Here is a 144,179-nt window from a genome sequence, read left to right as displayed (position 1 = left end):
TAAAATATGTTTTTCGATTATTTTAAATCTAATGGTGAGGTCAAATTCTATTAAAACTGATTAGAAACATCTTAAAGTTTTACCCCTAAGTCCCACTTTTAGGATTTTCTCAAAATTCCATTATTTATTTTCCTCGAGATATCTAAGGATTACGGATTTACTAATCTAGTGGATTTGCTATTTAGTTTGTTTGCATATTCTATTAAAAAAAAAATTAGTATTTGTAGATACCCCATTTTGCATCTGCTTGATCCAATAACTTGTCACTCGGTTGTTGTGGATTCCTAAATATGAGTACAAAATAAATTCAAGAAATTAAAAGCTTGTGAGAGGTCTCTCTCGATTTTCTTCAGTTTTTTTCATACTTTTCAAATTCTCAGGATTTTCTATGATTTCATTATCTCCTTTCTTGGCACACTCGACATAGAAATTACTCATAATTATGATCGTCACCACATTTCTACACTTGATCTAGAAACTACGTATGCTTAGAATCACGACATATTTCGTTAATCTTAGAAACCTCACAACATTAGGAAAATGAAATATTGGGACTTCGAATGATCACATTTAAATCAAACAAAGCTTGTCCGTCATTTATACAAATGGATGAAATGAAAAAATACTCTTGACACTTAACTCATACTTAGAAACTTCAGCTCGCTAGAAAACTCAATTTTGAAATCTAAAGACTTAGATAAAACTAAGCTTTTCGTTGATGTTCATACAAACCAACAAAATGACTTGGATACCTTTGAGATCTGAAAAAGTTTAGAGACCATTATACGCTTAGGAAACAATCCCCACATGAAATGATACTTCAATTACATAAAATGATGATTTCCATTACATGGAATGACATTATAGATCACACAAAATGAATTAAATTTTTTTAATCATAAAATTAATCACCAATCTTTTCCAATTAAAACAAGTCAATCACCATCACAAAATTACGAACAATTAATTCGAAACCAACTTTAGCGAAATTTTTTGAAGCAATTAAATTCTGATCGACCAATAAAAAATTCAAAACTAATCTTTGAAATACCCAGAAGTCGAACCCATCCAAAAAAATTGTAAATTCTGAAAATCTTGATCAACTAATCGAATTGACAAAGAAGATTTTAAAACCTTTAATCATATTTAAAATTCATTAATCAACAAGTAAGTGGTTATTTTATTTCACCAAAATAATTAGTCAAAAGGGTATCATTGGGTATACAAGATACATAGGATCATTATCCCATGTTTAGGAAAGTTGTTGAACTCTACCACTTTCATTGGTTCGACCAAGCAAAAATCAAATAAAGGAACAAAAGAAAAAAAGAAAGAGTCCAACTATGAGTTGGACTCCTCAAAGATTCATTCATAAATTTCATAGATGTTAAAGAGGAAACACAAAAATTCGTCAATTCCTCCCTTATACGTAAATCCTCTACGCAAAAGAAAATTGAAATAAGGAAATTGAAAACTTCACACACACACAAATACTAGTTGAATCTTAACAAAGAAATAGAAATCTAAAGTAAACAGGAAACTTCGACCCATTAATTGAAAATAATTCATCGAATTGGAAACGAAAATGAGATCTTCATGATCTTATTTCAATGATTCTCACGAACCAATGACCCTCCACATAGAATCATAGGACTTTGTTAGATGAAGTCTTACAAAAAGAAGGAAATTTATCAAAAGGGAATTAATGATCAAAATTTGGGAAAGGATTTGTGGGATTTTGTTGTCAATTAGAGTTTTGGAAATATACAATTTTAAGAAAGAATTTGACAAGAATGATACATAGGTTTTTGGAGAGAATCTATATAAAAAATGCAAGGGGCACGTGTCTTTGGGAGATCATCGAGAAAATTCAAAGTTGAATGCGTAATAGTCATGCGATTCTTCGATTTTTGAGGTGTGCTAAATGAAATTGGAAATTTTATAAAAGATGCACATTACCTCATTTTTTGTGCCACATAAGCCCTACAACATGGGTTGTCGAAATTAGGATTTTTTTTAAAGATTCCTCGATGCATAATTTTGGAAATTAGTGCAGTGAGATTTAATTTTCGAAGAATCATAGCCAAAGGGTGTGATTGACTAATTTGACATAAAACGATGATGAGCAAGCTCTAGTCCTCATACCTTGACCTTGACTTTGATAGAAAGACACAAATATATGATGGAGCATATAGTACACAATCACTCCCAACAGAAGATAAGATCTCAACAAAAAATTTATGTTGTTGACTAGGCTGGGTTGTTGACTCAAAGACTTGAGTTGAGAAAAGAAAGTTGTGATAAGCACAATCGCAACAGAAAATCTATGCTATTACATTTTTAATTATTTTAAATTTTCTGTTGTAAGTAAATCTTCTATAAATAGGAAATAAACTCCTCCAAAGATCTAAAGATCCTTTGTGACAATTCTCTGTTATTTCTTTATTTTTCATCCATTTTGAATTTAGTCTCCATAAAACTCAATTCAAACAATTATTTGTTATGAAAATCTCAATTTGAACCTCTGTTGAGAGGTCAAAAATTAATGGGATATGTTGATGGTAGTATCCCACATCCATCACCTCATATTGTTGTTACCAAAGACAATATTGAAATTACATCTCCGAATCCAACCTATGAGGCATAGATAGCTAATAATCAAATTTTATTGAGTTAGATAAATGCCACAATGACTGAAGATGTCCTTACCGAGGTGGTTGGACTAACTTTAGTAAAAGATGTTTCGGAAAAACTAGCAAGTATTTATTCCCAACGTTCAAAGGCAAGAGAGTATCAACTCAAACAACAATTATAGCATTGCAAGCAAGGGGGTGATTCTATAACTGATTATCTTAGAAGATTTAAAAAAAATTGTGATTCTCTGGCTGCCACATGCCAACCATATCCGATGAGGACAAAGTTGTGTGGGTTTGGAATGGTCTAAGTGCAAAGTATGAAAACTTTGTTACTTTGATATTTGCAAAACCCCATGTACCTTTTATGAAGACTTAGTACCAAATCTCCCTGGATAAGAGATACGTATCTCTATCAAAGGGAATTTTGAAAGTGCATTCTTTACCAAGAAAGACGATTTCAGAGGAAAGAAATAAGGAAAGGGGACTACTCGTCCTCAAGGGCAAGGTTTGCAAGATCATTTAAATCAAAATAATCGGCCACGATCTACATCAAACCAATAGAAATGATCACATCAATTTTCTATTGTTGGGTCATCCAACTTCCAAAGATTGTATAACCCAGTTTAATGTCAAATTTGTGACAAGCGTGGTCACATAGCTTTGGACTGTTAGCCTCGCTTTGACCAGTCTTTTCAACCGAATCGAGTTTACCAAGCTCTATCAACTTTAAATATATCATATCCAAATGATCCAGAAAGGTATCAGATACCGGAGCCACATCTCACATGACCAACCAACATGGTATTCTTTATTCTCTTTCACCTTGTAATGGAATGAGTAAAATTTATGCTGCTAATGGAATGCCTCTTGATATATCTCATATTGGAAAAACTGATTTGGATAATTTGAAGTTACAAGATGAACTTCTAGTACCCGGTATCACAAAAAATCTAATCTCTGTTAGCAAGCTTACTAAAGATTTAAATTGTATATGTGAATTCTCATCAAATGGTTGTGTTACTAAGGATCGGACAACCGGGATGTTACTACAAACAGGAAGTAGGTATGGTGGACTCTATGCTTTGAATATTAATAAAGATTTAAGGAAGCATAAAGAGGCGTTACTTGTAGAATCATCTAGAGATCGTTGGCATCGTCGACTTGGACATCCATCCAAAAGAGTTCTTTCTCTTTTGAATAAAGTTATTCCATTATCAAAGACTATTTGTGTTAGTTGTCAGATGGGGAAACATTTCAAGTTACCATTTTTATTGATAATAAATTTGCCAATGAACAATTTTTTAAGATTCATTTAGATCTTTGGGGTGCAGCGCCAATTTATTCAGTTCGTGATTTTCGCTATTATCTTATTTTTATTGATGATTATACTAGATTTACATGGTGTTATCCTCTTAAAAATAAATCAGAAATTCAACCCTGTTTTATTCAATTTCATCGCATGGTGTGAAATCGTTTTGGATAAGAAAATTAGAATTTTTCACTTTGATAAAGGTGGTGAGCTCAAAAAAGATTAATTATCAAATTATCTGGCTAAAAATGGTATTGTGAGACAATTTTCATGTCCTCACACACCACAACAAAATGGTTGGGTAAAAAGAAAGCATTGACACATTACCCTATTATTTGATAACAAGGTCCCAGCATCCCTTTGGGTGGAGGCATTTAGTACAATAGTTTATTTGATAAACATGCTACCCTCTAAAATCTTGAATGATGTATCTCTATTTTTCAAACTATTTGGCGAGCTCCCCAATTATTCTACCCTTCATATTTTTGGATGTTGATGTTTTTCAAATCTACGTGACTATCAATCCAATAAATTTTCACCTAAGTCTCTTCCTTGTGTGTTTATTGGATATAGTGATTTTCATGAGGGTTTTCGGTACTTATATCTACATACTGGTTGTGTCTATTTATCACGCCATGTTCTGTTTGATGAAGATGTCTTCCCATATTATGCAATCCCTAAATCTAATCATTCATTTCAGTCTAATAATTGAGTTGTCTTTCCAGACGAATATTCAATTGTTTCACCCAAGGTAATTGAGTTACCACCAATTGAAACCTTGGCTAAGTATCACACTTCACAATTGACATCTTCTATTATTGATCATTCTTCAATGAATGAGCCTCTTGTTATTGAGCCTATTGTTACAACACCAAATATTTCCAATTGTCCTTCACAAGAAGCTGATATCAATCTCATCCAAGTAGATATCTCTATTGATGATGCACCTCCCTCTTTTGAATCATCATATCAAGCTAGTCGTACTAATTTGAATGCCCAGCCATCTAGATCCAAGTTACACCACATGGTAACAAGAACTGAAACAGAAAATGTAAGCCTCGCATATGGCATGTTGAAGAACAACCTAAGGTCTTTCATCTTCTTACTCCCACACCTTATTTTAGTTACTTGAGTGTTTTGATCAAGAACCAAATACTTGGACCTTAGTGCCACAACATCCATCGATGAATATTGTGGGCTCTTGTTGGGTCTTTAAAACTAAACTTCTTCCCAATGGTGAAGTAGAGCGGTATAAGGCTCGTCTTATAGCAAAATGATATAATCAACTCTTGGGAATAGATTTTGATGAAACTTTTAGTCCTATTGTGAAACCTCTACCATTCGGATAGTTCTTAGTGTGGCAATAATGTGTAAATGGGAATTTCATCAACTTAATGTAAAAAATACCTTCTTACATGGCTTCTTGCGTTAGGATGTGTTTATAGATCAACCACTGATATATGTTGATTTTGTTCACCCCCATCATGTTTGTAAGTTCAATAAGGCTCTTTATGGCCTTAAATAGGCTCCTAGAGCTTGGTATGACCGCTTCAAGGAGTATCTTTATCAACTCAACTTTTACAGTTGCATTGCAGATAACTCGATGTTTGTCCTTTAAGATGGTACATATATTACTGTTCTTCTCCTTTATGTAGATGACATAATTTTAACATGAAATAATTCTTGTCGCTTGGATTTACTTATTCACTCACTTAATACTGAATTTGCCATGAAAGATTTGGGGCCATTACATTTTTTACATTTTTTCCTTGGAATTGAAGTTCATCACACAAAGACTGGAATTGTTCTCTCTCAAACCATGTATGCTTCAAATCTCTTAGCTCGAGTCGGTTTAACAGATTGCAAACCAATTGAGACTCCTCTTGTTGTTAGACAAAAGCTCGCGTTGGTGTTCCCCTTCAAAATCCTACTAAGTACTGTAGTATTGTAGGGGCACTCCAATATTTAACACTAACACGACTTGATCTTGCCTATAGTGTAACATGGCATGTCAATATATGCACAAACCAATAGAAGAAAATTTTAAGGCTGTCAAACGCATACTTAGATATGTAAAGGGCACTATATTCTTTGGTTTTGAACTTACATCAAGTAGCTTATTTACTTTAAAAGCATATGATGATTCAGATTGGGCTGGATGTCCAGATACTAGGTGATCTATTACTGGCTATGCAATCTTTTTAGGCCCTAATTGTGTCTCTTGGTCTACTAGGAAACAACCTATTGTTTCAAGGTCTAGCTCAAAGGTGGAATATCGCGCACTTGCCAACACTGTTGTAGAAATTGCTTGGATTTTATTTACTCTTCGTGATCTTTGTGTTTATGTCTTTGATCCTCCTTGCATCTACTCGGACAATACAAGTGCTATTTATATGACTACAAATCCAATGTTCCATTCTCGCACCAAACATGTGGAACTTGATTACCACTTTGTTCACGGATGGGTAGCTGTTGGTGCTATTCAAGTATTTCATATTCCATCTTCTTCTCAGATTGCTGATATCTTTACTAAAAGTCTTCCAAGTGTAGCTATGTTGCTCTTCGATCCAAGTTGAACGTTTGGCCGTTATCCACATTCTTCTTGAGGGGGGATGATAGAAAGACACAAATATATGATGGAGCATATAATACACAATCACTCCCAACATAAGATAGGATCCCAACACAAAAATTATGTTGTTGACTGGGTTAGGCTGCTAACTCGAAGACTTGAGTTGAGGAAAGAAAGTTGTGATAAACACAATCTCAACAAAAAATCCATGCTGTTACATTTTAAACTATTTTAAATTTTCTGTTGTAACTAAATTTTTTATAAATAGTAAATGAACTTCTCCAAGGATCTAAGATCCTTTGTGACAATTCTTTGTTATTTCTTTTAGACTTAAGCCTCTCCAATTGACCCTCAGACTCTTTCCCTTTTACCTTGACTATAGTCTTCACGATACAAAAATAGGCTTTAACTTCACTTTTGGCCATTTTTTGATAACCACCTCCTTGGTGGGTGAGACAAGGTGCCTAACACCTTCCTTTCTCTCAACCGGACCTCTTTACCCATGATCTCTAATAATTAAATTAGTTGTGAATCATCAAAAGCCTAAAAAATAGATATTAAAACTTGTTTTATGGTGTCAATTCACACTTCAACTCATTGAATGGTGGTGACTCCTAAATCCAAGTAGATTGAGGCTTAAAACCTTTTTAACCTTCAACCCCATATCTACTAAGTTACTAGCCAAAAGAAGTCCCTTATTATTAGGGCTATAAATGGGTAAGTTTTGACTAGGCCTGATTGAGCCCTAACCAACCTTAAAGAGGTGGGTTGTACCTTAGGCCATCTCTACACCCCAATTGGGTCTAAGTTGATTAAGCCTTACCTAGTCCTAACGGGCTTGAATTAGGTTTGAATCAAGCTTGAGCCAAATAAGAATGACTAAAAATGATGAAATAACATTTTTAATAGAAAAAAAATGTATATCTTAAAGATTTATTTTTCAAATAAATCTTATTTAAAGTTTAATTGTTGCATGTGCAAGATAAATTGTAATTGTACAATATATTTTATTTTTATTAAGCTTTAATACCAAAACATGTATCTAGCAATCCATATTATGAATATATCTTTAAGATATGCTTGAGGGTTTGGCAGAACTAGGTACTATTAAGTAGGATTGTCAATGGATAGTCGAAATCCGAATTCAAAAAATAGAATATTATCTAAAATTAGTGAACATTAGATTTGGATAATTTTTAATATCCAAAAATATTTTGGATAGTAATGAATCAGAACTGATAATATTTGATTCGATTAAGTATTTATTATAACATATATATAATTAATAATACATATAAAGATTAATAATATTAACAAATTTTTTAGTCCTTAATCTCCTCCCCTATAAGCACCTTCATCAATTAGGGCTTGAAAATCAAGACTTTGCTCAACCCTTTCATCTCCTCCTCAATCATCAGAGCTTGGAAATCAACAGTCAACACCTTCATCTTGTCCATTTTGCAATTCAAAAGTCAACCTTTCATTGATTAAGGCTTGGAAGTTGCAATTTACCTTAACCTCTTCATCTCCTTTGAGTTCAGGAGATGAACATTTTTGAAAGATATATCTATCCTTCTCTCTCTCTGATAGATATATTTGTTGCATCAACATCTTCTTTCTTATTTGTCATTAATGGATCTCTTTTTCCCTCTATCTTAGTTCACACTCGATGAGTGGATATGACTCTCTATTGAGCCTTATCCAGTTTTACTCATGATTTTGAATTTTTTGGTCCAAGAAATCCCTTAGTTTTACAAAAAGAAAAAAAAAAAAATTATTTACAGACCACCATAGATCAATAGCTTAGTTTAGAAGAAATGAGAGAAAACTAGAGGGCATAAAAGATTTTCAACAATCTGAATGGATTAAACTGTTTCTTATGAAAATTCTTTTAATATGGTATGATGGTGGTGTCAAAAAATAAAAAACTTGATTTGCACCAATTGAATCGGATAGCTAATAAGAAAATCTGATTCGAATTCCTAATAAGAAAATCAAATTCAAATTCCATTATTGTTTTAGAATACCCATCAAATTTGAATTCAAATATTGAACAAGTTTTTCACATTCAAATTCGATTATAAATGTATTCAGTTACTATTAAGCTATAATCCAACCTGGATTTGATGGCTGAAAATTACTAAATCTGACCCTACCTTTTCATGTTCAATAATGTTCCCCTATTTATTCAAGCTATTAACTAAATTTCCCTCTCTTATCATTAGAGCTTCTATTGTCACACCAAATTTTATTAAGATCACACAATATGTGGGCTAATTCTTTGTTAATACACGAGAATTGGGATGCTTTTAGGAAAAGTTAGCGTGACAATATAATCTATTGCCACACCAAATTTTATTAAGAGCTCTCCAAGATGTGGGCTAATTCTTTGTTGGGTGAATCTACATTTTGTGCGTTGAATATGACGAAATTCCGAGTTAAGTAAAATGTTTATTTTAATTCCCAAAACATGCATTCCTCATTTTCATAACCTACGAACTTGTCAATTTGTCACTTTTAATATCTACAAATTTATAGATATACCAATGAATTCATTGATCATAAAAGTGACGAATTCACTCTAAATGTATGTTTTGAGAATTAAAATGAACAATATATCAAAATCAGAATTTGGACATAAGTTGCGCAGGTTTTGGGAAAAATCCCTTCTTTGTTAATACACAAGAGAATTGGGATGCTTTTAAGAATAGTTGGTGTGGGAATAAATTCTATATTTATCATATCGTAATTTATTAGAGAATAAGATGCACTGTATTAAAATGTATGAGATACATTGTATCATTGTTAGTGTATCTCACACAAATAGAAGGTTGTGATGAAGGATATTCTAGAATATATATTGATATTTAGAATATATCAATTAGGATATTCTAGAATATTTATATTAGGTAGTTTTCATATATCTTAGTTGATGTAATGCTTATAAATATCCTATTGGGGATTTTTGTAATATTCATACAAGAATTATCAATAAAATTTAGTATTTCTACATACTTAATAGAGAATATAGAGGTGTATTACCTTAATTTCTCCAATGGTATCAAAAGCAAATGATGGTGTATGTCTACACCGTAAAATTGATCAATAGTATACGATGATTTAAAGTAAACCTTAGGCTGATTTCATCTTGAGTGACACCAATACCTACAAAGTTGATGTGGTGGTGTGTGTGCAAGTTATGTGTGAACCACTGCATCAGAATGTCAGAATGGATGTACATTTCAATGGTAGTCCAGCATGACTAAATTAAAAAAAAAAAGAATTCACACTTAAAAAAGAAAAAGCCATAGCCGTGGCTTAATGAGAAAATTCTAAATTAAACACGTGGCAACAACATCTTTAATTTGATGAATACGATCCCAATCAAACCTCCCTTCTCTGAAAAACTTCGGATGCGTGTAACCAAAGCATATCTCCTCACACGTGTCACTACTTAAAAAAGATGTTGCCAAGAAGCAAATCCAGCAATTTATACTGTTATTACCATCATTGATTTTTCTTGGCAAAATTGACCTATGGCCCTAAATATTCTTGTATATAGGGTGAACAAAAAAAATCTGAGATAGTAAATGAATCTGGTGTACATCATAGATCTGCTGCATTTGTATTACTAATGTAGTTTAAGTGCATGAGAGACAATTCTGATGTGGAATTGTGTAAGAATCATAGATGTTTTTCATCGAGATCTCACTCTTATCTCGATGAAAATCATCTGTGGTTCCTACACAATTTCACGTCAGAAATGTCCTTGACAATGTTACTCCAGCACGGGAGACAGTTCTGACGTGGAATTGTGTGTAAGAATCATAGATGCTTTTCATCGAGATCTCACTCGTATCTCGATGAAATCATCGATGGTTCCTACACAATTCTACGTCAGAAATGTCCTCGACAATGTTACTCCAACACGACTCTTTCCAGGATGATCAAAACAAACATTAAAATTGCAATAAGGTATCTTAAACACACCAAAAGGTGTCCTAAACTTTGAAAATTTCATAAGTTAAAATTAAGTTAAAAATTTGTGAAGCAGTACGTTAATCATTGCCTTGTTACACACATTCTGGCATTGTACGTATAATTTGATCCGATACATATGATAATAATGGTGGTAACGATGGGTACAGGTTTGACATAAGATTGGTGGTGCTTTTGCCTCTACTTTCATATTACTAATGATGGAGACAAGAGGGTGATTCCCTTTTATAGTGCCAGTTTACAGCTCTACTCGGCTTAAAAATGCAAAATTTCAGCAACAAATTGTTTAGGGTAGCAAATCAATCAACAGTTTAGCTTATGTAACCAATTAGAAAAAAAGTGTAGCGTATGTAAATTTATATTCAAAGTCATTATTCGATCACACTTGTATAAAGAGGAGGAATGGATTCCCTAAACACCATTTACCTTCTCCTGTGTCAGTTACTCAGTTCCTCGTAAAAGCGGCTCTAATGATTTTTACACACACAAACAGCTGTGTATTTTATGCAGGAAATTAGCATTTTATATATGTTTCCTTTTTTTTAATCAGTATTTCTTTTTCTTTCTTCATCTTACTCTGTACCCAGTTGAAATAGTGAGCTTTATATGACAAGACCATTATCTAGCAGAGTTATGTTCTATTTGTGAGAAATCAGCTAAGAAATTTTTAATTTTTTTTCCTTGGGTTTGCTTTTGATGAATTATGTATATTTTCTCCAAAGAAATCAAGCCTTGGTTATAGACCTCACTTAGTCGAATCATGAAAAGAAATCAAGCCTTTTTCAAATTAAGTCTATTTGGGATGATCAAAACTCATAAATATTATGGACAATGATAGTGTACGTAATTATATTTGTTACAGGTTAGATTGTACGATCACTATGTTCACCTTCCCTGTTTCATGTTGTAATTTCCTTGAAAGAAAAATGAAAAAGAACATGGTATTGAGGATTAAAAGAATTAAATTAAAGATATTAATTTTTTTTTTTTGAATGTTTGGTGTGGGAGGTCTGTTCGAATGAAATTGATCTTAAGATCAATCGTTGATGTAAATCTACGGTAATTTTTTTATATTACAAAAGTATGTTTATATCTTATCTCTATATATTATGTCATCATAGACATAATTTTAATTAAAAATGACTTCACATCTTAACATAGCAAAGCATGGAAACATTTAGATTTAAAAAAAAAAATAATAATAATAAGAGAAACAAGCCCTAGAATTTTCTAACATCTATTATATCTTTCTCTTTCGTTATGATTTCCCCTTCTCTCTCATGTTAGATCCCTTATTCATCTCCCCTTTCCCCCCACTTTGATTCCATTAAACCCATTCAGTTCTATCTTAGTTTCACCGAATTGAGTTGTCATTGATTGGGAACATTGGGCAACAAATCTGTAAGATTCATTGAAGCTTTTAAAGTTCTACTGCATTTTGACATTCTGTTGGATATCTTTTTAGGAAAGCAAATTGTATGTCGTGGTGTTATAATGGATCAATGGGATTGTAACTATTATCATTTCCATTTTTCACTCGCATCACATATGCATTATGCATTCTCTTTGTAATAAATTAACATTGGAGAAAACAAATTACAAAGTGAAGACTGTTTCAATCTTTCTCCTGACTGAAACATTGAATCAAACCGGAATTTTAAACCTTGGTTATATGTGTGTCAGTGTGTGTAAGCATGAGTAATCCAAGTAATTCGTAGAGATTGATCAATGCATGGCATGGTTTGGTTCTACATTATATAGGTTTTGTGCCCATTGATCACAAATGTTTGGACGAATTCTTATTGACCCGCACTCCAAAAATCAGCTTGATTGGTAAATGGTAACTCATAGATCACTTGGGGCAAAGAACAGAGGCTTTAGATGGTTCAATTTTGTTGAATAATACATCTTTGAGAGACATGTCAGACTAAAAAATTGATGGAAGATACATGTTGGGGGCTTGAAATCCAACTGATTGAAGGTTCAGGACCCCTAGCTGTGAACCTCAAGTCTATCCATTTAATTTCTTAATATTTTTAGTATCAGATTTTGATAATTTTGTCTGCCTCTACATTTTCCTTTACTAGCGAGGGTGGCAGCAAATTCTTATCCAAGCTATACATGTTCTGCGTATGCACTCATCTACATACAGGAACACAAAGAATTTAGAAGAAAGACTTGTATTCTCTCACAAGTGAGAATATCACAAATGAGGACATCTACACTTAATAGATTTGGGAGACGAAACTGACAGTTTAAATTGAATCACACAACAATGATCTAATTATAGGGGAATTTTCTAGAAATCTATAAAACTCTATTATTTTAGAATCATTCGAGGATTTATTTACAACTTTTCCACGACATTTTTTGTTAAACCTTCATAAATCCCTTATTGTTCTTTCATTCCAAGTAATTCCCTCGAAATATCAAGTAATGGAGGGGGCGTGTTCTCTTCTTCCTTTTTTTTTCATAAAACAAAAAATAGGAAGTTACGGGTGCAAGATTTAAAGGGCAGGTTAATTGGAACATTTTGGCCAAGCAACAAATAATGAAGAGGAGCTTCGTGCATTAGTGGAAGGTTTGCACCATGTACGTCATAATAAAACTCAGATTGGATTTGATTCCTCTTTTGTTTTAAGAGATATAGCTGGAGGCCAGATACCTTGGAAACTAGAAAGTTGTTGTACGAAGGTAAAAGACATACTTAAAGATATCACTTAGACCTGCCCTGCAATCGTGTCTACAGAGAAACAAATAGGGTAGTGGAGGATGATCTTGTGAAGATAGCATCCTCAAGACTTACTCCGATTACACGATGAGACCATGACAATGGAGACAGAATTGATATGTAATAATGACAGAAGGAGAAGCTTGGGGTAGTTCCGACTTGATATGTTCATATATTATAGAGATATTACACATGAGATACATATATATATATTTTCCAATTATGTCTGTCCATCTCAAACATACACAGATTATCTCAGATGGATGAAGAAAATCTGGTTATGGTTGGAAATCCCACTAACGATCAAATGCAAGTGAAGAAGCTAAGATATGCTTGTTGTGTCAAGCTTTTTCAGTCAAAGTTGTTGTTTTGAGAAACACTAGATATTTGAGGAACCAAATGTTTTTTACTAACTAATTGTGGGTAAGAAGAATCAAAATAACAAAGATATGGGAACTCAAAAAAAAGAAATATACACAACCATTTATGAAAAACAAACCCTGTAACCGAAAAAAAAAAAAAAACCCTGTAAATTGAAAAATGGAGTCATTCATCTTGAACTCATGTTAATATATATCAAAATTTGTATCATAAATGATAGTGAATTAAAATAAGTACAAAAACCGACCGTATCCTTTTTTTGTGGGATCGATAAAACTTAGAAACATTGCTATTCTTTTTACCGTGAAATTTTATAAGGTATCCGCTGAAACATCTCAGAAATACTCCCAGAGTTGAAGACATGTAGGTGGAGCAAAGTATTATAATGGCCCTCTGCTCTATTTCCTCCTCTTCGACCTCATGAAGGAGGATTTCAATTATACAATCTTCCCAATCAATCTTACATCATTCCTCTTCTTGCAGCATTTGTTTTCTAGCTTTCAAGTGCTCCAAAAAACAACTCTCCCTTCCGTCACCTAATACATTGCTCGGAGATTGCAAAATGTCATCAATTCGAAGCTTGGCAGTATTTATCTTGTATCTCCTTCTTTTACATGCCAATACACCGGTGATAAAAGATGGAGGCAACCCATTAAAACCTACATTCTTCTCCAATATTTATTCGAACGATAGTTTTTTGTCAAATCCAATTTTCCCGTCCACCACACCTTATAATCTTGAAAACTACCTTTCTTCCTCTTTCTTCTATGTTCAACTCCAATCTCAATCATGGACTTATCTAAAGCATTTCCATTCAAGAATTTTGTATAAATCATGGACAAGCCCTCTAATGATATCTTAAGCTTGTCCAATAATATTTGCTTTGTATCGTCAACCTCAAAATACTGAGAATCGTTTTTTTGCATTGCAATCATAGATAGCAAAATCAGCTTCTTTTCTAATACACCCACAAACCATTTCTTCCAAATCTAATCCAACCATCTCTCCATGATTCCTCTTCTCCCCAACCTTCAACCTTGACTTCATCTCCATATATTGGAGAACAAAAGGTGCATTCTTTACTATGTTTTTAACCGTAACATTCTTTCTCCAAGGCAAAGCTTGAGCGACTTTAGCAAGAGTCTCTAGAAGTTCTTTGTATCGCTTTCTACATGTAGCAACCCCACAATGTAATTCTAACTTCAACTTTATTCAACTCCGCTACGAACACCAAAACAGCCACAACCATTGGAATCGGTTGTCGCCCAGTTGTCAAAAACCACTTCACCGCACATTGCAAAAGAAGCCTTCCTTGTTTAAGGATCTTATCTCTCTTCTCACTCAAACCTCACCAAAACTAGAACAAGTTCGAATAACCCGATCAAACGAAGACACGATATCGAATTCAGGTAAATTCAGAGTTCATGAAAATCACAACCAATAACTGATGAAGCCTCTACCATTGCAAAGGGCATATTGTTCTTTCTCATTACAACGTAAAAATAAGCACCAATTAGGATCGTAAACCATTCACTGAAACCGAATTCTCTATTAGTGATTTCCTTGATCATTAGCTTCACCTCTTTAGATCTTGCAGATGAAAACCCTTGCTTAGAACAGATTTCTTCGATTTTCTTCTTGGCTTTGTAGATTTTGTTTTCGTTGTAATTGAAGTCTCCATTGATTTGATTGAAGAATGAAGGAGCAGACAAGCCGATTCGAATATAGGTGCCTTGATGATTGTTGATTCTGCCAAAATAGGCTTGAAAGTTGTCGAATTCTTGTTCTACTCCGCACGATTTGCAAACCCAATTTCCTGTAAATTCATCTCGAATGACTCGCTTCTTCTTGCAACTCTTGCAGGAGTGAAAGCCCTCCATTAAGGTCTGAACCAAAATCTTAGATTAGGGTATGCTCTGTTTGGCTGGAACCGATTTTTTATATGCCCTTACTTTAAGATGGGAAAATTACTTAATAGACCCTGCGGTGGTAAGGCATAAAATAATGGGTCAGATCATGGACGGAAAGTAGACTTGAAAATAAACTGGAGAAATAGAAAATTAATTTCAATCCAAAACCATTTATATATCATGTTAGCATCCCAAATTCTTCAATTTTGCATAATCTGGTGAACTTTCCATTAGATCAACAAGTCTATAAAAGGAGATCCTCCCCAACAAGACTTGAAAATAAACTGGAGTAAGAGAAAGGTCATTTATATATCATGTTAATGTCCCAAATTATTCTATTTTTCATAATCTATATGATGTTAATATATAGATATATAATCCATTAGATCACTAAGATTATAAAAGGGGACCCTGCCCAATCTCATTTGGATTGAAAACTAGAGAATTTCTCATAATCTTCCTCCAAATCCTCTAATTTCCTTTAGGCTATGTTTGGATTGAGAGAAGAGAAGAGAAACTCATTAAGAGAAGAGAAGAGAAGAAAAGAAAAGAAAAACCCAGTTTCTCATGGCTTCTAACAGGAACATGTGTTAATGGAACAACCACACGGATTTTTTTATATTTTAAATTTCACTATCTTGCCTATTTGATGCCTATAAAAATCCTTGAGAAGAATCTCAAGTAATGCTCTGCCATCTAGGCCTAGCTTTCTTTTTTTCGCTTCCGTTACCAATCTTTTTCACTTCCCAGACAATCTTTTATGTGTGATCGATATGAGTCTTCTAAGGTGGTATGTAGTTGACCTAGTCTAGATCCTTGAGAGCTCATATAAGCTAATTAGAATGTTATGTACATGGCCTTTGATATTTGTTAAACTATCAATATGGCCAAATAACGTTAGCATAAGACTTTAATTTTCTTAAACTATAATAAGTAGAAATAATCCATATTTACTCTGACATTGAAGTATATTTTTTTAGGTGTTTTTCATACAATTTCTTGATATAGCTAGATGTGGATTCTTCTTGTGTTCACATTCTATTATTACCGATCAAGTAGTTCTTATAATTTGGCATTACTAAAACAACTAAGTGCTTCTATCAATCTTTGAGATTAAGTTTCATCTCACCACTCTCTCAAGATTTGCAATCAGGGAAACGAGAGAGAGCAGATGCCCACATTGATGCATAGAGCTTGACCTTATATTATGTTCAGATATTATACCACTTACTATCAGAAGTAATAAAACAGAATAGAACCTACAAAACCATTTCGATCACAGGCATTACAATAGAATTCCAAGCTATATTTGTTGTACAAACTGACCAACTTTGGTGCACATCCAAAGACTTTCTTGTTTACAAACCCCACCATCATTCAAGTCCATAAACCAAATATTATTAACTAGAGAAAGTATCCGCAACATATCAGTTATAACTGGTAGAAGCTTAGGACTCACTCTTCTGTTTGCAACTCCTTCAGAAATCCTAACAAAAACCCAGATCAATCTATAATTATAGATCTAAAACAGAACTGTAAACTGTTTGATTACTTACACCATCTCAACCTACAATTTTTCACATATAATCCATAAAAATACAATTAAAAAAAAAAACGTTGTTCTCTAAGGTACACCTAAACCATGATTTACAAAGATGTATAGATGTGCTTTCGGGGCATGCACTTGTTAAATGATCTAATATGTATCATTTCAAGACCAACCCATGTTGTGTTGCACACACATCATGTGAATATAATTCCTTAAAATTCTTGTAGAAGGATTCACTTAGGCTTATTTTGAACCATTTACAATGTGAATGCATAAACAACTAATATGAATGGTTAGGATGTTACTCATCACATCTACAAACTAGATATTAAAATTAGGTATTACTAAAGGAGGAAATGGAGTGTGAGACCCTCTTCGTGGAAATTCAGTTTTTATTTGTAATATTAATCACTTGCTATACACGTACACATGTTGGATGATCCAACCACACAGTGATCATTAAATAACCATCTTTTTACTATGTCAAAGTATGTCCTTGTCAATCTCCTACTTAGAATTTTTAACCATGCAACAAATTTATCTTTACCAGTGCTATTGTTGGCATCCGATTGACATTGCCCATGTAATTTCAATCAACTATTTTATTGGATCTAGGCCAAAATTTAAGGATTTAGACATTCCCAATGTTTTCCTTACCAGTCTTTCCAAACATCCATCCTTGCAACAACCACTCTTGGAAAATATTATTTCTTGTCTACCGAACAAAAACATATTATTCTTACTATTTCCTTGTTAAAAAAATTTCATTTTGTGTGATCGGCATGTGCTATCCGTGTAGCCTTTTGGAGGCACATATCCATTTTAGCCACCAAACTTTGGTCTTAATCTCTCCATATTATAGACAATAAAAATAATATGAATTCAATCATCTCAACAAATACATCACCAATAGTGGAGTTGGCTAAACGTATCCTATATTTCATCATTCTAGCCAATTTAGAACAATCTTATGTTAAGGCTTGTGTATATAGATATTTTTCTTACCATCTCAATACAGAGCGTTTCCCATCTTGCACTAATTGCTCTTTTCATCAATATATCTTACATAGTCTTCAATTCATTATAAATATATGAACCAGGTCAATCAATTTTCAGTTATTTTTTCCAGAGGGGGAACGAGGATTTTGCCCACGTGGGGGCAAACAACTAAGTGTGGAAAAAAATTTGTGGAGGCAACTAAGAAGGGGAAATTTTTGAGGGGAAAATAACTCATAAATCGTTAAAGAGTTTGAAAATTCTTGTGGGGGCAAGTGCCTCCATTGCTCCCACTGTAAATCCACCCCTGATTTTGTCACATATTGGTGTTATTACTAAAACTCCTTGATTGGACTTGTTTCTAAGTTTTTCTTTCTAAGTCTTCCACACAACCAACTCAACATCAGCATCACTCGATTTAAGAATGCATGTCTCTTGACAACCAAACAGGGGTGGATTTACAGTGGGGGTACTTGCCCCCCCAAGAATTTTCAAAAAAAAAAAAAAATCACTCTTAGTTGCCCCCTCAAAAACTTTTCCACTCTTAGTTTCTTCTACCCGAGCAAAATCCTAGCTCTGCCCCTGCTGCCCAACATTCAACAAACTGATCTTATTCTCTTCTTGTAAAATTTACATTCAGCTTGATTAGTACTCATTAGCTATGTAATACTCCAAAAGTGCTCCTCTACTTTATTCACCTAACACTAATTCTATGAGTCACATCCTCACCAATCTTTACACATAACTGAATAGAAATAAGAAAAGATGTATCTTCCAATTAAAATGAATGCCCTTACTAAAGTTGCATCACATATATTCTATATGGGTTCCTCCTTATCATAAAACCTTAGTTTCAAAAATATCCCTCTGTAGCAGTAATTTTCCGTTGTCAACCAACCCTATATCATTATAAATAACATATATCAAAGGACCTCTCATCCCATATAAGTAGCTAATCCATCCATAACATATATAAAATAAATAAAAAGGACACTAGTTACATTTCCAGACTGCCAGCATAAATGTCCTTAATAATTTCAAACTACTGAGATTTGGGATTAATCCATCAACTTGAACACTAACACCCACGAAAGACATTTGGGTTTGTACCTCATATTCAGATATGATCTCTCTAACACCCAAAACCCTAGACAGGTATGATCTCTCTCTTTCTCTCTCACTCCCACACAGTCGCTTTCTCTCGGTCAACAAAACTAATTAATGGGATGGGTTTGGCGGGGAGTCATACCAAAAGCATGAAAACAAGATCACATGAAATGCTACCATTATGATTCTATGAAAAAAAGTAACACATGGCCAAGCAACAACTTAGGGATGAACAAACTTGAATTATCTCACGTTTAGTGACATTGTCCTAGATAGTAAGATTGCAAGAGCGGTAGAATGAAGTAACTATAAAATTTTAAGGGTTTTGTGCAAATTTTCCTAAGCTAAGTAATCAAATTACTGAATTGTAGGATGAGTCATAAATAGCAGGAATTCAAATATTATGTGGAACTAGAGACCTTATCTACCTTATTAGTTCAGGTTTCTTCACTTGTACATTGTGAGCAATTCTAAGACCTATCATCAAATGAAGAATGGGTTTTAGCTTATTCAATGAATTTTGAATGAATTAATGGATTCTTATGCGAAGCAAGCGCAACTCTCCAAACCCTATTGATACAGCAAATCCATGATTTTAATTTATTGATAAGGGACCTTTCTTGCATGATTTCACAGCCTTGGTTACCAAACCTTATTATATTCTGCTGTAGGTGAACAAATACAATAACCAAAATTAGAAATTTTCACTCAAGGCGATCTTCTATCCTAAAGACATGATTAGGACAATACAACTCTGATTTTTATCCCACATCTTTTCCGAATCCCAGAAATGTAGTAAAGTAAAATTCTCACAAAATGTTCAAGATAATCTAATAATAAAATGTATTATTATTAATGAAGCCCCGTTCCAAAGCTTATGTACTCATTAATGAAGCCTCTTTCTACAACCCTATTTTCTACAAATCGAACTACATAGAATTTTGTGCAAATCTTCGAAATCAATCAACACAGAACCCATGAATCAAACGTTAAAAAACCATGTCATTTGATCGTTAAAAACCCATTTCTAAAACAGAACTGTAAACTGTTTAGTTACTTACACCATCTTAACCTACAATTTTTCACATATAATCCTTAAAAATACAATTTAAAAAAAAATGATCATAGTTAATAAGAACAAATCTACATTAAAAACTGAACCCATTTCAAATGATATTCTTCTGATTTTTTGAAAAAAAACCAGAAGAATGAAAGAGAGGATACCTTAGATCATTTCCTACTCGACTTCCTCATTCGTTCCACATCTCTAAGTTTCTGAAATTAGTTTAAATGTGTTTGTTTACTTGGGGTGTAAGTAGTAATAGTTGACCTGCCAATATTACTTATCTTTGAAAATTTTGAAAATAAAGAGGGATAAACTTGAAATGTAAGACTTCTTTCTCTTCTCTTCTTTTCTTTTGGAGGGAACCAAATTTGACATTTTTTCCCCCCTCTTCCGCCCGCTTCTCTTCTCCTCTCTCCTCACTTAACAATCTCGCAGTTTTGGTTTTTGGTGAATTTGAGGGTTTCTAACTTCTCAGTGAGACATGAACTTTGCAGACGAAGAAGATCTCCAACAAGATCGTTCTCTACTGCGATGCGATGTAACGTCAGATTCCGGCGTATCTTCGTTCTCGAGAACTGACGACAGTCGGTGTACGATCAACTCCTGTGATATCTCCAGCAGTAGTAGCAGCAGCTCTGGTGAGATCCCAGTTGCCGTTGTTGGTCCCACCACATCTGGTAACGGTGACGGAGGAGGAATGAAGGTTAGTGTAACGGTAACGGTGAGGGAAGAGTGTTAGGGGAGAAAAATAAGGGAGTTACATGGGGTTCTACTTCGATCATTGGGAGACGGAAAGAAATGGAGGATGCCGTCGTCGTTATCCCCTGCTTTATGTCTCGCATGTGCAATCACGTTGGAGGATGTACGGCTCCTGGTTCTAGAAGTTCTGGAGAGATCTCTCCCGTCCATTTCTTCAGCGTTTACGACGGTGAGGCTGTCAGGTTTTGTATTTTTTTAACTATTAATTTTTAAAATATTTTTCTTCTAATTAATTCAATAAAGAAAACCCCCAAAAACAACTTAATATGCTGTGAAATTGAGATTTTTGTCGATGTTTGTTGGGAGAAAACCAAAAGCTCATAGCCTTTATGGGTTATCTTTTGGTTTCGATCACTCTTAACTTATGATTGGACCAGATCACTCTTAACCTATGATTGGACCGGAAATTTCTCTAATTGGTTGGACGATTGTTTACTTTTTGTTGAACTAATTTAAATATATTAAAAAAAAAATAAAACAATTATATATATGTACATATTTTTTCTTAAATTATATTTATTCATAAAGCCTAGGGTTTAGTAAATCCAGGTTGGACCGGACCGGACTGATTTTAAATGGACTAATAGAAGTTAAGAGTCAGGATAATCTGACTGGAAATTTTCACTCGGTCAATGTGGCAAGTGCACGGAACCATAGTTCTTTTTCTTCAGGATATACAGGGAAAAAGATCTACGATTCTGTGCACTTGCCATGTCGATCGAGTAAAAACCGAGTCAAAATTTTTGAGTCATTAGTAAAGATATTTTTGCTCCCCCTCGGGTTTACGTCTTCCCTAGGATCTCTAGAGCGCTAAACAGAGGAATTTTTCCTTTGCGTGTGGACATAGGAGGACGTCCTACTTAGGGTGATCTCTCCTGAATATCCATACTATTGGGAAAAATAATTTTCTAGAGTGTGTAGTCACTCACAAGGCACCACCAATATATGGTGTGGGCCCACATGTGTGGAACTTTTGAACAACCAAAAGCTATGTGGTCCTCCCTCCCCATAAGTGGAGATTTCTTATGGGTTGACATCAATTTCGATGGCACCGCCCAAATTTTTTCCATGTCATATGGTGCGAATCTCAACAACTGTTGATTGAGATACTGTGAACTCTAGGGATGACGTCCTACTTTGGACTTGTAGCACTCGACAATGGTACTCGCCTTGGTGAAAATATTTGAAGGACAACAATAATTACTCAGGAAAAGTGCTTTTGGCGAGTGCTTCTTTGGGGCACGTGTCGCGTGGACAACAATGCCTTTATTCTCCATCTCTTGAGATTGGCTTTGATCCATCACTAATTCAAAAATGTCTCAATAATTGAGTCCCACATAGAGATGTTTTTGACGAGAGTGAACTTGATTTAAAAGTGGGTTAATTGTCCCTACATATTTGCTGTCAAGGGAAATCTGAATAATGCACCCATGTTCAAACTGTTGAGTGTAGAAGTGGCTTTGACCTTTTTGGGTGTTTTGAGCTATCCATCCTAGTGTGTTTAAACTCCTAATTGTTCTGTTCACACTTTGATTAGTTTGATTCTTTTGAGATATTCAAGCGTTTGAATAACCTTGATTCATGAAGTAGGCTGTTAAAGTTACTTGAATCGAAGTAATTAGAGAAGAACAAAGAAGATGAGAAATAAAATGCAGAGAATAGAGTGACATGCTTCATCATTTCTATTATGTTACAAATATGTCAAACTTGCCCCTTAATGCAGTGAAAAAATTAACAGCAATTATGCTTCTATGCTGCTCATAACTTATGAATACAATACTCTACAAATAACACTCTTTTCACTTATCACCAGCTCTTCAACACTCCCTTGGGATGGGATATAGATTTCACTAATACCCAGCCTAAAATATCCAATAAACGACCAGAAGTAGTAGCTTTGTGAGGATGTTATCCAACTGTGAGTGGATGTGCGGATATGTTGTTTCAATGACTTTGAACTTACCTCTTCTTTTATGAAGTTGTTAGATAGTTGGGAGTGTACTTGTTACGTGCATGGAGAGATTTAACCGAGTCGTGTCATGTTCACTGATTTCCAGAGAACAAAGAGTCTGAACACCATTCACGTTGATTCTTCTACAGTGATCATGAATTTTTCCACACTTTAAACTTTAGGGTATGTTTGATTGCATGGAAATCCAATTTACATGGATTATGAAATCCATGGAAAATTGGTAGTGGAAAATGGGTAGGGTGGAAAAATGAGTTATGAGTGTTTGATTGCATCAGGAAAATATCAAAAACTAAAAAATCAAAGAAAAATAAGAAGAAGAGGAGAGAGAGAGAGAGGCGTAAGCGGAGTGGAGTAGCGGCAAACTAAGGCAGAGTTAGAGCTGAAGAAGAAGAGAAAGGAACGATGACGGAGATGAACCAGGGGTGAAAGTGAAGGTGAGGGAGAGAAGAAGAAGTAGAAGAAGAGGAGAGAGAGAGAGAGATACCGTCGATGGCAACGTCATTGTTGTTGATCTTGGTCAGTGTTGATGTCTGTGGTAGTGGTGATGGTGGGAAGGGAAATAGGAAAAAGGAGCTAGGTTTTTTTTTTGGAAGGTGGATTTCATTTTCCCATGGGGTAGGGTGGGAAAATGAAATCCATGATTGGGTGGACTTTTTGATGAGGGTGGAAATTTAGTTTCCATGGAAATTTTCAATAAAACACATGTAAATTGTGATTTTCCATGGAGAATGAAGTTTTCCATCATTTTCCATGTGTAATCAAACATACTTAAGAGTTCTTGATAGAAACCCAAAGGATACCTTGCAAACTTAGAGAGTAGATCTGAAAGAGAAAAAAATCCAAGAGTTCTCTCTCTCTCTCTCTCTCTCTCTATATATATATATATATATATATATATATATTAGAAGGTAGAAGGGAAGGCAACCTACCTCAAGCTATATTCAACGGTTGAATGAAGTTTAAAATCGCCTCCGGCAAATCTCCAAATTTTTCTTCCGGCGAAAATCGGATTTCTTTGCGTTCACGCGTAACCCTCGGCGAGAGGAACAACTTTCCTTCTTGCAGCTAAGCTCGGATCGTTCTCGTTTGGCGTAGATCTGAGTTTCAAATATCGAGGGAAAATGATTGAGATTTGTTTGGAGTGGAGAATAAGAAAAATCTGATTTTTCTAATAGAATTCAGATATTTATATAACTTAAGTTGGGAATTGTTTTTCCCGAATGCCGAATTGGACAAACTTATACTCTATTTCGGGTGATTTTTTGACACGAATCTAATGGTATGATCGGTTTCCTCAAATTATGTCTCTAAAGTGTCGTTTACCTGTTGGGAAAATATCTAATGCGAAACTCGAGAATTTAATAACTTTTTCAATCGACTTCAGATTTGGACGTGCTTACAGGCTAAAGTATGTTTCTCGATCCTTATAAATCTATTGGTGAAGTTAATTTTCCTCAAATATTAAAAATTAAGAATCCATACTTTTAAATCAATGCACGGATCTAAAATTTTTTCCTCAAGATACATTTTAGGATTTTCAGGTCATTACAAATAAATTCTAATGGATAGTATGTCAAGTCCATCCAATTGATGGGCCTTTGATCCATTCTTCTTTTATATCAACAATAAATTTTCTATGGCCTTCCATCATCCCCACTTTTTTTTTATGTTATTTTATATCTAGAATATATGGTAACATGTTACTTTTACATCCAACATTAAATATACACAACAATACTTCCTAGACATAAGCAAAAAGTACTTTAGAAATAATGATGTGTCAGCCTAGGAAGTTGGGTGGTCTTTTGGCATTAGAAGATTTAGACTTGTGAATTGAGCTTTGTTGGGCAAGTGAGTTTGGAATTGAGAAGGAGGAGCTCTGGAGGAAGATTGTGGCTACAAAATTCGGGGAGGACCCTTTAAGTTGGGAGTGTAAACCGAGCAGGACTCTTTTCGGTTGTGGTGTTGGGAGAGGTATATTTTGTATGGGGAGTGTTCTGGGTGAGCATGTTCTTTATAAGGTTGGTAGAGGAGATCATGTTTTTTTCTGAGAGGATTGCTGGTGTAACGAGACCCCACTTCAGGTTTTGTTTCCGATTTTTTATGCACTGTCCATGAGGAAAATAATGTTTGTCTCTACCTTCTTGGTCCATAATGAGAGGGGCGAGCCTTCGAACCTTGGCCTTAGAAGAAGGTTGAACGGTTGGGAAATTGAAGATGATGCAATCTCTATCTTGGATTTGTTAACCTCCACGGGTCCTTTGTTGGAAATGGCAGATCTCTGAATTTGGATAGGTATTGGTGATGGCCGCTTCTCTATTAAGTCTTTTTATTTGTTGCTTGAAGGTAATCGAGAGGTTTGTTTCCTTTCCTTGTTCATTTGGTTTTCTAGGGTGCCTACAAAAGTGCTTTTCATGTGGTTGGCTGCTTTAAATAAATTTCCCACGGTTGATGTTCTTAAGCAGAAAGGTCTTATCTTGGTTGATTATTATTGTTTGTGTAAAGCTAGTGGGGAGTCTTTGGTGCATACTCTTATGCATTGCAATGTGGATTTCAGAGTTTGGTCTCATTTTTTGTTTTTGTTCAAGGTTTCGTGATGTCTCCTTGGTTCGTTGTTTCCTTGTTATTTGGTTGGAAAAACCCTTCCCTTTCTAGCAGGTCTTAAGGTTCTGTGGAAAGAGAGGAATTCACACATGTTTGATGGGAAGGAGAGTAAAATGCACGAGATTATCTTCAATATTCTTGGTTTGCTATTTTTTGGTGCAAGCAATTTAAGGCTTTTAGGGTTTTTTTTTTTTGAGGACTTTTTATTTAATTGGGAGAATGTAATTAAGGAGTAGTTGTTTTTTAATGCTTTTCGTCTTATTTGTTTTTGTACTTTTTCCATGGATTACTTGTCCTCGTCTTCAATAAATTTTACTTGTAAAAAAAAAAAAACACAAACATAAATTTGTATTATTTATGTGTGTTTTTGTAGTAAATACAATACTCATTTTTTATATAGTAAATATCAAATAAAGATGGGCTTCCCATGATATTTATAAAGAAAAGGGGTGTGGGGAAAAATAACTAACATATAATAGTTTATATTTCTTTATATTAAACAACATGTAGTAGGTTGAAAGTACTCTATGCTACTTTGAACAAAGAAGAGTACTCTTTTCTAGATCCTTTTCTTATCTTCCTCATTTTAGACACATTAGTGTTGGTAGATAAGGACGTTCATATGGGCCCATCTTAATAGCACACATAAGATAATGTTTCCTTTCTTATGAGATGAAGTCCTGGAGAAACTGAGAGTTTTTGTTATGTTAGGAGATTGCAAAAGTCGAACTAACCTTTGCTTATAGTATTCGTTAGAATTTATTTATTTTCTTGAGTGCTTGATTATTTATGGTAACTTAAAATGATAGTTCTAATGAAATAGTTGGACTGCCAATTTTGTAATTCTTGCTTTTACTGCTATATCTGGAGTACCCCACGTATTGCTTGATGTAAAATAGATAGTGTGGATTTGTTTGTCTTTTGTTAAATCATTTTACGGCTCAATAAATAATTTGATAAACCAATGGTTTGTATATATATTTTTGAATTTGTCGTTTGTGTGTAATGCAAATGTAATTTATGTTTATTTATTTTCTTTTGTTTATTATTGATAGGAATTATCTTGTTGGAATCCTATGAATCGATTGAAATATTATTAAATAAAAATTTGATTTGAGAAATTATTGTTAAAATTGATTATAAATAGATTATGAGATTGAACGGTCAGACCAATGCTTCCTTTTTCTACATGATTAATTTATATACAAATTATCGAAGTAGTGGCATTATGATTGGAAACCTTGTGGTTCCTAATGAAAATTTGTGATCATGGGTTAAATAGTTACGATCAAAATCATGATCATAAGAGATGAATACTAACTTTGATGATAGTCAATATTCGATCTGATGACATAGTTGTGATCGTAATTGGTTGACTTACGAGAGGAGCAAATTTGTGTGTTTGTGTGGCATAGTTAATATTTATTTATTTTTTACCTGTGCATATATTTTGAATGTAGTTCTTTCTTATGATATCTAAGAACGTTATGCGGACCTAAATAAAGGATAAAAGTTGGATGAAAATAATTATAATTTTGGCATCGTAAGAATCAGTATCTCCTAGATGAGAAAGGGTCCTGAATAATTTGAACACTATGATGGGAAATTTTGCCCAACATTGTTGTAGCATTGATACATTCCTGGATTTGCAGAAACAAGATCGTTGTGCTCATTTTATCATGTTAAACGAATTTGAGGGTTATCAAACAATCAAATAAATGTAAGACACTTTGAAAATTTCCTTTGTAAGAACTTTAGCTACTAGATTATGCATTGATGCTGTAATTTGACTCATAGAAGAAAGTTCCCAAAGAAACTATTGGTTTAGCATTTTAAAGAAATGTTGGAAATGATACTTGATCTGAAAGTTATTGGAAATGTTCTAACACATGAACAATTAATTCTTGTTGTTTTGAGTTGATTCTTGGGAGTAGATGAAACTTAATATGAGGAACAATGAGAGCATTACTAACTTCTCTTAGTTGTCATGATATGTTGAGTTAGAAGCAAAATGCCAGTTTGGAAGGACTAATAGTATTGTTTTCATTGTTGAATTTGGTAAGCGTGGGAATTTTAGATACAAATGTAAGTCAAAGAGAAAGACTTAACTAATGATGATCTTATGCCTAAGAATAACAAGAATTTCAAAAATTGCAAAGAAAAACGTGGTGGAAAAAAGACAAATTAAAGATGACATACTAAAACTTTAAGAAGCTTGACCACTACGCTCAAGAATGCATTGAGTCGAAACATGTATAGATTAATTCTAATAACCCTTATCATTGCTTCGTTAGCATCACATGTTTGTTATTTATTCTTATGATTTTGATTGGATGGTAGATTCAATAAAAAAAAATATAGCAAGGGATGGAGTAGGGTTTGTAGAGTTTCATCGGATCTTTATGGCATGCAGAAGATATTCTGGTTTCCATGGGAAACAAGTCTAGTAAAAACGTATTAGGAGTGAGAACAAGCCAGTTACAGATGCTCACATGATAGAAGAAGACAATAGGTGGAGGTGTTCAGACCATAAATGGCCATGGTTTCGATGAAAGGAGATATACCTTTTAATGATCCGATGATTGTCGAGGATAATGGAATGTACCAGTAAGTGGTACACTTGATGATTTTGATGATCTTGAGCTTTGTAGGAGTGAAGAGATAGAAGGGGAAGTTCAACCATTACATATGAAGGTAGAAATTGATCTCAAATAAGAAAGTAACGAAAGGGGTTCGAGCATCAAACACAGAAGGGGATAATATGTGGAGGTGCCAAGACCATACCTACCCATGGCTTCGATCGGAAGGTTATTGGCGATGCATCAAGATACATTGATGTTTCTGTTAGACAAAGTAGAAAGAAAAAAAGAGATTAATTTGCATTAGAACAAGCAATTACAAGAGAGAATGGGCTTATATAAGAAAACCCTAAAGAAAGGAAAAGACAGAAATACCCTTAGACTTTAACATACTATAATATATACTCTAACATCCCCCCCCTCAAACTCACATGTGGTGGCAAAAAACATTGAGAGTTTATCAAGAAGAAAGCGGGAACGTTGAATGATGTGAGATTTCGTCAAGAAATCAACCAACTGCAAGGATGAATAGATAAAAGGCAAGGTGATGGTGCGATGTTGAAGATGATGACGGGTGAGATGGCAGTCAATCTCTATATGTTTGGTGTGCTCACGAAACTCAGAGTTGTAGGCAATTTGGATCTCACTCCTATTATCACAATACATAAGAGTGGGGTCGGAGAGGGTTACATCCATATCAGAAAGCAACCAACGTAGCCAAACTATCTCAGCAATGGTGGAGGCCATAGCACGGTACTCAATGTTTGTGGAGGAATGAGAAATGACAGATTGCTTCTTACTCTTTTAGGAAATGAGTCGTCTAGAAAAATACAGAAGCCAGTGGTGGACTTGCGATCACTAGCCCAGAGCTTGAAGCTCCAGACTAGATGTGGAAGAAATTAATAGACTCTGATGTAGAGACCCTTGAAGATAGCAAATAATGTGAACAACTACTGCCCAATGAATAGTGGTAGGAGATGAAACAATTGAAATTTTGGAAACTCAAAGTTAAGTTATTTTAATTAGTCCTAATTAGGCTTTAAACATTACAAAATCTTAGATAAGGAAAAATACTAAAAAGGACATAGATTAGAAACTAAATAACAATTGACTTATTTAATACTCCCCCTGAAGTTGGTGCATAGATATAAAAAACACCCAACTTGGACAAGACACTTTCAAAGGCAGTTTTGCTAACACCTTTAGTAAGGATATTAGTGAGTTGCTGAGATGTAGGTACAAAATGAGTACAAATCTGTCCAGAAACAATCTTTTCTCTAATAAAATGACGATCAACTTTGATATGTTTCGTTCTGTCATGTTGAACCGGATTTACTGTTATGTAGCTGATTTATTATCACAATAAAGTAAGAACGGGACTGGTATAGGAAGACACAAATCTGCTAGTAAAATCTTGAGCCACAACAACTCATACACTCCAAGTGCCATAGCTCTGTATTCTGACTTAGCACTCGATCGAGAAACCACATCCTGCTTCTTACTGCGCCAAGTTACCAAGTTGCCACCAATTTTAGTACAGTACCCAAAAGTAGAACGTTTATCAGTCACTAAACCAGCATAATCTGCATCTGTCCATGCCTCTACGTGAAGATGTCCATGATTATTGAACAAAATACCTTGACCAGGACATCCTTTAAGATATTTAAGAATACGATAGACTGTTGTAAGATGAGATGTTTAAGGCAAGTGCATAAATTGACTTACAACGCGTTGCATAAGCAATGTCTGGGTGAGTCATAGACAAGTAGATCAATTTTCCCACAAGTCACTGATACTGCCCAATATCTGACACACACTCCCCCTTAGAATCAACCAACCTGTGATTCTACTCAATAGGAGTATCAGTGGGACAAGAACCAAACTGACCTGAGTCACTGAGTAAATCAATGACATACTTTCGCTGAGAAATAAATATACTAAATTGGGACCGTGCAATCTCAACACCTAAAAAATAGCGAAGATGTCTAAGGTCCTTAATCTCAAACTGACAACCTAAGTAAGTTTTTACCTCAGAAATACCATCAGCATCATCTCCAGTAAGAACAATATCATCAACATAAACAATCAGAGCAACATTTTTACCCTGGTAATGACGCAAGAAAAGGGTGTGATCAGCAGAACTCTGATGGAAGCCAAACTGATGCATAACCTTAGTAAAACGTTTAGACCATGCGCAAGGAAATTGTTTCAAGCCATAGAGAGAACGACGAAGACGACAGATATGTGTAGGAGAAGCAGATGTAAGAAACCCAGGAGGTTGGACCATATAAACCTTTTCCTGAAGATTATCATTGAGAAACGCATTCTTGACATCTAACTGATAGATAGGCCAAGTCTCTGATAGCAGCAACATAAAGAAGAATACGAATGGTGGTCATCTTGGCAATCAGAGCAAATGTCTCTTGATAATCAATCCCATAAGTCTGAGCATAACCCTTGGCCACCAGACGGGCCTTATAACGAGCAATAGAACCATCCAGATTATGCTTAAGGGTGAAGACCCAGCGACAACCCACAACTTTCCATCCAGGGGGAAGAGGAATAAGTTCCCAAGTCTGAGTCTTTTCAAGAGCATTCAATTCATCAATCATAGCTACACGCCACTCAGGTTGGGTAATAACATCTGCAACAGTAGTAGGAATAGAAACAACGGAAACAAAAGCAAGAAAACTCCGATAAGAGGGTGAGAGAGCAGAATCAAATATATAATAAGAAATTGGATAAGTACAAGTGCGCTTATCCTTACGAGTGGCAATAGGACGATCATCATAGGGGACAGACGGAGGCGGAGCTGAAGGCGAGGAGGTGAGCTGGTCTAGCATAGTAGTGATGGTAGTATCGCGTGGACGCCGAGTGTAAACTTGCAGTGGAGGAGGTGATGAACTGACAGGGGATGGAGGAGGAATAGGCATGGGAAGAGGAAATAAGGAAGGGAAAGGATCAGCAGAGGAATCTAGGGGAAATCACTCAAATTGAATACCAACAGACCCATTGTAGAACGGGGTATGCTCAAAAAATGAAACATCCCTAGAAATGAAACACCGTCGAGAAGGAGGGTGGTAACAACGGTATCCTTTCTAAGTAGAAGAATAACCCAAAAAAATACATTTTATGGCCTTAGGGTCAAGTTTAGTATGATTTTGATCAATAATTTGAACAAAACAGACGCACCCAAACACACAGGGAGGAAGTGGAAAAAGGGGACGATCCGGATAGAACTGAGCAAGGGGCGTGGCAAAATGAAGAATCCGGGAGGGGGTCCGATTAATAAGGTAGACAATAGTAAGTACTGCATCAGCCTAATAGGATTGGGGTACATTCATGCCAATAGAGAGGGTACGAGCTAACTCTAGAATATGACGATTTTTACGTTCGGATCGACCATTCTGTTGAGGTGTCTTAACATTAGACATTTGATGCTTAATGCTAGACTCTAAACAAAGTTTTAAGACCTCACTATAGGTATATTCTCTACCATGATCAGAACGGAAGGTTTTGATGGTACGACCAAACTGGGTATGAACCATAGTAAGAAATTGCTTGAAAATCCCATAAACTTCACTCTTGTGCTTCATAAGATAAACCCAAGTGGTACGACTATGGTCATCGATGAACAAGACAAAATAGCGAAAATCAAGGGTTGATGTGACAGGGGAAAGACCCCACACATCAGAATGAATTAGGTCAAACATAATAGGTGTAGTAGTATTCATACTAATAGGATAAGAAGAACGCACATGTTTAGCTAATTGGCAAGTTTCACAAGAAAAATCAACCAAATTATTATTATTAAATAAAGTAGGGAACATGTGTTTCAAATATCCAAATGAAATATGGCCTATGCGTAAATGCTAACGCATTACAATAGCCTTATTACAACAACAACAACTACTACTAAGCTAAGAGGCAGAATGGGTGCTAGATGAAATGGGTACGTCCAAAAAATACAAGTCATTCACTTCACATCCAATGCCAATCATCCTCTTCGACCTAGATCCTGAAAGACACAATGAGAAGGATAAAAAATTACACTATAATTCAAATTTTTGGTAAGGCTACTAACAGAGATAAGGTTAGTAGTAAGTTGAGGAACATGCAGTGTGTTAGTCAAGGATAAAGATGTTAGAGGAAAATTGCCTTGACCAGCTATAGAAGACAACGAACCATCAACTAGACGAACCTTACGATGACCAAAACAAGTACTATTTGTTTTAAATAGGGAGGACGTACCGGTCATGTTATCTGAGGCATCAGAATCAATGATCTATGGTGAAGAAGTAGTGGAAACATTGTGAGCAGATGCTAAGGTACTTGAGTGAGCGAATGCAGAGATCGGCTGAGATGAAGTCTCCATCTGATTGAAGAATTTTCTGAACTTGTCAAGCTCGGCTTGGGATAGAGATACTGAATCCGAGGAGGTGGTAGTAGTTGCAGGGGGTGCTAGATCAGTAGTTGGCTGAGAAACTATATGAGCTGAAGATTGTTGAGACTATTGACGCTGTTGATTAGGACGACCATGAAGTGCATAACAACGAGCTTTCACGTGACCCAATTTTTCACAATGATCACACTTATGTCATTGACGAGTAGACAGAGACCTATTAGGCAGCTGTGGAAAAGGTAGGCGAGCAAGCATAGCTGAATGGTCTCATCAGCCAAAACATAAGAATTTGTAGTCTGTAGGGACGGAAAAGGATTCATACCCAATAAATGAACTCTCGCATACTCAAACTCATCCTGGAGCCCGGCTAAGTACTGAAAAACTTGATTATTATCCAGAATCGACGCATATAGTGCCTCATCAGCATAGTCTTTCTAAGCATAGGAGGAGGAGTAGAAGGTCAACACTTTCCATCTAGCACGTAGCTGTGATATATAGGAGGTGACTGAAGAGTCACCTTGCGAAAGGCGGGAGATCTCACACTCCGAGTTAAAAATCCTAACATTGTTTTGACGTTGTGAATAGATGTTCTTTGCAGAATCCCATATCTGTTTTTCGGTCGTGGAGAACATGAAACCAGCTGCAATGTGTGATTGCATAGATGTAACTAGTCAAGAACGGACCATAGAGTCATTAGCAAACCATTGAGGATAAGCGGTGTCAGTCGATACTGGTTGATTTTCCGCCTCTGTGAGGTACCCAATCTTCCATTTTCCACCAATAAACATTTCAACTGATTGGGCCCAAAAAAGGTAATTAGGACCATCTAATTTCACGATGGTAATTTGGATGCCTGAAAATTCGGTCGAATGAGAGGGAAGACTTCCTGATCCAGCACTATCACCGGTGATCGAGGACGAAGACATTTCGGAGGCCATAAAAAAATGTGTTTTGGTTTGAAGGGAGGTCAAATAAAAAATTATGCGGCTGCTGTAACCCTCAAACACTAAGGCTATTGTAATCGCTACTTCCAAAAACAGAGTCTAACGTAATCGTAGCCTTCAAACAAAGGGTTTTCTGTGATCACAGTCACTCAATTGCACCTCTGCAGTGATGGTAGACTTCTAACTGCACCTCTGCAGTGATCGTAGGCCTCAAACCAAAGATCTGTTATGGTCGCAAGCTTCAAAACTGTATCTCAACAGTGATCACAGGTCCAAACTTCCTTCTGTTAGAGTCACAAGGTATCATAACAGTAGTCTGGAGTAATCGTAGGCTTAAAAAACAACTTACCAACAGCAACTGTTGTGTCGTAAGCCTTCTACTATGGTCGTAGAGATCATAACAGCAATCTGCTGTAATCGTGGGCTTCAAAATAGCTAGACAACAGCAACTGCTGTGTCGTTAGGCTCTGTATAGATGTCGTTTAGTTGATCTTCAGCAACCAGCATTAAGAGACATCATGTTACTGTTATTGCCAATCACTAACAGCAGTATCGCTGAGAAAGAAAAAAAAAATAGCCTGATTGCAGGCTCTAAACTGGTCTCAATCCCTTATCGCATGATGCGATTAGGATGTATAATGAAAAAGAACCCCCGTAGGGGTAATTGGTATTGAAGACGAGATGTGAAGGTGATTTAAGGAAGAGGTAGTTGATGTGTTTGTAGCAAACGAATGAAAAGGGTGATGGAGGTCGAGAGAACCAGTCTCTGATACCAAATTGAAATTTTGGAAACTCAAAGTTAAGTTATTTTAATTAGCCCTAATTAGGCTTTAAACATTACAAAGTCTTAGATAAGGAAAAAGACTAAAAAGGACATAGACTAGAAACTAAATAACAACTGACTTATTTAACAGAAACAAAGTGACTAACAATGTGAACAACATATGCAATATCTAGCTGAGTGATGGTAAGATATACCAAGCTACCAACTATGGTGCGGTAGAGAAACGGGTCAGGTAGAGGAGGACCATCAGAAGAAGTATACTGAGCATTGAGCTCAAGGGGAGTCTTAGCAGTACGAGAGTCAGTCATGCGAGTGAGCGCAATGACGTCAGCAGTGTACTTGGATTGAGAGAGAAGATAGCCTTTAGGAGAGGTGGCTACCTCGATGCCATGTTAAAGCCCATGGTCCTAACTCATCCTTGAAAACCAACTTGCAAGGAGAGGGTCTTCCCCTGTTTTATACATTGCACAACCCAAGAATACCCAGGCGATGTGGGACTATGCTAACACTCCCCCTCAGCATCAAACTTGGCTCTCCTCCTCCACGTAGGGCTGGAGATACTAACCCAAACCATCCTTGAGGTACAGCCGTTTTGATACCATGTTAGACAAAGTAGAAAGAAAAGAAAGAGAGATGCATTTGCATTAGAAAACCCTAAGCAATTACAAGAGAGAATGTGCTTATATAAGAATACCCAAAAGAAAAGAAAAGACAAAATACCCTTTGAATCTTAACACACTCTAATAGTTTCAAGTAAGCTCCTCCACCCTTCATCTTCTTCTTCTCTTCTTATTTACCTTTTTTTGTTTTTACTCCCTCCCATCCTTTATTTTATTCGATAATTCAACCACTCAAAACACTTGGCAACGATGGGATTCATTTATTTGGCCGAAAAAGGAGAAATTTTCGCAAGAATATGTCTCTAGATTCAAAGAAGGAGATGGAGAACAACCCCCCTATTTTTCTGTTTCGGTCAAGGATTACTGAATAAACCCAGCGAGTAATCTCATCAAGTCGGTTCCTATTGTTTTGACCAGGAATAATAGATTTCCTTTTTTATTTTTTTATTTCTTATCTAGGTCACCGAGTCAAATTAGTTAATTGGTTCACGGATTCAACTCATGGAGTTGACTTACTTGGTCAATTGGATCTCAATTCAAGAAGACAAAAGTTTCTTTTAATAAGTTTATCTATGATAGTCCATGTTATTGGATTTGATTCAATCCTCTTTTTACTTGAGATCAAGTTCAACCTTAGGCTTAATGGTGTTAGTTCAACGGAACACGAATCAAGTTGACTTTGATACCCATGTTAGATTGTTAGGAATGTACCTGTTACGCACAGTGAAGGGATCTAACTGGACTTGTGTCATGTTCAAAGTTGCCAAAGATTGGAGAGTCCAAACACCCATTCGCGTCAATGGTTTTAGAGCAATCATGAACTTCCACACACATTAAACCCTAAAGTTCTTGATAGAAACCCAAATGATGCCTTGCAAACTTAAGAGTGTTGTTCTAAGAGAGGGAGATAAAAAAATCCAAGAGTTTTTTTTTGGTGTTCTCCAGCCCAATCCACGTTACAATTATCAGATAACTTAATTGGTCATTGATCATTCCTTTCACTTATCTCAAGATGTGTTTTACTGCATCCATCTGCTATTTATTAGGTTTTGCATAAATTGGCTTGATAGAAACCCAAATGATGCCTTGCAAACTTAAGAGTGTTGTTCTAAGAGAGGGAGATAAAAAAATCCAAGAGTTTTTTTTTGGTGTTCTCCAGCCCAATCCACGTTACAATTATCAGATAACTTAATTAGTCATTGATCGTTCCTTTCACTTATCTCAAGATGTGTTTTACTGCATCCATCTGTTATTTATTAGGTTTTGCATAAATTGGCTCATTATACCAACTGCATTCTCCAAACCGTTGATGATTCAAGAGTTTTGAGATTAGAATCAAACTCTTTATCTTCTTTATGTGGCATGGATGATGATAATTCATTCTCTTCATCAACCACTTGAGATGTTGGGTACCATTGTGATTTTTCATTAAAACTGATGTTACGACTTTCATAAAAGCAGTGATCTGCAAGATCAAAGCCACAATATGCTTTCTTTCAGACGATTATCCAAGGAAAATGTACTTTATAACTTTTTTATCAAGGTTGTCTTGATCATCGTTGCATTTCACATAAGCTATACTTCCAAACATTCGTTAGTGTCTCAAATCTGGCTTTTTTATTTCTTTTGAACACACTTGATTGAAGAAAAGATTGAATTTCAGAATAAGATCCCCGGATATCCTTATCAGATTTCTTGCATACTTGCAACACTGCCTTTCTTATCAATTTGAACGAATCAGGGCCTTAAGTCTCTTCACAATTCTTGGATAGTGCACAAGAATTCGAAAAAAACTAAATCTTGAAGCTGGATCCTTGAAACTCCCTAATCGATTTGCTTATTGGGAGTTATGGTGTGAGCGCACAACACTACCTTTCATCCCGGTTTGCGAAATAGATTGAGAAGGTTTCCGATTTCTAATATTCTGACTTAAGTACGAAAACTCTCAGTGCATGCACATAGTACTACCTTTCTTTTTCATACAATCGACGAGTCGGAAAACTCGGATGCTCTGTTTGTCTGATTCGTGTGTTTATCTTTGTGAAAATATGCAAATGATAGCGCCCAAATAAGGGTTTAAAATAGAAGAAAAGTGTTTGAATATCAAAGGGATCTGATTGAAATGGTGATGCACTTTGAAATGAGTCCGGAGTAACTTTGCAAAAATATATATTTTGGAAAACATTTTTCTAGAAAATTTCATTTCTGAATCCCCCCCAAATTGATCAAGTCTGAAACCAGGGGTCTAGCATAATGCATTTTGGTTTTTGGATCTTTCTGAGTCTTGAATCGGGGTTTATTCCAGATTCGTTTTTGAAATCGAGAATCGGTATTATTGATGGGATCCCGAGGAATATAACAGACTGGGACTCAAGCTGGGAACCCTTTTAAGTTCTTTTGATTCTCTAACAAGGTAAAAAAGGCAACAAGAAAAAAACCAAATATCTTAAACTGATATATGCCAGAAAGGAATAGGATGTGCATCTCAGGGCCTGGTAATCAGTCAGACTTAGTCTAAGGTCAGTTGATTTAGATTCAACTAATTTGTATTTTTTGGGATGCATGCATAAACTAATATATGTCCTTTCCTAGTATTTTGCAACATTTTTGGCCCTCAAATGAAAAAATAAAAAAAAAAAAATTCCAAAAATGAAACCTACAGTCAAGACATTTGTTATAACTCCATAGAAAATTGAATTTCCTGGAACAATATTAATTAAATTGCATATTTGTAGGATGGTTTTGGAAAATAAAGTGGCAAACATATTTATTACACAGTCGTGAGGATGGCAGAAAATGCTAGTTACAGCTCAAACCCTAGGGATAAAGGAAGTCAGAATTATTTTTCTTTGCTGATGGTTATTTCAAAATTTTCTACCTCAATATTTGGGATAAAGAATATTTTCCAGACCACAACGTCTAATAATTTTTTTCTTTATTATAGTTTCATCTTATCCTAAGCTGACACTTGATTTTTTGGACAAGGCTTTGATGATAATATTGACCATCTCTTCATCAAAATACTTTGTTGATCTTCTCATATTTTGCATTTTTCAATCTATCAACATTCTTTATTAAAAAGGTTTTACAGGTTTTAAATTGGTATACCATGTGCCTTGTACTGTTTGTTTTATAGTATAGGTTGCTAAATTTTGTCTGATCGGGTTCATGAAGTGGTAGCAGAGGAGTGAGAAAGGGGTGTAGCTAGTGGCGATGAATGTCATAGTAGGTGGGAAGTGGGTTTGCGCAAGCAGACAATGAGATCTCTAACGAGTCAATTGCACCAGAAATTGTCGGGTCAACTGCTGTGGTGGTGGCAGTAACAGGATGTCAGATCATTACATCCAATTGTGGTGATTCAAGGGCAGTGCTTTGTCGAGGGACTCAAACAATCCCCTTAACAGTTGATCTCAACGTCCTATGGGATGTCCTTGACTTTGTTTTCTCAAGATGAATATATGTGGGGTTATATTTTCAAGTCTTTTTGTTTTTTTTTAAAGAAAATAAAACTGAATTAGCATCTTTTTAAGAAACTTTTTATTTTCCTCTCTATCCGATTTTTCAAAATCCCATAATCTATATTGGTTTGCAATAAATATGGAACAATTAGAAGGATGTCACCAGGATAATTCCATTGAGATCCTTTATTAATTACTTTTGACTAACTATAAAATTTATAATTAGTTTTCTTTAAATTTCTCAAAATCCTGTATATAACTTTAAGTTCATAATTTGGTTTGCAATAAATATGGATCCATTAGAAAGCTCTCACTGAGTTGTTTCCATCAGCATCCTTTTGTTATCCTTCGTCAATAAATATTTCTAACTATAGAATTTATGATTAGTTAAACAAAAAGTGATTGTTCTTTTAGGTTACTCATTTAAACATAATTGAAGGGAAATTCCATTATCTGAGAATCAGATGCACCACTCATGCGCTGCTACTTCATTTCTCTAGTGTTTGTCTGTTTTTTCCGAGCTATGCATATTGCATGAGTTATATTTTATAACATTGGTTAGTCTGTAATAAACAGTTTTAAGATACCTTGTCTTATTATGTTCTTGCAGCCTGATAGAGAAGATGAGCTTGCCAGGATTGAAGGAGGAGGAGGGAGCGTCATTAATTGAAATGGTGCAAGGGTGTTTGGAGTTCTTGCCTTGTCAATAGCTATAGGTGTTCCTTGTCCCTTCTAATTCCCAAATTCTTTTTAGATATCCTGTTAAAAAATTGCCAAACATTCTCTATTTATTATCTTGATCAAAGCATTTGTGGCTACATTAGCTCATCTCAACCATGTTGCAAATATCGAGTTGTATATCTCCTTGAGCTGTGATTCCTCTATCGTGTTGAATCTAATAGCATGTTTTTGGATTAATTCATTGGGATCAATTTCAAATGTTTAACATAAGTAGAGATGCACAACTCATATTTCCTTACCTAGGCATGGTGAAAGTTATGCACTCTTAGGCACTGTTCAGTTTGCACTAAGTGGTTTTCTGAAAAACACATTTGCATAATCACATCAATTTTTTTTTTTTGGAAAACTACATGCAACGAACTGAAAAGAGCTTATTTTCAATAGGGTTCACTTACTTGAGTCAGTACTGGTGTAAGCATGTAGGGCAGTATCATCAGGACTCCACTATATATATATAGGGAAATGTTCAGCACCAAACATTTTGGCAAAACATTTTTCAAAACATGGGTTAGAAGTTTTGGAATGGGCTGATTTTTGGTGAGGATGATCTCTACGTTGAGGAGATCATCATCACCAAAAATCAGCCCATTCCAAAACTTCTAACCCATGTAGGACAAAAATGGTTGGCTAAAATGTTGGCCAAAATGTTTGGTGCTGAACGGGACCCATATATATATAGAATGTAAATTATAATAATTGGAGCCATGTTTTTCAGATGGCAGCTATTAGAGAAATAGAGTTACATTCCATATAACATATACCATATACCATATACCATATACACATATTTTGTAAATAATGTAAAGAGAATGTGATGTTCTACATCCACTTTTCTAGCTTTTTTACCTTCTTTTGTTCAATTCCATGCTTGCCTTCTTTCACTTCATGATATGTCTATTTCCACTTGTAATCTATCTTATTACACCTTTTCATGATATACTATTTCCTCTCTACAAATCTCTCTGAAGAAGTTTCTTATGTTTCCCGCAAAGAAACAATTGGTCAAGCTCATCTTACACTATACCATATACATATACACACATTTTGTAAATAATGTAAGGAGAATGTGATGTAGTTCTTCCACTTTTCTTGCTGTTTTGAATTTGTTTTTGTTCAATTCCATGCCCATCTTCTTTCACTTCATGAGTGAAAAATTTATCATGGGAAGGACATTCAGATATGTCTGTTTCCACTTGTAATCTATCTAATCACACCTTTTCATGCAAATCTATCTAATCGCTCATATTCAATGACCAACCATAACATTTAATTAACTATTTCACCTCTCTGATTAGTGTCAGTAATTTTCCATGAGTTGAGTTTTTTTGATTCCTAGGATCAATTAGGGCCTCATCATCTACTACCCATTATTTCTACCTTATGCAGCAATTAACTAGGAAATTCAATTTTTCTAAGAATTACCCATGTTAGAGACCATATTGTACTATTTTTTGGGTAACTTTGCATACAAATCTCAGTTACATTTCATGTACATTGTTTCAGTTATATTTACATATTTTGCCGATGATTTTATTGTGCTACTTATTAGTCAAAAATGTTCTTTTCATATTGTGAACTTAACATTACCTCAAAGTAAATTTATCGATGGATGGAGTTAGCTTTACATTGTGGTGAGGCAGGAAATCTGCTATATGATTGGGCTGAAAATGCCACACTTTATAAGGTAAACTAAAAAAAAAAAAATTGGAAATGAAAATGGAGATGCATGTTTTGATTGAAAATGGTGGTGGAACCTTGCATTGATTAAATTGTAGGTGGGGCCTGTATGGGAAGATATGTGGATATTACGGTATGGGTTCATCATCATACCATAATATCTACAATGTGGACTCAAAACTCGAATCTGTATTTGCATTGTACCGCTAACCATACATGCAGTGCATAAAATGACTAGAACCAGGTTGGAGAATGAAAATTATTTTATTGCAGAGTAAAAATAGTACAAAGGGAATGATGAAGTTCCAAACCTCCAATTACAAAACCTGTACATTGAAGTAGAGTGAAAATTTGTAAAGAAATTACTGAGGTCACCAGATACAAAAGCAGACTCATTGAAGGCCTCCAATTGTTTAAGAACTTGAGCCTATCCTCCAAGGCCTGTACCTTCCCAGATATCTTCTCTGCTCTTGCCTTGGCATTCTCGTAGAACTTTCCCTTGCAAAATTTTTTTTCTCTTTTAACAGCTGCCACAACTTCCCTTTTGAATTTTCCTTTTGCCTGAAACTTTATTGTGCAGTGTTAATCAAGTCTTTTCCTTATCTCAGAAAGAGGCCTTATCTCCTTTGTCATGTGGCTACTTCTTTTTTGCATGTAGGAGATTTCCTTGACACGAGCATTAAAGCATCCAAAAGCTTTGCTGAAAGTATTGTGACGCTCTTCCAACTTTACTTCATGTTTTCCCTTCTCCACATATAACCAATGTTTGGTGCCAATGACCTAGTTCAACGACTTAGTTCTACCAATGCTTTCCCTTCTAGTCTCAACTGTTGTGTAAAAGTCTTGTTTTCTATTGGCGCTAAACAGAGTTGTGGGGTTGCATGGGCAATGCTTCCTCCCAAGGACGGAGCCCCCTACCCATTTTTATTTTTTTATTTTTATGGTTATGCAAAGGGCAATCGTATAATATTTTCCGAAGGGTTTTCTATTTTTGGGAGATAAACGCATTTTAACAACTCTTGATTTTATAAATAGAGATCTCTAGGGCTGTAAAACTTGAGAGAAGTTAATGATTGTTCTTGTTCTGATCTGTTGATGTAGGCACACCACCGAACCACGTAAATCCTTGTGTTTGTGCGTTAGTTTGTCATCTTTGTTGTTTCATTTTTTCTCATAAACAACCTAGTTTTTTTTTTTTTTTTGATCTATTTGATCAATAACCTAGTTCTCTTTGATAAGATATATCTTGAAGTAGTTGTTTCACCTTCATAAATTTCTTCCTTAGAAATACTTTTTTGAGGAAGAATGATAGTCATGTCTATTTGAACATCTACACTTCCCATACAGGCAATTCACCTAAGGTGGTTGCTCCCTCCCCCACCCCCCCTTGATTTCCTAGTGTTCTGAGAGGTTAAAGTCTCTTCGGTGGTCAGAACTTCTATCCCATCAACATTTTTGTCCTACATTACCATAAATCGCTTTCTAAATTCATATTTGTAGTACCTTTTTGTTTGAACATGTTAGATCCCTCCCTTTTTATGACTCAAAATTTTGACATTTTCTTTTCTACCACTAATGCTCAAAGGCATTAGTGGTACTAGTCGTATGTCATGTCCCCGCTAGTTTCTACTGTTTGGACGAGGAAAGGGTTGCGAAGACCACCTGAGGTCAAAGTGGAGTCATCGGTGGACTGTGATTAGTCCTATATTAGGCAGGAAAACATTTAAAACCTGCACTATAAGGACAAATTTGACCCTATATGGTATGATGCAATTTAAAATTGTACATGTTTCAGCCCAAAGAGGATAATATCGTATTGTCGTGAGCCTAGAGTGTTACAAATAGTATCAAAGTCGAAGATGTGGAAATGGCTGCGAAGACCGCAGGAGGTAAAATTGGGTCCTTCACGTTGTGGGGTGGAATAGCAGGGAGAAGTGTGATTAGTCCCACGGAATTGCCGGTGCTTTACTGGTTGGATGTGGAAATGGTTGCGAAGACCGCACGAGGTAAAATTGGGTCCTTCACGTTGTGGGATGGAATAGCAGGGAGGAGTGTGATTAGTCCTCATCGGGTAGGAGAATGTCCAGAGCCTAGGCTATAAGGACAAACTAGACCTTACATGGTATGACACATTTTAAAGCCGTGCAAGTTTTGATCTAAAGCGGACCATATCATATTGTTGTGGTCCTGGGGCATTACACTGTCTACCATGAAATCACCTTCATTTCATAGTGAACGCATTATATTTTCATAATTCACCATTAATCGTACTCTCGGAATTGGGGGAAATTTGAATGGACACAATCCCATAATAATTTCATGCATTTCGACTTTAAAGATCTGACCCAAAGAATCCTTTACTAAAACTAGTGTATTGTGAGGACCAAGTGGGAGATTGAGCTAATTATATCGATCATAAAAGATCAAATCCTATTAGAAACCTAGGTTATATCATTCATGAATGTATTTGTTGCTCTATAGGTTCTGCTTTTATTTACTCTTATCTATATTAGATCTTTTAACCTAAAAGGTCAAAATAACAATTAAATTTGATGGAAATGTACAGTTGTGTAAATATGTTATAGATCTGTGTACCTGATGCATTTACAAATTTTATAGTACTAATGCGACTTAAATGTATGATAGGAACACTAAATTATGCATAAAAATGTTTTTAACTATAGAAAAACTTTTAAGATCTGCAATTTGTAAAGAAAAGGACCTTAATGGAGTGGTCAAATTTCACGTAGAAACCTTCCAAAAGAATGAATATGGAGAAATGACGATCCTACTATTCCTTACTTTCTCTCATTGGGGAAGGTGGCACATGTTTGTTTGCAGGATATATTTTATTTTGTGTTTAGAGGTGTAGGTGAGTATCTATAGTGGACTCTCGTGCTGTCACATCATAGAAACTTAGTTAAAGATATCCTAAGCATTCAGACCTTGGTTCCTTGGTTTACAACACAGTTTCCTTTTTTTTTTTTGTTTTTTTGATTGGTAATTCATGACAGACATGCTTTCTTTTAGTGAAAGGTAAAACATAGATATGGGGATTACGCAACTGTTTGCCACTTTTCCCATAGCACGCATTGATTCAAGAAAGACTTAATTTAGACTAAGATGACACTTACTACCAATTAGATTATCTTCCAGTCACTACCTTTTGTCTTCTTTTTTTTGCTTATGCAACTTATCTCCTGAGTGTACTTGCCAAAATGTGGGCGGGTAAGACATGAATACAATGATATAAATTTCCATCTTCTAATTACAAGGATGCTGACCCATCTCTCTCTCTGAGGGTTGATGCAGATCTGAGGTGCCTTCTCGAATCAGTGGGCATCTTACTGCTCTTTTGTGGTTGGTGGTTAGCATACCTTAAGACTACGGAACTTGGTGAAGGGAACCAACCAAATCGTGGAACCATTGGACTCCAGTGGTTGCCCCAAGGCCTAATAAGCTGCTATGGTGCTACTGTTGTCAGGATGACATGGAGCCATGCAAGAGCTTGGAGTTGAGGACTTGCAGCATATGCCAAAGTGGCGCTGATGTGGCCTTCTGTAAAAATTGGCTATAATATCAAAAAGGTATGGAAATGCTACATTGTTAAGAAGATCAAGGAAAGGTCGGCTTTGCATTAATAAATGGGTGTTGTATTAATGATGGAGATCTGTTCCCTAGAAGTGGGTTTTTTAGCTTTAAGAAATAAACGCATCAAGAAAATTGGTAAAGAAAAGCTTGAGGCACTTGCAGTTTTCAATGAGGTACGCTCAGTTTCTATGAAATGTCATGCTTTTTTTGGTAAAAAAAAATCCTAGAAAAGAGAAGTTGAAGTGGGTTCTAAAGCTTTAAGACATAAAAGAATCAAGAATAGTGGTAAAGAGAAGTCTGTAGCTAGGATTTGTAGTCTGAGGTATGTGCAGTTTCTATGAAATGTGATTGTGATACCCTTCGCTACATAATGCTGTGATTGGGTCACACTTTGTAATGCTTTTATTTTTTGTCGAAATACTAGGAAAAGAAGTTGACTCAAAATCCCCTTCTAAGAATTTTGCTTTATGTTGATGAAAAACATGCTCTAGATTTCACAAGAACCTTCCTCTTGCTTATCTATTTAGGGAAGTGGGGTTACTATAGTCTTAGAAGTTCATCTCGTGGAATAATCAGAATTCTATAGTTAGATAATATGCAATAATTGGTGTATTCATGGTATATGATTCTTTTGGTTGATTAAACTTTCTAGGTTTGACGATCCACGAATTAGATTAGATTTTTCAATGTAAAAATATAAGTACACGATGAGTTTAGAGGTTTCGAATCCAAATTGAAACCAGCTACCATAGGAAATTTAAGCCTCTTCATTTGTTCAATTTATTGTAGTGTGTTTCTTTACTGGCTTATTTCTGTTATGGTTTGTGGAGCCTGATTGTATTAGTTAGAAAGAAATTTTCCCAAGGGCATTTTTGTAATTTCACTGATATTATGTAAAACCCTAGTTAGGTTTTCCCAGGGTTTTATATATCTATTTTTGGTGAAAGGGTGTAATTTGTAACTACAAATTTTTTCTTCATAGTGGTATTGGTGTGATCCATGGACGTACCTCAATCTTGAGGGATCACGTAAAATCTATGTATATTGTGTGATTGCATCTTGCTTTACTTTTTTTTGTTTATTGTCCTTGGATCAATTTCTCTAGAATTTCTTGTGCTCATTTTATGCCACTCTGCTCATAGGGTATTATGTTTTTATATTCCAGGTGACTGATATCTGAGGCCATGGATTATTCCTGTACCTGAAGTTACTTTCACAATGAGAAGTGAAGAAGTGTTTGAGAGTGGCGAGTGATGGGCTTTGGGATGTTATGTCTAATGATGAGGTTGGGGAGGTGGCTTGCCTCTTGTTCAGGCGACGGAGACGGTCCATGATGGCTGAAGGGACATCATCATCACCTCCAGCACAAGCCGTAGCTGACCATCTAACTGATCTAGCTTACAGGAAAAGCAGTTCTGACAACATCTCGGTCATTGTTGTCGATTTGAGATCCAAGAGAAAGCGTCCGCAAAGGCATGGAAAATGATTCCATGATCTGATTCCTCTTCTTTCCCCCAAATCCAATTTCCTTAGGCTTTCTGAAGTGCTGAGGTAAGAAAGGTGGTTATAAGAGTTTAGTAATGATTTGAGTGCTCTATTGTTGTTACCACCATTAATCAGGTGGCCATGATTTGAATGCTAGCTAAAGTTGCTGACTCATCTGCTAATGCAGAAGAGTAGATCACTCAATTTCGACTGGTTTGACCCTAAAACCAAAAGGGAAGGAACTGCGCCATTAGAAGTGCTTTTCTTTTCCTGCATGGTACCAGTAATATGAGATTATTTTTTACAAAGGAAACCAAAAACAGGTTTCCATGTCAGGTAAGGCGTGCATCTGAATTTTTTTTTCAGAAAAGCATAGGTGAAAACCGAAAGTGTATCTGAATTTGTTTTCATCACTGATGGTTAAATTCTTCATCAGGGAAGAGGTTCATGTCTTTGATTTCTTGACAATTGTTTGAAGAATGGAGCTTTTATAAGAGTAAGTATGTTTGCAAGGGTGCAAGGGGCGGAACTGATTATTTTTGTTGGTAGCATTTGGCAGTCAATGTATGAAGCCGAAATTTGTCCTATATGGCTTAAAAGTGATCATCCTCACAAAAAATCAGTCCAGTCTGAAATTTCTAGTCCCATCAAAAGTGATTTACAAATTAACCGTTAAAAATTGATGGTCCACATAAAGATCATTCTAAAAAAAAATCAGTCCAATCTGAAACTTCTATATATATATATATATATATATATATATATATATATGGACCAGGATCAGGATCAGGATCGGGAGAAAAAAATTTGACAACGTATTTCAAAAATATGGGATAGAAGTTTCGTAATGAGCTGATATTTTGTGAGGATGCAATGTATTTCAAAAATATGGGATAGAAGTTTCAGAATGAGCTGATATTTTGTGAGGATGAGATCATCGTCACAAAAAATCAGCTCATTACGAAACTTCTAATCCTAGCTCATCGTCACAAAAAATCAGCTCATTACGAAACTTCTAACCCTAGTTGTACAAGTTGAAAATCGTGGACCGTCAATTATTTGTAAAGCACTTTTGATGGGGTCAGAAGTTTCAAAATAGGTTGAGGATGATCTCTATGGTGAGGATATCATCCTTACAAAAAATGAGTCCATTCCAAACTTCTAACCCATATTTCCTATACATGTCACAATTTTGGTCCCTTGAACGGTCTTTTTTATATATATGAATAATTTTCGTTTGAATCTCTACAAAAATATAGTAGTATGGTGGTTTTGAGGTTGGCCTAGTGGCAAGTCGTGCCTTGATAAACTCCTTAGGAAGGAAGGATAGGTCAAGTGTTTGAGCGCCGCAAAGCTATGGATCTGGTTGACCCTCCCTCTTGGGCCCGGTTGACCCTCGATTCAATCATTTACATGTAGGACTTTCCAAAGGGGCGGTGCTTGTGACCGTGGGAGTAGTCAAACCCCACCCCACCCCTCCCAAATAAAATAAAAAAAAGAAAATTTGTGGTTTTTGGTTATTGTAAGGAACTACAGTACCCTCATGATCAGAACAATTATTTGACTCTTAAATTTTCCAGCAGAACTAGCAGGCATGATGTAATTTGTGGAGGGATAATTTATGATGAATTTTTTAATGGGATGTCACCCTGAGATTAATCAGGGGTAGATGATTTTGGTTGGAAAATTGTTGAATGGTCGCCAAGTAGGAGGGACTCGGAATCACACTTGATCTGACTCAAAATCAGAAAATATATGGAAGCTCAGAAAAACACTAAGATGTTTTGGAATGGTTGAGTCATCAATTAAGGCAAGAAATATTTCTAAAACAATTTTTTTATTATTATGGAGGCAACAAAATTGAATCATATTCGAAACTTAAATTAGAGAATTGACTTGGGTGTCGTAATATTGTGCAACGAGATCTTAGCTTCGGTTCAATTTAAAATCTCTTGGAAGATTGCGTCCACAGTATTGTGCCATCTGAGGGAGTTTTTAACGAAAGTCAATATTTTTAAAATGTCAAGGATCGGGTAGGAGGTAGATGAGGACAGACAGATATGCAGGAGAGTAACCAACTTAGTTGGGGGAGGTCAGAGTCATTCGATAGGAAAATTGTAGGGAGGTTGCAAGTAGTTAGCGATGGAATCCAAAGTCAAAGAGGTCCTTGAAAAAAAGCACTAATGCTTAGGTGACACAGGGTCTTTACTGCGATTCTCACAATTCTGAAGTGGGATGTACACATAATTGTACATGTGTTTCCTCATGATACGCGTAAAAATCATCTACGGTTATGTATGCTTATCCACATCAGAATTGTGAGAATCACAGTAAACTTATGTCACTTCAGCACTACTCTGCAAAAATACAGAGGTACATGTAGTAGGAGTATATTGTTGACTCTACGGTTGAAGTGAACACATTGACATATTCTAGTGATAGCATGCCACTCCATCGTTAATTTTTTTTGTATGAAAGAAATTTTATTTTTAATTGTTGAAAAAAAAAATTATTATGGAAGAAGTTCCATTTTTAATTGTTAAAACGATAATTTCAAAAATTTTATTCAAGAAATATATTTTCAGAAATATACTTAAAAGAGATGTAGTAAAAATGTTTGAGTCAAAATATTAGAGACAAATTATGTTTTTTTCTTTTTAAATTTTATTTGATAATAGATATTTAAAAAATTATTTTCATATTCGTTGTACTGCACAAATACAAAATCTCATAATTCAAGAAGGTCTTTAATATGTTGATAATGCAATTGAAGGAATTAGAGAATTTATTAAAATATGAGAATATTTCTAGTTAAACAACAAATGTTTGATGAAGATTGTAAATTATGTAATTTGGAATTAACTAGCTACCATTGTGACAGTTAAAAAGATGATTACTTTCAGTTTTTTTTTTGGTTGAGATGTGCAACTGATAGATAGATGAGTGGGTGAAAATCTAATTTGAATATACTTCCACTATTGTGATGAAGTACCTCCCCATTATAGCAATATAATAATCACAATAATGATCATTTATTTCTTATCATTTTGGTAAAACAAAATTATTTTTGAAAATGGTAAATTACCATTTTCGAAATTAACCCAAATTTTTGGCTTGTTTATGGTCTTTATGATTTTAAAAACCCTGAAATTTTGGTTCAATTTCAATTTTTATAAAATACGAACCAAACATAAAATTTCATTAATCTGGATCGGTTTGGTTTGGGTGGACCCGAGGAGTACAGATCTACGGTTCTAGGACATGTCAAGTTAGGGGGGAGTCAATTGAGTATGCTACGTGAGGGGTCATTTTATCATGATTCTTTAATTTTCTAAGGGGGTGTGAAAAAATGATTTAGAATCATGATAATCTGACTACCCCATGTGGCATACTCAATCGACTCTCCTGACTTAACAAATTTGAGAGTGATAGATCTATGCCCTTTGGGATACACAATTTCCCCATAAAAGTGTATCACAAGGGAATCATGTATCCCAAGGAGCACAAATCTATGATTTCCAAATTTGCCACGTCACCAAAGTCAATTGAGTATGCCATGTGGGTTAAGGTTTTCACAACTCAATGATTTATGCCTGACTGGAAAGCGAAGTGATGGGCTGGACATTTTAGATTTGAGTGTTGATATTTGAATTAAAAAGTTTTCATTGGGTCAATACTTGAATGACATGGCATGGACATGGAATCATAGATGTGTTTTATCGGGATACACAACTATAAATTCTCATAAAAGAAATGGAGGGGTGTATCCTGATGAAATGGATCTATGATTTCATGAAAATGCCACATCAGCGGAGTATCGGCCCAGTGAAGAGTTTGAAAATCATTGTTCTTTAGATTCTACACCTAATTGTATTTTTCTTGCAATAAAATAAGAGTTAACTAACAAATTTTCTTGAAAAATGATTTTTCCCAAGATTCTGGTTGCTATCAAACATGTCTTAATTAGTTACAGATTTTCACACCAAGTCAACAATGTTATTTATATCAAATACACATCCGTCCACCTCTCCATCCTTGATATAATATAATTAAAAAAAAAAAAATGTAAAAAATAGATTCCAAATTTTAACCTTAATAGAAAGCAAATTATCCTTATAAAGATGGATAATAACCAAACCATCTCAAGTTATTGCCTTTGAAAACAAGAAAGATTTCCTGAGAGAGAAGCATAGAATTCCTGTAATTAAGAACAAAGGTGAAGATTCCCCCATGAAGCAAGAGGGCCTTTTCGTTATACTTGTCTTGTTGTTGTTCATAGATGTACAAGCACAAAGTGAACCAAGTCAAGACGGTGACGGCCCCTCCTTCCGTCCCAGCATAGCAGTCGTTGTTGGTATCCTCTCAATCATGTTCTCCATAACATTTCTTCTTCTTATCTATGCAAAATACTGTCACACTTCTGCATCAAATCGTAATTTAGATGAACATAGGAATAATTGGTTAATTCGAACAACGTCTAGATTCTCCGGAATCGATAAGACTGTAATTCAATCACTACCTTTCTTCAGATTCTCTTCTCTTAAGGGATCAAAAGAAGGCCTTGAGTGTGCTGTTTGTTTATCGAAATTCGAAGATACTGAGATTCTTCGATTGCTACCCAAGTGTAAACATGCATTTCATATAAACTGTGTGGATCAGTGGCTTGAGAGCCATTCCAGCTGTCCTATTTGTCGCTACAAGGTCGATCCCGAGGACCTCACAATTTTCACAAACTCCAACAGTTTGAGATTCTCGCGAAACCTTTCTGAGCTAACAAATGATCCTGATCTCGAGCTATTTGTACGAAGAGAAGAAGAAGACGTTGGAGGATCTTCGAGGTTTAGTGTGGGAAGCAGCTTTCGAAAAATGGATGACAAAGGTAATAAAGAAGAGGAATTATTGATTCAAGACGATGTTGATGATAAAAAACTTGTTCACAAGATTATAGCGTCCGACGTCATTTTCAAGAACAGATGGAGTGATGTTAGTTCGACGGATCTAATGTTCTTTAATTCTCAAATGCTTAATATTATGTCGAGTAAGAGATTCGATAACATGTTATCGGAGACCAAAAGAAATGAGAAACTTAAGGAGAAAAGACTGTTTGATACAAGTAATTCGGTTTCAGGTTGTTCTTCATCAAATCTTCCATCTGCTTCAGACTCCATAACAAATCTAAATGATAATTCAAGGTTATTAGTAGGATTGGGGAAGCGATCGATGTCAGAGATTACGAACCACTCGAGGTTTGAGGATCTTGTACTGAAAAATAGAATGCAAGAGTCTTCTCTAGATGGAATTAGTGCAAGTGAGGAGAGGAGGAGGAAGCTTTGGTTCCCAATTGCAAGAAGAACGGTTCAATGGTTGGATGGTAGAGAGAGAAGATCAAAAAATAAATCTCAGAATTCAAAACAGCTTTCAATGGTGTAGGGCTTAATCCAATTTTATGAGACTTTTGATCCAATAATTCATAGAGAATTTTTTCTTTAGTATTGTAAAATTAAGTAAATTAAAAGATGAGGACTTTTTTTTTTTTTTTGTTTCTTTCATTTTAGTATCTCTTTGCTATGATTCGTTGGAAATTTCATTCAATAAATAAAGTAATGTAATATCTGCTAATGTTTATATGAAGAAGTCTGATCCAATACGTCTGGCATGATATGTGAAAGCGTATTCTTCGCAGGGCTTTTTGTCTGTAGCAACCTGTGCGACGTTTCACAATCGAAAAAGAGTGACACGAGGCCAACAAGTAAAATTTATTTAAATTTGGGACTTTAGGTGGTCTATTTTTTATTTTCTCCAATGAGAGTGTAGGCTGTTTTTGGGCAAGAAAGAAAGGAACTTGTCTAAAGAGTTCTTCTGTAGGGTGGTACTTGTAAAGACCATAAACACCACACAAGATGAGAGGATGACATCAGAAGCATTATTTGGCCGCTTCTTTCCTTTACTTCACACGTGATTCATTTTGTTTCAAGAAAATGTTGGAATAATACTAAAATTCACTTTGTTTCACACATTGCTAGCCTATATGGTTATGGAGTGCTTTTTTTTCCCCTCATAGTTCAATAGCCATTTGACATGTGGGACAAATGACATCAATAATAAAAGAGAAAATTTCTCTCTCCTGCCTACAATGAAAAAGCAAAGTTTCTTGACCGGATCACCTTCTGCCATTCAAAAACATGATCTAATGCCATGAGGTTGTAGAGGAAGACATTCTATCAACTTTAAGATAAAAAAAAAAAAGATTTTATTTTTTACCATTGAATTTTAATTTGAAGTTTGGGTACTCGATAGTCCGTCCATTTTAATTTCCATGGATCAAGCTTGAAAATGATTTTTTTTGTTTGTTTTGAACATAAGTATTTTAATAAAATCTAGAAGACAGTGAAAATCCATGTGGTCTCAACGACTCATTTTAAAATTTTAAATGTCAAAATTGAAATTCATAGGTAGAGGACGTGCGGGTAGGAGAGAAATTTTCTCTCTATGGATGATGTCATTTGTGCCACATGTCTAACGGCTGTTGGCTTGTGAGCAAATTTTCTCAGTCTAGAAGCAAAAAATCATTGTATGATTATGTATGCAAAGTGATTTTTTTGCTCACATGCTCTATTTGACATTTGACAGATGTCATAAATGATGTCAAAAATTTAAGAGAAAATATTTCTCTCTCCTGCAGGCATATTGATTTGCCTACGATTTTTGGAAAAATTCTTCTTTCCTTCCTCTTATTCCCTTCCCATGTGATTCTTCCATCTTTTCCTCTCGGAACTGCAATAGAGAACCTTTGAAATTTCACAAAAAATCCTAATATAATTTTCCTTCGATTCTCATTTATTTCACTTGCTTAAATTTGCGATTCTTACTAGGGCATCATTTTTGTTTAGAATAATCTTAAAAATCGAAAACAAAGAAAGATTAAAATAAAAAAACTAAAGAAATCCTAAAATCCATCTTAAAAAAATTCTACAACTCTTTTCTCAAAAAAGAAACCATCCATAGAAGAGGATCAAAGAGGAGAAAAATATTCCTTTTCTTTTTTTTTTTTTTTTTTTTTTTCAATTTTTTTTAATATAGTTAAATTGATCTATTTTGAATTTTTGTAAATTGTTTGGGATATGGGAGGAACAAAAAAGATTTAGTGTTTTGCCTTAGTCTTCAGTCGGCTATACCCCTAGTCGAATTTTCATAATTAAAATCATATGGTAAAATTAAATAAGCTATTTGGCTGTAATACATGGACTATTGTGATGTAATCTAACATGCTTTGTTCTTCTATGCTTTTGTGTAATTTAAAATTTTATAAAAAAGCAACAGTTGCAACAAAGCTTTAACTTTTACTTATTACACCCTAATTAAAGATTAAAACACTCTTCAAACTTTATTATGGATAGGTTCAAATTATGATCTCAACGTTATAACACTTGTTCAAACAATTTGAGTGGCTGTTTACAGTTATAATTAGACTCATATAACATACTAAATTCAAAAAAATAAAAACAATAGAGATTCTATTGGCACTCCAACTTTTACTTATTTTCAATCATTCCCTTATTTTCTTTATTTTTAATTGGGGTAAAATTAATAAGTAATAGGTAGCGTGCCAATTGCAGCTTCCTTAAAATAAATTTGATATTATTTTAAATAGAAATTTATAGGATATTTTACCTAAAAATAATACAAACATATATGATATTTAAAATTATTTCTGATGGGAAGAAATGGATAATATTTTAAAAGACCAAAAAAACTTTAAAAAAGGAGTATAACGGTTTTTTTAAATAGAGAATTGGAATATGATAACTTTGTAAAATTTATCAACAGAAAATTAAAATATTTAATTATTAAAATTAATCAACAGAAAATTTGTTCTTGCATAAATTTTCACATATTGAGAATTTTTTTATAATTAAAGACTTCGACCACCATTTAGATACTAACAACTTTTATTTTTATATGAGGATTGAAGATGATGACAGTGTGACAAAAATTAGATGATGAGTCAGGGGTAGATGAAGAATAAAAAAAGATTGAAGATATTCATCGAGTTGGGATGTTATTCAATACATATGACGAAGCATATAATTTTTTATAATACTTATGCAATGAAGGTCGGTTTCAACATTCAAATAAAACTATGTACATGAGTAAATGGATAGTACTAAGAAGAGATTTATATTGTTCTTTAGAAGGAACATACTAAAAAAAATTGACCCCAACAAAAATGAGGAATGAATGGAGATGTGGTTGCATGGCATCACTAACATTAAAATTTAGAGAAAAATCAAATAAGTATATGGTGATTGATATTTTAGAAGATCACAATCATGTGCCTGAGAAATAAAAAAATTCACATTTGCGAATATCTCATTGACATATAGAGGTGGCTCAGGCTGATCTCTTACAAAATATGAGATTATCAGGAATCAAGACAACATATATATTTTTATTTAAGCACAAAAGCAAATGGGACAGAGAATCTAAATTTCACACAATCCGATTATTATAATCTCGTTTCTAAGGAACATAATGAGTTCTTAAGTAAAGAGATTCACCGTGTCTTCTAGAATATTTAACAAACAAGTAAGAAACGAACAAGTTCTTTTTTACAAGCTTCAAATTGATGAGGAAAATCAAATTTGTAATTATTTTATTGTTGATCCTAAGTCAAGGTGTGATTACAAATTTTTGGAGATGTCATATGTTTCGACACTACATATAAAACAAGCAACTATAATATGATTTGTACTCCAATCATTGATGTAAACCACCATAGGAAAACAGTTTTATTTGGTAGCGGTTTACTTGATTGTGAGATGACAAAGTCATTTGTCTGATTGTTCCAAATTTTTTTAGGGGTTATAGTCGAAAAACAACTTAAGACGATTTTTACTAATCAAGCTGCAACGATTGCCATTGCCATCAACCAAGTATTTTTCATTATTCATCATCGATTATGTCTATGGCATATATATTAGAATGTAGCAAAACATCTATAAAATGTGTTTAGTCAATTTAAGATATGTGCAAGAGATCTAAAAAGATGTATATACGATTTGGAGACTGTCATAGAGTTTTAAGAGACTTGGGAATTGTTGCTTTCAACTTATGAGTTACATGACTATGAATGACTTCAAAATTTATATTTATTGAAGGAAAATTGGTGCAAATCTATGGTCTAGTTCATTTTTATGTAGGCATGAAAACAAATCAATTGATTGTCGTTTCAAGGAAAAATCATTGATACTAATACGAGACAAACAAGACCTGTTTTGTTGACTGAATGGGGGGTTGAATATGAAACATCAATCAAATACACCAGGAAAATATTTCAAAGTTTTCAAGATGAATTAAAAAAACTTGTTTTAAAGTTGATGTCAAGAAGTGATGATGGAACAACATGTTATATTGTGAGAGAATTGAGAAAATCAAATGCTAGAGTTCACTCACTTACATACCTTCAGAATAATTAGTAAGTTGTAGTTGTAAGAAATTTGAATTTCAAGGGATATTATGTGCATATAATCTGAAGTTATTCTGTAATGCCCTAGATTTTTAAACACGTATCTCAAGAAAATTCGTAGGTCAATAAATAGAAGAAAATTTTGAAGTTAGAATTTTTTGAAATCGATAACACTATTTGATCTGCATCGAAAATTTAACTGAAATAGACTATATAATCACGAAAATCGGGATGCAAGACAAATTTTTTAATTAAAATAAAATAAAATAAATAATGACTATTATGTCCATTTAACACTATAAATACTAGGACACATGAAATTTTTTTAGAATTATTTATCTATTTCTTACGTTCGCTTCTTCTAAAAGAAAATCCTAGCCCTCTTCATCTTCAACCTAGGTTTTTAACTAATTCGAGCTTCCGTTGAATGTTGGCATAGAAGAGAAAAACGATCGGATCATTGCAACCTTTAAAGATATATAACAAGTTAGAAATTTCAACAACATCAACATGGAACCTTCAATCCAACTTGATCTTTTTTGTGCTTCGTAGAGTTTTTAGCATTCGAATATGAGGTAGAGAACTTTTGGATCTTTCTAATAGTCTTAGTTTTGATTTGCATCGTAGATTCAATTTTAAAAATCTAATATTATTTTCATTAAAATTAGGATAAATGATTTTTTTTTAAAGATCATACTTTTAAAGTTCGACATTGCAGACGTTTTTCCCTTCTTCATCAAGAGTCGACGGTGACCCGTTTGCGACGTAGATCGAAATTAGAGTTGGTAGAAACCAACATTTTTTTATAAAAATTTGAAAGTTGTTGGTACGTTTGGGAAGATAATAAATGTTTAAAAAAAATTAAAAATTCGTTTATATAAACTTGCGAGACGAAATCAGTATTTTACATGTTGTTTCGTTTGACGATAACTCGACCATTTGGACTCTAAAAGTGACAAGCGAATACTCTATTTTTTATAATTTTTTGTTGCGAATCTAATTATGTGGTCAGATTTTATAAATTCTATCTCTAACAAAAATTTACTTTTTTTGTTCGGTTAGACCTGAAGATTGATGTTGTTTCCCTTTACGATAATAATTCAATTTTCTAGACTTCAAAAATGATGAGTAAATACTCAATTTTTCTATAAATTTTAGTTGCAAACCTAATGGTGTGATCAAATTTTAAAAATTCTTGTTCTAGCAAAAATTCATTTTTTTTGCCTAGTCCGACCTGAAAATCGAAGATTTTGAAAATTTTATGTGCGGACTCGCATTTAATTTTTTGACCATTTTGAATTCAATGGTGAAATCAGATTTCTTTAAAAATGGTCAAAAAAAATTCTAAAGTTTTACCCTAAGTCTCACTTTTAAAATTTTTTCTCAAAATTCTACTATTTATTTTTTTCGAAGTACGAATAAAAAATTTGGGATATTATAAATGGTGCAGCTGAAAGGGATAATCGTACACTTATGGATATGATTAGGAGTATGTTGACTCATTCAACAGTTCTAGAATTCTTGTGGGAAAAAGCATTAAAGACCGCAATGTATATTTTAAATAGGGGTTCTAGTAATGTAGTTTTAAAAACTCCTTTCGAGTTATGGACTGATAGGAAACATAGTTTAAGATATTTCCATGTTTGGGGTTGTCTAGCGGAAACAAAGATTTACAATCCGTAGGAAAAGAAATTGGATCCATGATCATTTTTAGATATTTCCTTGGTTATACAAAAAAGTCTAAAGGATACAAATTCTATTACCTTAATCACAGAACAAGAATAGTTAAAATCGAAAATACCAAATTCTAGGAAAATAGTGAGATTAGTAGGAATGTAGAACCATATAAAATAACTCTTGAAGAAGTAAGAATGGATATCCTACCACCTTTTAACTTTCAAGAAACTGTTGTTTCATAGGATGTTAAATAATTTGAGGAGAATTGACAACAGTTAGAGCAAGTTGGTTCACTACTTCACCAGTACTCAACCATTATAATTGAAGATTCACCATCGATAATTTTGAGAAGATCTGTTAGAGAAAAAAAAACTTACAATTTTAGATGATTAAATGGTATATCTATATGAATCTGATTACAATATTGGAATAAATAAAATTTTTATTATGTTTTCACAAGCAATGCAAAGTATTGATTATTCTAAGTGAATGGATGCCATGAAAGAAGAGTTAAAATCTATGAACAAGAACCATATTTAGGATCTCGTTGAATTATCTTCTAAAAGTAAGAAAGTTTGTTATAAATGGGTCTTCAAAATCAAACGCGACGTAAAATGCAATGTCAAACGATTTAAAGTCATACTTGTGATCAAAGATTTTACTCAGAAAGAAGATATCGATTACATTGAGACTTTTTCTCCAAATTTAAAAAAAGACTCACTGAGAATCATTGTGGTATCAATGAATCATTATGATTTGGAGTTACAACAACTAGATGTGAAAATGACTTTCTTAAATGAAAGTTTGGATGAAGAAATTTAAATAAAGCAACCTGAAGGATTCATAGAAAGGGAAAATAAAAGTTTGCCTATTGACTTAGAAATCTATTTATAAACTTAAACAAGTTTCAAGGCAATGGTAAGTAAAGTTCAATGATACCATTACCTCATTTGAATTTAAAAAATATACTATTAACCAATATATATATTTGAAAGTTAGTGGGAGTAAGTTTATTGCGTTGATCCTGTACGTGAATGATATTTTGTTAGCTAGTAGTAATCTTAGTTTGCGGTACGAAACCAAGAATTATCTCATTAAGAATTTTAAGATGATTGATATGGATGAGATAACATATGTCATTAGCATAGAAATCATTAGGAATCAATCTCAAAGAATATTAGGATTGTCTTAGAAATGATAGATCAATCGAGTTTTAGAAAAATATAATATGCAGTCTGTAGACATTGCTTGATCAATGAATGATTTAAAAAAGGAGTAGATAAAAGATATTATATATGTTTCAACTATTGAAAGTTTGATGTATGCTTAGACATGTACTAGATCAGATATCAATTTTATGGTTGGAATGTTAGGAAGATATTAGAGTAACCTAGGAAAAAATCATTGGAAAACTACAAAGAAGGTTATGAGGAATTTATTAGGGACAAAGGATTGTATGCTCACTTACAAGAGATCAGATCATCTATAGGTGATTGGGTACTTAGATTCAAATTATGTTGGATGCTTTGATAGTAGAAAGTCTACATCGAGTTTTGTATTTCTACTAGCAGATGTAACTATCTCATAGAAGAGCGTAAATCATACCATTATTGCTTCATCCACTATGGAGGTTGAATTCGTAGCATGTTTTGAAGTCACGAGTCATGTTCTGTGGTTGTGAAATTTTATCTCAAGACTTGGGATTTTCGACTCTATAGCTAGACCATTGAAGATATATTGTGATAATGTCGTAGTTGTATACTTCCTTAAAAATAGAAAGTATACAACCCCGAGTTTTAATTTGTATCTCGAGAAAATTCAAATAGTAAAATTTTGAGAAAATTCTAAAAGTGAGACTTAAGGTAGAAATTCTTGAATTTGTTATGTTCACTTTTGATGAAAACAAACTTTTCCATTGGATTCAAAATAGTCGAAAAATATATTTTAGCTTATAAAATCCTCAATTTTCTTGTCAAACGGGACGTAAGAAGTTGAATTTTTGTTAGAGCAAGAATTTATGAAATTCGATCTCACCATTAGGTTTGCAACGAAAATTTATCAAGAATGGAATACTCATTTGTCAATTTTCAAGCTCGAAAAGTCGAGATACTACCAACAATAAAAACAAATTAGAAAATGCTCATTTTGCCCTCAAGCCCTTATAAATAAAAGAACTTAAAGTTTTTTTATTTCATTCTCATCGTTTTAACAAAACCCAACCCAATCGACATTAATCCAAGGGGTTTAAACCCTCTTCTCATCAAGATTCGTAGCGAACAAATCATCGCTGAGCCTTGACGAAGAAGAAATTGTCGGTGTCGACGAGTTCTACAACCTAACGATCTTTGATCCTCATTTCTCTTTCTTCTTTTCCATCTCCCATAAAAAACCAGCAAGTGGGTTTTGACACATTTTACTAAAGATTTCATCTTCTTAGAGGCATGCTCGTTATTTATTATAGAAGGATAAGGGGACGTCGTCATCGAGAACTTCGCAAACCACTATTTATTTCGCAACCAAATCTATCCAACTCCGATTGCCATGCTGATTCACATCGAATTCCGTACTAGCTCTTCACTTTCGACAATCACGATTTTTGGTAGGGGACTCTCAATTTCTATTAGTAATCATAAATTTTGAAAACTTCATCTAAAATTTTTATCAAAATTACGATGTTGTTTTAAAACATAGATTTCATTTCATTTATTTCAAATTCATGCGAGACTTTCATGTTTGATATGCTTTTATAGTATTTTTAACAATTGAATAATGGGTGGGATAATGGATTGAAGAAAAAATGAAAATTTTGAAAAATTGGACAAAAATCCAAATTTCGAGTAGACTCCTAGTTCCATCGATAAGAATGGTAGTGCCACTATTACCTGTCATAGGCCAATTTGGTAGTGTTATTGCCTAAAACATGGTTCTGCCACAGTGTGCTACCGCCAGCACTGATTTTGACGATTTGATTTTTGTGCATTTTCGAAATCCCATTTTGATTAAATTTGCTATAGTTTTTAGTCAAATTGTCAAAAATGAATTTTAAAATTTGAAAATGATTAGTATTAAAAGAATTTACGTTGTTTGATAAATTTCAGAAAAAAGAAATGGTATTCAAAGCACCAAAAAGTGAAAATATTGTAAAAAAGGTAAAAATGGATGAAACAGTAAAATGTTAGAATCATACCTGATGGATGATGTTGGCATTTTATAGTGTTATGTTATGTGTGGGTTGATGAACGATTATCCAAAGTAATTTATTTTCACGTGCATATTTATTAACTTTATGTTAGTGTAATGCGTTGGTTTACTTTCGGTATTACTATTTATTTTAGGCCAGTAGACCACAATTACATGGTAGGAAACTGGATATCCATTCTCAATTCAATAATATTAATTTCTTATTTGTTTTCAAAGAAAAATGATATATGTATACGTAGTTATTTTGTGAACTATTAAAGAGTTTGTGAATACCTAAAATGATAGTTCATCATATTATCCGGAGTGATGTATTATCTTAAAATACACGATAAGGACAACCAAGCTCATATGTGGTATGGGACGCGTATGAGAGTGGAATCATAACTATAATTCGGGTTTATTCATTTATATCTTTACTAATAAATTTGTACTGTAAATGTGGTCGTACACGAATGGGGATGTATAATGAAAATCACATACATGTCTAATAAGCATAGATAGAGATGATTAATCAATGATCACTAACAATCTATAGTAGTCAAATCTCTTGGCACGTCGAAAAAAAACCCATTACTTACGGTCACGTCAAACGGCCAGTCTGAGTTGGATAAATAATCCCGCAAGTGTGGTAATGCATCGATCAACTACAAAATCAGGAACTAATACTTTATTATTAGAACATCATGTCCTGATTGGGAGTAATCCAGTTGTGGAATCCCAACTCTTTAATTTTACTACTCGATCATTGTGTATTATGTATATGTTATTTTATTTTGAATTATAAAATGAAATACATGTTCAATATTTCCATTTTGTCAATTAGAATTGTATAAAAGAAAATGTTATATTATGAGTACCATTGATTGACGTAATGTGAAATTTTAAAATATTTAATTGCGCATCCTGGTTATAGGTACCAGTTAATCGTAATTTAATTTATAAAACTTAGTATGTATTAAAAGGAATCAATATGTTTACTCGTTCATGTTAGGAGAGGTTATTAGTAGGAATTATTTGTAGACCTAGTAGGTAACCATTGTTACTCACCCTTTCCTTCATGTTTTCTTTAGTTCTAGAACTTGTAGTTGGTGAGGCGGGCGTAGAGCCAGTGAGTGAAGATCATTTGGTGGGTTAGATCGACGATCAGAGTCCGCTACGCTTAGGTATTTTATCATTATTGGGAACGTTCCTGTCTACAATAACATTTTTCTCTTTCTCTTACTTTAACGACGCAGGGGCAGTTTTTATTGGAATCTCAACTGCTTTACCACTTCTCAAAACAATTGCACTTGCATTTTCTCTTGGATTTATTACTGTTTGAGAGGGTAATTTCTTTGAATTTTGTACCTCTAGTCGACTAATTACGATTGCCATTTGACTCATCTGATTGTCCAAACTTTGAATACTGGCCATTGCCTCTTGTTGAAATTGTTTCGTCTCCTATTGAAATTGCAAGTTGTTAGTGGCAAAAGACTTAACAATATCTTCTAAAGACATATTATAATTAAAAGTTTGGCCCGGATGTTGTCTAAGGGATATGGCTGCTTATATTGCTGGCAATTTGAGTGGTTTCGAGTCGTGGGCTGATTTACTTTTGGATTCCCATAGCTAAGATTGGGGTGATCCCTTCATCTTGGGTTATACGTGCTCGAATAGGGATCATACTTCCTTTGAGGTTGTCCAGGAAAATCACTCACTGCATTCACTTGCTCAATGGGTTCTTCTTGAAGAGTTGGGCATATATCGGTTGGATATCCTATTATCGAAAAAATCCCACAAGCTTTTATCGTTTGCATATTACCTACAGTCATTTGACGAACAAGAGAAGTTAGACTCGCAATTTGTTGTTCAAGGGAGAAAATATTTACCTCATTAACATGCTTAGATGGAGGGTCAAGCCTAGTGTCAAATTGTTGAGAATTGGCCGCCATATTTGCAATCAAATTTCTCGCGGCCTCAGGAATTTTATCCACCAAAGCTCCTCCACTAGCAGCATCAATCATGCTCATATCAGTAGATATAAGGCCCTCATAGAAATACTGGATAAATAGCTGCTCACTAATTTGATGATGGGGACAACATGCACATAATTTCTTGAAACGTTCCCAATATTCGTGTAGGGACTCTCCATTGTGCTGTCTTACTCTACAATTTTTTTTTTGAATGTTGGTCGCCTTTGAAGCTGTGAAATATTTCTCCAAAAATAACCTCTTCATCCCGTTCCATGTAGTAATACTCCCGGAGGGTAGATAATAGAACCAATCCTTAGCTGAATTTTTCAAAGAAAATAGAAAAGTTCTTAATTTAATTTGCTCTTCAGTCACCCCCGTGGGTTTCATACTCATACATACAACATGAAGCTCTTTTAGATGCTTGTGAGGATCTTCACTTGCAAGGCCATGAAAAGTAGGTAAGAGATGTATTAGTCCAGATTTTAATTCAAAAGTAGTAGTAGCATGCAAAGTAGGAAACGTTATGCATAAGGGTTGTTGATTCAAATCATGGGCGGCAAGCTCTTTCAAAGTTCGATTTCCAACCATGACTTTCTCCTCTTCTAAATCAAAATTGCTAGCAAATAGGGAATCAAATGCTAGATCGTTCCTTTCAGAATTTCTCCGAACTTCCCTCCTTAACCTGCGCAAAGTTCTCTCTATTTCTGGATCGCACTGTAAATCACCTTGATTAGCAGATTGAGTTACAATCATAAACAATCAAGGAAACCTTAATAAACCATGAAAAACAAATAAGAAAAATCTAAAATAATGAAAATAAATAAAAATACTATGATAAAACACAAACAATCAAAGTGATTTAAAAAATTTTTTTTTTTGAAAATTTCGAGAACGAAATAAGGATTACAAAAAGCACAAAAATAAACTAAAATCACTCCTCGGCAACGGCGCCAAAAATTGGTGTGTTGTCACAAGCAACCAAAAATAAAATCTATACTCCTAAAAAAATACATGTAATGGTGCGAGTATGGATCATTCTCACGGAGAGTATCTAACCTAGTTTTTATGCTACGTAAGTAAGGAGGGGGGTTCGAGTATAATGAAAATAATTTTAAGAAAAACAACTAAGGAACAATTCAAATTAAAGAATTGAAATCAATCAAAAGAACAAACATTGGTCTAATTAACATCTACCATAGGAATTTTACTATTGATCATCGATACAAGTATATATCAATTCGTAGTTTGAATATTCACCGTTGAAACTATTTTCCTATCTCTCCTTAATCGTAGTTGAATAGAAAACAAACGATCTAATTAATCTTAACTACTAAACAACCTAAGACAAGCGCTAAAGGTTTAATCTAGTAGTAGCTTTAAGAATTAGAGAGATCGATGAAGCTAAACAATATAAACACAAGCGGTTGTATTTAATTTAGTCGAACATTTTTCCTAAGATCTAATAATTTCTAATGCAACAAATCATTAATTCTTAATTGCTTCACAAATTAGAAGGATCAAATAATTACGGATTTGATATCTAACTTAGCAGTAGATTGCAATGAATAATAAGCTAGTAGGCTTTCTAGTAATTAAACAAGACAATCAAGAAAATAGGTATAGAAGAACATGTAATACTCAAAGCATAAATTGAACAATAAAAATCAATTAGATCTCACAATTTTTATTGATTCCTAGGCTTCCATTTCCTTCGATCAATTAGAAAAGTTTAGTCACACAAAATCATGATGAAAACTTAAAAGAGAAGTTAGAGAAGAGATGAGAGATAAATGTCTTCTTCCAAGTCTCTTGATTTTTTCTTTCTTCTACACATTAATTTTCCTTCTTAAAAGCCTACAAAATCTCCTAAAAATATTTTAAATCTTATCATAAAATAACAATATCCAAATCTAACTAATTAAGGAAAAAATATTAAAAATAAAATAAATTCCTAATATAATTAAGGAAGTGGTATTTTCAACTGGAATTTTTGTACACAAAATCAAGAGACTTCTGAAAATAAACTGCATCAAATCCGTGTCAAATTCGCATAAATAGTGCAGGTGTAGTAATTTCAAAATCAATTTAAACCTTGATGCAGTCAGTATCTCTCAAAATTCAAAACATGAAAGTTGTAGATATTTTTGTTAGCGTTCCATAGCATCTTGAATCATCTCAATCGAAGCTCAGATAAAAAAGTTATGCCCAGATTATGAAGCGATGTTGATACTATCTAAAATCGCCCAATTAACTTTGTTTTGCACTTAATACCTCCATTTGCATCCTAAATCAAAATAAAAGAATAATGAGTACATTTAAGCACCAAATATGTATAAGGGACTAAACATTAAAGGAGAAAAATATGACATTTTGCATTCTCATCAAGTAGTTAGGAAATTTGAAAATATTTTTTAGAAGAAATACTAGGTTTGCCACTGTGTCACGAGATAGAATTCTCGATTGACTTGGTGCAAGACACATATCTTATTTCTATTACACTATACCGAGTGTCCCTGGTAGAAACCTGAGAGTTGAAAGAGCTGATTGATGAGTTTATGAACTTAGGGTTTATCTGACCAAATTCCTTACCTTGGGGAACATCGGTTCTGTTCGTCAAAAAGAAAGATTGGTCGCTTCGATTGTGCATTGCTTATTAGAAACTGAATCAAGTAACTGTCAAAAAATAAATATTCTCTTCCGCGCATTCATGATCTGATTAACCAACTGCAAGGTGCCAAATACTACTCTAAGATTGATTCGCGATTCGAGTACCACTAATTGAGAATTTGGGAGGTGAATATTTCAAAAATTGCATTTCAGACTAGACTAGGACACTCAGAGTATCGGGGGCGTCACAAAAAATATTCGAACAATGAGAAACACATGAAGGTCAAATACTTGGTGGTTAAAGAGAGTCCATAAATAGTTAGTATCAATAAAGAATATTAGTACCACTCAAATGATCGTTAATCTATTTATAAAAGGGAGACAAATCTCTTCTGTATCTAGAATAGGTAGCTTTGAACTGGTTATGTAATTGAAATTAATGTTAATACTAAATAAAGATTGTTTCTACTCATTTCTTATTTCCATTTATGTTATGATCAAATTCTCTTTTGAATTTAAGTAATATAGGAAATGTCTTGACAAGATAAATAACAAGGGCACAATTAAATACCATATTAGGATGGGTATTGATGGTGTGATACATGGAAGGAAGTATGTTATAGATGACATACTACTACCATGACTCACATTAGTATTTAATCGAAATATGATATTATAGAATCTAATTGAATATTGGAATTATTGATAATATTTTAAAATTCGTGATCACGTGTAAAATATTTTGTTTATAGAATCTTAAATTGAGTTTTTTTTTTCAAAATTATTTTGTAAAAGAAAAGTCACTTAAACACAATCGGTCTAATGGGTGAAATGGGAGAATATTAGAACCCAATTTCGTGTGCCCCATTGATCTACACGATTTTAGTAATTTTACTTGCACAAAGATTCTATATGTTAAAGATTTCAATATTAAAGATGATTTCCAACATCGTTACAATTAAAAATATATTCTTTTAAGTTTAGTAGGGAATCCTGATGGATAGGAATGTTACTAAGAGATGATGTCTAGGCCCTCTATCTCCATCTATTTAAGTGGATCGACACCCCATAAAAGAATAACAATGAGAGATGCACAAATCATATTCATAGGCTCTTGAACATAGTGATCTCCATTAATCACTAGAACCCTAATTGATCCAATTAGAGAAGAGAGAAGGTGAGTCTAGAAGTTGAAGATTTCGGATTTGGGGTTTATGCACTTCAATTCATCGACACGTGGATTGCGAAAGACACACCTCCAACACAAATCTTGGATCAACGACTTTGGTATATGGCACAAGGTAAGTAAACTAACTTTGATTTTTAGCAATATGAATAGGTTCTTGAAATATATGCATGATTCTTGATCTATTGGGACTTATAGAATAATAGTTATGTTAAAGATTTTCTATGATTAAAATCTAACATCCTCAAGATTCAAATTATCATAAGATTAATGTATTGCGATTATTCCTAAATACCATCTTTGTAAAATAGGATCTAGAGTTATACATACAATCAATCAAAACAAAAAATACATGGATTATCATCTAGAAAATTTAAATTTTGTACATTTTTATATTAAATATTAATCCAATTTTCGTTGCAAAATTCTTCACGTTCCAATGCCAAATTTTCAAAATCATGATCAAGAGATAGAAAAAGAGGGAGAATACATCCCCAATCCCATTACATAACCAAATTGATGGAAGAAATTTGAAACAGTTAACTTTATTTGAGAGGGTGACGACTACCTTTTATGTATAAAGTTAGAATGATTCCTTGGTTTCTTGCCATATAGGAATTCCCAATTGTACCCTAATCAAATTTAGACAACTTTTTGACCAAAATAAAATATGTATATGCATAAGACTACTAGAAGTTTTCAATTTACATTAAAATAATAAGATAGTATAATAATAATATTTGAAAAACGTCTTGACATAATATCTTCCTTGGTCATTTGTTTAATTTGTTTGACTTGGGATATTTATAAATATTTAACTAAGGACAATCCGAGTAAACACCTCGGCTTTGAAGTTTAGTTTCATCCTCTATCAATAGAGAATAAAGGTAAAAAAATCAAATTCATTGTTTGATTGAAACATGCACCAGACCTTGATCTTGTCCATTTTTCACTTGGCCATGTTTTCTAGCAAAATTAGAGAGAAATATGGCCTACAAAGTCTGATATAAGTATGAAATTGACAGATATCATCATGTCACCTTGAACTCAAGAGTATTTTTGTTTTTTTGTTTTTACTAAGAAAGCAAGGGTGGTTAGTGGTGGTGCGTCACTATATATGTTTAGCACTAAAGCTATTTGATACTAGCATGAACATTGTGATTAAAACTAGATGGTGCACCTATTTACATTTATTTCATTGATTGATCTACCTGGGCCAAGTTTAGCCACATCAACATCAATACCTGACTATAAATTTATAAATCTGCCTCAGCCAAACAATCTCATTAAAAAAAGTTTGAAACTACTGTGTGGACTTGGCTACATCCTCTCACCTTAGCCAAGATTAAGTGTCAAGGTAACATGCAAAACAATCATTTTCTAAGGTGCCATTTCAAACTTTGATACCTCCTTCGATCATACTTAATTTTCTTGGGGATAGAAGTTTTTTCCTTTCAGGACTCACATTATGAGTTCAGGAGCTTCTTTTGCCAAGTTTTTCTTGCTCCTTGAAGTATCTATGCACTTTCCAAACATGCAATAGAACATGTCACTTGCCAAGGTATGCAAATGTCAAGTGTCCTCTTCCCTTTTTTTCGTGTATGTTAGAGTTTGCGGACACCCTCTTAGGGTTAAAGGGGTAAAAGAGGAGAGATATTCAAATTAGATAGGTATTATTAAAATGGGGGAGGGGGGATAAAAGATAATAAAACTAAAAGCGGAGAGGAAGAAAGAAAACAAAGTGAGGTTGTGTGGATCCCACTCTTTTTTTCTTAATCTTTATACTACAAAATATTATAATTGTGTGGGTCCCACCATAGTGTTTTATCATATAGACTAAAAGGATAAATGATGAAAGATAGTAAAGTTAGAGGTGTATAAAATTAGAGGGGGAGGAAATGAAAAACAATAAAATTGAAGGGGAAAAAGAAAAAAAATAATAAAGTGGGATGGTATTGACCCCACTCGTTTGTGTTAATCTTTATACCTCACAAAATTATATTTTTGTGAATCCACCATTGGATATTATTATATAGATTAGGGTTTGCCCATGTTTTTATTTGAGTTAAGGGGATAAAAGAGGAAATTAATAAAGGAGGAAGTTTATTATTAAAAATACTTTGGGGTTAAGGAGGTAAAAGATGAAAAATAATAATGTATCTCGAGGATAAGTTTTATCTTTTTTACTTTTTCATTTCTTTCTCTTTTCATAAATACCCCTAACTCCATTCTCTTTGTTTTTCTACTCTTTTCCAATATCACCCCTCCAACTTTGTTGTCTTTACTCTTTTCCCCCCTTCATTTTAATAATACATTTCCAACTATGTTATTTTTTCTCTTTTACCCCCTGAACACCAAAGATTGTTTAATAATCTATACCCTCTCCAACTTTTATTATTTTTGCTCTTTTATTCCCCTTAAGCCCAAAGAGGATGCCCGTGCCGTAGGTATGAGCAAACTCTAGAATGTATATCTAAAAGATTTGAGAAAATATAAAAAATGGAGCTGTGATCATGTACTACTATAACATCTTCATAAATGTAACATTTAATATATTTTGCAACTATAATCTTACTAATTTGACGAAACATTTGTGATTATGATTAAGTATCTAACAAAATACGATTGTCTAGTTCCTATAGAAATTGTATATGCAAAAACTTGCAATACCTTGACGATGCCTCCCGATCTTCTCTCCTCGTACCCCTGGGTGTGCCTGCAACAACACCTCTTTGATGCCCAAGTCATAACTTTAATAGAAAAATAGTGTAAAATTTAGAGGGGGGAGAACTTATATCTTTTAGTATCTCTATCCATCTATTTATAGAGATGAAACCCTATGATCCCTTTAGATCCTATTATCGATTTGACCTTTATTTGATTTAGAAGGTAAATCTTATTTAGTGACTTGGAAATATATCTAGTAAATATTCGATCCCCATAACTAGAATTTTAACCTCTTCTGATCTAACTTTTTCTTTTATCCAACCAAGACTTGACCCCATGATTGGTTTGTGACTTGTGATCGAGTCACCGAATTTACCTTCATATCTCCATACCAAACTTGAATCCCTAGGTGCCACGTGTCACCCCTTGGTACCCAACGAGAAATATCCTCCACAATACTCCCTCTCAGGGGTTTGGACTTTTAGTCCAAGTGACTGAGAATAAATGAATGGTACCATGTGACACGAGGTCATGCACCTTATAAATTTTATTTCGAGGTCTAAGATTTGTTCAATCAATATCCAAGCCATGCGTCATCCAACTGTTTCACCTTCAAAAGTGTAGCAATTATAATTTTCTCGATTTATTTGAATCGTTGTTTTATTATATGTTTTGAAGTATTTTTGTTTTATAAATACATTGTTTATTCCCTTATTTTTTGTCATCTGCTCTTATCAATTAGGTTTGGTGCCCTTTTACGCACCAAGACTTCGGTTGTGTGTTGATCTCCTAATGGTTGGGCTTGACTCCTGTAATAAGCCAAGATTTTCATTGTGTGTCAAACCCCTTACGATCAGGCTTGGCTCCCTTTATAAGCTAATACTTTTGTTGTATGCCTATCCCCTTATAGTTGGGCTTGGCTCCCGTAATGAGCCAAGACTTGTCCAACCTCCAAAGGGTCAGACTTTGCACTAAGTGGTCTCGCACGACTAACTTAGGATGTGGACTGGACTCCCCAAATGAGTTGGGTATAGCGCTAAGTGGTCCTGTACGACCAACTTAGGATGTGGACTAGATTCTCAAATGAGTCAGGTTGCGTTAAGTGGTCCCATATGATCGACTTAGGATGTGAATTAGATTCCCCAAACGAGTCATGTTGCGTTAAGTGGTCCCAAATGATTGACTTAGGATGTAGACCTGACTTCTTAAATGATTCGGCTGTGACGCTAAGTGGTCTCGCACAACTGACTTAGGATGTGGACCGAATTCCCAAACGAGTCGGGTTGCACTAAGTAATCCCATACGACCGACTTAGGATGTGGATCGGACTCCTAAATGAGTTGGGTATTGTCAAGTCCCTTTGCAACCTGCATCTTTTAAAGTAATATAGACACAAAATAGAAATAATTACATAAAATAATAAGGCAATAAGTTCCTAGTCTAGTGTTCTTGATCTGTGTCATTGTCAAAAACAACATAGTTCGAACGAATCCAATTTATAAATCAATTTCTTAAGTCAAATCCACTTGAGGTTAGTTGCCCATTAACAATTAGTCTTTCGAATTGGACCCTTACTTATACCATATGACTTGGTGAGTCGAATTTTAATTGAATCTTACATATATTTATCATTTTAATCATCTGAGTTCCTTAACTCGGGTACGTCCCAATTATTGGTCACATGATTTGTTGAAGCCCATCGTCTTGACTGAATTTTTGGGATACAAATCGAATTATTCAATTTGATGGAACCCCTCGACTCGACCAAGTTCCCAAGGTACAATCTGTACCACATGAAACCACCAAGTCCATTGACTCTGTACCACATGTGGACCGGACTCCTAAACGAGTTGGGTGTTGTAAATATAGACACAAAACAATAATAATTGCATTAAATAATGGGGTAATAAGTTTCCAGTCTAGTGTTGTCGATCTGTGTCATTGTTTAAAGCAATGTAGTTTGATAGAATCCAATTTATAAATCGATTTCCTAAGTCAAATCCACTCGGGATTAGTTGCTCATTAGCAAATTAGTCCTCCGAGTTGGACCCCTACTTATACCGTATGACTTGGTGAGTCGAATTTTAATCAAACTTTCCATAAATATATATATATATATATATATATATATATATATATATTTTTTTTTTTTTTTTTTTTCGGGTAAAGATTCCCTAATAATCAAACTTCAGCAATATGCAATTAACATTATGGATTTTTAATAAGAGTAAAATAACTTAATTAAGAAAAAATCATGATCAATTTGTTAAGTTTGAAATCCGTTCAATCATTGTTTTGGGTTTTAAAACATAGGGTAGTGATAATACGACTGGCCATGTTCGATAAATCTAACTCTATGATGTGACAAGTTCAGGGGTCGTAGATCTGTACACCTTAGGTACATGATTGCATTTCCCCATAAAAAAGTGTATCCCAAGGGAACTGTGTATCCCAAGACATACAGATCTTCGGTTCTAAACTGACTTCATTTTAGAGTGATGGTCCTGCACTCTTGCAAATACATGCACTACATGGTGATTACTGGAGCAAACTCCATAATTTGTTATACTAAAGAGAGAAATTTTTTAAAACAACTAAAATATTTATTTAAAGAAACTCTTTAATAATGAAACTTTAGTAATTTATATTTAAAGTGATGGTCATGCATAATTTATTTTTTCCCCCATCAAGTGGTACCCTATCGTGCTTAATGACCTATAAAGGTTTGGCCCACCCTTAAACCCAAATTTAAGGTTATTTCTTCCAGTTAGAAGGGAATATTTTCTTTTTTTTTTTTAATTACAAGCTGTGAATCACTAATCAAATTTTTTTTTTTTTTTAAAAGCTCAAAGATGCTCAACAGTTTTCATGGATCGTCAATGGTCTCAAGAAAGATTCCCACATGGCATGTAAAGAAAGATGTAGATGGTTAGTTCATTTTACCCATGATATTATTTATATGAGAGAGCAATAAAATCCCGACTAATGCTGGGGTGACATTGGACACATCTCTGACGTGGAGTTGGACACATAACTGGAGATGCTTTTGTTCATATCTTGAGGAAGCACATCTATTGTTATGCACACCCCACGTCAGAAATGTGAGAATCAGGTTATAAAAAGAAAAAAATGAAATGTGAGAATCACAGTATATCCCAATGTCACCCCAGCATGACTATAAAAATCTGCCCATAATAGAAAGGAAAATGCTGAAATGACAAATAGAATTTATTGCGATTCTCACAAGTCCAATGTGGGATGTACACATAACCATAGATGCGATACGAGTAAAAATCATCTACGGTTATGTATGCATGTCCACGTCAGAATTGTGAGAATCACAGTAAATCCCGTGTCACCCCAGCATGACTCTGATAGAAATGGACCACAATCTCGAGCATGGACCCCAATTTTGATTTAAGAATTATAGATGGTGCCATTGCAAGCCCCTATACAATCCCAAGAAGAATGATTTTTTGCTCACAATTTTTTTTGTTCATAGTGCTCACAAACTCTCCAGTGTGTGTCACATCAAACTTAACAAAGGTAGTTTTGTAACTAAAAAAGTTATCTCTGTAAATTGGGGATGCCATTCAATCAGCGTGCTCATGTGATTGGTGGATACTCTGAGCAAATTTTTTTGCATCCTAAAAACACCTATTTGTGGGACGAAAGAAATAATGAAAGACAAGCTTTATCAAAACATGCGTTCTGACAAGATGATTGATTTGATTTGACTTAACTTAGCTTGACAGTTGACGGAACAATTAAATTGACAAAGTGGTTGATCGGCCTACTAAAGTAATTAAGCAAAGCAAAGCAAAGCTTACTCATCCTTATAGGATAACACCAGTCTAGGTCATCTAAGTATGACTAGTAGATCAAGTAGATTCTGACATATTGATCTTGTCACACGTGGGGTCCTAGAACATGATATTGATCGACCATTTAACATTATTTCCAAATCTTCTAAGAACATGATATTGTACGCAATTTTAATTATCTTGAATTTACATTTTATCAAATTTACTAATCCGTAAAGTATTTTCACATGCAGGTAGGTCACCACTAGCCTGACTTGGGAGTTCAACTCAAATTCAAGCCCAAGCACACAGAGGCTACAGAAACTAAAGACAGGATCGGATTATTTAACTCATATACTTTTATGGGCAATTATTAGTTGTTAATATTCCCAACTTGGACGACTACAGACCATATGGGCATGGAACCCTAGATTCTACGGATTTTGAATAATGGAACCCTAGATTCTACGGATTTTGAATATTGGACGATTTTATTCGTTCAATCAAGGGATTGCTAAAGTGAGAGCAATGTAGTAGTTGGATCTATTTTTAATCAAAATATAAAACACTCAATTCATTACCAAATCTAGTTTCCTTGATCATGACTTTGTATTTATTTGTTTATTTATTTTCACGTAATTGATGCTAGCTATATTTTTAAATAATTTTACATATTAATATTATGAGATTTTTTTATTTATAAAGATAACATTTTAATACATCAGTAATGGCGTGTAAGATGAATCCAATAATCATCTTTATGAGTTTTTGTTGGCACTTGTGTCGCTTGTTATCGCATTTTAATTGTTTTATGACTAAGTCGCCAACCCTTTCTTATAAAAAAATATTTATGACAGAAATAAAGATGCTCGGCTATCTTCTAACGCAGACAAGACATTTGAATAGTAGTTTAACTATTCAAATCCGAATTGGACATTTTTTTACTACTAATTCCTTCACCTTTAATATTATAATGAGAGATGACTGAGTCATATTTTAATCGAATTCATAAAGTTAATTTGTTATATTATAAGGGAGCAACTAATTGCATATCACAATCACTCCTTGCACTCCAATCTCAAATTTATATAAATTGCACACCTCTCCCTCTCTTTTTCTTCTTCTTCTTCTTCTTTTTTTGGGTGCTAAATGAGCAAAGTTGTATTAATTGGGGAAAATTACAAAGGAACGGCCTTAGTAAACTGTTTAAACAAGATCCATAAAACCTCCTCCCCAGTAAACTATTGTTTTTTTTTACAATGAGAGGTGCATGAAAGGATCCCTGAACAACCATAGGATGCTTTGCAAATTATTACAAAAAACTACTACAAGATGCATTTTATAATTGGAGGTTGGATACATTGGAAAAAGATGAGGAGCTAAGGAATTGAGAGAAAAATTTGCAAGGGCATCTGCCGTGTTATTCCTCTCTCTCTCTCTCTCCATGCATGCTGAACTTCCTAGGTGATCAAATAGAGTGCTGTTTCGATTCAGTGCAACCATGTCTCTAACTTTCATGGATAAGAACCTCCTTGAAGTGCTTTCACCAAGAGGAGAGAATTTGATTCTATTAGCACATTGGAATTTGAGAACTTAAAGGATTCAAAAACCCCCATCAACGTCCAATTTTAGCCAAGTGGGAGGTGATCAAATCCATTGAATCTTAATGAACTTTCCCATACTATGTTATATATTTTTACATTCAATATATATTTCCATGAACACATAAAAGTCTCGATCTTTGAATCTAACACATATCTCAAGATTGATTCAACATGGTCATGCTCATAATATTCAAGAATTTAGAAAGCATGCCTTCGACATTGCAATCCAAAATCTAAACCTCAAAATTTGTTATGCAAGCAAACGAACATTTCCTTTGATTCTTCAATACTAGACTCACATTCTCCTCTTTGCTTTATCGTTTGAATTAACCTAAGTTTTTCGTTTTTGATGGATTTCAATCCCAAAAATCGTAGAGAGTATCCACATTTTTTTACTCTTTTATTGTGATTATTGTTGATCGATGATTATGATAAACCTAATAGAAGAGTCAATCCATTCTTATATAGAAAAAAGTAGAGGGCCTAGAGTTCATCTTTTAGTAGGATTTCTTATTATTAATATTTCTTATTAAAACACTACAAGAACTTAGATTTTTAACAACAGAAATGACAATCACAATCTAGCTGGAGTAAAAAAAAAATTAATGGCAGATACATATTTTTATTTGGGAAGATTACCAGTTACAATTACCGACGGCTTGACGACTCGATTGTCGCTATAGTGCTTTTAACCCCTTTTTATATCACTCTCAATTGTCAATCATCTCTCTCTCTCTGTTAGATGTTTGGACTCTCGCTGCCACCATCACCGAAAAACCCTCCAAACCAGGTAAGAATTTTTTATTTTTTTGTCATTCTTATATCTTTGTTTTTTTTTTTTTTTTTTGTTGATTTTGGATTATCTCCTATTTCTTTCTCGTTTCCCCGATCAGTGACCTAAGAATCTTCACCACCATTGCCACCGTCTTAAACCCTAAATTATGTTAGGGTTTCAATTTTTTACTCACATGTTGTGATTCTCGACAACAGTCTAAGTTAGAGAGATGGATTCAATAAACCATTCGATCTTAAAATAGCAGAAATTTCTCTTACAGGTGTGCGATTCTACATTTAAACCTTACCTTTGTCACAGTTAATTGAGCTTCAATGCTTGGATTTCTTCATGATTTGTACTTTTAAAATTGAATTCGAACTTGGATATCAATTTTTTTGATCTTGAAACGTATTAAATCGACAACATTTTTTCATTGTGGCTGAATCTGTGATCTCATTTACGAATCTGAAGTGGTCAAACATGTATTTGAGTTTAGAGTGAAGTTTCTAGTTTGATTTTGATGCATTTGTTGTAAAGTTTAGAGTTGATTCCAAGGTTGATTGGATTGGATTTGATTCGGTGTTGTTTGATCTGAAATGCATGTGTGAAGTTGAAAGTTTATGCTTTTGTCTGAATTGAATGTAGAAAAAGTAAAACTAGTAGCATATATATTTTTTTAATTTGGTGAATTTCGATCAGAGCTACTAAGATCCTTTTTTTCCCAATTTATTTTTAAATGTGATCGATTTTATGCAGACTCCATTAACTTTTTCAACTTTAAGTGAAGCTTTAATGGATTCAAGACTGCAAACTTGATAATAAATCACACAAATTCATAGTAGTAAATAACTATGGATATGCACATCTAAGTCTTCAGAAATATAGTACATACATAATAAATCTAAAAAACTAAGGATTAAGCTAGACGAGTATATGAAAATGTGATTGGAACGATTGAACAATCCAGTTTTTTCAAGTCAAGTTTTAATAAAGTTTGTCATAATGGATTGAAATTTTGTGAGAATTGTCTTCAAGGCATGTACAATTCACGATGTCTAAAACAGGGAGTATCTCTATCCTAATTCATATAAACAGGGAGTATCTTTTTTTTCAACATTACATACTTGTGGTCATAGTAGACTAATATGTAATGATGGTAAAATTTCTAGTGATAGTCGATAGATGCTTAAAATCACTTCAATTGAAAGATCTGAAGTTTAAGTCAGGGTATCACTTCAATTGAAAGATCTGAAATTCAAGTCCTGGTATCAACAAGAATATCAGCAAAATAGAATTTAGTTATGGAAGGTGCATTTTCATATATTGTGTCATGCACATCTTACTGCTTTGAGTTATCTGTAGTTTCTCCTTTGAAGTATTAGTGAATGTTGAGAACTGTGTAGACTTTTGTTTTAAGCTTCTTTAATTACTGATGGTTGTAAAATTAGAAGTATATAAAGTAAAAAAAAAATTGTGCTGATTTAATGCTTGTTTGACACTACAAGATGCTTGAGGGGCCATTTTTATTGTAGACTCTCAATTCTTTTTGAATCACATCCAAAATATATGAAATTTTGTCGTGGATTTTGATTTTTGTTATATATTGTTTGGACTATGGAATGAAAGATGGAGGGCAATTTTGTTTTGAGGTGAGTGAATTGTCGAGCAAAACGTGGGGCACCTAGATTGAAAGTCACCATAGGCATAGGCCAACCTCTTGCAATGTTGATGGAGATGAATCATTTGGTTTCAATTCTCCATTTCTATGATGTTGTTAATGCTCCCTGTGTGACAGAAGACATCAGTCACATGGACTTTGGTGTTGTGGTAAATTACTGATATTATACCGTCTCTCCTTTGTTTATTTTTTGTCTATAGACTGCTTTCTCACACTTGCAGCCCCTTGCCACCACTACTAACAAAATAAGCTCACATTGAACCACCATTGTCAAAAGTAGACATTATATTCTATTGACTAGTATAAACATTATGGAGGTTAATTTGATGTTCTAAATTATGACAAGAGGAGAAATATAGTGCTGTTACATAATGTCATCTTCATAATAACCATTGTTATTATCTTGTTTTCTAGATTTTTGTTAATACACGATCTAGTAAATCAAGCATCTGTGAAAAGCATTTAGTGTTGTTGCTTCCATTTATTCCAAGACCTATATCACAAACAACAAGAAATTAGAAGTTCCACCTTCTACAAGTTAGATTTTTTTGCTTCAAATCACAGGTGCTCCCTTTCTAAAGGTCGAGCTTATTTTGTGCAATGTATTAGTAGCATTTAACATGGCATACTTTTGGTCTAGTTTACATTCTTGAATTATAAATGCCTTGTGTTTGTTAGACTCTCTAAACTAGTTTGCCATTGATCCGGTTATTCTGTTGCAAATTGAATTATAAATACCTTGTGTTTCTTGGGTGCAGGTTGTGGACTATGAGGTTCATAAGCTGTGGCAATACAACAATGTTTAGGTATAAGATTTACACTTGTTATTATTCTCTACATGATGAATGTGTCCTTTTCTATAATTGTAAGGATGTTTGGCACATACAAAAATATCATTGCTGAGATGCATGAAAGTGGATGGGGAATGTAGAATCATTGCTTATATGGCTGAATTGGTTCCTATTTTGTAGTGTTTCATGGGTGTGAACGATGGAGATATGTTCAAGATGTTTGTTTTCTCTCTGAATTAGATAAGTTAAACAAGTATGCTTCTCTAGAATGATTTGATTGGAATTTCTTACTAGTTAAACATCGGTTAACTAAAATCTTCAATTCGATGGATTAATTTTCTCTTTAGGCGGACATTCAATGACTAGTTTCTATAGATTATAAAGGATGAAGGTGTTTTTAGTACATTACAAGTATATAATGAAAGAATAAATGTAAATAAATATTACAACCTTTCATATGTAAATAAAAGAAAAAAAACACAAACAACAAATAATGTTAGCAAAGATATAAACACCTTTTTGTTCTTTCTCCAAAAATGGTCGGGTTGACAAAAAAAAGGGTTGAACCTTGTCCCTAGTAGAGTCGCCAGCTGTAGATGTGTGATTTTAAATTTTTGAAGATTACCTTTATGAGGGTTTGGAATCGCCACCATTCCTTTTTGTAAAAGGATGTGAATAGTTAGCTGAAATGCATTTTTTTTAAAAGAGTGTCGTTTTGGCATTTAGTGACTCTCGTACAGATAAGATACTGATCTACCTAATATCTAGGTAAATAGTTTGATTAAAGAAAGGGGAAGATGTTAAACACCCAATTGGTGGTAACCTTAACAACGTGGTCATTTTTTATGAAATAAAGGAAGAAAAAAAAAATAATCGAATAATCGACAACTTATACCCTTAAAGGCAAGGGATTTGTTATCGGCTCGGATTATAAGGATCATTTCATTGAAAGAGATGATCGTGATTAAAATTTTTCCTCGAGAATATAATTTTTGAAAATTGTAGGCTAATGTCTTATGGGCCCATTCTCATAGGTTGAGAAGGACCTAATGACCTATTGCCTCAAAATGAGTTGAGTGAGGTGTGTGCAAAGGGTGTCTAAGGATTTTAAATGGTTTTCTTTTGAAGGTGGTACTACCCCTACACTTTTGATAGAACCGAAGTCCGATCTATCGGAGGTAGGAGGGGAAAACATTACGTATTAAAAGCTTTCTAAAAAAAATTTAAAGAAGTGAGAGGGGAGAGAGAGGGGGGAAGTTATGTTTTCTATAAGGTCTTGACTTCTTCTTCCTTCCTTCCTTTTTCTCTTCTTTTTCTTCTTGAGTCCTTAGTAGTGTTATGAGCTTCTTTTAGAAGAGAAGATGAAGTGAGAGAAAAAAAGAGAATTGAGTAGAGAGGAGTTAAGGATTTTTAATCTTTTAGAATTTGATAGCATGTCCATTTTGAAAGGGGAATGGGGGTATTTATAGGTATTGAGGGATACTTTTAGGGATATGATGGGGTGAAAAGGTAGAAAAGTGGGAAATGGCATAAAGTTTCGGGTGAAGGGTATGAAATTTAGGGTTGAGATGAGGGTATTTGTGGAAGGGGAGGTAAGTGGGTAGCTTATGATCTAAATGGGTTGGATCTCTCAACCCATTTGGTTTGAATGTTAAGTGTCGTATTTGATTAAGAGAATTGGGTTGAGTGTTAGGTGGGATGAGGGTGTGTGGTGTTTGATTAAGATAATGAGTTATTTAAGGGATTAGATGGTTAGATTTTGGGAGGGTGAAGGATGTGGTAACATGTTTCCAAAAGGTGTGGGGATGGCTTGTAAGGATGGATTTGAAGAGAATGATGAGAAAAGGGTGTGAACTGTGATGTAGGTAGGTAGGTTTGTTAGATAAATGTGATAAAGGTAAGTAGTTGAACGAGAGAAGTGTGTTGAGGTGGTGACATGTGTCCCATTTGATGATCAAGTGTTGATTGGTTGATGTAAGTAATCGTTTATGGATTATAGTTATGGATATGAATATGAACTTGAGTAGATGTGGGCTTTAACACGTTGGGTTTAGGATTTTGGGAAGTTTTAGGTTGTTGGATTTATTTTAAAATTGTTTAGGATTCATTTTAGGATGGGGCTTAATAGGTTGAAGGTAATTGGGTTTTAGAGTTTGGGTTGTATGGGATTAGGGTTAGGTTAGGTTTGAGCCTTAGCTAGGGTTGAGTTCGTTTTAAGGTGAGGCTAAAATAAGATTTAGTGGGCTAAAGATTGGTAAGTCTTAGTTGTGATTAGAATGTTCTTGAGTTCGGGATTGGAGTGGTGAGAGATAGAGAATGTGAGGGGCTTGTAAGGCCTTATTGTGGGTCCATGAGACCTTTAGGAGTCTTAGGAACCTTTGATTCGGTCAAAATGTTGAGTTTTGACGATTTGAGCTTTTTAGGCCCATTGACAAATTTTGCTAGAAAATTATTTTTTTGAGTTCTTTCGAGTCGGGGTCCGTTGAAATTGGGGTGTCTACAATGATGATGGTAGTTTAAGGCTTAAGAAAAAACTTTGGGCTCCTCACAACAACTCACTGAGGATAGATATCATGAATGAAGCCCATAAGTTACACTTTGCCATCTATCTAGGTAGTACCAAGATGTACCAAGACATAACAAAAAACTTTTGGTGGCCAGGAATGTAGAAACACATTATCAGTATGACCTATTAGTAGGTAAAAGCTGAGCATAGGAGACCAATAGGATTGTTGTAGCCACTTTCTATGCCAGTGGAAATGAGAACACATGACCATGGATTTTGTTTGTGGGTTACCAAAAGCCAATGATGGGATCAACGCAATAGGGGTGATTGTAAATAGACTTACTAAATATGCTCACTTTCTACCTATTAAGATGGTTAACACTATAAATAGCTCGAGTAGAATTTATGTTTCAGAGATAATAAAATTATATGGAGTCCCAGTTTCGATTGTATAATATAGGGATCCACATTTCACATCTTAATTTTGGCAAAGTTTTCAAGTTGCCTTTGGTATGAAGTTGAAAATGAGTACATCATTCCACCCACAAACAGATGGGCAGTCAGAACGGGTTATTCAGATATTGGATGGTATGTTGAGGGTTTGTGTGCTAGATTTTAGAGTTAACTAAAGAATCATTTTGCATTAGCTCAATTTTCTTATAATAATAATTATCAATTTAGCATAGAAATGACACCGTTTGCAGCATTGTATAATAGGCCATATAAATTACCACATTGTTAGACAGAAGTTGGGGACAATATTGTTTTGGCACTTGATGTAATTTTAGAAACCACCAAGTAAATTGGAAACATCCTAGAGAGATTGAGGGTTGCACAGAGTAGACAAAAAAGTTATGTAGACTATCGTAGACGACCATTTGAGTTTGTAATGGTGATTTTGTGTTTTTGATGATATCTCCTAAAAGATGAATCAATAGATTTGGCTTAAAGGATATATTGAAACCAAGATATGTGGGACCATTTGAGATCATAGAAAGGATTGGCACGGTTGCGTACAAGTTAAGTTTACCAAATCAATTGGAAAGGGTTTATAATGTCTTTCATGTATCAATATTGAGGAAATATGAATCAACCCCATCTCATGTGATAGACTGGCAATCTCTGAATTTAGAGGAAGACATATTATACAAAGAGGGACTAGTACAAATTCTTGATCATAAGGAGGAGATATTGAGATCATAAATTATCCCATTATTAAAAGTGCTTTGGAGCCATCACAATATAAAAGAAACAACTTGGGACAAAGAAGGGGAGATGTGAGCGTAATTTTCAAAATTATTTTCAGATAGAGGTACATTTAATTTTGAGGATAAAATTTTATTTTAGTGGGATAGGTTGTAATGTCTTAGAAATCTATTATGTATCTCGAGGGATTCCGATTGATGGTTAAGTTTGAGTACTTAGAAATAATTTTTTTTCTTAAAAAATGATTCTTGAAAATTCGGAAACACTATTAGGTTCTTATCGAAAAATTATCCAAAATATATTATAAGTTTGCAAAAATCGGAGCTCGGGACATAGAATTTTTAATAAAAAATGAATTAAATTTAAAAATGACCTTTACGTCCTTAAGTCACTATAAATACTAATTATTAGAGATTTATAGATTTTTCATTCTTTTCTCCAAAGACAAATCCTAACTTGAGCCTCCCTAGAGATATAAAAATTGATTTGAGGGTTATAGAGCGAGATTCCACACTCGAACAAAGAGAAGAAAAGTTTCCTCTTGTTAAGGGTTTGCTATGCGTGGATCCAAAGAAATTATAATTTTGTTAGAGAAGAAAAAAAAAAGTGAACAAAGAGATATATTGGGAATTGATCTCGGGGTCTTTGCATCGTAGAAGACGCTAAACATTTAGAAACTCTTCCCTTCTACCGTTTACTTGCTAAGTTTTTAGTAAACAATTATTTTACATCCAAGAACTAGATTTGGATTTTAATCTAAGGGTACATTCTTCAAAGAACCATGCATGATTATATAATTTCAATCTTTAATTTTGTTTTTAAATTGTAAATCTTGTGTTAAAAGTTATAAAAATAATAGATCTATTAGTTTATACCATGATTAATTGAGAAAATTTTAAAAAGGATAATGGACAAGTTTTGGAAAAAAATCGGAGAAGAAGATGAAAAACAATTACACTAGGTCGACTCAACATTGTTTTGTCGGCCTACCCATCTTCCCGCAAAAGATTGTAGAATGCATTCCTCTCGGGTTTGGTCGCCCAACCTACCTCGGTCGACCGACCCTATGCTGAAATGTCCAGTTCAACTTAGTTTAAGCACATGTTTTCCCCACCAACATGTACCATTCCCATCACTTTATTTTTATTAAAAACATTTAAGTAAATTTAATTTTCCATTTACTTTAAGTTCTGTAATTAAATTAAGGGATTACCTTCCATTTGGAAATAAAGGGAATGATTTAAAAATCCAAATCTCTACTTAGAAAAATCTAATTTTTGGTTCCAAGAACAAAACGTCATTTACGACATTTTTGTCAGATTTTCAAATCTCAATATCTTTTATGTTACTTTGAATCAACCTACAAAAATTACATGATGTTGAAATTATGGATTTTGTACTGTATCTAAACCTAGAGGGGGGGGGGGGGGTGAATAGGTTAATTAAAAATTTAGTTTAAAAATCACCCCACGAAATTGCGAGTGTCTCGAATATACTAAAATGGATACAACATAGAGATGCACAAGATTAAATTCTTTTAAGCTAAACCATACATCATACAATCATAAAGTAATCATTTTATCAAACATTTGATGTGCATATCATGGTATCTATGTCATTCATATAAAATCAAATATAATGCATAATCGAAAAGTAGACACAAGATTTATAGTGGTGCGGCAACTTGCCTACATTCACTACCAAGTACCCTTCTCTCGGGTCTTGGGTTCACCTCGAAACTTTACAAATAATTTTTATACCTTAGGAAAAATTCTAACTTTTAAGATCGAGAGAATGACATTCTCTTGAAATGTGTGGATTTTGTTCCTCATAAATCCACAAACCTCTACTCGTGTTACGAATCCTTGATTCGAACACGAGTTTGGTTTTTGAGGGCTGAACCAAGTAACCACTTTTTGTTAATAGAAAGAAACTAACAAAATACTCACAAGGATAGACCTAACTTGATCGATTTACTAATGTCTTGTTTGAGTTATCCATGTCCTTGAAATGTTCTTCTTCAATCCAAGATGCTTTTTGCTTCAAGTGGGTGCTTTGAGCTCCATGAGGTTCACCAATGAGTGTGCAAGTAAGATAGATTTAATAAGAGAATCAGCTGTGGGAAGAACTTGGATTGAAGGGATTTTCAACTGAGTTTGAAGCCTTCCATGGCTAGAGAAAAGATTAAAATGATTTGGAAAGGGAAGGATTTCTTATCTCAAGCTTCAACCAACTCAAACGAATGAGGCGGAGTTGGTATATATGAGAAAGGGGCAAATTCATGTCTCAACGATAAAAAATATGACTGTTTGAGTGCTTATTGAAAGTGACGCCGTCAAGTCCTTATGGTGGCGCCATCAGCCATAAGTGAGGCACATAAGTAAATTATAGAAATGCCCCCACAGAGTGTTTTAGCCATAACTTTCAAACGGTAGCTCTATTTCGCATGCCTTTAAGGAATTGATAGATATTACTATTTAGAACATCCCCAAACTACCACCAATGGGTGGTCCATGATAAAATGGGAGAAATGACCAAAATACCCTTTTTGTTATTTCTAGTTAAAACAAACTTTTGGGAAGTCCAACGTCGAAACGGCTCGAAGGTGTGCTAGATTTAACCTATATAATGATACCAAAAAAACACCAAGGGTAGAAAATAGTTTAGGATGGTCAAATATTTAATGTTCCCTCTATGTCCATATTTGGTTATCGAAAGGTCCGATGAGCAAATGGGTCGAGGAAAGAGTTCTCCTAACTACTACAGGTCAACCTGTCAATCATCTAAGTGTTGGGGAATGGTCTTAGGTGGTCTCATTACCTTTTAGGATTTGTGCATACACATATGGGCTTTTGTTAGAGCGAGTGCGGTTCAGCCGTTTTTCGGAGTCTTTATATGTTTTAAATGGCAAATCGATCCAACACTCAACATGTGTCTCGGGATTAACAAAATATGGAACTTAAAATCCCCCCTTTTTCAATTACAAGACAAAATCCTAACTAAACCAAAAAGACTAGAAAACATTCCCAGAATAACCAACACAACTTATACCCGATTAAAATCTTACAAAAGTGCTTAGAAACAAATATCTACGATTCTAACTATTTTGCTCCCCTTAAGTACTACTCCCCCTGAATTATTTACCTATAGAATTCAATTGAGACAATACACACGGGTAGAAACTACATTCAACCCCTTTTTATCCATATTTGACAATGGGCGTAATCAACCCAACATCGATACAAAAGATATACCAATAAGCATAGGGGAAAATTTACATACACGCAATTAATATGACTATTAGTGCGATTTGCATGATGGAAGTAAAAAATGATATGCAAAAAGAAAATATAACTAGAAGGCATAGGCATGGCATGTAAATGACACATAAAAAATATACCTAAATAAAGCAGTTTCAAAATATGCAAAGAAGCATGCACAATATAAATGATATGCCAATAATCGATCAAATGCACACGAAACATAACATAACAAAATATTTTACTATTAAGAAACATTCATAGTTGTCTGAATTACAAAATATGAGTCAAGATTACAAGAACAAGACTCAACAAACAAACAACCTACTTCAACTTGAAAAACAACAACCTACGACAACACGAGATGGTAGAGGCAAAGGTAGAGTTGGTGGAGTGGTGCGGAAAGTTGACGTTGTACTCTTAGACTTCTTTGAGCGTGAGGAGTGACGTGGAGGTAGATCTTGTAGAGGTTGCCCCCATTTATCCATCACAATGACAACCAATGAGATGGAGAGAAAAACAAAGAATAAAAAACAAGAGAACCATGATGAGAAAGAGATGAAAATATGAAAAATATTGGGAAAAATAGAGAGAAAACACACCAAAAAGATATAGAGAGAGAGCAAGAGACAATGAAGAGGGAGAGTAAAGAAATAAGGAAGAGAGGTAGAGGGATGAGAAAAATGAAGAAAAATACCAATTTAAGGCTTGTTATAACGTTGCTGGTGGTGCCACTATCAGCTGTCGTCAGACTGACAACACCGTTGTCAACCCCAAAAAATGCCTGAATTTTTTTTTTGGATTGCACATGCAAAAAACACTAGTTATGGGCTCAAGAACTCTTTCAATTAAGCTAGGAAAAAATTAAACAAAATTTCACCAAAACGGGAAAGTTTCAAAATTTTGAAAGAAAGGCAACGAGTTGAAATTTACCAAGTGTAATAATAGGAGCTCGAGAGGAACTTGAATCTACTAAGAATCCCAAGTTTGAGAGGGGTTCAAGCATCGGAGAAGTTGCTAGAAGACGTAGTGAAAAAAAAAAAAAAAACATCAAAAAAAAAAATTCATGCAAAACAGGTCATCACCTCGAATATGACTAGAAAGCATAATGGTAGAGCTTGAAGACTACAGTGTGCCCATATTGGGCATAAATCAAAAATTGAGAACTTTCGGGAGTGCAATGTAGCACTCGGCCAATGTTCTCGAACTAGGGGATCACATGGAGCATACCCTAATGGATTTGTGAAGATGTTCAAAGTGCATCGAATCCAATGATTTTGTGAGAATGTCGACAAGTTGACTCTCGGTAGAAACATATTCAAGCAAAATGACATGATCTTCAACAAGTTCACGTATAAAATGATATCGAATATCGATATGTTTTATCTGAGAGTGTTGGATGGGGTTTTTTGAGATATTGATGGTGCTAGTATTGTCACAAAATAAACTCATCATCTCTTGAGATAGCCCATAGTCTAGAAACATTTTCTTATTCGTAGAAGTTGTGCACAACAACTTCGAGTTGCAATGTACTCGGCCTGAACAGTGGATAAGGAAATGGAGTTCTATTTCTTACTTTGTTAAGCAACAAGACAGTTTCCAATATAAAAACAACCACCATTGGTGGATTTACGATCATCAAAGTTGTCGGTCGAATCGGCATCGGAGTATCCAACAATAATGAAAGAGGAATCAAATGGATACTAAAGGCCATACTCAGAGGTGCCAGTTACATAACAAATCATTCTTTTGACAGCTGTTAGATGTGATTTCTTAGGATTAGCTTGATAGCGGGCACAGGCTCCAACAGAATAGTAGATGTCTGGTCGACTGGTTGTTAGGTAGAAAAAGTTATCGATCATACTCTTATAAAGGTGTGGATTCACACTTTTACCAGATATATCTTTAAAGAGCTTGAGTGTGGTGCTCATTGGGGTGTGGTGAGTTCTACCAGGCTGAAAATCGAAAGGATTTATCAATTCGAGCGCATACTTAGCCCGAGAGATGAACATACCATCCTTGAGCTGTTTAACCTACAACCCTAGGAAGAAGTTGAGCTCACCCACCATGCTCATTTGAAATTCAGATTGTATCAAGTAGGCAAACTTGTGAGCCATCTCTTCATTGGTGAAGTCAAACACAATGTCGTCAACATAAATCTAGGCATAAGGGTATAACCCTTGACCTTTTGAACAAATAGTGTTTGATCAACACTACCCCTAGTATAGTTATGGTTAATTACGAATTGAGTCAACTGTTCATACCACGCATGAGGGACTTGCTTAAGGCCAATATATATTTCTTCATCTAAAATGCGATTCAAAAATGCATTCTTGACATCTATATGAAATAATTTAAATTTCATGGAGCGTGCTATCGACATCAAAATCTGAATCGACTTAAGTCTAGCAACATGGGCAAATGTTTCATCAAAATCAACACCTTCAATCTGAGAGTATCCTTGAGCTACAAGACGAGCTTTGTTTCGGACAACATTGCCAAGTTTATCGGACTTATTCTTGTATATCCATTTGGTTTCGATGACATTCTTGTCAGATGGTCTTGGTACTAAGTACCACACCTAATTTTGAGTAAACTGAAGAAGTTCCTTTTGCATGACCTGAAGCCAATATTCATCAATAAGGGCTTTATTAATATTTTTGGACTCCATTTTGAATGTGAAGTAGAGATGACTGTTCAACGTCTCAAGTTGTCGTAGAGTTTTCACATCGGTATTAGAATATCCAAGGATTTGACTGACGGGATGATCCTTGATAACAGGTAGTGTTTTCAAAACCTGAGACGTTGAGGGAGGTGAGGATGGAGCAGGAAGTACTCCCTCGTCCTCAACCTTAGGGTCAGAGGAACCATTGTCCTTAATGGGTTGATCATCGATCACCACATTTATGGATTCTTGGATGGATGAGGTCCTCTGATTAAAGACTCGAAAAGCACGACTTTTTGAGGAACATCCCAAAAAGATTACTTGGTCGCTCTTTGAATCAAATTTTTCCAAGTTTTCACGATTTTTTAGGATATAACATTTACTTCCAAAGACTCTGAAGTGCTTAACATTGGAGTTTTCCTGTTCCACAGTTCATAAACTGTTTTGTTTAAACCTGCTCGAAGATATACTCGATTGATGATGTAGCAAGCAGTATTTATAGCTTCAACCCTGAGAATTTTGGGAAGATTTTTATTATGAAGCATGACTGTGGTCATTTCTTGAAGAACGTGATCTTTTGTCTCAACAACTCCATTTTGTTGAGGGGTCTTAGGAGCTGAGAATTCATGTCGGATTCCATTTTCATCACAGAATTGTGTGAACCAATCATCTTCTAACTCTCTACCATAATCACTTTTAATCCTACCTATGATAGATTTTTTTTCTGTCTGGATACACTTAATAATCTTTTTGAATTAATCAAAAGTATCAGATTTGTTTTTCAAAAAAATGATCCCGGTGAATCTAGAGTAATCATCAACGATCACCAAGAAAGATCTCTTACCACCTAGACTTCTTACTTTAATGGGACCCACAAGGTCCATGTGAAAGAACTAGGGGTTTTCAATTTGCAAGAGTGGTTGTCTTTTTGTAGGTATTTCGAATTTGTTTACCAATTTGGCACTCCCAATAGACATCTCTTGCTTGTTTTCCCAGCTTGGGTAGTCCTCTGATTAAGCCTTTTAAGGCAAGGCGAAATAAGTTCTTGTAATGAACATGACCAAAACGTTGATGCCACAACTAGACTTTATCAACTTGAGCCACATTGCTTACACAGGAAGTGGTGATTTCTCCTGTATTTTCGATAACATAACAGTTATCAAAAATGCGAAGACCTCTTTATAATAACTTTGCCATTGGGCGTTGAGATCTAGCTGGCTTCACGATTGAAACTCACCTGGTGGTTTTTGTCGCATATTTAGGATATATTAAGAAGATTATGTTTCAAACCATCAACACATAGCACATTTTCCACCGGGCAATCTTGGACCACTAACGGTTCCTCGTCCAATAATCTTCGCAGTGCTACCATCACCAAAGGTAACAGACCCTCCATCAAAGTCAACCTTGTGACTGAACTAACTTTGATCACCTGTCATGTGTCAAGAACAATTGCTATCAAGGTACTATTGTGAAAAGTTTCCAGCCTTCAGAGTTGTGTGAATTACTAGGCACTTATTGTCCATATTTTTGACTTTCCATTATAAAGTTGCCTTGGGGGGTAGAGGATTTCGTTTAGGAGGGGAAGAAAATTTTCTTTTCGACTCAGCTTTTTGCTAGACAGGTGAGTTCTTCTTAGGGGACCTATTCTTGATCTTGAAGGTGATTTTTTCTTTAGATACCTTTTTGCACCTTAATTGCCTCCACTTGATTCATTAAGTTATTTCGTTTTTAGGTTCAGGTGAGCAATCTGCTTGAAAAGTTTCCTAATATTGTTGTTCTGTCTGGGAGGTGATGAATTTTTCACTCCTTTCTACTTTGGAGACTCCTCTTTCTTAGCATGTTCAACTTTGTTTTGCAGAGGAGACTTCTCTTTAACATGCTTCTTCTTTTTTACCAATCAAGATTTTCCAATAGGGGCCTGTGAGGTTGTTTAGTAGATGGTTTTGAATTCGATGAACTCAAATTTCATGTGACCTGTTCCCCCACAAAAGTTGCATGTGATGACTTTCTTGGAATTTTTCATAGTATTCGGTGATTCTCCATAAACAAACATAATAGGAGATGGAGGTGATGTAGAAGCATACCTATCATAGCCCAAGCCTCCTTTATCCTCATAGGGTTTTTGAACTCCAAGAAGTTTTTATAACTCCAAACTTCCGTGAGTGTAGTTACGCTCAAGTCTAGCCTTTTGTTTTTGCAATTCATTGATGTCAAACTTAAGAACTTTGTTTTCATCATGAAGATTTGCTAATTCTAAGTTTTGATAGGCTATAGTGGAGTTAGCTATAGTAAGAAGGTTCTGGAATTGTTGAAATTTTTTTAGCATCTCATCCTTCTCATTCGAGACTATATCAGATACAAAGAGCATGCTAAACTATCTCTTTAAGGCTGTTGCGAGTTGAATTTTAATGTCTTCTAATTGAAGTCCTAGAAAGCATTTTTTCTTATTGACTTGATCATATTCAACACGCCACTGTTTCTTTTGGAGTTTCTCTTGACCATGTTTCTTGGTCAGTTTTACATGATTAATAAATAGTTGATTGAATGATGACTGAAGCTCGAGTTTATCGTCATCCACATATTCTCTTTCCTCATCAGAGGAAAAGACATCTTGAGGGGGATTCTGATTTTCAAAATCCAGTTCCTCTTCAATTTTATCCTCATCAGGGATGGAGACTGTAGTGAAGACCATAAGGATTCGAAGGGTTTTATAGTTTTCAGAGTCCGATGATTTTTGTTCCTTATTTTCTAACTCATCTGAGTCATCATCCCACATGGCTGTTGCAGACATGGTATTTTCCTTATACTTAAGTCTTTGAGGACCTTTAAATTTTGGCTTAGAGGGACAAACAGTGGAATAATGACCTTTACCGTCACAGTTGAAACACTCGGTATCTTCCTTGGATTTAGAGGAATATTTTCCTATTGTTGGTCGTCATCCATAAGCTGACTCTTTCTACCAATGCTATGAGATCCTTTCCTGTTGAATAATTTATTAAATTTTGAGGCAATTAAGGCCAAGTCCTCTTCTTCAAGGTCACTCTCATCATCTTCATCATAAGTGATTTTACTATTATCCTAGGAGGAGGATTCGATAGGATGACAAGATGACCGTTTAGATAGAGCCTTAGACGATGAGGTTTTCATGACTGATGTCTTCCTTTTAGAGGAAGGTTCTTTTGAGATAAAGCTCAAAGGTTGTGAGTGAACCCATGAGTTCCTCAATAGTCATTGGCTCCACATCTTGGTATTCCTCGATTGAGGTGACTTTAGAGGTGAACCTCTTGGGTAGGGATTTAAGAATTTTGGCATAAATTCTACCTTGTGGTATATACTCTCCCACATAAAACATGGAATTGCATACGTCACTTAACCGTGCATAACATTCCTAGACAGTTTCACTCTCCTCCATCTTAATGTTTTAAAATTTAGTTCTAAGGAGTTGGACTTTGGACTTCTTAACAATATTAATTCCTTCGTGTGTGACCTCTAAGATTTTTCAAACTTCTTTGACAGAGATACGTGCAATCCTTTGATATTCATCATCAGAGATAGCACTAGTTATAGCATTAAATGTTTTGTATTTATTACTCTTGTCAATCTTATCTTATTCGGACCAGTTCTTTGATGGTTTTGGAACAGTAGTGAAGATACCATTAACTTCTATGGTGTACACAAGAGGTTCCCAACCTTCCTTTATCATGTTCCATATGTCCCTACTTAAAGAGTTGATATATATCATCATTTTGTTTTTTCAGAAGGTGTATTTAACATCATCAAACATAAGAGGTTGAGTAGAGTTCCATTTATCCGATTTAGACATGCTTCAAAACCGATAGGATCATCTCAAGGTTGTTAGACCCTTCTAGAGAAATCCGCTCTGATACCAATTGAAATTACAGGCTTTGTACCATGTTTAAACTTAGAGGGGGTGAATAGGTTAATTAAAAATTTAGTTTAAAAATTACCCTACGAAATTATGAGTGTCTCGAATTTACTAAAATGGATACAACATAGAGATGCACAAGATTAAATTCTTTTAAGCTAAAGCATACATCATACAAACATAAGGTAGTCATTTTATTAAACATTTGATGTGCATATCGTGGCATCTATGTCATTCACGTAAAATCAAATATAATGCATAATCGAAAACTAGACACAAGATTTATAGTGGTTCAGTAACTCGCATACAGTCACTACTAAGTACCATTTTCTCGGGTCTTGGATTTCACTCTCAATTGGAGGTTTTTGGTTCACCTCGAAACTTTACAAATAATTTTTATATCTTAAGACAAATTCTAACTTTTACGATCGACAGAATGGCATTCTGTCGAAATGTGTGGATTTTGTTCCTCAGAAATCCATGAACCTCTACACTTATTTCAAATCCTTGATTCAAACAAGTGCTTGGTTTTTGAGGGCTGAACTAAGGAACCACTTTTTGTTAATAGAAAGAAACTAACAAAATACTCATAAGGATAGACTTAACTAGATCAATTTGCAAATGTCTTGCTCGAGTTATCTATATCCTTGAGATGTTCTTCTTCAATCCAAGATGCTCCTTGCTTCAAGTAGGTATTTTGAGCTCCATGAGGTTCACCAATGAGTGTGCAAGCAAAGTAGATGGAAGAAGAGAATCATCTATGGTAAGAGCTTGGGTTGAAGGGATTTTCAACTGAGTTTGAAGCTTTCCATGGCTAGAGAAAAGATTAAAATGGTTTGGAAAGAAAATGATTTCTTGTCTCACGCTTTAACCAACTTAAATGAATGAAATGGAGTTGGTATATATGAGAAGAAGGCAAATTCATGCCTCAACAGTAAAAACATATGACCGTTTGAGTGCTTGCTGAAGGTGGCGCCGTCAGCCACAAGTGAGGCACATTAGTAAATTATAGAAATGCATGCCTCCGCAGAGTGCTTTGACCATACCTTTCAAACGGTAGCTCCGTTTCACATGCCGTTCGAAAAATTTATAGATATTACTATTTAGAACATCCCCAAACTGCCACCAAGATGTGGGCCATGATAAATATGAGTAAAATGACCAAAATAAATTTTTTGTCATTTTTAGTTAAAATAAGCTTTCGGGATGTCCGATGTCGAAACAGTTTGAAAGTGTGCTAGATTTAACTTATATAATGATTCCAAAAAAATACCAAGGACAGAAAATGATTTTAGGATGTTCAAAATTTTAATGTTCCCTCTAAGTCCATATTTGATCCCCAAAAGGTCCGATGAGCGAACAGGTTAAGGAAAGAGAGTTTTCTTAATTGCTACAGGTCGACCTATCAATCATCTAAGTGTTGGGGAATGGTCTTAGGTGGTCTCATTACCTTTTAAGCTTTGTGCACACACAAAGGGGCTTTTGTCAGGACGAGTACGATTGAGCCATTTTTCAGAGTTTTCATATGTCTTTAATGGAAAATCGATCCGACACTTAACATGTGTCTTGGGATTGACAAAATATGCAACTTATAGATGTTAATGCATTTTATTTAATACTTTCATTTCTAAAAATTCATTTTACGTTTAGAGGACTTTGAAAAATCATTTTTTTCAATACTTAACCAAATTTTTTACAATTTTTCACAATTTTAACTATTTATAATTTTATCGTGTTTTTCGAGCCTTTTTTACTCATCCAAGATTATTGTATGGATTGGGTTGATTTCTTAGAATCACAAACACTTTTCAGAAAATATATACTTTAATAGATACGTAAGAAGATAGACGATTGATCGATTGATTGATGGATGGATAATAAGAACGTATATTTTCAACTATTTGATGGGATAGTGACTCTAGATATATACAATGTCTTAGGCCAACATTATTGCATAAGGGATAGATAGATGAATGAATATCTTACAAGTTCTCACAATCACGTGAAGATATGATGGATGGATTAATTGATGGATAGATGAAACTGGAGGGCACTACCATTGCTTTGTATTTTCGATAAGAATATATATATATATGTATGTGTGTGTGTGTGTATTTTTATTTACTAGAAAATGATTGTAGAAAACCTAGAAAGAGTGATGCGTTCCTATACTTCCAGAAGCGATGGGTCAATCTAAGATAACCTTGATGTTCTATTATCTTAGGTAGTATGTGATACATTGTAGAGTAGTATAGCTCGTGAGATTTGAGAATTTCTCTTCTTTCTTGAGGAACATTTGTAAATAAAAGCGATCTTTGTATAGTATAAAGATAGTCTAAGGTTCACATGTATTGCCTATTAATAGGCTTAGACACAAAGAGTTTCTCCTAGGCTAGTTAGTGATCACTAAGAATCTGTAGACGTCAAATAGTTGACCTTACTGTTAGTTGAACTCAGTATTGGATTATTGGTCAATGGCTAATCTGAGCCGGATAAATGGTCACTCAACTATGATATGTTAGACTGGTCACAAAATCAGATAAGAACAGTGAGATTTCACACCATAGGTTAAGTATTGGAATACTAACTTACCATAGCTAAGGTGGTTATAACGGTGTGTTCTGATCAGTATCTCAAAACACTGATTTATCTTATTTTTCCAAAGTATTTATCTTGATTTTCCGTCATTGTTTCATTAGATTAGATAAATAAGTATGTTAACCCTCAATTTATCACATTTCATGTTATACCACGTTAATTAAGTTTAATTGCATAAAATAATTATACATATCAGAAGATTGATCATGTTTTTTCATTGTATAGGTCAATGATCAACTCATCCAGAAGAACACAAAATCACTTAAGCAAGAGTACACTGCAATCAAGAAGTCAAATCAAGCAACCAGTCAAAAACTCATATCTAAATATTTCTAGATCAATGTGGCACAGTCCACTTAGTTAAATCGCCATATAATTTCTCTAGTTTGCTTCACACGGGAGATTATATACAGAGTGATGACAACTATTTTTTTTATCTTTGGAGAACATCTCAAGTTTATAAATAAATAATTTTTCTAATTAGAAAAGAGTTTCTGGACTCTTGTCCCTTTTCTTCTTTTCCCCCAATGTCTTTGGTATTTTCTTCATAATTTTTATTTTTAATTAGGTTTTATTTCAGCAACTTCTGTAATTTTTCAAGAAGATAGTATATCTTGGTTACTATGAATACAAATATTGTTTATTTTACTTCTTTTTTTATCCTTGCCATGACCATAGGTTAGACTCCCTCCATTAGTGACAAGAGGAAGCGTAAGAGTAAGTTTTAATTCTGTGTTATTTCTTTATCCTTCTATGTTCTTAATAATGTTTATAGGATTCACTTAAAACATTTAAGTTAAAGAATGAAGGAGTCTTAATTATAATATTTTCTCGAATGAAAGAAGGAGTCCTAATTATAATATAGAACATACTTGAACTAGATATTTGGTGGTAGGGACTTCACACATTAATAAATGAAGGAGTCCTAATTATAATATTTTCTCGAAAAACTTCATGTCGTATCTTCCAATCCAAGGAGCTTACACCATGCCCATGAGGTTGAGTGCAAAGAAGGATAAACTCAAATATAATTTATTTAATAATCCTAGGTTACTCTAATCACTAATGAGTTTTTATCTTCTATTTTCCTAGTATAATTTTCCTTTTTATTTTTTTATTTTCCAACATTCATTTACCCTCCATTTTGTTTCACGAAATACAAATATAGATTTTAAAATGTCACTTAGATTAACATCATTCTTGCTAACTTGGTAATATCTCCAATTTCTCTTGGGTTCAATCCCTCATTTGCCTACAAGATAAGGATAGTATAAAAATATAAGTTTTGATGAGATGACAACGACGACATTAGAATTTTAACACCGTTGTCAGAAAAATGTGTAGTTGTTCTAACTTGGTTGAAGTTATTTTTTTATTTTCTTTATTTCATTTCTATTTCTATTTTTTGTCGATATAAAAAATTTTCAAAAAAAAAAAAAAAATTGTGCTCATTGCAGCTAGAAAGAAATTCCAAGATCTATGAAAAAATTTGACACAGGTCTCGAGGTTTCAATGATGTAGTAAATGTTGATTGCGCCACATTGATCCTAGATAATTAATTTCTTTAATTTCGACACATTTTTTTAATTATCTTCCGGATTGTAGTAATAGATTTAGTTTCTATTTTTTCTTTTTTATTTTGCTCATTTTCTAACACTCTGTTTCTTTTGAAAGTTGGAGAAATCTTTAGACAGAAAGACCAAGTATTGCCCATTAAATTCAAGATTCATTCCATCTTGTTGAGTTTTTCTTTGTTTTTATCTTTCTAGTTATGTTTCTTTTCTGTTTTAGATCTATTTGTATTAGGAATGTTGTAAAACTTTCATTAATTCGTTAATTAACTAAGAAGCTTAGGTTGTAATATACTAGAGAAGGAAGATGGTTGGACAATACCATTGCGACTCAGGTTTGCACACTAAAATCGGAGTTGGTGGCCTAAGTCGACTCAACCTGTCTTCATGCCATCCAGCATGAGAGGTAATTTCAAAACACTCATGTTTTTCATTGCTAATGGGTTACTTTTTGTCTTTGTTTGTTATTTTCCACTTTGCACACACTTGAATTAGTTAATTAGGTTTAGTAAAGGGCACCCTCTCTTCTAAGGATGGTACCATAAGATAAAGATTGGAGGTTATTACCAATTCCTTGCTCTTAATAGGAGAATCAACTCACTAGTCATCCAATCAGATTAATTAAAATCAATTAGACTTGACTATAGGGCCCATGAACACAATAGGAGAAATCTGCTTCAAGTTGTACCGATTGCGCTTCTTGATCATATTTGGCATCTAGTAAGATCTTGCCCTTTTAAGAGGATAGACTCAGTTTATTCGAGAAAAGAAGGTGATTTAAGAGTGTCATTACTTATGCATTGTGTGCCATCTCCGATATAGAGATTCGAATGATCTTAATTTGATTTCATAGAATAGAATTGGAAGGCTAGTTGTGTAATTTTTAACCAGTTAGGAGCTGTTTAGAGTTTAGGCACCTTATCTAGTTCAAGTCTTTTCTTTCATGATTGTTTGGTTTACTTTGTGAATTGCATGCTTGATAGACGATCTAGGAGTAATAAATTAGACCATTTGATCCTGAGATCGAGCATACCATCAATAGAATTCGTAATAAATTTTCGTTAAACATAATGGTGATCGAGAATGAACTCTCAATAAGCTCTCCATTTTTACTTCTGCTACCCACTTATGTGCATTGTGTTACCATTAAACAATGCACCTCAATTTGAAATTAGGGCAGCCACCATAAACATGCTCCCTAAAATGAGGAGAGGATTAAGCTCATGTTATTTTCATTATCCATGGAAAATCACGCAGTTGCGTGGTTGAACACTTTAGCTCCCAATTCCATAATTTCATAGGATGTTCTATCTAATAAATTAATGGTTAAATTTTATCCTGTGACCAAAATTGAGAGAATGAAGGACGCAATTAGGAATTTTAGAAGGCGTATGGATGAAGAATTTCTCAAACTTGGGAAAGATTCACTACAACATTTTTGATCTACAGCGGCGGATTTTTCCGCCGGTAAAAGCTATTGCGGCGATGAGCAGCGGATCCAAAGATCCGTCGTTGTTTCCTCCGTCGCTAAGTATAGCAGCGGATAATGTATTCCGCTGTTGCAGGCAGTACCTTTAGCGGCGGATATTAAGATCCGCTGCAATAAGTCAATTTTTTAATAAATAGAATATAATACATATAGCGGCAGGTATTAAGATCCGCAGCAATAGATCAATTTTTTAATAAAAAGAATATGATACATATAGCGACGGATATTAAGATCCGCTGTAATAGGTCAATTTTTCTAAAAAAAATATTATACATATAGCGGCGGATATTAAGATCCGCTGCAATAGGTCAATTTTTTTAAAAAAATAGAACACATATAGCGGCGGATATTAAAATCCGCTGCTATACGTTTTTTTTTTTTTTTTTTAAATTGTTATATATCCTTCAAAAATAATATAAAAAGACGGAATTTGTATCCACTACTATAATTTTTTTTCATATATATATATATGTATATATATATACATATACATTTAACCTGTGTCCTCCAACCTGTACATATTGAAAACTTTAAAATAAATAATATAAGAGAGCTGCTATTGCCACACTAACTTTTATTAATCCCGCACTAATACATAAATAAATCACCAAAGAACTGCACATGTTTATAGTAAGAAAATGTTTATAGTAAAAGAATAAGAATAGTAAGAAAATGTTTCAAGACAAGAGTCTTAACAAAAGATGTAATTGACGAAATAAACAATGCAGTCCTAAAGACTTATATAAGGCACTTGTGAAACAGAATTTTAGTGAAGGTTGAGGACTCTAAAAATGTGTGAGAAAGGATTATATAAGGTCTGGCTACTTACATCATCATCAAATGTTGTGTATCTACCTGACTGGATGTGAAAACTCTCTACCTAAGATGGCATAACAAGGCACAAATGGGCTAGTGGGTGTGTGTTGAAACTCACTTGCTTACACTAGAATGCATACCAAACTCAGCTGGTAAGGAGCTCTCGTAAGCATTTGCAACAGCTCCGGCTGTTCCAGACAGATCCCTCTTCATTTGCGAAATTGTTGATTCCATGTACTCTTTGTACTTTGAGATTGAATCAACCAAAGAAAGGAGCTCACGTGCACACATCTGGGTTTCTTCATCCGTTTGCTTGATCACATCTTGCAACTTTGCATCAGAGATCTGCACAGAAACTTTTGGATTAATCAGTAAACCCATTCTATCATTCCCAGTAATGCTACATTCAAAATAGTAAATCAGGAAAAACAAACTTGAATATATCGATCCAAATAATGTAATTAAACATAGTTAACAGTCATTAGAATCCCTTTAAAATTACATATTTTACCTGACCAAAACATGCATTCATGAAAGCATTAACAAAGGTTGCTGCTAAGTTCTGCCTTGCTGAATCAACACTTGCACCAGCACTTGCTCGGCTATCAATCAAATGCCCCTAAGAAAACAAAATGTAAATAAATCATGCAAAAAATTAAGTTTAAAGCACAGACTGACACAAGGTTCAAAGGTTCATTGACTAGCAAAACAAGTACTTGGGAAGTGTAATTGGGCAGCATACCTAATGTCTGATTCATCTAAATGCATGAAGGTCTTCTTTTGCTCCTTATCAATTTTGCAACAATGACTCTACAATTGCAACTAGATTTAGTGTGCGACGAAAAAAACCAACCTAGAACTGAAAATTGAGAGATGTAACGGAGACGCTTTAGAATGTCAAAAGTTTATGGAAAGCTTAATCCAGAAGTTAGCAGGCAAGGTATTGAATCAACAAATAATGTTGAGAGAGCAAGAAAGGTAGATGCAATGGAAGGATATAAGGATTGAAGCACTAAAGACAATGCAGGGAGAGCATCTAAGAGGGATCCCGAGGTGCTATTCTTATTGCCCAATTTGTGATGGTGAATATTCTAGTTCATGATCACCTTCTTTTTGCCATTTTACATAACTAGATAAGGTCTTGTAAATTTTATAATTTGCATGCACATGTTTTAGTTAACATGGCAGCATACTAAAGTTTCAGGAAACATGGTTTACTTTAGACATCGGTTTCGTAAAAACAATGTCTAAGATTTTATATTTTTTTAGAAAAAGATACTATTTGTCTTCACCTACGTCTAAAATAGACTAGTTTTCAATAATTTTCTGTTTTTCTCCACCCACCCCACACTCACCCACCACCTTACTAGAATAGATCTTCCAATCTATTCATACTAAACAAATTAAATGAATGAAAAAAATCTAGCAATGGGGAATCAACCCCAAAAATTCAAAAATTTTAGTATGTTAGCATATAAAAAATCATACCTTGCATATTTATACTACCCATCTCTTGTGTTCACCCTATCAATGATCCTACCCAGAAAATTTTCTGTTTATATCCGCTACCAATGCTATGGTCTTACGCTGTCAAGGAGCTTTCTCATCCTTATCTACAGCTCGTGGATCCGCTCCCCTGTCATGAACCAAGCCAATGTTCATTTTACTACCACACAATGGCAAGACAAAAAATAGACCTCTTGGGTAACCAAAATCCAAACATTTGGAGGATTTTATCACAACTAACCTTTACAAAAATAGCCCTCAATAACACAAAAAGGAAAAAAGAAAAATAAATAAAAAATTCTCGCAAAATCGCCAAATCTAACCTTTACTAGGGATTCTTCACTGTGGAACTGAGCCTTCTTTGTTATTTTGTGCACTTGTTGAAGATCCAAGAGTGACTAGATTGAAAAGTAGAAGGCAGTAAGCATAGGTAGGAAGATAGTGCACTGGATTTACATGGCGCAAAGGACCCTAACACATTATTCTTCTGTTTACACAAACTAAGTTAAAGATAGAAAATATCAATGAAGATGAACGAATTTAAGGAATAAGGCATAAGTCATAATCTTACAGCATAGTTGCTCATATCCAACTTTACTCCCAATAAATCACGAGTTAGATGATGGGTCATGCTCTCCGCAGCAGCTAGTCTAACATTCAGCATGAATATCTGAAATAAAAGCAGACGAAATTCAAATTTAGAACAATGGGTGCCCGTCAAAAGGTGAAAGGTCATACCAAGGGGTGTGATCAACTTACGTCTTTCTGTCGACTTGCAACTAATCCTTCAAGCTCTTCGATTTGAAGCCTCCCCGCAGTGAGCTCCTCATCCTTCTCAGAGTTTATTTGATGTGCTAAGCTCAATCCAATGCATTTAAAAGGGGAACCGATCTTCTAGATTTTGATGCATTTTTTTCTAGTTTAGTTGATGACGAGTTTGCAAGGTGGGAGGATGCAGGTTCGGGTTTCACTTGTTCAGCCATGGCTACCAATGCTTTGAACTGGTTTAGAACTGATCAGATTCAAAAAATTAAACAAGAAAAAAATGTATCTTGCAATCTTCATTTCGATAAAGCGGAGAGTGATAACCAACCTTTTGCTTGTACTCACGTGCCTGTGCTTCTGCATGCAAATTCAGCTCAGAAATATGTGATTTGCATTGAGAGATCTGTTGATAAACATAGTTAGTGGTGAAACTTATTTATTTGGCAACATATCTTCAATCTATTTTTGGCTACTTCACAAATGGTCTCATTGAGTTCATCTGATCTTAACGCAAGGTCATCTTCTAAGGGGTTTTCTAAGCATCATCGAAGAAAAACTATGCTGTGCCTATTATGAAACACTTCCCACATCACATTCATATAACAATGATGAAATGTTTCTTATAAATATTTGACATTAACGATAGTAATATTTTATATAACTTCCTTCTATCATACCTAGACAACTTCCCAATTAGTGCTTTCTTCTTGGTTGGTACATGCCTCCAGTTACTATACATTAAGGAGAAAATTTGTGGCTTCCAGACCATGGCACCTAAGAATAATCCTGGCTTTCCGTCCATAGCACCAATAGGTTGCTCCCAATCATTCCTATAAACTTTTTTCTGTGGAGCTTGTGAATCATTGTTCCACGATGACTCAAGGCTTGTGTGTCCACTCACACGTTTACAATGGGTACCTGTAAAACAACCATGAATGTGACATGACGTAAAATCTATAAATTTAGTACCATGCATATGTACTATTTTAATGAGAAACATTTGGTTTCTAGTAGTATAAAATTTCCCCATGGATTTGTAAAATATTCCCACCACATTTAATAAATATAAACAAAATTATATATTTTATCCTACCTGGAGTAGAAGTGGATGCTTGCTCTGCATGGTTGGGAAATGTACTGGGTGGAGGGATGATTAGATCAGGTTTGGATCTACTAGTGCTTGCCTCCCTTTGTTGGCCGAGATCCAAATGACCACGACCTCCATAAGAAGTGCGAGACCTAAAGCATCTCGACACAATCCGCATCCAAGGAAAAACCTATATGAAGCCTGGAAAAGGAAAAATTAGTTTTATAAAAATGAATATACAAGAACAACAAGGAAAAACAGAATTATGCTTAGCCATGTACAAACAAAAATAACAATGATTGATAAATAATAAGCGGGGGCGGAGCAAGGATTTTGCTCATGTGGGAGCAACCAAGAGTAGAAAAGAAACAATATATCATATATAGTTACTGGGTAATTAACCCCCGCAAATGTTTGCAACAATTTCCTATCTTGATTCTCTTACTTTTTTCATGTCTTATCCTTTAAATAGCAGTCTCTCAAACTGTGTAATCATGCTGTTGAGTGTTAATTGTAAAATAAAGTGTGAAAGCCAAATTATGTGAGATGATGGATAATTCAAACTGTGTGTAGTCAAGCTGTTGAGTGTTAATTATAAAATAAAGTGTGAAGGAAAAATTATGTAATACGATGGATAATTCCAAGCAAATAACGTCTGAACATATCTATAGATCCAAATGGAGAAAGAGAAAGCAAACACACAAATAAGTGAATACTTGGAATGTTTGACTCTGTCTAGGAAAGCTAACCAAGATATATCACCATCCCGCAATATCATGGACAAGCTAGAGCTTCTACTGGGAATAACAATTGCCAATGGAGATTCAGCATCAATTTTCAATCAATAACCAATCCATCTAAAAAGGTATCAACCTCTCCCTCGCCCCCACCAATTTCTGAACTTGGTTGAGAGCAGCCCACAGTCTGACACATTGTCTTGAAGCAACATTACAACAAACTGACTGTGCAAAGATGACAATGCTATTGGTTAAGATGACAATCCCATTTATTTGAGAGATAGAAGTAGCTAAAAGGTGAACCAAATCACCAACACATTTAAGAACTATAATGATATCATGAAACCAAATTAATGTGATTCTCAATAGCAGATAACTTAATGTCTTTGTTACATAGGTAATGCAAAATAAAATTTGAATTTATTGGGAGACATGAATTGTAGCACTATCGTATGGAAACTATTCCTTAAATGATTATCTTTATATTATCATCTTGGTACCATTTGTGCTGAAATTTAGGTAGTATGTTTCGAGAAATTGACAAGATCATGTAAACTGCAAAACAAGAACATATCCAAGCAACCAAAGTATTTTGTATTATATCACCAACTTACATCAACATCTCTAGCTTTCACATTCTTTGGTTTTACCAAATTAGAATTCTGAATCTCAACTGCAAACTACAACTTAAAGATGCAAATCAAATGAGGATTCCACATACTATGATTTAATTATAACACTAAACATTCAGAAAAATGAAAAGCCACGACATAAAATTCAGCCAATAAAATAATAAGGAATTAGCGTATGCTAAAAACATATATTTCTTTCTTTCCCTCTTCAAGAAAGTCGAGGGAACACCCATAGATCCTGCCTCATTCCTGTAGTAATGTTGTGAGTTCAATACTTATCGAAAAAAATAAAAAAGTTGTAAGTTTAAGTACGCTATCTTTTTCTTTTTCTTTTTTCTTCTTAAGTATGCTATCTAGCTCTGCACAAAGACTTCATATATTTTTAGTGGAAGAAGTGCCTACTAGTTTATGGTTTAGATGCTGTCAGTTTTGGATCCTTGAAGATAGAATTGCTGAATTGCTGAATCTAACAATCTAAACCTACTCGTGTTCAAATTCATATCATGTTTTAAATATCATTTTCTTCTTACAACTTCTATTTTTATTTCTTCTGTTTTTTTTATAGGTGAAGATGTACTATACTAAGAGAACAAAAAAAGGGAAACACCTCTAGTTACAAAAGCATATAGCTACAAATGATGTACAAAAAAACTACAAAGTCTAGAGGGCCATGAAGGCACCTAAAAGAACATTTCCCACGTAAAATACCAACTCCTCACAAGGAAAACCTTTTTAGGAACCATATCTTGTTTTTCTAAACAAAAGTTCAAAATTTTTTACAAAAAGATACTATTAGGCTATGTTTGGTAACACGTAGATACCATATGTTATAGGAATGGGACACCCCTTTGGAGTAAGAAATTACCTTAACTTTCTCCATGTAAAACTCTGGAGTTACGATTTTCCTTTGATGGGCCCATATTGCTCCGTTAGAAGTCAGAATGCCCTGTCCAAACAAAGGACCACGCTCCTTCTGTAGAGTCGAAGGTTTTCCTAAATCCAAAGACGTGTAAAGAGGCTGATTCCTTCACCACATCAGGGGTGCTGACACACAATAGTTGTATGTTGTTGCTTCCTCCACCAATAGTTGACATGCAAACACAACGGAAGAATCTGGTTATTATATTTACAGTAATCTGTTTCGTGGAGATGTTGTTGCTTCCTCCTATAAACTTTTGGAAAGAATTCCTTCAAGAAGTCATCCATGGAAGTCACTCCACCTGAATCAATGTGAAAATTTTTTAATTCTCTTTGAATTCTTAAGTGAATGTTGGAACATTATTAGATTGTAAAATTACTTATCTCAAAGTCTAACTTCAACCAATATATATATATATATATATAAATGGAATTCTTGTGTGATTTGTGGAACAATATTAGATTGTATAGTATGAACCATTACTGATCTAAAATTCTGACTCACAGATTTTTTTTTCTTCATAAAATTGGGGAAAAAAAACACAAAATTTGCAGAGAAAAATAAATGAATAAATGGAATCCTTATGTGATTATTGAAACATTATTAGATTTTAAAAGATGAACCTTGTTACTGACCTAAAACTCTAACTAATTGCACCAAAAAACAAAAAACAAAAAACATTAAATTTGAAAAATACATCAGATTTACACACAGAAGAATTATAAATCAAAGAGGGATTAAATGCTTATATCTTGATAGAACAGATGATTTACCTGATTTCAAATAGGATTTTGATGAAAATGGTGGATCAGAAGAAGATTAGAGTATTTTTTAGGGCTCTTCGGTAGAGGATCCTCACTCGCTCCTTCTGAGTAGCTCCTCGCTGTGTAACGAGATCAAGATGGGAGAAATAAAATTGAAATACCTGATTTCAAATAGGATTTTGAAATCGAAGATGAGAGATTGTTAGGGTTTTGTGAGGATAAAAAATAAGCTTCGTTAGGGTTTGAAATCGAAGATGGTCAGCGATTGGAGATGGGAGAAATCGATCTAAAACAAAAAAACTTAGAGAAATCGAAGATGACAGAATTGAAGGTGAAAATTTCTCTCGAGCTTTAGGGCTCGTTCTGTTTTGTTCATTCCTGTTGGAATGTGAGATTAAAATGGTTTTCACTCGATCTTCCTCGTCTAAAATCAGTTTGGAGAAACGGCTTGTAATAGCGAAATGAGAGGGAAGAAAAATCGCGGGCTTCCTCTTCGTCAAATTTTTTTTAAATATTTTTTTACCGACGGCTTTTCTTATCCGCTGCACATAAAACTTGTTTTTTCCCCATTGCATACGTCCTATGGGGGCGGAAAAAGGATCCGCTGCAAATAAATTGGATAGAAATTTTTTTTTTCCCAATGCACACGTCCTATAGGGGCGGATAAAAGGTTCTGCTGCAAATAAATTGGATGGGAAAAAAAATTTCCCAATGCATATGTCCTATAGGGGCGGATAAACGGATCCGCTGCAAAAAAATTGGATGGAAATTTTTTTTTTCCAATGCATAGGTCCTATAGGGGCTGATAAAAGGATCCGCTGCAAAAATATATGTACAATTTTTTTTCTAGTCCCTATAGCGGCGGATAAATTAATCCGCTGCTATATTCAATCTCACTAAAATAAAATATTTTATATTAAAAAAAATTCATTCTGTAGCGGCAGAAATAATAATCCGCCGCTATATTCAATTTAAAATAAATTGATGAAGAACAACTCATTAACATAACTTTTTATACTAAAAAAATAAAAAATAAAAATTTATTTTTTAGTGGCGGATACATTAATCCGCTGTTATATTCAATTTTCAATAAATATTTAAAAATTCATTTTATAGTGGCGGATATGGTAATCCGCCGCTATTATTCAATTCAAAATAAATTGTTAAAGAGCAACACATTAACTGAATTTTTTCTATTTAAAAAAAATTGATTTTTTACTGGCGGATTTTCCAATCCGCTGCTATATTCAATTAAAAAAAATTTATAAACGAAACTCACTAAAGCAAATTTTTTATATAAAAGAAAATTGGGTTTTGTAGCGGCGGAGAAACTGTTCCGCTGCTATAGGAATTGAATATACAGGATAGACGTTTTGCGGGGGTATCTATCGCGGCGGATAGAATTATTCGCTGCAATATATATATATATATATATAAAGGCGGATAAAATGATCCGCTGTTATAAAACGCCGCAGTAGGTCAAAAATGTTGTAGTGATTCAATGATTTGTTAGTCAAATGCCCACATCATGACATTGACAAAGTACAGTTGATGCAATACTTCCATCAAGGATTAACAATGGATCAACGTACTTTAGTTGAATCTATGCATAAAGGTCAATGAAATCACCTCGACACTTTTTTACTAAATAGTGAAAGTGGTCCCATTGGTAAATTTGAGATTTTTTTGAAATGGGAGTCGCCACTTAGTTTAGGTCTAGGAACAAAAAATAACTCCAAATGGATATGGATCAGTCCACAAACAAGAGAAATAGGTAATGGGTCAGATTATAGGTTTCAGAAGGTGTCAGACACCGAATCCATCAGATCGAAATGATCGATTTCTACTATGATCCAAAACTATGTTATGGTCAAAACACAAAGACTAAAGTCAAACTAGGGTCTAGTCATCATCAAGTTATATCGGATTTGCTAAATGAATCTTACGGTTAAAATTCTCCAATTATTTAAATTATTCATCAAATTTTGCACAAAAGGAAAAATTTGTGAAAAAACCTTAATTATATCCCATGATTTGAAGTCAATTAAAAATCTACATATGCAAATATTTTTTAAATCAATAACAATGGGAACTTGCGAAAAATTTTCAAATTAGAGAATTACGAATGTGAAAATTTTAAAATGGTAAAATTTGAAATTTGAAATTTCCTAAATAAGAAACTTATAAATATATGATGAATTTCAAAATAAGAAACAAAATTTTCAAAATAGAAAATTACAAGTATAGTATGAACTCTCAAATTAGAAATTTGCAAAACATGAATTTTTTAAAATAGAAAGTTTCAAAAAAATAAAATTTCTGAATTAAAAAAATTACAAATTTCCATGAACATGAAGTTCTAAATAAGAAAATGCAAAACTTCTAAATTTGGAAATTACTAAAATGTAAAATCTCTGAATTAGAAATTTATGAATATGTGTTTTTTCAAAATAGAAAATTATGAAATTCCCATATTAGAAAGTTCCAAATATGAATTTTCTAAAACAAAACATTTGCTAACAAACATTTCAAACTAGAAAATGAGTATGAAATTTCAGCAATTTGCAAATATGACTTTCCAAGAGTAGATATTTAATGATATGGAGTCTTTAAATTAGAAATTTATGAACATGAACACTTTCTTTTAAAGAGAGAATTTGCAAATATATGATGAATTATCAAATATGAATGTAGCCATGCACAAAAAGTTCCCAAATTGGAAAAATCCCATATTAGCATGCTTATCAAATTAGGAATTGAAAAATTAAATAAAAAACTCCACGTTATCCGATTAATCCGATGGACATATATATATATATATATAGATATATATTCAATTCTGGATTTTTAAAAAATGGTCTTCATTCAAAACATGTATATTCATCATCAAATAAAAGAATTTCGAAATCCTCAAAGATCCCTAATCACAAAATCGACAATATTGCCAACATAGAGGATAATAAGAAAAAAAAAACAAATTTGAACTTCCGTTACCATGATTTACACAAGATTGATTTGAGCACAATGATTATGAAATTTACAAAAAACTATTCTCTTAACCTGTTAACATAAATATGAAAAAAATAATGAAAGGTTAAACCTAAGAAACGAATGAAATTTTGAGGATAAAAAAATGATTTACTTGTAAAATGAGGTAGCAACTGATTTATTCCTTCAGAGATGAATCGAGAACTCGTGAGTATTGTAATAAACAAAGGAAAATGATGACGATTGCGGTTGCTACGAATGTATTGCTACTGTTGTGGTTGCAACTAAGAGTTAAAGGCGGACTGTTGTTGTGGGTCACTCAAGAGAAGGAAAGGTTGATGAGTTCACTATTGAGGAGAGTATCAGAAAAAAGAGAAGTAAGAACACAACAACTATGTTATAAGGTATTCAATTAAAAGAGGAGGTGTTGTTCGAGGCATTTTTCAAATGAGAGAAAGAGAGATGGCTAGGGTTATGCGGGGCTATTTTGGGCGTTGAAAAAAAAATGAAAGGTACTGAGTTGCTATAGTATAGGTAAGTTAGACACATCCTTTTTTTTTTTTTCTTCCATTTCTCTTTTCTTTTTTTTTTCGTTTGCTTATTTTTCCTATTGTTATATAGTCAGAGAAAATGGGAGAGAAGAGTCTCCAACCCCAAAACATGGGAAAGAAGAAAAGTATAGAAAGTAGAGATGTAGGAGAGAGAACGAGAGTGTAGAGAGTAGATGGTAGATGTTCACTAAAATGAGGGAAAGAGGGAATTCTCTAAAACATGGGGAGAGGGAGTCTCTCTAAAAAGTGGGAGAGCTAGAGAGAAGATGTATTTTAATGTAAAGAGACTTCTCTTATATATACAATTTTTGTTTCCCCTTTTTTCTTTCAATTTCTTTTTCTTCTATTTCTAAGAAACTGGGACGTTGTATATTTAAGAGCTCTCTTAGATTTTCTTCTTTTTCAAACAATAAGATGTTTCTATTAAGAGAATCAAGGGGTAGTGATCCCAACAGTCACCTTGTGACGCCCCGCCGAACGCTAACACAAATCCCAATGCCAAATCTCAAGGTACTAAGTGGCACTTCGAAATTTCGGCATGGCCTCCTCTATATATGTTAGCGTTCAACGGAACACAACACCTAATAATCAAAGTTATAACAAAACTTGTATATAAAGATGTAAATATAGGGATAACAGCGGAAGACTAAATACATCTAACATGTAAATAGATCAGAGTGCAGAAGATTTAACAATATACAGGCTTATAAAAATCCATTATCACTCTAACATAGTCCTAGCACTCGGCCCAAAACACTATATACACTTCCTAGGACGAACAAACTCCTAAGGGAAGTAACCCCAATGCTCACCAGGTAATGGACATTGGTCGTCGATCTGACTAACCAGATGTTTTTCGACCGATGGCTCAACACTCGTTTTCCTAAATACCGGCTCTGCAACTAAAATAAATGGAAGGAAAGGGTGAGTAACAATGGTTACCCAGTAGGTCCACAACCAATTCCTACTAATAACATTTCCTAAACATGATCAAATAAAACATACTAAACATTTTAATATATGCAAGGTTTTACAGAATAAAATACGATCAACTGGTAAATATAGTCAAGGATGAGCAGCTAAACAGTTTAAAAATTACACATAACATCAATCATCCATACTCATTATACATTTTCCTTTTTATGCAAATACCGTTGGCAGCATTGAAATAATAGACATGTTTTTCAGTTTATAATTTGAAACATAACAACAAATACATAATACAAGTGGTGAAGTAATGGAATCTGAGCGTTGGGATTCACGACTGAATCACTCCTAGTCGGGACATGATATTTTTCAATAATATTGTAGTTCTTGATTTTGTGACTGGTCGCTGTTTACCACGCTTGCGGGACCATTTATCCGGCTCAGGCTAGCCATTTGACGTGACCGTAAGCAATGGGTCTCTTTTCGATATGTCAGAACGTTTGACTACTACTAGATTGTTAGTGATCGCTGACCAATCATCTTCGTTTATGCCTATCAGGCGTGCATGTGATTTCCAAAATAACACTCCACTCGTATACGACCACCTTTACAATACACGTTTACTGGTAAAGATAAGAAAGGAATGGACCCGAATTCCAGTTGTGATTCCACTCTCATATGAGTCCCATACCACGTATGAGCTTGGTGGTCCCTACCGTACATCCCAAGATAGTGCACCCCTCCGGATGATGTGACGTACTATCCCTTCAAGCATTTACAAACCCTTTAACAGCTCACAAAATAGTTACGTATATATATGATTTTCATTTAAAACAAAAGAGAAATTAATAGAACAGGGTTGATAATGGATATCCAATTCTTACCATGCAACTGTGGCCACTCGGCCTAAAAATAAATAACAGTAATCAGCGCACGCGCTAACATAATCGTAAATAAACATGCAACCCTTTCATTAATAACCTGGATATCCTTTCACCAACCTACATACAACATACAATGTAAAATGTAGATGTCACCCATCGGGTGTGACTCTGACATTTTACCGATTCATCATTTTTCCTATTTACTCGACATTCTTATTTTTCGTCTCTTCAAATCAAACCATTCATTTTCAACCTTTCAAAGTCATTCTTGGTCTTTCCATCGAAAATCATCAAAGTTTATTCAAAATAAGGTCCCGACGATGCACGGGACCAAAGCTGTTGAAAATAAGGAAAGCTGGTGAAAATTTGGCTAAGTATCGAAAACTCAATTTTTCAAAGTTCTCGAAATTGAAAACGAGTTTTTTGAAATGAAAGTCTCGATCATAAGATTCGACACCATATCGTTTCTGTAATATAATTCAAAGTAATGCGAAAGTTATTACCTTTTGAAAATTTGTCAAAAACGTCGAAAACTACGTTTTGTTCTTAAAACTAAAAGTTGGATTTTGATCATTTGAGTTTGAATCTCGAAACCGTTCTCATTATTTCGAAATGGAGGGTAAAACCTTAATTTCATTAAAGAACTTAAAGTAAATGAAAAGTAAAGAAGACATTTACTTAAATGTTTTTAATGAAATGAAGGGTAAGAAATCAAGTATAGGCAATGAGGAAGTCAAGCCAAGAGTCAGTCTGTTTTTGACTCAAAAAGATGTTGTCGGCGGCAGAAGCTTGTTCTGTCAGTGGAACCGACATTTCTTGCTGATAGAAGATACTTATTGACGGCAGAAGCTTCATTATGTCGGTGGAACCGACAAAATGGTCATCGATGGGTGTCGGTGGAACCGACGGTCCTGCCGACAGCACTGAACTTCCTCGCGATTTTTGGGTTTTCGATCCCTTTTTTGGATCTTTAGTCCATTCTTCAACCCCTCAATCCACGCACGAATTCAACATTAAAAATATAGATAAAACACATCAAATCCTTATTTCTAGCATGAATTTCAATTCAAACACAGATTTCTACGATTTAAAACAAACAATAAGTTTTGTTAAAACAACCTAAATGCCCATTTTCAGAAATCTAAAGGTACCAATAGGAATTGAAAGTCCCCTACTTGTTTGTGGTTGCCAATGGTGATGAATCAACACTAAGGATCAATGTTTGAAGGCTCGAAGTTCCGAAAGTGGTTGAATTTGGGTGCCAACGGTGTGGTTGGTCGTGAAAGCCTTTTTGAAGGTGTTCTTCCCCTTTCTAATGACCAACAACGACTCTCCTATGATTTGGATGAGGTTCAAAATGATTATAAACAAACCCACTTGCTGATTTTTATGGGAGATCAAGAGAAAAGAAAAGAAAATGGAGGTTGGATGAGGTAAGGACGTAGAGCTCGACAACGCCGACAATATTGCCTTCTTCGTCGAGGTTCAACTCGGCTTCATTAGCGCTAGAACTTGATGAAAAAGGGTTGAAACCCTTGGGTTGAAAAGTGGCTATCGTTTGGCTCTTTGGAGAAGAAGAAAAAAGAATGAAATAGAAGAAAATCAGATTTCTTTTATAACAAAGCTGAGGGCATACTTTTAATTTTTCCATCATTTCTAGTTTCGATCGTAACTTAACTATTCGGACTCAGAAATTGACAAGTGAGTATACCATTTAGAATAATTTTCTGTTGCGGACCTAACGGTGTCATCAAATCTTTTCGATTCTCACTCTAACGAAATTTTACTATTTTGGATCCCACTTAACGTGAAATTCTAGGATTTGTTAACTTTTTCAATCGAACTTGAATTTGAACTTGCTTACAGGCTAATGTATATATTTCAACCCTTTTGAATCTAATGGTGAAGTTGATTTTTCTTGAAATTAATCATAACAATATCCGAGTATTTTACTCTAAGTTTCTCCTTCGATATTTTCCTTCAAATCTCACCATTTAATTTCCTCGAGATATGAGTTGAAAATTTGGGGTGTTACACACCTGGCCAACAATAATCATCTTTAGAATCTATGAATGCAAAGTTGATGAAGCAGCAACATCAGCTCATCCAAACTCAACAGCAGACCAATCAAAATCAAACTCAGATTAATTAAGTCATTGCTCAGTCTATAATTAAATGGAAGTTCAGTTGGATTAGTTAGCTTTTTTCCTAGGAGGAAGAGAGAAAGGGTAATTCCCTAGTCAAACTATTCCTAACCTTAGAAGTCAACGTACGATGCCCAATGGATCAAAAGGTCAATACGAGGTAAGAAGCCATTTTGAAAATCCACAAGACTCCGTCCAAGCTATCTACATTTTAAGGTTAGGAAAGAAAGTGGATAACAAAGTCCAGCCTATTGACGAGGAAGATGATATTCTAGAGAATGACAAAGTTTAAGTAGAAGAAATCGTAAAATCTCTTAATGAAAAGGAGAAAGATTTGGAGAACCTTTCCATCATTCCAAAAACTTCATTTTTCTATCGCCTTAGAAATAATAAGAAGAGTAAGCAATTTGAAGGTATTCTCAAAATTTTTTAAAATGTGCACATCAATATTTCATTCTTATATGCCACTAAGCAAATACCTTCTTATGCAAAATTCCTGAAAGATTTGACCACAACTAAAAGGAAAACACCATTTTCTCAAGAAGCCATCATGACAACCCAAACTTCATCTCTCATCTAGCAAACGATTGCATTGAAATTTAAAGATTTTGGATGTCTGATGATTTTTATTTACATTAGAGATCAAGTGGTTGAAAAATATCTCTAAGACTAAAAGGAGATCGTGAATCTTTTACCTTACTCGGTTTATAAACAACTAAGTTTAGGGGTTTTGAAACCTACCGATATCACGTTGAACTTAGTTGATAGGTCTATTAAGGTTCCCAAATATATAATTGAATATGTGATAGTGAAAGTCAAAGATTTCTATTTTTCAATTGACTTTATTGTCCTAGACACAAAGTCAGTTATCAAACCACATAGTCATGTTCTTATAATCTTAGGATGTCCATTTCTAACGCAGTCAGTCGTTGTAAAAATAAGATTATGACTTTGGCATTTGTGGATATTGAAGTCAAATTGAACATTTTCAATAATTTCTAAGGAATTGATGTAGATGACGATTTAGAGAAAGTGAACATGTTACGCTAGTTAATCAAATGTGTCAAGATTTAAGGTATTCTGATCTCCTAGAAAGATATTTGACCCATTTTGGTCAAGATTTTGACATAGAAGAATCCATAAGTGAAGTCAATGCATTGTTTGAATCTGTTCCTTCTTTAGATTCTACGTGTTGGCATGCAAAAATCAAAATGTTTCTTGTTCGTTCCTTCCAAAATTTAGCTTCCAAAATTAGAACTCAAAGTACTTTCAAAGACTTTGAGATACATATTTCTTGTCAAAAATCAAAATTTACTTGTGATAATTTCCTCTTACTTCAATGTAGTGCAAGAGAAAAAATTGTTAAATTTTTTAGAGAACATCAATAAGCTATTGGTTGGATCATAGTTGACATTAAGGGAATTAGTCCATCTGGGGTAATGCACCACATTTGTCTAAAGGATTTTGCTAAGCCTTCTTTAGAACCTCAGAGACGGCTAAATTCTATCATGAAGATGTAGTTCGGAGTAAATTAATAAAACTATTTGATGCTGGTATCATCTACCCATTTTCGATAGTCTTTAGGTGAGTCCCATTCAGGTTGTTCATAAGAAGTTTGGTATCATTGTGGTAGTGAACTAAGATAACGAGTTAATTCCCACTTGAGTCTAAATCGGATGAAGTGTGTGTATCGATTATAGGACACTCAACTCAATGACTCCCAAAGATCACTTTAAATTACCTTTCATTGACGAAATATTAGAGCATCTTGTAGGACATTCTCACTATTGCTTATTGGATGGTTACTCATGGTACAACCAAATACACATTGCTCCCACTAATTAGGAGAAAACAATTTTTACATGTCCCTTCGAAACTTTCTTATATCGTCGCATGCCCTTTAGGTTGTGCAATGCACCAAATACTTTTTAATGGTGTATAATAAGTATATTTTCAGACATGATGGAAAGATATCTCAAAGTGTTCATAGATGATTTTTCAGTATTCAGATTAAGTTTTGAGGATTGTTTCCATCACATGACTTTGGTTCTCATGCGCTATAAAGAAGTTACACTAGTACTCAATTGGGAAAAATATATTTTATGGTAACATCTAGAATTATGCTAGGACACATTGTCTCTACGAAATGGATCGAAGTAGATAAAGTGAAGTAGGTTTAATTGAAAAGTTACCTCCTTCTAGAACTGTTAAAAAAATTAGGTCATTCCTAGACATATAGGTTTCTACCGTCGATTCATTAAAGATTTCAAGAAGATGTTGAAGCCTTTATGTGAACTCTTAGGCTAGGATGTTCCTTTCAACTTCTCAGAATCATGTCTTTTTGCATTTAACAAGCTTAAGTTTAAGTTAACTTCGGCATCATCATTCAACCTCCAAATTGGAATGTTCCATTTTAAGTTATGTGCGACGCTTTAGATTATGTGATAAACACTATTTTGGGTTAGCAAATCGATAAACATCTTCATGTTATCCAGTATGTCAGTAATACCCTTAATAATGTTCAGCTTAACTACTCTACAACATATAAGAAAATGCTAGTAGTGGTCTATAACGTTGATAAATTTCACCCATATCTAAGAAGATTAAAGGTTGTGGTCTACATAGACCATATTACTTTGAAGTATCTTCTATCTAAGAAGAATTCTAAAGCTGTAATAGCCCAAATTTTAATTAGTATCTCGAGAAAATAAAATAATGAAATTTGAAGAAAATTCTAACATAGGGACTTAAAATGCTCAAATTTTATTCTATCCTTTTTTTATGAAATCTGATTTTTTCCATTGGATTCAAAAGGGTAGAAAAACATATTTTAGCTTGTAAGCACGCTTGAATTCAAGTTCGGACGAAAAAATTATAAAATCCTCGAGTTTCGTGTCAAATAAGACACAAAAATAATGAATTTTTGTTAGAATGAGAATTAGAAAAATCTAAATACACCATTAGGTCTGCAACAAAGAATGGAGTATTCATTCGTCGATTTTTGAGTCCAAGAAGTCAAGTTACCGTCGAAAATAGAAACAAGTGAGAGAATATCAACTTTGCCCTCAAGTCATTATGAAAGAAACCTAACGTTTCTTTTATTTCATTTTCTTTTCTTTACAAAGACCCAAACCCCAACCAACCAAACCTCTGAGGGTTAGAACCCCTTTTCATCATGATCTGTCATGAATGAGTCCTCATTGAGCCTCAACAAAGGAAAGAAAGTCGTCAACGTCGACAATCTCCTTATTTCCACAGTCTTTAGTCATAGTTTCCTATCTTCTTTCCCCACTTTCCATCAAGAAACATTGAGAGGGTTTTGGCACACTCTATGTGGGGTTTCATCCACCTCGAAGAAGGTTCGTCCTCTATCGTAGAAGGAAGAAAAGTGCCGTCATCAAGGTATTTGTGGCCATCGACCATTTTGCATAAAAAATCAATCAACCTCAACTTTCGTGCCGTCTCTTCTCGTCCAAGCAACTGTAGAGAACCATACATGTAGGATACCTTCCCTTCTACCTTCTAGTTATACTACAACTTCATAGAAAATTTTGTTTATCCATGAGATTGTGATTGTTCTTCCAATTATCAAGTAATTCATTGAATTTGAACATGTTTGAATGGGTTTAATTATGTTTGCGTAATTATTTTCGATTGATTTTGAGTCATTGGATGCTATTTGAGTTGTTTATAAGTTGTACAATGTTTTAAAGCCAAATCTATAGTGTTTGTTTCCATTTTGGATGATTTTCGATGAAAAAAATCGGAGAACGATGAACTGTTTTGAACTTCCCGGTTGCTGATGATGCCATCGTCAGTCATTGTCTGACCCAATAACTTTCAAAAATCAAAAAGTAGCTTCAGCATTATTCTTCCCCCAGCTTGTACGCTATTTTCATACTTCTATTTCCTTAAAAATATGTAAGTAAATGTCCTATTTATTTTTCTCTTTCCATTTACTTTAAGTTCATTAATGAAATTAAGGTTTTACCCCTCATTTGGAAATTTTGAAAATGATTTTGAGATTTAAATCTTATCATATCAAAATATAATTTTTTGTTTCAAGAACAAAACGTAAATTTCTACGTTTTTGATTAATTTTCAAAACGATATATCTTTAGCGTTACTTTGAATTAAGTTATAAAAATTACATGGTATTTCTCATGTTGTCTATGACTTTCATTTACAAAAATTCATTTTTAATTTTGAAAATTCACTGTTTCCAACATTTAGGCCCCGTTTGATACAATTGCCAAAATTTACTATCAGATTCTGTTGTTAGAAACAGTTATAAAAAGCTGGAACACTAAAAAGTTTGTTGATAAAGTTTTGTAAAAGTGATGTGCTGTTTACCAGAATTTGATAATTATTGTTTGATACAGCTTCTGGATTCTGATGTATTAGGGTAAAATGACTATATTACCCTTAAAGTTTATAATACACCTAGAATGCATAAAAAATTTTAACAGAACACGTATGAATATAATAAATTTATATTAAAATTTTATAAAAATAATTATTTAATTTTAAAAAATTTATAATTTTATAAAAAATTATAAAATTTTTATAATTCTATAGAAATTTCGGCAGTATCTCCTATTAAAAGTGGACATATGAAATTTTCCTGATAAACAAAATACCTACATAATACGCAATGTTAGTAATGCATCCAAACTGCATAAAAAATTATTAAAATACCTTTATAAATATATAATTACACTAAACATATATAAATATAATAAATTTATATAAAAAAGTTATAAAAGTAATTTTTTTAATTTTAAAAATTTTATAATTTTATAAAATTTTTTTATAATTCTATAAAATTTTTGGCAGCATCTCTTCTTAAAAATGAATAAATGAAATTTTCCTAATAAATAAAATACCTACATAATACGCAATCCAACATCCACATTACATCGTATATACATAACACATCCACATTACATTGTACATATATTACACACCCACATAATATCTTATTTATATTCTGACATCATTTAAAAATAATAGCCATAGTTAATATAATAAGTAAAACTGAAATAAAATAAAAAATAAAAAATATACATCCAACAAATGCATACAAGATATATTTTTCATTTTTTTATTTGACTCCATTACTTTATCTTGAGTAACATTATCATTGATATTGTCAAATTCATCTGCTCACACAAAATACTCTGCATGTCTCTATAAAGTAAAATAACTTATGAATTAATACTAATCTAATTATATAGAAACGAACCCAACATTAATATCAATGAGATATTATCTGTCAAGATGGATACTTATAAAACATCCTCCCATAATTTTCTTTTATTTTAGTTGTGATTAATGTCATCACTCAACCACATGAACAATATGGTGGATACGTATAGTTTGTCATCAATGTTATTCATCATACACAAAAACATAAGTAAATGAGTATGAAATCTTAGAAATATATTTAAAAACACTATAATCATTATCCCAACATTTAATAATAGTATTTATATTTACAATACAAAGTAAAAAATATAATATGAAAATATATCAATGATTGCTAGTAAAAATGACATCAGCTATTTAATCCCTATGTATTTTCATTATTTGTTAACTCTAACGACCTACTGATATGAGAAACTAAATACTCTTGATTAGTGATGCTCTCTTCTTCCTTTTCCATTGATCTTTCTTCCTTGAATTAAACAAATTTTTTATCGACAATGGTATGTTTTTTGATAAAATTATGCAATGCCATGTAGGCAACAACAATATTTCGTTGTTTGTCCAAATTGTATTAATACATCAACTTCAATATTGATCATTTTACCTTCAAAATCTCAAAGGGTCGTTCGATCATGTTCCGAAGTGAAAAATGAAAATGATTAAATAGTTTTTTTGACCATTTGCCCATGATCTCCTATCGTCTTGTAGATAGTATCGAACACCTCGATAAAGTGCGAGATAACTATCCATGAGTGGGTACCCAGTATCTATCAAATAGTATTTAAGTATTATTAAAAAAAAATTAATTTCTAGGATTGAATATAAACATATATAATTGATAAGCTTTTAAATATATATGTTTGCCAAAATGTTTGTTAAAATGTTTGGTACTGAACATTTCCCATATATATATATATATATATATATATATATATATAAGACAAGAAATAAAAATTATCATGGATGTGCGGAGAGACCTTATTGAGGTCAGGAGGCACAATTAAGGACATTGACAAGTTCATAATAGCCAAAAGAACTATGTTGAAATACTTGCTAACCATTTGAAGCGAGTGAATTAAATGATTTGCAATTATTCTTTGTCTTTAATTATGCCCTATTATCAATAGGAACATAACTATTTGTTCTTAAATAGTAACATAATATTTCATTTTTAGTAGACATCGCTCTTCCAAAATGGAATACAGGTTCAAAAATACATGTCGTTCCATTTTAAACAGTGCGTGTCATTTCATACGATTATCATTCAGTGTTTCTCGCACAAAGTCAATTCTCTTGTACTAACAATTACTAGGTGACTTCCTACCTAAGAAATTCTCGCAATAAAATAAGGAACCTAGGACGATTCCTATCATGATTATATTTAAAATAATTGACTTAACAGTATTAGTGGTATCACCATTTGAATCGATGGTATTAGTCGTATCATCATATGAATTGATAGTATTTGTGATATCAACCTCTGAATCCATATGATATATTTATGAATACATATTAGTGGTATATACACCCAACTTATAATACATAATATAGAAAATACAATTAAATGATATCCACCATATACAACAGAAATCATCATCCATAATATTAATCACAATATCCATCCAACAGAAAATAAAATATTTATCTAATAGAAAATATAATATATATCTAACAGAAAATCACATATCCATCCAATATAAAATAACATATCCATCTAATAGAGTATATTGCACCACATTAGTACAAAAAGTAATCAAAGTTTATTGCACCCTATAAGTGTATCATAAAATCAACATAAATATAAAAGTAACATGAAAAAAATGTCTAAAAATTTCTCATAGGCAGAAAATCATCCATCTCATCCTCCAACCACCTAAGATGAATTTTTGATGATCGTAACCTACAAAAAACCTCTCTGAATTGCTTGTTCTTCATAAACATCTTCAACACAAAACGATAGATATCACCATTGGGGGTTACATTTGTTAACTGGTCTAAGAGATCGATTGACTATTGAATAATGACTTTCTTAACAGGAATGGGATTGCTAGAATTAGATGTCTAACTGTGAACTACATCTACGAGCTATTCCAGTGTCTGGCCAATTCGTATAGCAGTAGTCGTCTTTTGTCTACAACATTGAGACTGTAAAGTATTGCCATCTTTACGTCGAATAGGGTCTGTAGGTGGGGGTACAGTATCCTCAAACTCATCAACATCATCAACTGTAAAGTCTAGATGTGCTTGAGACTCCGGGACTAGGTCTTCATGATATCATCTAGATCATCAGTATCAAGATTCTTTACCTAGGCCTGTGATGTAGATGACATTATACCAAATGTAGGGGATCACATCCAACTACCAGTAGCATATGTCTCCAAAGATGAAATCCAATTGCTTCACAAATTTCAGAGGCTTCGTTCGGAATATTCCATCTTTTGGATGATACTTTAAAAAATAAAAATCCTAAATTATATATAAAAGAAACAAAAAAAAAAAAAAAAAAAAATCAAAAAAATACTTTTTAACCACCTATCCCACCACTCCTCACTTGCATATAATATGGCATTGCAAAATAAGTAGGAACAGTAAAAAAATATTGGATCTTACTTTCATAAACAAGGTAGATTGACATTTGCATTACTAAACAAAATCAGATATAGAAACAACAATTAAGTAAATAATTCAAAAAATTCATTAAACGTTATCAACCATTTAATAATTTATTAAACGCTAGTCAATAATTTATTAAACAACAATTGAATTCATTAGTTCAAAATTAGCACTGAGCACAAATTAAACTGGTTCAATTTTGGTAAACTATTTCAAGCACCATAACCTATGTGTTTTTGGAAATCCAATAATCACACAATCCAGAGGTAATTTCATATGTCCTTGCTTTGAGAATAAACTAAACACCAACAATAAATGAAGCTTCTCAAACTCATCTAATTTTTTTATTAAAAAAAAATAATTCATCCCACATAGTAACCATAATTGAAGACTTGGTCTACTAAACCTTAAAACAATTATCATTTTTGGAATGAACATGTACATCATATTCAAATTCTACATATGAGTGGACATAGATTACAATATAAATGGCAACAATGAATTAAGATGCAACTGAATTAATCATTGAAATGCCAATCTTTTGAGTTTAGCTTGTTATTAATTAGCTCTTGAAATAGAATTCAACCTCTATACATAAATAATCCAAACAAACTACTAAACCATCCATGTTGTAAAACTAGTACATGTATACCTAAGTATGTATATAATATAAAATGACTCCACGTATTATGACTACACAAATTAATCTACTATAACATGATTCATTGGCTGAACAATGATCTAAAATTACTATAATTATAGATTGAAAACAAAACTATAAACTATTTGATTACTTGCACCATCTCAACCTACAATTTTTTTACATATAATCCAAAAAAATACAATTAAAAAAATGATCATAATTAATAAAAATCATAATCTTAGTCTTACCCCATTTTTATATCATGATAACATTCAATTCGATTTGTAATTTTGACTTTTGAATAGTATATAATCAAAAAGAGAAACCAAGAGACGATATCAGGTTATCCTATAGATAATCGAAAAAATGCATAGTTCTTAATCCCATGGTGAGGGAGCCTTGTGTTCTTAATCTTTGATTGTACATAGTACATTAGTTGATATGTGTGTGTGTGTGTAAGTTAAAGAAAAACACACATATATATTTATGAAAATTATTACAAAGGATATATTCGATTTATAAAAAAAATATTATAAATTTATAAATTAGATTGTCGAATACCCGATAACATTTGATTCGATTTGTAATTTTGACTTTTGAACAGTGTATAATCAAAGAGAGAAACTAGGAGGCGATGTTAGGTTATCTTATAGATAGTCGGAAAAACGCATAGTTCTTAATCTCATGATGAGGGAGGGATGTTCTCAATCTTTGACTATATAAAGTACAACAATTGAATTGTATGTGTGAGTGTATATGTTAAAGAAAAACACTCATATATTATTACAAAGGATATATTTGATTTATAAAAAAATATTATAAATTTATAAATCAAATTCTCGAATACCCGATAATATTCGATTCGATTTGTAATTTTGACTTTTGAACAGTGTATAATCAAAGAGAGAAATCAGAAAGCAATGTCAAGTTATCCTATAGATAGCTAGAAAAATGCACAGTTCTTAGTCCCATGGTGAGGGAGCCTTATGTTCTCAATCTTTGACTGTACAGAGTACAATCATTAATGAGTGTGTGTACGTGTGTAAGTTAAAGAAAAACACACATATATTTATGAAAATTATTATAAAAGATTCTTTCGATTTATAAAAAAAATATTATAAATTTATAAATTAAATTGTCGAATATCCGATAACATTTGATTTGATTTATAATTATTTTTTATAAAATTATAAATTAGATTATTGAATATACAAATATTCGATTATAAATTTATAAATTAGATTATTGAATACCGGATAATATTCGATTCAATTTATTAAAAAAATTTAAACATTTATAAATTAGATTATCGAATACCTGATAATATTTGTTTCGATTTATTACAAAAATTATAAATTTATAAATTAGGTTATTGAATACCCGATAATATTTGATTTAAAAATTTTGTATTATAAATTTATAAATTTGATTATCGAATACCGGATAATATTCTATTCAATTTATTAAAAACATTTAAACATTTATAAATTAGACTATCGAATACCCGATAATATTTGTTTCGATTTATTAAAAAAATTATAAATTTATAAATTAGATTATCGAATACTCGATAATATTTGATTTACAAATTTTTTATTATAAATTTATAAATTTGATTATCAAATACCCGATAACATTCGATTCGATTTATAAAATATTTATAAATTATCGAATACCCGATAACATTTGATTCGATTTATAAATATGCAATCAACCAAAATCTTTGATTTTGTAGATGATAAATCATACATTTTTACATACAAATTGAGGGTTTCTTTGGCAGAGAGAGAGAGAGGATACCTGAACGATAGTCGCAGGAGAAGATGGTGTCGAGATCAGCTACTATTGAAGGACTTTGTCTGAGGGTTAGAGTTGTGTGAACTTCTATTAAGAACAAAAGGGTAAAAATGGTAGTGGGTTAGGGCTTTGTGAGGATCTATCAAGAAGAAGATCTAGAGGGCTGTGGTGTGTGAGGTCCAGTCGAAAAGAAAATCTAGAAGACTGTCTGAGGTTATATTGACAAGAACAACTGCGTGTTATTGTAACACCCCAGATTTTCAACTCATATCTCGAGAAAGTAAATGGTGAGATTTTGAGAGAAATATCGAATGAAAGACTTAGAGAAAAATATTCGAATATTGCTATGATTAATTTTAAGGAAAATCGACTTCGCCATTAGATTCAAAAGGATCGAAATATATGCATTAGCCTGTAAGCAAGTTCGAATTCGAGTTCGGAGGAAAAAGTTATAAAATCCTCGAATTTCGTGTTAAGTGGGACCCAAAATAGTGGAATTTCGTTAGAGCGAGAATCGAAAAGATTTGATGACACCATTAGATCCGAATCAAAAAATTATTCGAAATGGTATATTCGTTTGTCGTTTCCCGAGTCCGAATAGTTAAGTTACGATCGAAATTAGAAATAAGGGGGAAATTACAAGTATGCCCCTCAGCTTTATTATAAAAAGGAATCTGATTTCTTTTATTTCATTCTTTCCTCTTCTTCTCTAAGAAACCCCAAACGACAGCCACTTCTTCACCCTAGGGTTTCGACCCATTTCCGTCAAGTTTGTGCGTGAACGAAGCCGAGTTGAACCTCGACGAAGAAGGCAAAGTTGTCGGCCACGACGAGGGCTACAACTTCACCACCTTTGGTTGTTCATTCTTGTTCGTTTTCTCCATCCTCCATCAAAATCAGCCGGGTAGCTCGAGTAAACCTCAACATCTTCCGTCCGAGGGCTTCATCGAGTTAGGAGCTAGGTCTATACTTCATTGTAGAAGCGAAGGAGAACGTCATTGTCGGATACCTTGCAAACCCTTGCTTATTTGGCATCCAAGTCAGCCCAACCTCGACTCTCGAGCCATCCAACCCGGATTTGTAGTGCTAGCTTGTATCCTTGGCGTCCACAAACAAGTAAGGGACTTCCAATTCTTATTGGTAGCTTTAGATTTCTGAAATTTGCATTTAAGGATTTTGTTAAAAATGTGTTGCTTGTTTTAAATCATAGAAATCTTTATTCGAATTGAAATTCATGCTAGAAATAAGGATTTGATGTGTTTAATCTATATTTTAAATGTTGAAATCGTGGGTGGGTCGAATGGTTCGAAGAGTGGAAGAAGAAATCGAGAAAGGGATCGAAAAACCCAAAAAAAAATCGCGAGTGAGGTTCAGGCTGTAGGTGGGAAGGGTCGGTGCCACCAGCACCTATCGAAGACATTCTGTCGGTTCCACCGACAGAATGAAGCTTCTGCCACCGAAAATTTTCTTCTGTCGGCAGGAACCATCGGTTCCACCGACAGAACAAGGTTCTGCTGCCGACAGCACTGTTCTTAGTCAGAAACAGACTCTGACTCTTGGCCTGACTTCCTCACACCTTATACACTATTTCTCACCCTTTATTTCATTAAAAACATTTAAGTAAATGTCCTCTTTAAGTTCTTTAATGAAATTAAGGTTTTACCCCCAATCTCGGAACAATGGGAATAGTTTTAAGATCCAAATCTCAAAGGATCAAAACCCGAATTTTGGTTTAAAGAACAAAACGTAATTTTCGACGTTTTTGGCAAGTTTTCAAAATGTAATAACTTTCGCGTAACTTTGAATTAGATTACAAAAACTATATGGTGTCGAATCTCATGATCGGGACTTTCATTTCGAAAAACCCGTTTTCAATTTCGAGAACTTTGAAAAATTGAGTTTCCGACACTTAGCCAAATTTTCACCAGTTTTCTCTATTTTTAACAGCTTCGGTCCCGAGTATCGCTGGGACCTTGTTTTTGAATAAATTTCGATGGTTTTCAATGGAAAGACCAAAATAGTGACTTTGAAAGATTGGAAATGAATGGCTAATTTGAAAAGATGAAAATTGAGAATGTCGAGAGAATGGGAAAAGGGAATGAACGGTAAAATGTCAGAATCACGCCCGAGGGGTGATGTCTGCATTTTACATTGTATGTTGTATGTAGGTTGGTGAAAGGATATCCATGTTATTAATGAAAAGGTTGCATGTTTATTTCCGATTATGTTAGCGCGTGCGCTGAGTACTGTTATTTATTTTTAGGCCGGGTGGCCACAATTGCATGGTAGGAACTGGATATCCATTCTCAACCCTGTTCTGTTAATTTCTCTTTTTATTTTAAATGAAAATATATATATATATATATATATATATATATATATATATATATATATATAGCTATTTTGTGAGCTGTTAAAGGGTTTGTGAATGCCTGAAGGGATAGTGTGTCACATCATCCGGAGGGGTGCACTATCCTGGGATGTACGGTAGGGACCACCAAACTCATACGTGGTATGGGACGCGTATGAGAGTGGAGTCACAACTGGAATCCGGGTCCATTCCTTTCTTATCTTTACCAGTGAACGTGTTTTGTAAAGGTGGTCGTATACGAGTGGAATGTCATTTGGGAATCACATGCACGCCTGATAGGCATAGACGAAGATGATTAGTCAGTGATCACTAACAATCTAGTAGTAGTCGAACGTTCTGACACATCGAAAAGAGACCCATTGCTTACGGTCACGTCAAACGGCCAGCCTGAGCAGGATAAATGGTTCCGCAAGCGTGGTAGACACGACCAGCCACAAAATCAGGAACTACGATGTTATTGGGGAATATCATGTCCCGACTGGGAGCGATCCAATCGTGAATCCCAACTCTTTAATTCCAATACTCCACCATTTGTATTATGTATATGTCGTTATATTTCGAATTACAAACTGAGAAGCATGTCTATTATTTTAATGTTGCCAACTGTATTTGCATAAAATGAAAAATGTATAATGAGTATGGATGATTGATGTTATGTGAAATTTTTAGAACTGTTTAGTTGCTCATCCCTGGCTATATGTACCAGTTGATCGTATTTTATCTTGTAAAACCTTGCATGTATTAAAATGTTCAGTATGCTTTATTCGATCATGTTTAGGAAGGGTTATTAGTAGGAATTGGCTGTGGACTTACTGGGTAACCATTGTTACTCACCCTTTCCTTCCTATTTTTTTTTTAGTTTCAGTACTTGCAGCTACCGAGGCAGGCGTAGAGTCAGTAATTGAGGAGTATCTGATCGATCAGATCGACGATCAGAGTTTATTGCCTGGTGAGCACTAGGGCCACATCCCTTAGTGTTGTCAATTTCACCCAGGGTGTATGTAGTTTTTGGATTGAGAGTTTAGGCCTATGTTAGAGTGAGAATGTTTTGATAAGCCTGTATATTGATAAATCTTCCGCACTCTGATCTACTTACATGTTAGATGTAATTAGTCTTCCGCTGTTATTTTCCTGTATCTACGTTTTTATATACATGTTTTGTCATAAATTGGTTTATCAGGTTTGAGTTCCGTGAAACGTTAACATAAACAGAGGAGACTATGCCGAAATTTCGAGGTGCCACCTAGTACCTCGGGATTGGGCCTTAGGATTTGTGTTAGCGTTTGGCGGGGCGTCACAGTTATTGAGAAGAAGAGATAAAGAGTTGTGCGAGGTTTTTTTGAAAAGAAAATATGCATGAGGTTCTATCAAGAAAGATGAGTTGTTGCATGCAGTTCTATCGACAGAGAAGAAAAGAAGAGAAGAAAATTATATCGGGGCATATCAATCATTTCATATGAACCATTTTTTGGTGTTTGATTCTCTCACAAAGACAAATGAAAAAAATATTTTTATATAACTTTTCATATTTGCGTTTAAAAGCTCAAATTTTTTGTCAAACGGTAATTAACGATGAAGAAGCAGATTCACAACTCAAAAGCTAAAAATAACACTTTTAAAAGCATTATCAAACACCTACTTAGCCAAATTTTGACAACGTTTCTAATTTTTACGTCTTATGGATTTTGAATAATTTTAAAAGCAAAAATATTGTGATAGAATAATTGATGGATGGATAAAGATAACATATGTTATCGACTGATTGGTGAGATAGTGCCTTCAATTCTATGTGATGGCCATGCCACATTAGAGATGAGAGATAGATTGATGGATATATGGATATAAAGATTAATGGATGAAAATGATAGATTGATGTTACTGGGGGACACTAACAAACCTTGTTTGTATTTTTGATAAAAAGAAAAGATGTACTAACAAACTAATTTGTTTATCAGAAAAGAGTATTGGAAAACCTACAAAGAGTGATGCATTGTTGTATATCCGAAAACGGTAGGCCAATCTAGGATCAATACTAAATGTCATATACTCTTCAGTAGTATGGGATATCTTAGAGCATATTATAGCTTATGAGATCCAGGAATTTCTCCTACTTCTTTCTTGGGAAACGTTGTGTGTAAAGGCAATTTCTGTATGGTATAAAGGTAGGCGGGGTTCACATGCTTTGCCTCTCGATAGGCTTCGACGCGAGAAGTCTCCTGGGTTAGTTTGTAATCAATGTTAGTTTGCAGTCATCAAACGGTAGGCCTCACCATAAGGTGAACTCTGTATTGAATTCTTGACTAACGGCCAGTCTGAGCTAGAGAAATAGTCCCAAAAATGTGGTATGCCCATCGGCCACAAAATCAAATTTTAACGATGGGATTCCACATTGGATTGGAAGTTTGGAATATCAAGTTGCCATGTTAAGGCTATTGTATCGGCGTGTTCCTCTGCTCTTTTATCGACTACACCGTCGTATTCTTAGTATGTATTTTATTTATTTTGTGATATTGATAGATATTTTTCATTGAAAAAGATGTATATGTTACTTTAAATGATAAAATGATAGATTGAAGTTATTTGCAACTGTTTCTTGAGTATGCATTAGACATTTATCGTATGTTATATTATGAAAACCTACATTATTTAACTGTTAAAATATTTACTCGTGCATGTAAGAATCGTTGTTAGAACGACATTCATCTTGCTGAGTAACATTCCTCTGTTACTCACCCTATTCTTCCCCTTTCAGATGTTATATGTTTTGGAGAACCTACCTATGAGGAGTCATTCGATAAGGTTCCTATAGAGGGTTATGCCATGGATCTGCAATCTCCGTATAGCAAGTGTAGTGTAATTCAAATTTTGGGACATGATGTATTTTCTTAGGAGGTTATATTTTAGGAGATGATTATGATGTTAAGGTTTGTCATGGATTATGATTATAACTGTTTAGCTTCCACTACTTTGATTTGAGATTGTTTAGTATAGTTTTTCACTGAGTATATGTTTCACTTCATAGTGTTATTATCTATGATTGTTTTATCAGGTTGTGTATATGTTTACCTCACACCTCGAGATTTTGATTGATGAATCCTCAGAATTCATGATAAGATTTTGAAGTGTGACAAAAGCAAGGTTAATCTGTTGGATTCTACTCTTGTAAGAGTTCGGTCTTGAGAGCCGAGACAAAAAGACTATAGAAAATATCATAGCTGATCACCTATGTAGGATTGTTGATGAGTGTTTGAGCAATCTTTACCTATTTTTTAATCTTTTTTTGATGAACAACTTATACAAATCTCCAATTTTAACATTTCGTGGTATGCTGACATTGTCAACTACTTAGTTACAGGTCAATTGCCAGTCTCAATATCTAGGCATGATAAATTTCGTCTCTTTTTGAAAGTTAAATGGTATTTTTGGGATGAACCATACTTATTCAAATATTGTCTCAACCATATTATTAGATTTAGTGTTCCAACCTATGAGTAAGCCAATATCTTAGAGTTTTGTCATAATCATGCTTACGGAGAACACTTCAGTGTTAAGAAAACTGCTGCAAAAATCTTTTATTAGCGGTTTCTTCTAACCAACCATTTTTCGAGATACCCACCAGTTTAGCAAATCTTGTAGTTAATGTCAAAAATTAAGAAAATTTTCTAAGAGAAACGAAATGCCTCAGAATCTTATTCTGATCATCAAGATTTTTTATGTTTGGGATGTAGATTTTATGGAACTCTTTTTTATCTCTCAGGATTTCTAGTATATCCTCGTTGCAATTGATTACTTATCCAAATGGATAGAAGCTATGGCGTATAAAATAAACGATCACAAAGTGCCGATCAACTTTTTCAAGAAAACCATCTTATCAACATTTGGTACTCCGCAAGCTATCATAAGTAATGATGGCTCATATTTCTACAATAAAATATTTATAATATTGATGAGGAAATGCCTCATAACTCATAAAATTGCAACACCTTACCATCCACAAACATATGACAGATAAAAATTTCTAACAGGGAAATCAAGATCATTCTAGAGAAAATAATCAATCATTCACGGAAAGACTGATCTTTGAGATTAAATGATTCATTATGGGTTTATCAAACTGCTTTTAAAACACCAATAGGGTTGTTTCCTTACCGGTTACTTTTTGGCAAGGCCTATTATCTCCCTATAAAACTTGAGCATCGAGCATATTGGACGATCAAACACCTTAGCTTTGATCTCGATAAAGCTAGTGAACATTGCAAGTTACAATTTGATGAATTAGAAGAGATCAAAAATGATTCTTATGATTGTGCTAAACGTTACAAAGAGCATACAAAATTTTATCATGATAAGCACATTTTTTGATGAAATTTCGAATCTGGTCAAAGAGTTTTATTGTACAACAATAGACTTTACCTTTTTTCAGAGAAACTCAAATCTCGTTAGACTGGTCCTTTTATCATTCAAACAGTTTACTACTATGGTATTATTGAAGTTCTTAATCTTAAAGATTAATCCACTTTTAAAGTGAATGGCCAATATCTCAAACCGTATCTCGAGTGTGTATCCTAAAAAAAGTTTTTTTTCTCAATGAATCGATTTATCAGGATAAATAGAGTTTTCATCTAGCTGAAGATGTTAAACTTAGTACTTTTGGGAGCAACCCATTCTTTTAGTTTTTTATTTTTAGTAGTTTTGGATGAGTATTATAGTTTTCACTTCAATTAGACTTAGAACTTGACCATTTCTTTCATTGGGTATAGTTACTGATTCAGAACCAAAGTGGTATGTTCTAAAAGAAAAACCATAATTGGTTTCATATGTTTAAGGTTGAATATAACTTAGTAGAAATGAATGGTCTACTTGTCTATAGGTTTCCCCTTTATTGGCCCTTTTCTAATAGTCATTGATGAATAGAGACGACATACCCGATGCTCCCAAACTCTACGTGCTAAAAGGTGAGGAACTGATCCCTTATCATGTTAATTGACACTCTCAGTTATTTTTCTATCCAAAACTGTAGGAACTAATATTTTCTTCTAGTATTTCTTTTCTTTCAATATTTTAGATTTTTTCTTTTAGCTTAATTAGTATTTTTGCAAATTTTAGGATTTATATTCTTAGCATTTTAGGATTTTCCGTTGACTCAAGGGTATTTTGAAAATTTTCCATACACCCTAAAATCAAATAACAAGTCCTAATCTCTAACTCATCTTCTTCATTTTCCATTTCCAAATTCGTCCATTTCCATAATCTTCAGAGATTTATTTTATAGATCTTTTTTCTCAACTATGTTTGTGCAAATCTAAGGTAATCAACGCAGTCAACATCAACTTGTGATCAGATCGTAGTTACTACGTTTATAGATTCATCACATTTACTGCATCACAGTCATTTGATCACCTATCTTCATCAGATTTTCAACAGTTGATCATTTTTCCCTCCTAATTGTAGTAGTACCTATGGCTTCGTCCAAATGAATAATTTTTTAGGAGTCTAATTTTGGTCTCTGCTTTCAAGGCATCAACGGATCATGGTATTGTGAAACCATCACTGAGTAAGGATGGAACAATTTTCTCTACATTGATTTTGAAGTTTATTGCAAGGAATTAGTTAGAGAATTTTATGTTTCTGTTATTTCGGGCAATCCCACTGTTTCGTCACTTACCATTGAGTTTCGTGGCATCATGTTAGCCATTGTTTTGAAGATATCAACGCGATATTAGGAATTACGGAAGTCAATGATGATACTTGCCAAACGGTCATGTCTTTGAATTCTATCACACGATTGAGTATTGATCCACAATGCATTAGGAAGAGGAGTGGAGGTTTATCATCAAAGAGCTTTCAAACTAATCAATATTTTTGTTAGCGATGGGTTGCATCTAACATCTTAGGGACGTAGAACAACACTTTACTTTTCGCAAAGCACATATACATTATGCACGCGATCCAGACCAAAAAATAGACTTTTTGTGTTTCCTATCTCATCTCAAAAACTCTAATTGATGCCTGCATCAAACCAAAGAAGGGTCATTCGCTAGTTTTTCGATACTTAATCTATCAGATTCTTGATAAGCAAATGGGAGTGTCAATGGCAATGCTAGCACCCCAAGGCGAGATGATCCAACTTTCAGAATTCAAAGGTGCATTGTCTTTTGCAGAGTGTGCCCCATATTTATGATAGTCGATACCAGAGCATTTTGAGAAGCACGGAAGCCCTCATGGTAATGAGAGACCAGGACAAGAATTTGATAAAACTGAAGCGAGCGAAGCTAAGTCATCTAGTTCAAATTTTGAGAACACATCCTTCTTGGATGAAGTCAAACCATGTCCCTTACAGAAAGCATTTACAAAAATTTTCAAAGGGATGGGTAAGATGTACAGATGATAGAAAACGTTAGAGTGATGACTCGATACATTGAACAACATGAGAGAGTGTGAAAATTTGAGACAACCACTGCTAGAGGCAGATTTCAAAAATATTAGACACTTGATTAGATGTTGTCGTTAGGAATTTATAGTATGTTTCCATTAGGAGTTTTTTCTTTGTTAAGTAATTGTTTTTGTTTTATCTGAATGTTATACTATCTATGTGTGTTTCAAAAATAGTATATTGTTGTAGTATTTGTCAGAAAACTTTTTCTTTTTCGTAATTATTTTGTCTTGTGCTAGTTTACACAATATAGGTTAAAAATACTAGTATGTGTTATTTCGACATAGCATATGAACCAATTACCTAAACTATGATCACAATATCTTTCGTAGTGCTTCTGGCATCATACAACATGATCACGATTAATACGGTAAATACAATCGATGTTGCGATAGTGGTGAGTGGTGTGTTGTCTCATTTCTGGAGACATTGTGACTACAAGATCATTTTCAGGTGCTATCCAACCCACTTCATTTCCTTTGGTCAATTTTAGTCTTACATTTGCATATGCATGCTAATTTATTGAGGATAATATTATATTTAAGTTTGGGGTTGTTGGATCGGATTTCTACCTATTTTTTTTTATTTTTTTTATTAAATAATCATAAAAATTTTAAATTAAATTTTTTTTTTTGGCAATTTTGTTGTATTTTGCTCAAGATGTTAGCTTATATCTTTAAAGCACTTAGTTAAAAATACTAAATTAGCCTTTGATTGGAAGTTTTTATATGAAGTCTCCATTCGTGTTTTTCTTAGGCAAACGTAATAACAAAGTTACCTTTTCTTTATAGTTACTTCTAATAAGGTTACCAAGAGTCTAGGTTGAATTAAGTGAGCTTGTTACCTTCTTTCTATCTAGAGTATAAGAAAAAATTGAAATTTGATGAACTTTGACTTCCTTGTTTATTTGATTGGCTGATTAGAAGAAAAATAGAACTGGGTTGAAAATATCTTGAACATCAACTATTGAATTAGACTAGGTACCTTGGAAATGTTTATCTGCTTTTCTTAGAAAAAAAAAGTGAAAAAGGAGTAGAAAAAGAAAAAAAAATAAAAAAAATAAAAAGCAAAAAAAGGAAAAAGATCTCTCGAAACGAAGAAGAAATGAAGATTCAAAAGAATCAAAGTATAAAAATTTAAAGTTCCAGTAGGGTGAAAAAGCCATCATGTGTAAAAACGTGAGTGGGTTGGAATATCACAAATAAAATCCCTTAGAGGTATTAAAGTGAGCATTCACATTTCTCACTACTCCAGACAAGATGCTAAATTTATAATTAAACCCTAAGTTAATCCAATTATTCTAGATTAGTTAGAAAGTTGAAACTCATTATAGGAAACTGAATATCTAAAGTTTCTAAGTTAGAGTCAATATATCTTAAAGGTCAATATAAGTCTAAGTTTTGTCATAGAGAAATAAGAGTTGAGACTCCATACCAAGTATTACTTCCAAATAACTAACAAATTTTAAAAAAACTTGTGTTTTTAGATATAAGTGTTGATTTTGACTATTATTACTTCAAAAATTATTTCAAATTTTACGGGTATATTCTCTACAAACCTTCACGAGTCAAACTTGTCCATTAGGGATAATCTAATGACTTAAGGGCTTACTGCATTTGCTAAATGCAATTAAGATGTCTATAAAAATAGAAAATTTTCTAAGGGACTTGAAAAAGATAAGTTTGTGGGTGTGATCAGTATCTCAAAACACTGATTTATTCATACTTTTCTCAGGTATTTATCTCGATTTCTATCCTTATTTCATTAGATTAGATGAATAAGTATGTTAAGCCTCAATGTATCATATTTTATGTTATACCATGTTAATTATAATTAATTACACAAAATAATTATAAATATCAAAAAATTGATCATGTGTATTCACTGTACAGGTTAATAATCAACTCATCTAAAAGAACACAAAATCACTTAAGTAAGAGTATATTGCAATCAGGAAGTCAAATCAAGCAACTAGTCAAAAAACTTCAATCTGGATGTTCTCAGATCAATGTGGTGCAGTCAAATATGAATGTAGTGAAGTCCATCTCGGTTGGATCGTCCTAGAATTGTTTCAGTTTTCTTCGCACATGAGATTGTATGCAAGAGTGATGACAACTATTTTTTTATCCCTCGAGAATACCTCAAGTTTATAAATAAATCATTTTCCTAATTAGGAAAGAGTCTTTGGGCTCTTGTCCCTTCTCTTCTTCTCTCCCAATGCCCTTGATATTTTCTCTATAATTTTTATTTATTAAGATTTTATTTCAACAACTTCTATAATTTCTCAGGGAGATAATGTGTCTTGGTTATCATAAATACAAGTGTTATTTTTTTTACTTCTTCTTGTATCCTTGACATGGCTATAGGTTAGATTCCCTCCATTAGTAAGAGAAAAAAGCCTATGATCAAGCTTTAATTTTGTGTTATTTCTTTATCCTTTCATATTCTTTATAATATTTATAGGATTCACTTCAAGGTTTTATCCAACTCTAATGGATCAAATCTTTAGATGAATTTCTACACCTCATATGCTTAACTTAGATGTTTTATTCTTAAATAAGATCAAGATAGAACATATTTGAACTAAATATTTGGTGTTAGGGACTTCACACATTAGTTAGTAAAGGAGTCCTAACTATAGTGTTTTCTCAAAAAGCTTCATGCCATATCTTCCAACTCAAGGAGCTCACACCAAACCCTTTAGATTGAGTGCACGGAATGATAAACTCAAGGAGCTCACACCAAACTCTTATATATTTTCTTATTGTATATCGATAGACGAGAACGTTACTTTGAAAGTATGATGATATGACTACTTTGTTAAATGATTTGATCGATAGATTCTTACTTATTATATTCATTTATTTTTCTTATTTCAATTAGTATTTATTCAAATGCTAGATTATATAAAAAAAATCTTCATGATTTAAAATTTAGAATGATTATGCGTTACATGTTGTAACTTGTTGTTAGAATGGTAGATTTCTTGTTGGGTAACTCATGTTACTCATCTTACCATTCACCTTCTAGATTTTGCTATAGTTAAGGAGCCATTTATTTAGGATGAGATTTATAAGGAGGCACTCAAGGGTGAATATGTGGATGAGTAGCCACCTCCGTCAGTTTGATTGGTCTTAAGGTCTTAGTAGTTGTTTATTTTATGTTTCAGATTGAAACTTTTATGTTTAGGTACTGTATGACAATTTATATTCAGTATAATTGTCTAGTTATGTCTTGTTTTAGTCAGTACAATCATTATTTTGAGACTTAAATATTTTTTATTATAGTCTATGATTTACAAAAGCCAGCTCCAACACCAAAAATTGGCTTCTAGAATAAGTAGAAGCCCAGAATCTAAAAAGCCATATCTAGCAGACACTTGTTCGTTATAGAAGCACATAAACCAACATCTACATAAAGATGAAGGGTGTTTTAGTAAGAAAATTGCTTTTGGTTTTGATTGTAAAAAAGGAAAGATATTTTGATAAAGGTGAAGGGTATTTTGGTAGTAATCCCATTTTGGAAGATGAAGGGTATTTTATTAATCCCCTTTTATTTTTGAAGATTAGGCTTGGTTGGAAATTTGATTAAAGATGAAGAATATTTTGATAAATATGAAAAGTATTTGGTAATTCTCTTTTATTTTTCAAGGTTAAGTTTAAAATTTTATTAAAGATGAAGGGTATTTTGATAATTTTCTTTTATTTTCAAGGTTAAGTTTAAAATTTTATTAAAGATGAAGGGTATTTTGATAATTTTCTTTTATTTTCAAGGTTAAGTTTGGTTAAAAATTTGATTAAAGATGAAGAGTATTTTAGTACTTGGTAAAGATGTTTTCTCAGCGGTAACTGAGCATAATTCTAAGAAAACCCTCGGCAGTATCTGAGCATAATTCCGAGAAACCCTCGGCAGTAACTAAGCATAATTTAGAGAAACCCTCAGCGGTAACTGAGCATAATTCCAAGAAAATCCACGGCGGTATCTGAGCATAATTTCGAGAAAATTCTCAGCGGTAACTGAGCATAATTCCGAGAAAACACTCGGCGATAACTGAGCATAATTCAGAGAAACCCTCGGCGGTAACTGAACATAATTTCGAGAAACCCTCAACGGTAATTGAGCATAATTCCGAGAAAACCCTCGGCGGTAACTGAGCATAATTTCGAGAAACCATCAGCGGTATCTGACTGAGTAAAACTAAGAATAAAGGAATGCATCTGGAAAAGAAAAGAGTGATTGAATCTGGGAATGAATAGATCTAGAAAGAATGAATGCCCTATTTCTTATTTTAGGTGAAAGGGTTATGAGTTATTCTCTAGACACAACCAAATGTGAGATTCGAAGTGCTTTTGTTTGAACTTCAAGGTTTTATCCAAAAATTTTATGAATTTAAAACCTGAGTTTTTATTTCTTGAACCTCAAGGATTTTTTGAAAAACTGTTATCAAGAGGGTAACCTTAAGCTTGGGGTTTTCATTATCTTTTAGGATTAACATTGCTCAAAAACAAAATGCCCCTGGTTTGATAATAAATATGGCATTGGAGATAATTGAATACATTATAAAAAAAAATATCCCTAATATAAGGGGAAACTACATATTTAGAGAAAAAAGAAAATGCCCCTTGTATGAAGGTTTGAAATATTTGATTATCACAACCGCAATAAAGATCTAACTTTTAATTTTGATTAATTTTATATAAGATTTTAAGTCATGCTCAAGAAAATAAAATATTTCCTTTTAAGACTCATCATAGAATTCACCTTTCTCTCCTTTAGTTCACTTGGGGAAGTAAAAATTTTAGATCAATAGTAGAAAAAATACTTGTGCCTTCTGAGTTTGTGCCTGGTTTAAGCTAAGTATTGAACTTGATTATCCGGACTTTTGATGTTTCAGCTCGGACCACTTTTAGCTTTCTTCTATTTTTATTTGTTGCTCTAACTTTTGACTAGATCGCCTTTCCAGATTTTCAATCTAGCGAGCTTGCTCTAAATTTTACCTAGATCACCTTTTCAGGTTTTCAATCTAGCGACCTTTCTTTTTTCTTTACTCTGATTGTTGTCAAAATTGTCCTTTTAGATTTTCAACCTTGCGAGTTTGCCTTAATTTTTGCCTAAGTCACCCTTTTGGGGTTTTCAACCTAGCAGGCCTTTTTCTTTTCTGCCTTATGGAATGGCTGTCTGATCATGCTTTGTTATCTTCCTGGACTTTTTGCACGGTACATAAGAGGACTTTTATAGGTAAGCTTAGGACTGGGTATAAAAACAAAGGGATTTTGACGCTCAAAAACCCGAATGCCTCTTGTGTGGCATTTCTTTTATTTTGACCTGAATTTTCTTTCCTATTTCTTTTTCTTTTGAATTTTTTTTCTTTAGATTTTTTTCTTGTCGAGGAATCTATTTTTTTTAATTTGATGTGGTTGGGCCTGAAGTAACTTCTCAGGTTGCCTACGTACCCCAGAATTTTGGGATCAGACCAAGACGTAGTTCGAAATCTTCCCTCCCTTAGGTTAGATAATCAAGCTAAGAAATAAAAAGGCATAATTTTTTTCTTTCTAAAAAGACTGTAAAGGGGTTGAGAAAGGTTATATTGAACTGGGTAATAGGAGAATTGATTCGGTCAAAGATGGCATCCTTAAATGAAGTACCGTTTGATTTGGTCAAGGTTGGTTGGTTCTGGTAATTCGATTCCATCATGATCTTGAAGCCTGACAACCTTTCTTGGTAATATTTCATTGATGATGAACGGACCTCCCCAATTTGGTTTGAACTTCCCTCTAGGGTCAAAGATAAGTGGCCGATTCTCTTTGAGTACTAAATCCCCGACTTGTAAGTGACGGGCTTTGATCTTTTTGTCAAACGCACAGGCGACTCTTCTTTGATAAGCTTGCACATGATACAAAGCTCTTAGTCTTTTTTCTTCGATCAAATTTAATTCTTCATACCGTTGACAAACCCAATCTGCTTCTAACAGCTGACTTTCCAACAAGACCCTGAGAAACAGAATTTTCATTTCAACTAGCAAGACTACTTCCATGCCATACACTAAGGAGTAGGGAGTAGCACCAGTAGAGGATCGAATTGAAGTTCGATATGCCCATAATGTAAATGGTAATTTTTCTGACGAATCTCGATGTGATTGACACATTTTCCTAATAATAGTCTTAAGATTTTTATTAACTGCTTCGACTGCTCCATTAGTCTGAGGGCGATAAGGAGATGATTTGTGGTGTGAGATTTTAAACTTTGAATACAATGTAATAACCTCAACTTTGAAATGTGACCCGTTATCAAAAATTAGTTCCGAAGATACCCCGTACCAACTGATGATGTTCGTTTGGATAAACTTTGCAATTCGAGACGCAGTGAGGATAGCATAAGAGGAAGCTTTGACCCACTTAGTAAAATAATCGATAGCAACTAGAATGTATTCATGCCTGTTTGATGCCTTATGCGATATTTTACCAATAATATCAATTCTCCAAACTGAGAATGGCCACGGTGAAGTCAGACCAACTAATTGAGAAGGTGGCACATGTATGAGATTTGCATGTATTTGGCATTTGTGGCAGGTCTTGACCATGTGATGACAATCTGTTTCTATCGTGGGCTAGTAATACCCTTGTCTCATAATTTTCTTAGCTAACATTTTTCCACTCATGTGGGGGTCACACTCCCCTGAATGTAGTTCAACCATTATCTTTTCAACCTGATCTTCATCAATACACAACAAATGAATCCCATCATAAGACCGTTTGTATAAACTTCCTACGCACAGAATGAATTGAGATGCTAATCTTAGTAGGGTTTATCGTTCTTTCTTCGATGCTTCTTTTGGGAATTTTTATTTTTCCAATACTCTTTTAATGTTTGTGTACCATGACTTTCCATCAGGTAGTCAAGTAGCAATGTTGATCTGATGGCAATATACAAGTTTGTCTTTGACTTCGATAGTGATCAGCCTCAATTCCATGCCAGGGGACAAATAGATCATTGAAGATAGAGTGGCTAAAGAGTTACCAAATATATCATCTTTCCTTGACAAGTGTTGGAACAGGATAGCTTTAAACTTACTTACTAAGTTTAAAAAATACTCATGATAAGGCTTCTACTTTCCATCTGTAGTCTTCCATTCTTCCAATGACTGATGTATGACCAAGGCTGAATCTCCAAAAACCTCAATTTCTGTAATACCCAGGTTCAAAGCAGCTTCGAGCCTAGCGATACACACTTCATATTCCGCTGTATTATTGGTGTTAGAAAAAGCTAACTTAATGACAATCGGAATGTGGCATCCTTCTGGAGAAAACAGGACTGCTTATATTCCATACCCATTTTGATTGGCGACTCCATCAAAGTACAGCTGCTATGTTTGGTTCTGTGATTCTTCTTTAACGTGCAAGATATTCTCATATGGAAATTGATCAAGAGGCCTTATTCCTTTTACTACCAGTGATCTGCCAAGTATTCTGCCACAGCTCTCCCCTTGATAGATTTCTGTGTAACATGCATGATGTCAAACTCTGATAACAACAGTAACCATCGTGCGGTCCTCCCTGTCAGTGCTAGTCTCTCGAAGAGATACTTGAAAGGATTCATCCGAGATAATAAGATAATTGAATGAGATAGCATATAGTACCGGAGTCTCTGAGTAGCCCATACCAGTGCTAAACAAGTTTTTTCTAAGGCTGAATACTTTCGTTCATACTATAACATCTTTTTCCTGATGTAGTAGATAGCCTTTTTTTTGCGAGTATTTTTGTCATACTGTGCAAACATGCATCCCATAGCTTCTTCTGTAACTGATAGATAAAGAAGAAGTGGTTCACCTGGTGTAAGTGAAACCAAAATAGGCGGGTTCAAGAGATACTCTTTGACTTGGTCGAAGGCCTTTTAACATTGATCATTCTAAATTGTTGATTCATTCTTCTTGAGAAGCCTGAAAATAAGTTCGCAGACGTTGGTGAGTTGAACAATGAATCTGCTGACATAGTGGATTCTGCCTAAAAAACCTCGAATTTACTTTTCAGTCTCAGGCGGTGGCATCTCTTGGATAGCTTTAATCTTCACAGGGTCTACTTCGATCCCTCTTTGACTGACCACAAATCCCAACAACTTTCCAGAAGTTACTCCAAATACGCATTTCTGCCGGTTGAGGCGGAGTTGGTACTTTTGAATCCTTGTGAGAAACTTTTCCAATGCAGCAACATGCCCCAGTCGTCCCTTAGATTTGACTATCATATCATCTACATAGACTTCAACTTCCTTGTGGATCATGTCATGTAGTAAAGTCCTGGCTGCTCTTTAATAGGTAGCTCCAGCGTTCTTCAAACCAAAAGGCTTAACTTTGTGATGAACGATATTTTTTGCATATCCCGAGGATTCGTTTTTATTTGATTGTACTCCGAAAAACCATCCATGAAGAACAACAAAGCATGCCCTGCCGTACTGTCTACTAGAACATCTATGTGTGGTAAAAGGAAAACTATCTTTTGGATTTGTTTTGTTTAAGTCTCTAAAGTCCACATACATTCTGACTTTTCCATCTTTTTTGGCACTGGGACAACATTAGCAATCCACTCAGGGTATTCTACTACTTCTAAAAATTCGACGTTAATCTGCTTCGTAACTTCTTCTTTAATCTTCAGAGTCCATTCCGGCTTCATACGTCGAAGTTTCTGTTTGATTGGTCGAGCATCAGGATATAATGGAATTCGATATTGAACAATACCTGTGCTTACTTCTGACATATCCTCATAAGACCACGTGAACAGGTCTTTGAACTTTCTGAGCAAGTCTACTATCCCTTTACGTTCATCAGGAGATAAGGTGACTCCAATCTGAATCTCTTGAGGAATTTTTTCTGTTCCGAAGTTGATAACCTCTACTTCCTCTAGTAGAGGTTGAGCCCGACGTTCATTTTCTTGTTCAAGTAACTTGATTCTTTCAGGGGGAGGTTCTTCGTTAGAAGACTCTCCTTCCGAAGTCAGATTATTAGTTAAATTATTATTGCGCTCAGGGTAATCAAAAATTTCTTTTATTTCATTAAAAAGAGATGGGGTAACAAGACTCATTATAGACTTGACAGACTCACTTGATTCAGCAGGAAAAATAGACTTGCTAGAAATAACAGACTCAGCAAAAACAACTAACTTATTTGACTCAACAGAAATAAAGGACTCATTAGATACGTTAGACTGAACAGGACTAATAGGATTGACAGACCCAGTCTTGACGTGCAGCAAAAGATTAATTACATGATAATTAGAGAGACACTCAATAGTAGGTTTGATTATAGACTAAGGATCTGGGATCCCCTTCTCAACTGATAACACTAAGACGTTGGTGATCTTCAATGAATAACTGCTCAATATTGAGGGAGTCCAGACTGAGCTGCCAATCTTCAACTTCTTTTTCTTCAGCTTCTGTGTTTGCGTCCTTTTCAAGCCATTCCATGCCAAAGATTATCTCAAACCCCGGCAGACGAGTACCTGTGACGTGATTAATGAACGGCTTTGGGAACCCACAATAACGAAAATCTTCTCCTTTTTTCACGAAATAGCCATAAAGGGTCTTACAATAAGGTTTCATTTTAATGAGATCCGTGGTACGTCTTTGCCTTTTTGCAATTGCCTTATCCCACTTTGTCTTCCAATATTGGGCCCAATCTTCCTTAGTAGGCTTATATCCTAGCCCGAATATTCTGATAACTTCTTTAATTACTAGTATTTCTTTAATATCTTGTTGCTTACGACCTAGGTTCATGCTAGGAAAAAATCTCATTTTTTTTAACATATTGGCCATGTAGCAGTTAAATGTATTCTCAATAGGAAAATATTCTTTTACCGAGTGATCCCATTGAACTGAGCAGATCTTCTCAAATTCAAACCCGCTAAGCTCTATCCCCTGTTGTTTTGGCTGAATCTCAAGCAGTAGCGCATTCTTGGCTTCAGTACTGTTTACGATTCCTACAATTTCAGCATCTTCATGAAGAGTAATCACTAACCCATCCTTGATAAACTTGACTTTTTGGTGCACTGTGGAAGGGATGACTTTGATCTAGTGTAACCATGGTCTCCCTAACAGTAAATTGAAAGAAGACTGGATATTGATAACTTGAAATTCCACAGGAAATTCAACTATGCCTGTGGATAATTGAAGGTGTAGAATTCCCAGTACATCCCTCTTGGTATTATCATAGGCCCTAACACCTTGATTAGTGGACTTGAAATCTTCGGCCTTAAACCCGAGACAAGTAGTCGTCTTCAGAGGGCAAACATTCAGTGCACTCCCATTATCAATTAAAACCAGAGGTACCCTCATCCCGTTACAGTCAACTGTGATGTGCAACGGCTTAGTGTGGCTTACTCCTTCTTTTGGGAGATCTGAGTCCGAGAAAGATAGGATATTCTCCACATAAGTTTCCCCTACTATATTGGCCAACTAATCTGGAGAAGTATCAAGGGAGACTTGGGCTGTGTTTAGTTCTTTGAGAACAGCCTCCCTATGAGCAGTGGAAGCCATGAGTAAACCTCAAACTAAGATGTTGGCTCCTGATTTTTTCAACTGTTTGATCACAGAGTTATCTTCTTCGATATTTTCTTTAATGGGATCTTCTCTTTCTTTTCTTGCCAAGGCTGTAGGATTATCAACATAGAGTTCTAGTGGCTTAAAAACTCTACCCCCTCAAGTCATATGTCTAACTTCATCACAGAAGAGGGAAAAATGTTCATCTTCTTCAGTCAACAAGTATGGATCTTCATTTATTAAGGAGATAAGACTTTCTGGGTTCATTTGAGCCAAAAGATAACTAGTGAATATGAAACTACTATAATTAAGTGGGGATAGACAATACATATCATCCGAGGTTAGATCGAATGATTCAAAGTTTGTGGTGAAAACGTCATCAGTGAAAGCTATCCCGACAATGGGGTAACTAGGCGGTTTGACTTGGATTGGATGGATAAGAGAGACGGGATCAAATAGTAATGGGGTGTGGAAAACTATGTTCAGGGTTGGTAGAGGTTGATAGGTAGGTAGTGGATTAGTGGTGACATTTGGTGGGCTAAGGATTGTGACCTTTTTGTTATCAATAAGATTTTGAATGGCATGGTGCAAGGTGATACATCGATCCGTGTGATGGTCAGAATTTTAATGGAACTCGCAGAACAAGTCATAGTTGTGTCTACCTAGCAAGAGATTTGGCAAAGGTCGGGGTTGGATAGGGGTAAGAAGTCCTTTTTTCATCAATTTGTGAAGAGCTACAGTGAGACTCATCCCTAGATTGGTAAACTGACGCGGAGTTCAAGGTTGACTTGGGTGAACTTGGTTATTAGTCTGGGCTGGGGGTTGAGATGGGGTAGTTGAGGTGTTGGCTATGTAAACATGGTTGGTACTAGGTTTGGGAACATAGGATTTCTTAATTTTGTTATCCGAGGGGTTATAAAAAATCTCAGAGGCAAACACATCATCGAGTTGGCTTCCGGCTTGTAATAGGGATTCAAAGGTAGGAAGATATTGAGCAACCAAGTGTTGAGCATATCCTTGTGTAAGGTTTTTTAGGATAATTACTACTTGTTCCTTTTTCGAAGGTCTATCCCACATTTGGGCAGTCTTGGCCCTCCAGCGACCATTGAAATCAATGAATGTTTTCCCATTTTTCTGTTTAGTTGCCTCCAAATCCCTTCTTGAGGTCTCAATCTCGGTACTGTACTTATACTGATGCTAGAATGCCTTTGACATGTTCTCGCAAGTACCTATAGTAACTGGATCTTGAGACATCAGCCAACGTAGTGCTGATCCTGATAAAGTTATCTGAAACAATAACATCATATGTTTGTCGTTGAGCCCCATAGTGCGCATATTAGTAACATACACCTTAAGATGTGTTTTTGCACACCCTGCCCCATTGAACTTATCCATTTCAGGCATCACAAACTTCTCTGACAAATGGATTCTAGGGATGCGGTTCAGAGCTTCAATGCCTGCTGCAATTTCATCGATACCTTTTATACTCTTCATAGCTGACTCTAATTGAGACATTCTATTAACTAACACCGAATTTTCATCAACATACTCTTCATTTCCATCGAGTTCGAAGACTTCACGTGGACGTTTCTCTTCTACCTTATTTCCTTTTGGGTCATCTAGGGGATTGCCCATTAATTCCGAGGTCTGTTCTAACACTTCTACTTTGTTTCTTATATTGTTGATATCATTGGCAAAAGTTGCCAAGATCTTACGGATCTCTATGAGCTCAGATTCTAAAGCCATATCTGCTTGTTGACTTGGTACTATAGCTCGTTCTAACTGACTGGACTTACGACTCCAATTAGGAGGTGGACGTTTGAGTTTGGGCGCAATGATAATCCTATATGACCCCATCAAAGGTAGATTTAGTCAATTTCAGTGTTACCCCTTTGATAACATTTTTAAAATATCATTTTATTGAGGTTTGTGCACCAATCCATTAATTAATTCATTCACGCAATGATCATTCAAAAAGGAAATAAATGTTTATTTGAAAGAAAAAAAACTTTATTGAAAATAATTGACAAAGAAACGTTCTCATTAAAATATCTCTCAACAAATTTGACTTAAACTATTTTTTACATGGACGCTTGGCTTTGTCTTGGTGGTCATCAGGATTGGTAACTAGCTTGATCCTTTTAGCTCTAACAACTGGCTCCTTGAATTTTGCTGGTCTGTCTGGATACCCTAAAGTGTGTTTGTTCCAAGCTTTTTTAATAAGATACACTAACTTTTCAGTCAATGGCCCGGGAGGAAAAAAAGTTTTAGGTTGAGGCAAAGAGACTTCGGTAGGTACTTCATACTGTTCTGGGATCAAATGAGGATGGTAAAAAGATGTTTTCTCTAGTCCAATTAGACGAACATAATGGGATCCTTTGGTTCCTAGAACTGGGGGGTCAGTCATCCGCCAGGGGCATCTCAACTTGATATGACGGGTAAAGCGAGAGTCTAACCATTTTCTCCAAGCCTGGATTGAGTTGTGATGCACTAACAGATTTCTTTTGGAAAAGTGTTCTAGCCCATACTCGAGGTTTGAAGGAACATCTTCAATTTTGAGGCAATCACAAAGCCACATATAGAGTAAGTAGGGGCTTCCTTTGAAGTTTTTCCGCTCACCATTTTTTATGGCATTTAAACCTGAGAAAGTTTCAGCTAGGATAAGAGGTAGTAGGTTGGCTTTCTTTGAGAGTTGGGAAGCTATATCTATAAAGGACTCATGGATAGTTTGACCATCACTTTTGGAGGTCAACATGTATTGGACTAAGATTCCTAGGCACAATCGATAGTCTCTAGTGGTTCGCCAGGCTTCTAGTTTTACATTGACGGGATGACTGTGGGAGTGATACAGGCCCAATAAAGGTACTAAGTCCAATCTCCTGTTATGGACTAGGGACTTGGCTTCTTCTTTGAAAATATTCAGTCCTGTGGCGAGGGCACCAGAATATCCTGTCTTCAATGAGGTCTTGACTAGAGGTCCTGAAGTGGATATCCTCATAATGACGCAAAAATCCTCATGAGTGGGGCACAAGTGCATATGCCCTATATGGAATATATGAAGATAGGGGTTCCAACGCTTAGCCATAGCACGTAACAGGTTCTAGTCTATTTCAAACTCGTGGAAGTAAAGAGCACTCTTCAACATGAATTTTCAAAATTGATATTTTCTACAAGGTGATGAGACTATCGTTGTTCTTCTCACCGGAGTTAATAATAATCTTAGTTTTACCTTACTTGTGGGGTAAGTAGGGGATCGAACCCAAGAGAAAGGAGGAATAGAGCTAAGCTAAGAAGATAAAATTCAAATTAACTAAAAGGAATTAAAACTGTTTTTCTTTGTATTTTTGAACTTACAAGAAGATGTAAAATTGCTAGAAAATAAACTAAAGTAAATGAAATTAAAAGCA

At 34.1% G+C, this 144,179-nt stretch overlaps 3 protein-coding genes, 1 long non-coding RNA gene and 1 pseudogene across 6 annotated transcripts; 4 read left to right on the top strand and 1 right to left on the bottom strand.

Annotated features, from left to right (window-relative positions):
* The first annotated feature begins 37,706 nt into the window (after window positions 1-37,706).
* LOC147393110 (protein phosphatase 2C 56-like) lies at window positions 37,707-39,570 on the top strand (annotated as a pseudogene).
* Window positions 39,571-42,663: 3,093 nt separating this feature from the next.
* LOC147393109 (protein phosphatase 2C 53-like) lies at window positions 42,664-45,873 on the top strand. The gene is made up of 2 exons (XM_086456511.1): window positions 42,664-42,802; window positions 45,614-45,873. The coding sequence occupies exons 1-2, from the start codon at window positions 42,664-42,666 to the stop codon at window positions 45,871-45,873; spliced, it is 399 nt and encodes a 132-aa protein (XP_086312637.1).
* Window positions 45,874-49,764: 3,891 nt separating this feature from the next.
* Window positions 49,765-51,516, top strand: LOC147393108 (RING/U-box superfamily protein). The gene has a single exon (XM_086454931.1). It carries the CDS (start codon window positions 50,103-50,105, stop codon window positions 51,300-51,302), a length of 1,200 nt encoding a protein of 399 aa, XP_086311057.1. The 5' UTR covers window positions 49,765-50,102; the 3' UTR covers window positions 51,303-51,516.
* Window positions 51,517-74,620: 23,104 nt separating this feature from the next.
* LOC147393106 (uncharacterized) lies at window positions 74,621-126,860 on the top strand. The gene is made up of 3 exons (XR_015182185.1): window positions 74,621-74,825; window positions 77,247-77,294; window positions 126,568-126,860. It is a non-coding gene; the product is annotated as an uncharacterized LOC147393106 (long non-coding RNA).
* Window positions 96,998-104,577, bottom strand: LOC147393107 (uncharacterized). 3 transcript variants are annotated; one of them, XR_015182183.1, is made up of 12 exons: window positions 103,699-104,577; window positions 102,872-103,226; window positions 101,989-102,054; window positions 100,644-100,838; window positions 100,228-100,468; window positions 99,879-99,953; window positions 99,545-99,797; window positions 99,357-99,455; window positions 99,109-99,183; window positions 98,768-98,915; window positions 97,791-97,898; window positions 96,998-97,624 (listed from the first exon to the last, which is right to left on the bottom strand). XR_015182183.1 is itself a non-coding variant. In XM_086456233.1 (11 exons), exons 3-5 carry the CDS (start codon window positions 100,813-100,815, stop codon window positions 99,920-99,922), a joined length of 447 nt encoding a protein of 148 aa, XP_086312359.1. In that variant the 5' UTR covers window positions 100,816-100,838; window positions 102,872-103,226; window positions 103,699-104,548; the 3' UTR covers window positions 97,001-97,624; window positions 97,791-97,898; window positions 98,768-98,915; window positions 99,109-99,183; window positions 99,357-99,455; window positions 99,545-99,797; window positions 99,879-99,919. The 3 variants fall into 3 exon arrangements, 1 of the variants encoding a protein (XP_086312359.1); XR_015182184.1 differs by lacking the exon at window positions 101,989-102,054 and adding an exon at window positions 98,022-98,089; XM_086456233.1 differs by lacking the exon at window positions 101,989-102,054 and having other exon boundaries at window positions 97,001-97,624; window positions 103,699-104,548.
* Window positions 126,861-144,179: the final 17,319 nt, after the last annotated feature.

This window comes from Akebia trifoliata, chromosome 10 (assembly GCF_017979445.1).
Source record: "Akebia trifoliata isolate Shusen 1 chromosome 10, ASM1797944v1, whole genome shotgun sequence".
Classification (NCBI taxonomy): Eukaryota; Viridiplantae; Streptophyta; class Magnoliopsida; order Ranunculales; family Lardizabalaceae; genus Akebia; species Akebia trifoliata.
This window is presented reverse-complemented; position numbering and strand designations above follow the sequence as displayed.

What these genes read in the sequence shown, in the direction of transcription:
- LOC147393109 (XM_086456511.1), top strand. Translation starts at nt 42,664, where the DNA reads ATGGCTGCGAAGACCGCAGGAGGTAAAATTGGGTCCTTCACGTTGTGG. An exon ending in GGTTGCGAAGACCGCACGAG is followed by an intron (nt 42,803 to 45,613) that starts GTAAAATTGGGT and finishes CACAATGAGAAG; the next exon opens with TGAAGAAGTGTTTGAGAGTG.
- LOC147393107 (XM_086456233.1), bottom strand. Translation starts at nt 100,815, where the DNA reads ATGCGGATTGTGTCGAGATGCTTTAGGTCTCGCACTTCTTATGGAGGT. An exon ending in AGCATCCACTTCTACTCCAG is followed by an intron (nt 100,469 to 100,643) that starts GTAGGATAAAAT and finishes GTTGTTTTACAG; the next exon opens with GTACCCATTGTAAACGTGTG. An exon ending in CTAATTGGGAAGTTGTCTAG is followed by an intron (nt 99,954 to 100,227) that starts GTATGATAGAAG and finishes GTTTATCAACAG; the next exon opens with ATCTCTCAATGCAAATCACA.
- LOC147393108 (XM_086454931.1), top strand. Translation starts at nt 50,103, where the DNA reads ATGAAGCAAGAGGGCCTTTTCGTTATACTTGTCTTGTTGTTGTTCATA.